The sequence below is a fragment of the Passer domesticus genome, chromosome 1, assembly GCF_036417665.1.
Source record: "Passer domesticus isolate bPasDom1 chromosome 1, bPasDom1.hap1, whole genome shotgun sequence".
Classification (NCBI taxonomy): Eukaryota; Metazoa; Chordata; class Aves; order Passeriformes; family Passeridae; genus Passer; species Passer domesticus.
In genome coordinates, this window is record NC_087474.1 from 158,311,002 (window position 1) to 158,455,180 (window position 144,179).

The window sequence follows — 144,179 nt, forward strand, 5'->3', positions numbered from 1 at the left end:
GATAGTCTCTGTGCTTGTGTAACAAGAACAAAAATATGCACCGTTATTGAAGAAATCCGTGTGCTCTCTATATCTAAATACTCTGATGGAAATCACAGGAGAGTCCTTTACCCATCACTGATTTTCCTTCAGCAGCTGTTGCAGAAAGTGTTGCCACGGGGAAGTTAATTTTTTGTATAGTCAACCACCATGTAATAGGAGATGTGTGTCAGCAGGGTCCAGATACACATCACTGGTCTCCTTGTTATCCGGAAATCCTTAAATCATCACTCTCTAATGAAACAAGAAATGTGTATTCTAAATTCATAAGGCTTTATAAACATTCACGGCTGCCATCTGACAGATTTATGCATCACCTGCGGTTCTCTCATTCTTCAGCTCTGTCCTATGAGCCGTGGGAAAATGATGATCCTGCACCATTATGCAGGGCTGAGAAATCTGAAAAAGGTCAAATTACAGAGTCTGAAGGAACTGGATGACTAACAATAAACCACAAAGGAAGAACAAGCCACTTAAATTGATAAATCACGAGACAAAAAAATTTGCCTCGTGGATGGCTGGTGTTTGACAGGGTAGTCACTGGATGCCTTTGTTCCAGGGCAGAGGTACTGCTGCATGGCTCTGGAGCAGTGCACAGTGTTCTGGCTTTTGAATAGTCAGTATAAGACAAAAAGATTGTCAGAAAATAATTTTCTTCCTCCATAAGGAGCTGACACTTCATTACAGAAGGCAATGCCCTCTGCCCACACACAATATTTAAACCTCTTAAAACTGTTCTTTGGCTGTTAGCATTCACTCCAGAAACTGGGAAGCATTTCCATTAAATTTCAGTTTTCTAATACATCAGTCTCAGCATAAACCACAAATGAAGGGTCTGTTTTGCCACTGGAATACACCCTGATAGCCCAATATTGACTCCACTTATCTGTGCTGGACTACAATGGCATCAAAGTTTGATGTGACAAATGAAGAATCCATCACGTCCTGTAGGGAATTTGCTACAGTCTAATCATCTTCAGCCTTACGAAAAGTAATGACTAACTTCCAATAGAAAATTGTGGATTTAGCTTCTAGCCATTGGGGTTTGGTCTGCATTCCTTCTCCAAACTGAAGAGCCCTAGTGCATCTAATACTTCCCCTCCACGAATTTTCTGATTTTCTGTAATCAAATCGCTTTTAATTTCTGTCTTATCATACAGTAAAATATTTGGTGAACATACTTAAATTTCTCTTTCTTTACAGAATCTTAAATCATGCATGTGGCCAGATGTGGAAATGGAATCACCTCCCAGCATAGCTATGGATTGCAGGGTGTTTTTCTCCTGAAAGCCTGTGCAGATGTGCTGATGCCATGGGATCAGGGCTCATGTTCATTAAGCATCCTTTATTTCTGGGCAGTTGGTTGTGCTTGGCTCTGTTGTGTTACTCACACAGTCCTGTCTCAGCCAATGCTCCTCATTGCTCTGAATCCAGACATGAGTCCATCTATTTGAATAAGGAAGGGAGGACGGTGATGTGGCCACTTCACAGTTACATTCAAGAAATTGCTCGGCAACAGCATTAATTAATGGGTCATGAAAGAAATTGAATCTGTTTCAGCCTCTCCCTTAATCCCACTCCTGTCTCTTCATCATCTGCCAGGATTGTTTTCATTTATAAACAACAGCAATGGGGTTTGGTGTATTACACAATCACTGATTTAGGTGTGAAAGCAGGTCTGGTTGAGAGCTGTGCAGGGTCTGCTGTTGGTGTTGATATCCCCCAATGTAAACTGTCTTCAAGTTTATGTGTCCTCAGTGCACAGGGACAGTCTTGCCCAGATATGAGGCCCTGTGGCACTGAGTGCCTCATGCAAACCTTATTTTGACAGATCTGTGCAGATGCTTTTGTCAAGGATATGCAGACCTGGACAAAGACTGTACTAACAAGTGTACACAGAGTTTGTGTAACACCCTGTGAAAGAGATGATTGTTGTCATGTCATGCAACTGGCACATCCATAAAAAGAAATGGCAACTTCTATGTGGGGCTGAGCTGATAAAGGAAATTGGGTTTCCTAATTTCCATAATGTCACTGTTCATAAATCCAGCCACCTTTCCTTGAAAAACAAATTCAGAAATGAAATAAACCAGCATAAACCAGCTCCTCAGGAGAGAACCAATCAGCATGTGTTCAACAATGGGAGCCTTCTGACAGGATCTTGGTTTCAGACTAGATTTTTTGGATTTCACAGACACGAGATCATGAGTGTCATTACCTATAGAGAAGTAAGAAATGGGCTTGCAATGCATTTATGCAGGAATTCATTAATGATCATAATTTATTTACTCATAACAAAAGAAAACAGATATGCTGACATTTTCTCAGTGTGTGTGGACATACCATTCCAAAGTTCTTATGTTGTCTAAATCAGAAGAAAACACGGTGACAATGCCAGGTGGTCAATAAGAGATTATATTAAGCAAGCAGCAAGTGTCAGTGAAATGTATTTCTGCCTGATGATCCAGTGGATAACTGTAGATAGCTCCAGCAATCTGTGCTCAGTTTTAGCCTCCACTATTAAATTGGGTAAGCTACCAGCTCCAAGTAATTTGTAATTTTAAATTAGTACAAGGCTCATGACATTTCTCTTTTGGGACTGTTCCAGTGAGAGGTTTGCTGCCATCATGTTCACATTTAAATAGGTAAGGCTGCTTTGGTCAAACTCTATTTATCAGTTCCCTGTTCCTTGGAAGCCAAAAATGAAATTGAAAGGGAGTGGAAAGACAAACTTTTGCTGGTAAGTCTTCATGTTTTCTGAGGTTTTGTTATTTCAGTTTAATTCTGGTTTTCACTTGGGGAGATGTAAGAACTCCAAGTAAGAGTGTTACTTGCCAACTCCTCTGGATTGGAGAAAGCGATTACTAGATGTACAGAGAAATTTTGGGTTGAAGTTTTAAAATATATTGCTGTGCTTCTGTCAGCAAGAATTATCTCTGCTACCTGCCAGCTTGACTTGTTTTGTGGAAAGGAAAGCAGAACAAAAACAAACAGAAAGAAAGGGGAAATTCAGGAACATACTTGCCACCTCATCCAGTGGGGATGACCTGTTCTGTGGCTGTATGACCCTCCTACCCTGCAATCCTGTTTTCGTGATCAGATCAGAGCAGAAAAACTTTTATCCCCTCTGCTTTTGAAATTTGTTTCTCAACATATTGTGGTAGGTGAAGAGATGAACAATGGTCAGTTGGGATGAAAGAGAAACAAAGACATAGAAGAGCAAGGCTAATGCCTTTGGCTCTCCTCAGATAGTGGACTCATTATCAAGAGGCAAAGTCCAGTGTGATTCTCCCTTAGTCCAGATCACATTTATATATTTTTCTAGACATTTCTAGCTTTGCAGTGCCTGGAGGAACATTAACACCATTACCAAAATTGTCACATCATTGCCCTGATCAATGGAAAAGCTGGGTATGAATCCTTGAGGAAGATCATGGCAAGTGGATCTGAACACAACTCTTCTCTGTCTGCCCTTCACCAAAAGAAGAGCTCAAGTGGATCAGAGGAGGCCATGAAGATGATATGGGGTTGGAGAAACTTCCATATGAGCACAGGCTGAGAGAGTTGGTTTTGTTTAGCTTAGACAAGACTCCAAGGAGACCTTAGAGTGTTTAATGAGGGCTTACAGAAAAGGTGGGGTAGGGCTTTTCCTCTGGGGTGTAGTGACAGGACAAGGAGGAATGGCTTCAAACTGAAAGAGGATTTATCTTTGGAAGAAATTCTTCCTTGTGAGGGTGCTGAGGCCCTGGCACAGGCTGCCCAGAGAAGCTGTGGTTGCCCCATCCCTTAGAATGTTCCAGGCCAGGTTTGGACAGGGCTTGGAGAAACCTGTGATAGTGGAAGGTGTCCCTGCCTGTGGCAGGGGAGCTGGAATGAGATGATCTTTAAAATCCGTTTGACCCAAACCATTCTGTGATTCTGTAAATGTGATTATTTTCACTGAAACACCTATGGAACAGGAAATTATCTAAACATGAAAAACAAAATCAGATTATCTGGTCTGTGATTCCAATATTTGCGAGTATATTTTGATTGTGAATAGGAAGGCAGCAGGTGAGTGCCAGGAGACATTATGTAATCAGTTAGTGCAGGAAACTGAGCTCTCAGATAAAAAATTCTCTTGGGCATCACCATATTCCAAAGAGAGGTCAGATCAGCAAAACTTCAGAGTTCATTCTCTGTTTCAGTCAACACAGTGCCCTATATAAAAAAATATGACCTGCTTTTGTTTTTTTAATTTTTAACTGTTTTCAATCCTTGCCCAATTTAATTTTTTTCTCTCCTCCCACCAGCCCATGTTGTTGGACGCAGAGGTTTCTGAGAGAGTCCTGTAGGAAATGATACCACAGCACTCCAGCAGCAGTGTAGTTTAATGGGATACTTCACACAAAGATGGATTAATTTGCACAAAACAACTAATTTCAGTCTCTCGCACTCATGAGCACTAAGAGGCTTTTATTTTAAACAGCCTGCCCATAATTCAGGCATTAAGGCAGGGAATCTGTCTGGGATTGTTTGCAGTGAATGGAGGACAAGGAAATCAACTTTTGAGACCATCCCCACATTTCACATCTTCTGAAGTGAGTGCTGTTGGTTTGGGATGTGTCTCATTGTGCCAATGAGGAGCTGAAAGTGATTAATCTCTTTATCCTGACCCACCTCTCTGAGCCATTGAGCCATCAGGATTTAGCCACAGTTTCTGCTCCAGAGCTGCTTGTCAGGAGAAACTGCAGGAAGTTTTGTGCTGGGATCTCCATGACCTGCTGCTGTAGTGTCAGCAGCAAATGCCATTTGGCATCTCTTCTCCTTCTGGTGTTTTGTTCCTGTGCCTTCACATTCAGCCTTGATTCATATCAGTATAAACATACTTTTTTTCTACAATTTGTCACAGCTGTGGAACTTTCCTGGGCCTCTGTTTTCTAATTCATCCTAGGCATGTTGGTACATGCTGACAAAAAGAGGTGATAGCTACCTCTTATGATGCAGTATTTTTCACCTCACAAATCTCACAAGCTCTTGGTATTGCCCCAGGTATTTCAGCAATATATTACAGTAAACTTTCCTCCTTCCTGGCTCAGGATTACAAAGGAATATTACAGTTTGCCTCCTTCCACATAATGATCTTGCCTATAAATTTTAATCAGATCCAATCTTCATATTTTTCTCTATTTTATTGGATTCTGGTGAAGGTTATGATGTGTCTTGCTTTCCCAGCCTCCTTTATTCAATTTATATAATTCCTGTTTATCCAAGACAAACAAATCTTTGAAAAGAAAGGAAAAAGGTAGGAGAGACAAAAAAAAATCTTTTGAATAATGGAAAAAACAAATACTGAGTTCACTTTAAAGTATTCTTCCAAGTAATCTATTTGCATATTCATTCCCCCCATTTTTGTGCCTGATGGACCTAATTAACTTGCCCCATCTCAAACACCTTGAGGCTTATTGAGAAGCCTTCTGAAATCAGGGACCCCAAACCTCCATTTGATTGTTATGTTCCATTCCCTTTAACATTCAATTATTCATGTCTCTATTTCTTGTCAAAGAATATTTTAATCCTTATATACCCTTAAATGTCTAAATATATATATACTCAATTTATATGTATTCATAATGTATATTTACACATTGTATATACATATATAAATAAAGGTATGTAAAGTGCATCTATGTGTAATACTTCACATATTTGTACTCTCTATATTTATATATAGAAAGTGCATTTTGCATGTCTAGAAATATGTACATATTTTTATCTATGAACACTCCTGGGTCCAAAGGAAATAGGCAGCCAAAGAGCTCTTTGATCACAAGGGCTCCTGACACGTATTTTCTTGGGTAAAAGCTGCCCTTAAATGATTAATATTGAAAAAAATAAGGAAATTTAGAAGGAACTGTTGTTACTTTAAGCACAACCCTTGAAAGTAAAGCTTATGATTCTGCCAGAGACCTCAAAGGTATGAATACAAATCACAAAAGTTCAATTAGAGGGCACTGAAAAAGTGCAACTGTGACATCTAGATAGAGGAACTTTAGTGTTTATGTGAATTTTTACAGAATAACAACCACTGATGATGGACAGCAAGGACATCCATGAATTGCATATATGAACATAAGAACATTAACTTGTTGAACAGGCTTCTCTCTTCAAATACCTGCTCAGTTGGTCTCTTTGGTGTCCTCTGCTGCTACAAGTCTGAGCACTGTTTGTTGCTATGAAAAGAAAATATACATGGAGGAAGGAGGGGATGAATACATGGAATGCCTGTGGGATGCAGGGCCAGAGCATAATTCATCCCTCCTTGGCCAAAGCAGGATGATTTCCTGTAGATGGACACCAGAACCTGTGTGTGGATGGGGACACAAATCAATGTGAGCTCCTACAAATCCCGGAGACTGTCTGTCCATGGGAAGTTTTAGTTAATATCATAAATTCCCAGAATCTTCTCCAGAAAGTGAGGTGGGACCTGTTATCTGGCCCATAGTAGCTACCACAAACCTCTGTACATTTCTTTCTAAAGGCAGCTCCAGTAGAGCTCAGGAAATGTTGGGCATAAGACAAAAATTGTCTACAGGAGTTAGCATCTTCTGTTTTCCTGTTTGATTTTTTTTTTTTAACAGGGTTAGTAGGAAAAAATAGAGGAATGAGGCCAATGGAAAAGAACAATGCAGGAAATTTATACGGAGGGTAATGAATCCAATTATAATTTGAATCCTAAACAGTGTGCTGTTAAGTGTAACTGCAGTCTGGCACTACTTTTAATTCATTTTGTTGGGCCTATCAAGGAAAGCAGGCTAAAGCACACAATCTATTTTTTCACTTGGCATTTCTGTATCCATCAAACCATTTCAAGTAGCCTGAGAGTAATTTCACATTATGACCATTTGCCTTTAAGTTAGGCCAACTCAAGTGTGGAGAATTAAAATTAATTATTCAACAACAACAAAGGCTCAAATGTGATCAAATTTGGCTGGTTTGTTGGCTTGTTTGTTTTTCTCCTCTCCAGGCACTTCAATTCCCCAGGCTCTGTCCTCCTCTTGTGTATGGCATTTTGAAAGGCAATGACAGATTGTAAATTCAACCCAAGGTTGCTGAACCGTTCAGCAGAGTCAAGGGAGGCCTGATGAATTCCTTTTATGTGTCCTGCATAAGTGTGTATTAAACACTCGTTAACAATGTGATGGTCTGAAGTTTGTTGCAGTTTTGGTACAATAAATCATTGTTCCTCTGTTGATTTGGAAAATCTCTGTGCCTGCTGTGAGCTGCTTAAATGCCACTGTGCATAATCGAGTATCCTTGAGGTGAGACAAATCCTGACAGTGTGTTTGTGGTGCTGACAACAAACTTCACCTTCAGCAGTGTGGGATGTGAGTAGGGGTGTCCAGAGCTGCTTGAGATGCTGTGGGGTGTCCAGGACAGCCACGTGTGGCAGTGAGATGTGCCCTGGGCTTGTAATACATCAATGCCATTGGCGTGGCCACTGCTGGTTATTTCATCATGTGGCAGATCTTTATCATCCCTGCAACTCTGGCATTTCCTTGAAACAGTTGTTTTAAAGCACCAGAATTTGGAATAGGAAAATTTCAGGTAACCTCTGCAGAGATGCTGAGGAGTGCAGGCTTTGTGCAAGGCTTTTTTTCTAAATTTGGGTCCTGCAGCTCTGGCAGAAACATGAGCTCCTGTCTCTTTTCCTAACAGGATTATACAGAGTGCGTGTGCACAGAAAACTCTAGACCACAAGTTTAACACCTGCTTCCTTTCAGAAAGCTTGTCCTTGTTGTTTTTAGTGTGTTTTCACTGAAAAAGAAATTGTTAAATTAGTTTTCCATATGTTTGTTTAGAACAAGGAGAGTTTAGGAAGAAAATTGGTGACTCTGAGCTTTACCAGAAGTTGTGCTTCAAGGCTTATATTAATTCCTCAGATTGGAGAAAAGAGGGCTTCAGGGAGAACACACAGCACCTTTCAGTGCCTAAAGGGAACTTCCTGGGGGGCTGGAACGGGACTTTTGATATGGGCATGGAGAGATGGGACAAGGGGAAAGGATTGAAATCAGTAGAGGACTGGTTTAGATCAGATATTAGGAAGAAATTCTTTACTGCAAGGGTGGTGAGGCTCAAGAACCATTGCCCCATCCCTGGAAGTGTCCAAGGTGAGGCTGGATGGGGTTTGAAGCCGCCTGCTCTGGTGGAAGGTGTCCCTGCCCATAGCAGGGGGGCAGAACTGGATGGTCTTTTAAGGTGCCAAACCATTCCATGATTCTGTGATTTTCAGAGGACTTAGTAGGTGAACTGGCTTTTCCAGAGGTCAAAGCACACCCTGGAATAACACGTGGACATGTCCCTGAAGAGAGCATAGATGTGGGAGAGTTGGTCCCTTGAGTCACAAAAGGCACCAGGGTGGGACAGGAAATAAACCTGTTTCAGTGAGTTAAACATTGACAGGACATATCTGCCAATCCATCTGCCAAATTCACAGGGGTACGGGAATCCAGTTTGGCCCATAATAGCTCTGTCTTCAGCACAATGCTGAAGGCTGGGGAAACTGAGGCACAAAACCAACAGGCCTGGGCAGGTGACAAAACTGTCAGGGTGTTTTGTTATTGGTATTTTCAAGGGGACACAGCTGGAGAATTTTATGTGTTTTCCTGCAGTGGTCTGTGCTTTAAATGCCAGATAAGAAGGAATGCAATAACACTGCAAATATCTGTAACATGTTAAGTCAGGGAAGAACTGAGTCAAGGGGCCATCATGAATAACCATTAGGAGTAAAGCAGAGGACATTGTGGGCTCTGTATCAGGAGATTTCCATGGGAAGTGCTGGACTTCTTCTGATGGGAATATGCAATGACTGGACAGCTTGTGCTGTGGAGACTGAAGAGCAGTACTGGAAGAAACACTTCATTACTAACCATGCCTGACATGACATGCTGGTGGGGGAGATTATTATTCCAAGTAGGTTTCTCTCTTATTTTCTTTCTTTTTTATTTTTTTAAACTTACTTCTTGTGCATGTTCATTATTTGCTAAAAGGCAGAATGACTTTGGAATCATTCAGGCTGTATGAAAGCTTCCTACAGAGATTAAACATCTCCTGGGTGGAGTTTGCCTTGTGCACACCACCAGAACGTCAATCTTCCTTCACCTGGAACCACAGTGGGGTATTTTAACTGGATGTCTTTATCAGATCTCTGCTGACAACCTGTCAAAGCATTCCTGGGGAATGACTCATTTGCAAATAGCTTTCCTACCTTTCCCTTCTCCCTTCACTCCCTGTCTCCTTAAATTGCATGCTATAAATAGTGCTTGAAGAAGCAGAGTTTGAGAAGCAGTGCATTTCATATAAATCAAGGGTAGGATGCTGCCAGGGCTGGAATTTCCTGCAGAAGAATGTGGATCCAAGCTGATTTTTATACACTTCTGAGTGTGGCTGTCATAGTCCATCAAATCTGTGACCTGTCCTGGCTGCTGCCACATTTGTGGTAGTGGCTGGTTATCTCCCTGACCATTTACCATGTCATTCCTAGGAGGAATTTTTTTTCCAGTACGGAGTATTTCTCATTAAGCCATTTAGCAGTTGTAGAACATGAAGATTGATCTTATGAATTTTTATCTTAGTGTGGGAATCACATTGTTAATCAGTACTAGGATATGTATTTGGTGCTGGCTGTTAATAATGCCCTGATACGACTTCTCATACCATAACAGATTGAAAATTAAATTCACACATCAAGGAAATTCTCCTAAACCTTCTTTGCATTTCGATGCTTCTGGTTTCAAATTTAAAGCCTGTAAAGATTTGGTTTCTACTGAAATTTCCCCTTTTCATCAAGAACAAACCAGTTTGTATTAAACACCTTTCCAGAGGATGTGAATTCTGTATGAGTGGAGAAGGAGTCATGTCCAGCAAGGGGCTTCCCCTATTCCCCTCTGACTTCTGTGTTCCTCCCTAACCTTTGGTTCATCTCCTTGCACCACCTTGGACAAGCCCTGACATACAGGTATTTCAAAACTGAGACAAATCCTCCCCCAACACGCAGCTCTCTCGGATCTTTCATGCTGCTAATGGTGCAAGATTGGACTAATCTTTCCTCTCTCACACATCCACGCTCCGTAAATTGAGTTCAAATGATTTGGAGGAGCATAAACCAGTCTGGCACTGCTCTCATGAATATATGATCAGCCTAAACCACTTTGAACCCAGGGACTTTGCAGAAGCAGACTTGCTTTTACTGTTTCTGAATTTGCTGTGTAGAAGTTATCAGAAAGAACAATGCAAAGAATAAAGAAATAACCAATATCTGTTATCTCCACACAGCAGCAAAAATTCTGCCAGTGATGGAGCTCCCTGTACACGCAGGCTACACTGAGAGCAGCTAATTGAAGTGGCTAGAGATGAATTAAAAATATATTAACTTATCCATATCATGGCTTTTTCTCTTTATAGCCAGTTTTATTTGGCAAAGGTTAGCTTTAGCCTTAGGAGGTGAGTTTTCCTCTGTAGTAAGCGGAGGAGGAAAGGGCAATTTGGAACAAAAGGCTGACAGAGGTGCTGATAAATCAGCCTGAAGCTGTTTAAAAAGAAAGAGAGGATGAAAGCTGATAAACATAGAACCAACACATGGTTTGGCTTTATGACTGGATTTCTTGTAAAAATGCCATGCCTCTAGTGAGAATTTAAACCTTTACAGGGCAGGGGGATTTTTTTTTTTCTGTTCTGCCTCTGTGCTCAGCATCTACTGCCAGAACTGTGTCCCAGAAAATAGTAGAGGTGACATTAAAAGGCTGCAGGACCACAGCAAGCTGTATTTGTTCCACTGGCCAGAAATATTATGTTGAAGTCATGTCTGCTTATATTCTGTGATCAGACAACTGACCACAGCAAGATGATGTGCTGCTAGCAAGGATGTGTTGTTAACAAGGATGATTTTATGCTCTCAGTTACCTGGTTGTAATTCTGGTGAGTAAACACAGATATCATTGCCCTTGGAGATGCTGTGTGGAAACCCAGAAGGACTCTATCCCAGAGAAGCTGTGCCTACCCCATCCCTGGAAGTGTCCAAGGCCAGGCTGGACAGGGCTTGGAGCAACCTGGGATTGTGGAAGGTGTCCCTTCTTGTGGCAGAATGGACTGGAATGAGATGGCTTTAAAAATCCCTTCCAGCCAAAACCATTCTGATTCTATGAACAAGTGAGAAAACACTTTTAGTTATATATGAATTTTCTAGAGTTCTGTGAAGGCATTCCTTACCTCCCTTCCCTTACAAAATTCTTGCTTGAAAATATAATTTCTGGTTGTGGCTTCTGTCTGGAAACCAGTTCATCACAAAAGCAGGAGCAGCCACTATTGTTTTTCTTCAGCTTTGCTGGAAGAAGGATGATCTGCTTTCATGTTGAACAAAATTTAAGTTCCATCACTCTTTGGGGGCAAGAGTATTTTCAGATTTTTTGATGTGTAGACTCGGTGAGAAATCTCAAAAATCCATCTTGACAAAGGACAGGATCTGGCCCTTACACTGGGAATTTTAGCAGAGGCAATGCTGCTGCTGCTGCCAGTAAATAAAGACCTGCAGGAAGGCAGGACCTGCACTAAAAAAAAAAGCGCAACGAATAAAATCTAGAAGGGTAAAGAGTGGGAGAGGTGAGACCACTGGCTTGCTTACTAAGCAGGGAAAGCAGATTGAAAATAAATGGTAAATTTTAGAAACTGCTGAGACCAAATCTGGGGCCACAAATAGGTCTAAAAACTTAGTGAGGGCTCCTTTGAGCATAGTCACAAATGAAAGAGGGGAAGTAAAAGTGTTCAAAAGAGGCTTTATTTTACTAAGTGCTTATTCAGGCACAAACTAAGATAAATGTGAATGAGATATTATTGAAAGGATATAATTGCTTAACAAGTGGTGGGAAGAAAGGATTTTTAATCTGAATTTTTAGAAGTCTGAAGAGACACAAGAATGATGTTATATGCAGGCATTTACATTGTAGACAAAGAATATAAACAACCTCATAAATTACTTAGAGATATTATGAAGAAATTTCCTGTCAAGGTGGTGAGGCCCTGGCACAGGTTACCCAGGGAAGCTGTGGCTGCCCCATCCCTGGAAGTGTCCAAGCCCAGGCTGGATGGGGCTTGGAGCAACCTGGGATAGTGGAAGGTGTCCCTGCCCATTGCAGGGGTTTGGAATGAGATGATCTGTAAGGTCTATGTCAACCCAAAATTTTCCATTATTCTATGATTCTTTGTTTGATTTAACAAGGAGTTAATTTTATAGAGAGTTTTGCAGGCTGGAGTGCAGTTCATTCATTTCCAAGGTGTCCACATTCTTGTGATACAAAAAAGGACAATTCACCAGCCAGAGTAACTGAACTGTTCCTGATAGAATTCATCCCACGTGACTCTGCACATCAATGAAGAAAGTGTTTGACTTCTTGTCACCAACAGAGATAAGAGAGAGTGGCACTTGGAGGTAGCATGGACATCAGGGACAGCAGAGGTGACTGTTCCCTCTCGCCTGCCAAGACTTGCCTCTGTGTTCCTCTTATTCCCCTGAGAGATACAGAATTCTGCTGACATTTCCTAGGAGGAAATCCTTTTCTTTTTGCTTTTTGCTGACAGCATCACGTCAAGGCAAATCAGAACAGATCATGCTTTGTGGCAGAAAGATAAAAAGAGAAAAGGCTTTAATTAATGTTAAGATATTTCAGAGGAAAGAAGAAGTGTGAGACTCTAGATGAAAACTCAATATGTCAGTCACGGTGTGGTTTATGCATTGGTTCCACAATCCTTCTCTGATCTGGGATTTTGAGTCAGCTAGTAGGTTGTAAGTTTCTCTGATGAGGATGACTTTTAATTGTCACCCTGGATCAAATTCAGGATCTAGCAAAAACATTGTCTCCAGGTAATCTGGATTTTTATATCTGAAGTGTGAAAATCCTCGCTGGATGTTGGTACAAGATTTCTGTGGTCAGGCACAGAGTTTTTTTCTGAGTAGCTAGAATGTTGTTTAAGACTTGAAGACTGAAGTATTTTATTTAGGCTAAAGTTCTTTTTAAAAAAAAAAATAAATTAGTTTTCATCTCAAAATTTTGGCTATATTCCTTGTCTGTGAAAAATGATTTTCACTGGGGTTTGGATCTGGCCAGTTCTTACTTTAGTGGTGACTTGTGAGAGTCTGTTCCACTGTAGCAAGTGGTTCATTGTCTGGGAAAGCTTTTATTTCCTCTTACATTTCATTTTCCCTTTGCCTATATCAGATATCCTTTTACTTTTCTTTTGTTATGCAAAGGTCAGCAGAAAAACTCCCTGTCACTTTTTTATCCCAGTTGGTTTTGAACAGGAATACTTAAGTGCTAAAATGAGGAGGAACAGAGAACTCAACACCTTCTACAGCAAACCCTGAACACTCTTTCAAGCTAAACTACATCTTGTGCTTCTTGAAAATTATCCTTTCTGCTAATCTTGTCTGGTTCCCTCCAACTGGGACTTAAGCCCAATAATTTTGTTTTCTACAGTTGCTCCACCATCTGGTACATTTGTACCATGCATTTACTGGTCTGATTGAAAGAACTTTGAGAAATTGGTTCCAAACTGCACCTACCTTGAATAACCTCCATTTAAACAATTTTTAATATGTTTACAGGTACCTGCAGCTTCCTCTCCTTGTCAGCCTGAAAGCTTTGCACATCAAAGGAAGAAGCTGTGCTGTTTTAAATTATTAGCACATCTTTAAGGGGATATATCTTCAAAAATGTGTACAGTTATGCACTTGCAGCTACTTCTGAACTCCTGAGAGATTCACTTCACATTTTCATCCCAGGAAGATTCTGGAGTCAAAACTAACCACAAAACTTGACGTCACTCGATTAATAACTCCCAGAATCACTGGGATCTGTGCAAGTTGTGGTAGATTAGTTTTAAATGGCAAAGCCCAGAAATTAAAAAAAAAAAAAAAAAAAAAAGGGATCAGGTCTCCTCTGTGTGCTCTGTGTCTGCTCACCCAGCTGACTTCTGTGTCTGTATCACAGTAGATGGAAGGAGAGAAATCTCAAATATATTAATTTCCTGATATTTTAATTAAAATAAATGGAAGAGTAGAGATGTTCTTGAGCTGTTAGACTGAGCAGAGAGGTTCCATGACTGTCCCTCCTAAAGTGGAGACTGTCAGAAGAGCCCAGCCCTCACATCTCGTAACAGGACCTGCACAAACAATGCTCTGCTGGTTCCTCTGCTCACACAACACACCATGAAACTTCTGGTTTAGAGAGTGGCTCACAAGCAGCCCAAACCCTAAATATGTAAAAATTTCAGACATGACATAGCAAACAAGAAGAACCAAGCCCCAGAAATCCAGTGTGTTTACCATTCATTTAAAGTCTCGTGGTTTTTAGCCAGACCTGTGATAGGAGCTGGATTTTGATGATCCTAGTGAGTTCCTTCCAACTCTGGATACTCTAGAATTCTCTGATTTTGTAGGGAGGATGGGAAAAACTGATCACTGGATGTTGAATTCTGGGAATCTGTGTCACCAAGTCTCTCTAACTGAACATGAAAATGCAATGCTGCATTACTGTACTTTATGGATGAGGCAGCCTAAAAATAGGATGTGTTGAGGAGAACCGGGAAGGTGACAAACATGGAAGACATCTCTGAAAGAAGAAGAAAAATGATGTAATACCCCCAGGGGCTCTTCAAATTAATCTTAAAAATAATCCTACATAAGGATAAGATATTATTGCCACACAGTATAACATAAAGTCTCTTGCTAAAATTTGCACAACTCACTGCCTGATCCTGGCAAAATGCTCTCCTACATGCCAGGAAATCAACAGGTATTCAGCAGTGACTATCAACAAGTTTTTTTTCTTTCCCCAGCAGCACAATTAGAGGTTCATTATATTCTTTCCACTTCACTAATGAAGCAACCAAAGAGTTTGATCTAGTTACAGAAGGGCAGTCACATAAGCAGCTAAGTTAGACAAAGTCCAATTCATACTGAATTCCCAATTTATTTATTTGACTTCAGAGCTCCCCCATGAGACATTTCCATGCCAAGAGTTCATCTCTTGGTATGACAGATGCTAGTCCATGCTGTTTTTTATATCCTCAGGATGCTGGTCTGTAAACTTGTGTTTTCAGTGGAAGATAAACATTTAAGGAGGATTCTACAGGGAATAGATTTTGGCTCTTCTTCCACATCTGCCCTGTGGAGCTGGGGAAATATTTGCAAGGTTAACTTCAGTAAAGATTGGGAAACATTCAGATGGTGGAGGGATGGGAAATAGATAAATAAACTGTATAGAGAGATGCACAAATTGCATTTAACAGCTGAGCCAATGAATCAGCGTTGTTAGAATACATTTGATTTTCTCTGTGCACAGCAATTAAAGGAAATAGCTTGCAGGTGAATATAGAGGGGATAGATTCAGGTCTCTGCACAACAATGATGGCTGATATAATCAAGATCTAATGAGAACAAAATTGAGATTCAGAGTTACAGATGGTGTTCCTTTCCATCACTGTCTGGGACATTATTTTCTTCAAGGACCTGTGGTATCATTTTTCTGTGGTGCTTTAGAGCAGACCCAGCTGTCAGCAGGATTGGATATATAAAATGTCTGGGGAGTGTGTTAGGTGATTATACCACCCAGTCTGAGCTGCCTAAAAGCTAAGAGCTTTTTCTAAGTCAGCTGTAGGTTCTCCCTGTAGGTTTGGTGGAAATAAAGATGCTCCAAGAAGACAATAATTTCATCTACTCTTAACACCCAGCTCAAAGTTTTAGGTTCTGAAAACCCTACAGATTTTTTTGCTCAGCTTTGGGGACTCTAAATCATCAAGCTATCCCAGATTTTCTTAACAGTGTGTCCCATCTGTTTTATTTCTGGGAATGGGCACATGGGATAAGTTCTACTGGAAATCTAAGAAAAGGACAGTTCAAGAGAAAATGGTCTTAGGTTGCATCAGAGGAGATTTAGGTTGGATGTAAGGAAAAATCTCTTCACAGAAAGGGCTGTCAAGCACTGGAACAGGCCGCCCAGGGAAGCATTGGAGTCGCCACTCCTGGAAGTTTTCAAAAAATGTGTGGATGTGGCATGGAGGACAAAAGTCAAGGAGATACGTGGTGGGGTGCTGGGTTGGAAGCTGGACTTGGTGATGATCTCAGAGATATTTTCCAACCTTAACAATTTATGAATTTTTCAAGAGGATGAAGAAACTGGAGATTCTTTCAGCTGTTCTCTCTGTTGTAATTTATTTCGGAACACAGCTAACCAAGGCTCGGTGACCACACTGAATAATTATTTTCTAACCCACGGCAATATTTGAGTAATTCCATGAGATGTCAGAGACAGGTTAACAATTTATGTTTTTATTAAAATGTTATTATCCTGTTATTATTCCAGAGGTCACAAACCTTGTGCCACTCTGATCAACAACAGACTAAAGCAAATACAAACTTTGGGTGGCGCCTGTGTGTTTGCTAAAAAAGCTAAATTCTTCCTTGGCCAAGTACCTCTTCCTCACAAAAGGTTTCCTTCTGGCCTGGTGTTGAGAAAGAACCAGCTTTCACTTTTATGAGCAGCTGCTGCTGTCTAAAAGCCTGTGGAGATGCTGAACTCAACAGCTGCTTTGTGGTGGTAACTGTCTTCACCTTCTTGTGGCTGCTGCTCCCTGCTTTTGCTTGGGTCTTTTGGGCTCAGACAGGCTGCTGAAGAGCTCAGAGATACAGAGCAAGGTCTTGAACATCTCAGTCTACTTCAGTTATCAGCTGGAGCTTAATTTTGGCTCCTTCTGCCCGATGGGGGGCTGTGGGTCCCAACCATGTGCTGTGTGCTGGCTGAATGGTGTCTCTGTACTGGTTCTTGTTGGCTCAGCTGGTGGGGAGCACATGTTTAGATCAGGTTGAAAAGCTGCTGTTGTTTCCTTTCTGGGAATGAAGGCATCAGTTTATTTTTTAGGTTTTTTTCTTTTTAAATTTTTTAATTCCTTACAGTGATGTCTCAGTGGATGCCAAACGAAGCGCTGCCACATTTGCAACATTTTCTGCCTCTCTCCTCCTCTGTGTATGTTCTCACTGCGGTGTTTTGGGCTCCTACCAGGGTTCTGCCTCCCCCTCTCCCCTTTAGAGCTGTGAAAACATTTTTGCTGCTCAAGCCATAGCAGCAGATGGTTCTTTACTTTCATCATTGTTTCAGTGTGGTCTTTTTCCCAGATTCTGCAACTGTCAATTTCAAACATCTTATCCTCATTGTTTGTTAGGATGCAAAACCAGTGGCAGGCCTGAAAACTGTTTATGTCCTACCCCATGCAGAGCTCACTGCCAAGATCAGTGCAAACCCTGGTAGAGTACTTCTCCTGAATTTTCATGTGTACTCCAAAAATATCTCCAAAACTTGTGAGGTCCAACCTTCTAATCATCACTGTTTGGAAAACAATGCAGAACCCAATTGTATTTTCTTTTTTTACATTATCATCTTATAGCACAGGGATACCAACACATATTTTTTCCTGTTTTTCATTTCTTTCTGCTCTGCCCCCAGCCTGACCTTGTGCAGAGCCACTGATGCTTCAAGGTCTTAGTGATGCACCATGGACTTAGCCTGGGGCCTCAAACCCTTCAGATGGACACCTGCAGCACAAACATAGCCACAGCCACGTCATGTACCTGCTCTGGCTGGGCTGATTCATGGCCACAGACATTTCAGGGTGTTCTGCTCTCATGTGGACTCATCCACAGGCCACTGTCCCTTTGACCCATCCACAGGTCACTGTCCCTTTGACTCGTCCACAGTTCACTGTCCTTCCAGTTCCAGTTCACACTGGAGCTACAGCCTGTCCAGTGCCCAGCACAAGAACAGCAGTGACTCCCTGGCCACCCGCCAGGGCAGGCACATCCCTGCTGTTGTTATCAGAGCATTCCCAGCACAGTCAGACGAGGAGCAGAGCAGCAACACAGCGAGCAGCGGAAGAAAAGAGCAGCCACTAACGAGCACTGGGCTCAAAGAGACAGGCAAACGAGTCCCCTGACAAGCACAGGAGCTGTCAATTAACAGCTAAACAGCAATAACAGCTCGATCCAGCATATGCCAATCAAGTCTGTTGCTATCTGGAACCCTCCAAGTCCTGTGCTGGGTGCCAGGAAGGGCTGTTGTGGATTAACCCCAGGCAGCAACGCAGCCGCACACAGCCACTCGCTCATTCCCTGCTGGAGGGATGGGAAAAAGAATTGGATGAAAAGTGGGAAAACTCAGAAGTTGACACAAAGACAGTTTAACAGGTAAAGCAAAAGTGCATTCAAGCAAAGGAAAACAAGGAATTAATTCACTGCTTCCCCTGGGCAGGCAGGTGTTCAGCCATCCCCAGCAAAGCTCCATCACACATAGCAGTGACTTGGGAAGACAAACTCCATCACTCCAAACGTGCCCCCCATCCTGCTTCTCCCCCAGATTTACAGGCAAACATGGTGCAGTGTGGTCTGCAATATCCCTTGAGTCACTCAGACTCAGCTGTCCTGGCTGTGTCCCCTCCCAACTCCCTGTGCACCCCCAGCCCACTCACCGCTGGGGTGAGGAGCAGAAAAGGCCTTGACTCTGCAAGCTGTGCTCAAGAGCTAAACCAACTCTGTCTTAGCAGTACTGTCTTCATGAAAAATCCCTAACACAGCTCCACGCTATCTACTGTGAAAAAAAAATTAACCCTAGCCCAGCCCAAACCAGCAGAACTGTCCAGATTCTGATCTTCCCACAGCAGAACTGTCCTTCCTGAGGAGATGGGCACCGGGCAGAAAGGAGAAAACCTCAGCTGCACTCCACTAATTGCAGGATGATCAATGGCCTGTGAACATGAGCTATACAGAGATTTAACAACTCACTCAAAGCTTGTACAGCTCACAGGAATCACCTCAAGGGTTTGAGACGCTGCCATAACATTTATTTCCCAGGGAGGGATTTTTACTCTCCCTTGTCCCATTCGGTGATCCTTTATTTCTGGTCCTGGGCTCCAACCCATCATGTGAAGGGGGTTGGCATCATCTCTATCTTCCCCCCTGGAAGGGTTTTCTCCTCTGCTGTTCCCTAATACCAATTATAGCTGCATCAAGTCTAATTTAGCTTTCAGCCTCACTGTTCTGCTTCTTTTGGGGCAATGAGTGTTGCAATCTGTGAGCAAATAGCTGCCGTATGGAGAAGTATCATTTATTTAGAATAAAGACCCTTCAGATAAAGCAGATGCTTAAGAGCCTCAGCAAAGTGAACTGTTAAACAGAACTACCTTCCTTGGCAGGTTTATCAATCCCTGGTGATGAGAAAACCCACCTCCACCAGATTAACACACATTGTTGCTTTTTCCCTTTAACATCCTCCACTTTAGAATAGATTTCCAGCTCTATATGTCACTTTTTTATTCCTTTGCTCACTGCTAATTTTGGATGCTCAGGAGGGGTAACTACCAGGAATTTAATTTCATATATACCTGTTAAAATTCTTTTGCATTATGTGCGGTTTCCTTCCTGGTGCTGTAAGGATGGTGGTCTTATTTCAGCACTTTCAGTTTAAAAATACATCCAAAATTTAGATTTAGAAAACACCCAGGCCAAAATCACAAAAATTTTTCTAGAATATGTATGTGCCTTTACAAGGTGGGCACAATTAAATCCAACCCTGTTAAAACTGAATATTTTTTACCTGTCTTAAATACAAACCTGTTCCTCATTTCCTTGTGTGAAGAGAGAGAATTTGCTTTTTGTCTGCTATTTCTGTAGCTGGAGAGTCTGGTAATACTGTTATCCTGAAAAAAAACAGATTTACTCCTGATTTGCACCAAGGTAACAGAGACCAGAATCAAGTCCCAAGTCTCCAGTGCTGGGAAAAAAAAGCTAAAAAGTGAGCTTTGCATGGGAAAATAAGTGTCTAAGGGTTTTATCCACAGGCTCAGGAAAAAGCAGGGGGTGGAAATGTTGAATGTGGCAAACTCCCTGCAGACCATTTCCAACACTAGGAGACCCTCTGGAGGAGGAACAAGCTGTCACGCAATTAGTTACTCTGCTATTTGTGGAACAAACCACACATTTTCCTGCCATAGCAACTGGTGCAGCTCTTGGTGTTTGCAATGTGTACCCAAATTCTATGAATCATCATTAAAATAATAATCTTGGTGACCAGTGGACTCTAGCAAATGACTCATTAAGAGAACCACTGGAAAATAATTAGCACACAAACTTGTTTATATGACTGCATCTCCACAGGGTCTTGCTCTTGTTGAAGTTTGCTTTAATTCCAGGGGAATTTTGCTTTCAGTGTAAAAACACTTGTTTCAATCAAGGTAATTACCTAGCAGTACAGTTTTGTGTACAGTGTTTCCATTAAACCATCCTATTTATCACAAGAGCAAATGGAACAGTTAGAGTCAGTTTTGGAGCAGCTCTTGGCAGTGGTCCAGGCCAGGTTGGTTTTTTTTTTTTTTTTGAAAATGTCTATGCTGTTTTCAGCTTGAGCATCGAAAATTATATCTCTGTAGAAACCTCATTACCAAATGCTTCAGGTGTAGAACTTGCTGCCTCAGGTGCTCAGCAGGTTCTTTGAGGTCACAGCCATCTATGACTTACTATGGAATTCTTTTGAAAAGGAGCCCCTGACTGTTCTTCTGTCTTGGTACAGCTGACATACATGGGAATGGATCAAAGTGCTGCTTGTTTGTGTACAAATGCCAATTTGCCAAATGCTGTTTTTTTTCTTTTTTCTGACATGTTTCAAATATTTTCTTTGTCTGGATCCATTGGTAACTTCTGAGCCTGCTGTTTTCCAGGGTTTGCTTAAGAAATATTTGTTGTTTCTAGGAGGGATTTATTTTGAGGAATTGGAAAACTCTTTGTATCTTCTGTGCAATGAAAAATCAAAGAGAGGAGCAGCGTTCTGTTGCTGAAATATAAGTGTTTAGTATTGTTTGGGCTGTTGCAAAGTAACTCCAGAAAAGTCTGACTTTCCCTTTGTCCAGTGTTGTAAGTGCCAGCCCCAAACTGATGTTGTGTCCCTTGCCCATGTGCAACTGGGGCAGCTTCAGAGCTCCACTAACTATGAAGAGAGTTCAGATGACAAATATAGAACTCAGTTACTCCTGTGGGCATCTAGTATCACTTGAGTTGCCTTTATTATTTCCTTTCTGGTCACTGGATGCTACTGGAGGGCTTCTGCCTCTTGTGTGTCCCGTGAAATGTCTGCCAGTACTAAATCCATGTTTTGGCTACTTATAACAACTCAAACAGAATCACAGACTCACAGAATGATTTGGATTAAAGGGACCTTCATGATCATCTCATTCCAAGCCCCTGCCATGAGCAGGGACACCTTCCACTATCCCAGGTTGCTCCAAGCCCCATCCAATCTGGCCTTGGACAATTTCAGGGATCAGGAGTCCAGTCCACAGCTTCCCTGGGTAACCTGTGCCAGGGCCTCACCATGCCTATCGTAAAGACTTTTTTTCTTGATATCTAATCTAAATCTACTGTCTGTCAGTTTAATTTCATTCTCCTTGTCCTATCACCGTTTACCCTTAGAAAATGTCTCTCTCCAGCTCTCTCATAGGCACTGGAAAAAGCTCTGAGGTCTCCCTGGAGCCTTTTCTTCTCCAGGCTGAAGATCCCCAGCTGTCCCAGCCTCCCTCCATATCAGAGGTGCTCCAGCCCCTGGAGCATCTTCATGGCCTCCTATGGATTTTCTCCAATAGCTCCACATCCTTCTTGTATTGTGAGCCTCAGAGATGGACACAGAGCTCCATGTGGGACATGATGACTCCAGATTTTTTGCATTTAGGTGGCTGGATCACAACTGTACAGGTACCTTTCTTCACACACCTGAAGTTAGGTGTCTCCTTCCCTCATGTAGGGCTTTTCCCTGGCTTTCTCTGCTACTGGACTGAGGGTTCCATTTTTTCATTTCATGTAATTTTCATGGTACAATGCTGGTTTCTTCAAGGATTACTATCTTCTGTGTGTTGAGGAGCAGCTCCTGAGTACAGCATGAACACCCCACCTTCACAGCATTGCTGAGGAGTTAATTCAGATGCTGTGATCTGCACACAGAATTCTTTCAATTAAGATAAAAAAAGTATGCCTGTTATCTGTAATGAATTTGTGCAAGCTCAAAAACACCCAGTTGCACTCAGTCTGTTTGATACTGGTCAAAGAAGTGAAATAAATGCTTAGGAAATACAAACTCTTATTTCAGCTGTACTTCTAGAATTCCAGGGAGCTTCAGAATGTCTCTTATAAGATGTTAATTATTAGACTAATGAGCTAGATGGTCTCATTCTTTTGAAACACTCATGGGACACCCATGTTTGAAGGGATTTACAGACTAGAAAATGTCCAACTCTTCTACTTAAAGATCTGTTCCATGAACTGACCACATTTGCTGGTAATGGCTGGAACTGAGTGTGTTGATGAAATAATGGACCAGTTAAGTACTTAATGCAGACATGATGTAAGATAATAACTCCAGGAAGAGCAAATGATGTACAAATGATCAATTTTTCTCAGATTTAAGCTGCCATCAATTAGGACCTATTAATTTGGATCTCAAATTGCTCCATTCAGGCACCTCTGCACAGTGGAACTGCTCTAATCTACCAAACTGCCTTGAAAGAATTTTCTGGCTGATAAATCTGGCGTTAAATCAAGCCACTCAAGGGGTTGAAAGAATTCTTTCTTCATGAAAGATGTGGAGCATCTAGGGACAAAATATATATTCTAGAGTTTATAAAAATACTTTATAAAAAAGCAGTTGATATTGACAAGAGACCATGTCCATCCAGATACCAGTAGTGGGTTGAAGTCCTCCTTGTGCTGAGATTTCTAATGGTGGCCACTTGAATAATGGGAGAGGCAGAGAGGGTGAAAATTGTTTGGGCAATTATTTCCTTTTTTCAGCATGAGCAACAAAAAATATTGATACATGAGCATCTGAGTATATCTGCTTTTGTTTTTTTTTCTTTTACCCCATTTAATGCGATCTTAAGTCCTGGGAAATTTGACCCAGACAAAAATTGAACTCTTTTATTTTTTGTCATTTGCCATTTATTGCCACTTCTGTAAATTTTGCCCTACTGCTAAACGTATCCTTTTGGGCCATCCTAAAAGTGCATTTATTGGCAGATAATATTTTCCACAAGAAGCATTCCTTCATTCTGAATACAGCTCTAAAGCTCAAGCAGAAGAGTCATCTCACAAATGGACAATAAATAGTGGTATCAGTCACTACAGAAATCAACCTTTGTGTTTTATGAAATATAGACCTATTACAGTGATGCAGCAGATAACCTGAGATGTAATAATGTGCGAGATGTCAGGACTAGAATAGGCTGAGTGACTGTCTAAAAACATAAACTTTCAGGAGCTGATGTCTTTCCCAAATCGTGTCCTGAAGGAGACACTGGATTTTATGTCTCTGAATATGTCCAAACTGAAAAATTCTGTGCAGCAGAGATAAAAACCTAGTTTCCCAATACAGGAAACTTATCCCCCAGGAGCTCAAAACTAACATAAGTGTTGGTACCTTGTTGTTTCTAAACTGCACCTTATTGTGGAGGATGCAAATAAATATTTGTAGAGGCACTTTTATTTGGAAGAGGTGATAACATTTACTTTTTACTGCAGCTGCAAAATGCTATTAACTAGCAGTCTGAGACTGAAAAAACCCCCAAACTTCAATTATGGGTTTAGATTTTAAATGGTCAGCAGATATTGGAATGATGCTGCATGAGAAGTTAGTGGCCAAATATTGTTTCTGTTTGTAAGCAAGAGATAAATCAAACTAGTGAGCTTGGTATGTCAAAATTGAATCTCAGTAGCAGATTACTCTATACAATAGTGAAAGATGGTGTTGACCTTAAGGAGTGAAAGATTGCCTTGACCTTAAAATTAGTAATTTCTTTTGGTTAACTCAACATCAGTTCCAAGACAAGCATTTTTAGTCACAAATATTCTTCCCGCATAACCATAACTTGAACGAAATGTAATTTGTTCTGGGGTCAGGAGATTCAGTTGCTTTACAGGCAGCCAGGTTCTGTTCCTGGAAAATTATATTTGAAAAAAAAAAAAAAGAAAAATTAGAGCTTCAATTCACCTTTTTATTCTGTTTTCTACACTTGTCATTTCTGCTGTACTCACTGTTTAAAGCATAAGCTGAGTGAAATCCACAACTTATTTCAAAGAGCAAAGCAGCAATATTTTGTTTCATAGTGTTTATGTTCTGATTTATGCTGGTGTCATAATGTTACACTCAGTTGCATATCCAATTCCACTCTTTATGTTGCTTCTACGATTTACAATGCTGCCATCTGAAGATGTAAATTTTGTACTCCTGCTCATCTGTCCTGTGGTAGATTCCGCTCATGGTGAAGCTTCCGCCTTTATGTGAAAAATTTTTGGAGATTTTCATCAAAGTCCATGAATAAAATGGTATGAGATTACCAGCTGGAAGTTGTTGACAGAGAACTAAACAGCTTTAAGGAAGAAAAGATTGCTTTTGGAACAGCAGAATAATTTATTAGATCACTGTTCTTGTTAGTATTTTGTTCTGTTAATTGAAGACAAAATCAAAGAATGCTTTGGTTTGGAAAAGACATTAAAGATCCTCTACTTCCAAACCTGAACATCAAAACCATGAGAACCTTTACTCAAATTTATACCTGCTATGGTTTAGCTCTTAAGAAATTAGGAGTTTAGTCAAAGTTTTTTATCTGGGATCTCTTTATGCTGCACAAAAAGAGAAATGTACTTCCACAGCCAGACCCATCCATGCACATCAAGAGCATTGAAGAAAGATTCAGCCCCCTGATTAAATAACTGCAGTTTAGGTTTCCATGTGTAAGTGATGACAAACAAAATGTCTGAAATCTCATTATAAACAATGGGCACACTGTTAATGCAGTTAATGAAATAGTAAAAGCTGTTCTGCTGACCAGGACATTGGTGAATTATTCAGTTCCCTGAGCATGGACATCTGGTGCCATTCAGGTGCCCTATGGTGACACATGGGCTGGGAAATATGACCCACTCAGAGGAGATCACACCCTTCCAAAGGCTGTGTGGGACACCCTGCAGTGCCTGGAACACCAGTAAGGTCCCATGGTTGGGGAATTAAGCATGCCATAAAACCCCTCTAGAGCGAAATCAGGTTTGTCGCCCACTGCACATGAAAACATTTCCATTTAGGCCTTTCCCCTGGAGCTGATTCTCATCCTGGTTTACGATTCCGTGAATTGTGCTCTGAAGATGCTCCATTCCTTGCATCAGCTAAAACATAGATGACTATCTTAGATTACATGGCTAATTTTTAGATAGCTGAGATTAGGTGACATAAATTTCTCTTTCCCTTTAGGGCTTAAGGGAAAAACTTTGCTTTGAATGTTGGAATGACTGTGGAGCTATTACATTTTATGAGCCAGGCACTAAGCAAGGAAATGTGATGCACCCTTAATAGCAGTTTATATTTGCGTGTTTAAAAGCCTGAAAAGCCTGGTTGTAGTTTCACAACTTTTTGTGTGACCGGTGCACAAACAGGCAGAGGAATGAAATCATATTATGTGATTTTCATGCTCAGGGAAGGAGACAGCAGTTCAGTATGTCTTGAAATAAAGTGGTTTTGTGAAACGTGACTTGGATAGGAATTGTGACATTCATAATACACAAAGTGATAGAAAGGTTAGAGCTGATCCTGATGAAATTTCAACTCCAGACCCATCACTGTGCTGAAGACCTTCTCTGTGTTCACAGAATCACGTAATAATTTGGGCTGGATGGGATCTTAAAGATATCTGGTTCCAACCCTCTGCCATGGGCAGGGACAACTTCCACCAGATCAGGTTGCTCCAAGCTCCATTCAGCCTGGCCTTGAACGCTTCCAGGGATGGGGAGTCCACAACCTCCCTGGGCAACCCATGCTAGTGCCTCATTCCCTCTCACAAAAAAGATCTTTTTCCTAATATCTAATCTTATCATGCTGAAGGCTCAGATCCTTTCTAGATCTGGTGGTTGCTCCAACCCACCTATGCCCTGGAATAGCTTTATTTTGATTTGGTGATTATGTCTTTACTTCAAAATTCACTGAAGTCTTTCCATTAAACACATAGGACTATGGAGTAAGTGCAGGGTGATCAGTTCTACCATACATGCATCTTTGGTGATATTTCCATGGCTTCTGGTGGCTTTTTTTTCCAAGTTAAAAGTCTTCCAAGAATTGCCTCATTAAGTGAAAATGATGGCGGCAGAGACCCTCAAGGTTCTTCAGGCACTTTAATTAAGGGTGGGAATTTTCATTTGCATAAGTGAAGGCATCAAGCTCCATTTGACTTTGGGAGCAATGGAGTTGTCTGTGATTGGGCCGCAGAGATTTACATTAAATTTCTTATGGTTCCTTGTGTGGCTCGGCATCCAACTGCACCCCCCTGTAAATGTGCTTGTTTGTTCTTTTTATTGCAGCCATCTCCTGCAGACATGAAAATGGCTGTTATCAAACACCCCATTGTACTCTTGCTGGCCAGATGGCTAAAGGGGCATTACTGCTCGCTCCCGTAAACTGTATGCTTTGCTGCAGGCATTAACAAGGCAATATATTTTTTAGGAACCATTAAATACTTGAGGTTTAGGTAGTAGCAGGTATTGCAGTTGCGGGCTTAAAGATGCTTTTAAAAGTCCTCCGCTTTGTCCTTAAAACTCAGCTCAAATGAGGCTGCCTCGGGGGACAAATTAAAATAAAAATAACCCTCCAACACAAAGTTTGGTGGTGCTTCTGAGATTAGCTCCTGTTAGGCATGGAACCGTGCAAGTTGTGAAACGCCTTTGAGCTTTCCTTGTGTGATGCAGATCTGGATTTCCACGGGCACGGTAATGATGACTCTGTTGAAATTGTTATCCTGCTTCCTCCACCCCTGTGTCTGTTCCTAACACCTCAGAAGGGAACACTGGGAGCCCAGAAAATCCAATTATTGAAACAAAGCAAAGAAATCTGTGACCCTGTCATATTTCTTGTGAGAGAGGCCAGGCTGCCAAATCTTTACTGAACGTTTACTCCATCACATACTCCGTGCCGGGTAATAACAGAAGAGGACTCTGTGCTTGTAAAACTAAACTGTTCTGTAGTTACAGAGCCATTTATAGCTGCACCTTCCAGCCCTTTCTACTCTTACTATCAGCTCCAAAGTCTTCTCCCTTTTCCCTCCTCCACTATTTGCTTTTGTCCTTCCAAATGGTGCTGTGTTTCTCCAGTAGTTTTTTCTGTGAGTTTAAGGTCATCACCTTACAGTGTCCATCCCCAAAGAGCCTACCTGATTTAATATGTGTAGGAGACAAGATTTCCAAGTAAAATGCTGCAAAATATTAAGTTTTCATAGAATAATAAAATCATTAAGGTTGGAAAAAACATCTAAGATCATCAAGCCCAACATGTGACTGGATAACAACATGCCCATAATATTGCAAAATGCCACATCCCCTCAGTTTTTGAACACTTCCAGGGGTGATGACTCTACCACTTCCCTGAAGAGCTTTACCCAATGCTTCCTCTCTATTTAAGAAAAAGTATTTTTTCCCAATATCCATGTTCTGATTGTTAGTTTCTGGTTTCCTCTGAGGAAAATAACATTATCCCCATTGGACCAAGAGACACTGGAGCAATTAAATCATCATCTCTATGACATCTAGTGCTTTCTTCACATGCCTGTGAATGAGCCTTGGGTTTGTTTCCAAAACCTGTAAAGACTGTTCCAAACACCTCCTGCAGGCTCTCTTGGGATGCTTGCACTACCTTGCATTGAAGCAATGAGGGGAAAAAGTAAAGATTTTGGACAATATTGATCAAGAAGTCAGAAAGAAACTGCTTTAACTCACTTTGAGTGCCCGTCACCTCCTTTGTGCTACTGACATGTCCAATCCCTGATCTGCTGCCCCCTGATGATGGCTTTCCTGCCCTCCTTGCCTAATTTTCAACAGTTTCTCTGCAGTTTCTTTGCTCATATGAAGGTGTTATCATCAGGCAACTAAAAAAACCCTGAACTGTTCTTCAAACCCTCCTGAAGATTCTCTTTTTCACCTAGACCTACAGAAAATGTCCAGCAGTCAGACAGCTTATTGGGGTCACTTCTTACCATATTTGTGACTTCATTTTCACTCCTCTTGTATTTGGAGTCGGCATCAGGGCAGATTTTTGTTCTTCTGCATCCTGGACAGCACACCGAGCAGAGAGAAGTTTGCATGTTTACTTTTTGATATAATAAATCAATCACAGGAATTAGATTATATAGAGATATCAACACTTGCTGTACCTACCTGGCCCATCTCACATTTTATGCCTGTCCATTTAGACAGGAAATATTTGCAAAGCAAACTTGAAAGTTTCATTGTCATCATAAGCACTGCCAAAGAATGTGTCTTGACCAAATGCACAATGAAATAAGTAAATTTACAAAATTCAAGGTCATTACTGGTTTCTGAGAAGTCTGCCAGAACCTATTAGTCCATGTTTGGATCAAATAATTTTGAGTTGCAAAGAAATTTGAAAAAATCAAAAGCTGTTAAATGCAGTTTGCAGATATGAAGAAGTTAAATCCTTTTAATGAATTACTCAAGAAATACTTTGCTTGGCCTTTTTCCACAACTGTAACAATAGAAACAGGAAAATTTGCAGGCAAATTTAATCAATTTCTCTAAGATATAGTCATTCTAGTTCAAGATTATGCAAATTCAAAATTATTTTTCTTTTCAAAACCAAATTAGTGCTTGGATTTTGATAGCTTCTATTGTCTTTTCTTCTCAGCATGCCATTGATTTCACCTTATTTCCTTCATATGAATATTTTCTGTTCACTTGGGCAACTCAATCAAAAATGTGGATTTTGGTCTTGGACTTCCTTTGAGCCTGACAAAAGCAAGAGGGTCAAGTTAGGGCATCAGGGCATTAGAGAAGAGTGATAATTATTGTCTGTAATTCTAAGAGTTCATTTTTATCCAGTGGATCTATTTTCACACTGCTTAATGATTTCTCAGTTCCATTATCTATTTCATCTAGTGTTTGTTGTTACAGTGGTGATATTGCTTTTGGCTGAAGATGTTTTATTATAATTTTTTTTCTTTCAAACTGTTGCTAATTTACAGACTTATGCACGTCTTTAGTCCAAACCTTAATGAGTCAATATATTCATACTCCTGTAATTTGTCTGTCTGCTCTCAGAAATGTTTCTGTCTGCAGAGCTGGCATTGACTGAAGGTGGCTTCAAGCCTCATGCAGAAAAAAGCATTTTTGTGGGTTCCGACCCCATGAGCTTTCACTCTTCATGGAAACACATCTTTCTTGTTCATCCTCTTTCTTGGAGACCCTCACTGTGAGTGGCTCAGCTTCACCCTTTGGGTTTTCCTGATCAACACAAATGGTGACTCTCAGGCTGCATTGCTGATGTAATTCTGGGCTTTATCTGTCTCTCCTAAGTTATCTTTAAAGAAAAAAAGTACTTTTCATAATGCAGAAATATGTCTTTGTCTTGTTATCTCACTCCATTGGAAGTTTTTCTAGGGCAGAATGGAAATGGAACAGTGAAAAAGATGGCTCAGGGAAATGATTTAACTTGGGCAAGGACCTGAGCACCCACCTCTAGTCCTGACCCCCCTGAGCCAGCCCAGCCCAGCCCTTGCCTTGGCTGCTGGAGCTGCACTGAATAAGAGAGATAAACCTTCTCCACCTCTGATCTGTCTCACAGATGTGCTTTAGAACTTTAAAAACTCACTCCATCACTGTTGTAAATACTGCAGCTATATTTCATCCTTCAGGCTTTCCCCTGGTGACCCTTTGCTTAAGCTCCACAGTGAATATTTCAGCCAGATACCAGTTATTTATCAATCTCCATCCAGAAATTTTCATCAAAAGTAATTGTGATGTGAGAAGAGAGTAATTCCAAGCAAGGCTGAAAAACGGATGTTCTCTTTTTTGTAGAATCAGTTTGTTTTTCTAAAGTGGCAGGTCTAGGGGGATGTAATAAACTAAGTTTATTCTTGTTTCCACACAAGAAAATGGTGAAATAACAAAATATAGTTAAACCTTCAAAACAGGTATTCCATATTAAAACAGAGGAATTGTTTTTCAATTAAATGATTTTTTCTGTGCTGTAGTGACAGCAGAGTGCAGACAGAAAGCAATGGTAGACAAGGTGTTCATAATTAATTTGAAATATTTGTCTCCATATAAAGAAACCTTTGTGGAATTGACACTTTCCTTAATTCTCAGGTGTTTCTGAAATAAATGAAGCTGTTTCACAAGAAAAACCATAGAATCATAGAATGGTTTGAGTTGAAAGGGACCTTAAAGATAATCCAGGTTCCACCCTGCTGCCACGGGCAAGAACAACTTCCACTAGAGTTAAAGGTCAAAAACCTGCCTTGAACACCTTTGGCTGTGATGACCAGATCTCCTTGAGTTATGAAAACAACACACAGAAGTCTCCTGAAATTTCCACACTTTAGACAGCACTGGATGCTGTGCTGGTGCAGCCAAAGTTAGCCTTGGTGTGAGATTTGAAATTGGAACAACCAAACTGAGAACACTCCACATCCCACTCTGTGGTACTCCTCTCTTTGCCCCAGCTGCATTCCAAAATCATCCTGACTGCCAGAGCTGTGAGATCCACATCCAAAGTTCTCCTTGCAAGATGTCTCTGGAGAAGAACAGGCCAATACTTTTCTCTCTACTCCTGGAGAAATTTTTAAATGGCTGCTGGAGCAATTTCTGAAACCTGATATTCCATAAATACTTTTAGTGACAGAGGCTTATGGTTTACCATTCATGAGTTTTAAGAGGAAATGGTTGTAAATAGGTTCAGGTCAAATTGAAAAGGTTAGAAGTATTTAATTTCAATTTAATGAATTAAAACCTAAGCAAAATGTTTATACCTGACAGCAGAGATTTTTTTAATATTAAAAAAGAATAATGAAATGAGCAATTATGACTTGCATTTTTCACGATTTCCATTTTTAAACAAATATTGTTTGTGTTTTAAGTCCCACACTGAGGCAGAAAAAAAACCCATAAAAAATGCTCAGTACTGCAGAAATATCTTTTTTAAAATCCCTTCTAGTTATAAATCTTACTATCCACAGATAGTTTCATAGTATATAAACATTTTTCTCACTTTTGGACTACTTGCCTGTCTTCAGTGGGTTATTAACTTACAGTCAAGTTAAGTAACTCTCAGTCTGTAAAAAAAAACAAACCCTAGAAAATAATGGGTAAAACCTTAATATTTTTTCCACGTGTCGTTGCCAACAGCTTTGTCAAAAGATAACATTTTTTGTTGTGAGGTGCCTGGAATGACGCACGAGGTGGCCATTAATGGTAATTAGGACCTGGCATCTGTTTAGGGAGCTGTTATTTTTCTAATCTTCCACGGAAGCTCCTCCAGTCAAGGTCAAATTCCTTCAATGTTTTCATCTTCAAGGAGCATGGACAATGTGCCTCCTCCTCTCCCCTCTGCCAATTGATATTGTGACTTTTCTGAGCAACCTCCTGCATTGTGTGCGTGTGGTGGAAGGAAACAACCACAAAGAAAAGAACTTTAACATTCAGAGGAGAACAACATGTCAAAATTCCTTAAACCATGATAAATGTACCAAAATCATCCAGCTCTTTCCAAACAGTGGTGAGTGATGGTGATTTATGACTGTGGAGATTTTTCTTAAACTGGTAGTTTTTGCAGAAGAAAGGAAGGTCACTGAATTAGGGTGTGCATAGTTTGTCTTGTTCTCTGCAGTCTGGTGCTCCCTTTGAAGGGGGCTGTGCCAGAGTCCTGCTCTGGGGAAGCACCATTAATAATCATCATTATCATCCTAACCTAAAGAAAAGGGACACATACACACACACAAATCTTAACAAGCTTTGTATTTGTGAACCCTTTGACACCACCACATAAATAAAACCAGTAATTCATAGATGAGAAAAGCAAATCCCAACAGGAGAAAGAATGGCTGATCCCTAAATTGAGCAAGAAAAAAAAAAAATACTGCATCAAAGAAGCTGAATGGAAGAAAAAATGCAATAACTTGCACCATGCCAAAGAAACTGGACAATATTTTATGGGTAATAAACAGCAGCGCAAGCCCCCCAAAAAAGGAAAAAAAATAATGAAAAATTTACATGAGTAGGAAAATGGGAAAACATATTATCCAGCAATTACTGTCTCTTTTCTATAGGAAACAGCACAGCAAGATTTGTTTTTCCACTGCTCACCGTAGAGAATTCTTATCTGCACCAAGCAGTGGGAAAACCTTTTTAAGGCCTGGCACCGAGACTTTGTTCCACCAAGAGCTCCACAGAAAACTTTACCATCCTCAGATGGTGCAGAAATTAAATACAAAGACCACCAAAGAACCATAGGTCAGTCCAGCCCCTCGTTTTGCCTTTGACAAGCCAATAACAAGAAAAGTTAAATGACCAGAAAGGTGTGATTTTCCTGAGAAAAGCCCCTTTCCAGTAATTTCCAAATTCCTAAGCAAGAGATAATCTTATATGGAGGCTTAAGTGAGAATTTAGTGCAATTTCCTTTGCTGCCATCCCACTGACAGATGGAAAGATAGTGCTGGCTCCAAGAGAGGTAGAGGGCCAAGGAGAGATTTGACAGATGTCTTTATGGAGGCTGGGAGAGGTCGCTGGTAGAGGTCTGTAAACCTCTGGCTAAGAGCTGAGTACACAAATCTTGTTAACTTTAAAGGTAAGTGAATGGCCAGAGATTTGAGGTTATTTGAAGAAAGAATCACTGTGTGAGTTTGAAGTCACACAAACAAGCAAGTAACTACCAAGAAATTATAAATACTTTCTAGATTCAGAATTAAATCAACTAAAGAAACTTAGTGCATTATCTGCTGGCCCAAGCTTTGTTACTGCCTTTTAGCTCACATATAAACCTAATTAAGATATTGCGCAGAATGGACCCAAAATTTACTTAAGGATTTTGGGAATAAATTAAATTTAATTTCTTTGCCTGAGGATGTGTCTTGTGTTAGATTGGCTTTGGCTTTAAGCAAGGTTTAAACTATGACTGAAGATTTTCTTGTGCTTGGGGCATCTGTAAAAGGCTCTCTCCCATGTGGATTTTCCCATCTATGCCAAGATTTATGCTTGTTTATTTTCCTGCAGTGGCAGTGCCTGTAAGATCTGTCTTCTGCCTTCATGAAATGTAATTATCTATGAGGCTTCAGGCTTTTCTATCATTCTGTTTAATGAGGTCAGAAGTTATTGGCAGTGTACATACAGAAATAGACAGTGGGAGTGAGACCACCTAGGCTTCATTTCCACAGGAAAACAAGGTAATAATTGAACAGTTAACCAGGAAACACACAGAAGGTTATTCTACTCTGAGAAAAGTCAAGAGGCTGGTTTAAAAGGATGTTTTCAAAGAGAAAGAGAGAACTTGAGGGCAGAGTTAAAAGCAAAATATTTCCTACTCTGCAGTCAGGAAGGAAGGAAGGAAGGAAGGAAGGAAGGAAAAAGAAAAAAAGAAAAGGAAGGAAAGAAAGAGAAAGAAAGGAAGAAAGGAAGAAAGAAAGAAAGAAAGAAAGAAAGAAAGAAAGAAAGAAAGAAAGAAAGAAAGAAAGAAAGAAAGAAAGAAAGAAAGAGAAAGAAAGAAAGAAAGAAAGAAAGAAAGAAAGAAAGAAAGAAAGAAAGAAAGAAAGAAAGAAAGAAAGAAAGAAAGAAAGAAAGAAAGAAAGAAAGAAAGAAGAAAGAAAGAAACCCATGAAAACCTTCAGTTCCAATATCCTGGAGAAACTAATGTAAAAAAGCAGCTTTCCCCCATCTCTTTTCTGCTAGAAGCAATTCTAATCCAATCAGATTTTCAGAATCATAAACAAAGCCATGGACAGCTCTCCAAACTCATCCAACTTTTGTACATTTTGCTCATGAGAATTCTGGCTGCAGAAATATAAGTGAATTTATAAATTAGGATCTGAACTCCCAGATCTCATGAAGAGAGGGCAGTCCTTGACATGCATTAAAAAATCATAGAATGGTTTGGGTTGGAAAGGACCTTAAAGATCCTCTACTTCCCCCCCTGTGCCATGGCCTGGAATACCTTCCACTGTCCCAGGTTGCTCCAAGCCCATCCAACCTGGCCTTGGAAACTTCCAGGGATGGGGCAGCCACAGCTTCTCTGAGCAACCTCTGCCAGTGCCTCAGCACCCTCAAAGGGAAGAATTTATTCCTAATATCCAATCTAAATCTACTCTCATTTTATAGCCATTCCCCCATAATCTCCAGACACAATTGTGACTAAGAAAAGAATTTCCTCACATCCACAAATTCGTGCCCTTAATCCCTGTGCAGGGACAGGATCAATGAAAGCTCTGCCCATGCTCTGAACTATTTTTGACAGAAAAGAATGAGATAAAGTCAGTATTGTTTCAACACTGTGATTTTCAGAGCAGTCTGCAGATGACATGAACACAGAGGAATCAGTCAGTCTGCATTTAAATAGTAATTACAGATATTAATGTCTACTTAGCTGCATAAGGAAAACAAATGTAATGGCTTTTCCTGCCAGGAGGATGCTTCACATGATGGATCATTTTGCTGATGTGACTAAAATACCTTTCTGATATTGACTGACAAAGAGAAGGAGACAAAACATAAGAAAACTCTTCAGGCTGCTATAAAACATCCAGGGAGGGAGTTCAGGGATGTGGCAACATAGAGCAGAATTTGTACCTTCAGAGCTGACACAAAGAGCACTTGTGAAATGGCCAAGCCTTGTCAGCAAGAGCTGACAGGCAAAGAAAAGGAGTTGTTTCTTTATCATGCAGGTGTCTGCTGGTCCACATGTCCTTCTGGAACAGACAGATGCAGGAGTGGGATTAATTTGATTTCATTGGTTTCTGCAATATAGTGGATTTCCAAATGTGTTTCACCTCACTCTGAAATAGATGGGTACATTTTTCTGCTCTAAGATCCTCAACCTTATTAACTTGATCTTAATTACTTCCAAGGAACCCTGGGGTGACTTAATGAGAAATTTACCCTGAAGTCATCTAAAGCTGGATAAGGTGACTCCTGCCATAGGCTAGAAATGCATTTAGTGTTTGAACACAGGTTTATTATCCTTGGTTACTCACTGGCTATGGACCGACAGTACAAAATTGGTTTGCAGGAGAACCAGAGTGAGAGTTTCTAGGGCACTGCTTTTTTGGGTTTTTTGTTTTGTTTTGTGGGGGTTTATTCATCAGATGACACTGTTTCTGGTCCTGTTGACGTCTCTACTTAAAAATGGTGTCTGGCTGGTTTCTGTACATCTTTATGCCTCGGACTCCTCTCTCCACCACCTTTCCACTGTTTGGATTACAAACCTGTCAAACTAAGAATATTTTGCAGACCAGAATCTTCATTCATCATCTGATGCTTTAATAACAAGTGTATTTCATATCTCTTTGTGGCTTCCTTCTGGTGAGTTTGCCTCGAAGTGATTTTTTTTTTTTTTAGTGGCTAATTGTGAAGCCCTTAGAGCAAACTGTGCCCTGGGTGGTGGAATTAAGGAAGCTCTGATTTGATTATCTGCTCAGAGAACAGGGGTGGGAGCTCCTGGTTTTGCATTCTTAGATGTTTAACATGAAGCTACAGCTTCTGAAGCTTTAGGAACCTTTATAACATCTCTTTCCTGTGTAGGTTCCATGTGTCTGAGAGGTGATGAGCTCATATCACAGATCCTGCTTTCTATTAAACTTCTGACAACTTGATAACTTCGAGATCTCTTTCTCTGAATCAGACTGGATGGATTCTGTCCAAAAAGGGGAAAGATCAGCAGAGACACACACAGAGCATGGAATATAAACTTTGCTTCTTAAAGAAACCATGCGAAAACTGTCAGTCCCTTTCAGAAACATTCTTGGCCAGTGCCCAGCACAGTCATTTTCTCTTTTGTACTTTTTCTGGTTTAAAACAGCAAATCCTTATGAAATTACACTGAAGAGGTCTGGAAAACTCTGCTTCCCTGAGCAAAAGAAGTTGTTATAATTTATAATCCTCTCAGGATCATAATTCCAGTCTTTTAGATGCACAGAAGAAGGTGCCTTGCCTCTCAGGTGGAGAATACATTAGCTGTTATCATCCCTCTGGCTTTAGAATAGTCAGACTTCAATTAAAACCAGTGCAGGATATAGAAATTAGCATTTCCTTTTTAGCTTGTTTTAGCTTCTATCAGGCAAAGCTCTTGGATGCTGGGAGAATATTTGCCAAGATGTCTCTTGGGGACCAATTTGCAGATCAATGGGGATGCTGGTGGCACACACCTGTGTGCTTTTATTATCCAGCCCCTACAGCACAGGTCTGCTTGGCAGAATGTAATTTGAGCACCACAGGTTTGCTATGAATCAACAGGATAAAATGGATTAGTGATGCACTAATTCTTCAGGTCCCAATTATCTGACCCTAGTGCTCTGGAAAAATAAAGAAAACAGAAGACTGAGACAGAGACATGCAAGGAGATGTAGGGGGAATAAATGAATTTGCACGAAAGTGTGGATTTATGTAAGGCCAGAGTATGGAATTAGGTGGTTGTAGTGGTGGGATTTGGAAGGTGGGAGCTCTGTTACCAGTAAGAGGATGATGATAATTGTCTCTCATCCCCATAATGATTCAGTCAGCTGCCCATCTTCTGAGATCCTGATTTCAGGATTGAATTTATATTTTATCCTATAGAAGATTTAGAGAAAAGGCTGGCTAAAAATTACATGGAAGTCGAATCTTAAATTCTCCCATTCTCTGTGAGTAGTAAGGAAGATTTGCTTCCCCACCTTCCCTAGTATTCCTAAATTTTTGTAATACTTGTAAAGACCCATATCCAGTGGGAACAAATAAGACTGAAGTTTTATTAAGCTAGCTGAACAGTGGAGATGTCACACAAGATTAGTTTTGATATTGTCCTTTTTTTATCCAGGTTCCCTGTTTTCTCACTCTGAACACCTTTTAAAAATGTTGTTGGATTTCAAGCAACTTTAAGTCAGGTATAGAGATTTCAGGAGTAATTACATTTCTACATGATTCCTAAGAGCCCATTAGGATGCCCAAACTGATGTTTTCCCTGGAAGTCTGGCAGAGCTCAGTGCTGCATCATGTCCAGCCAGGACAAATGATGGGCACACATGTTAAGAAGACAGAATTCCTTATTTTCACTTCTCTCCTCACAGGTTGCTCATGCTGCTGGTGGAGGTGCTACACAGAGGCCTTACCCTGCATGTGCTGTGGAGCAGTCAGGAAAGTGCAATTATTGTGTTATTAGGAATATTTTTTTTCTCCATAAAAATACCTACATGGAAGCCAGCTAACCTTCTTTTCACCATCACAATAACTGTCCATGGTATTGTTTTTATGGATGTGCTTCAGTTTGGGACCCAACTATTCTGGGCAATGCTTCAGCACAAAAAATAGACAGACTTCAACCTCCTGGCCTCAGTGGTTCTGCCCATATCCTTCAAAGGCACCCTCTTAACATATAACTCCCTTCTAAAATTATGTTTCTTACTCACTTTTCAAAGATAGTTGTTGAATGACCATGGTTGACTTAGGAAGATTAAAGAAAATGTTATATATGCACCTGAAACTCTCTCTTTCTGACATACCTGTTTATCACCACTTAGAGACCAGCCATCCACAAAGATAATTTTAGAGTGACTGAGAAATATTTTAGCTTTGCAAGGAATAGCTGATCCTTGTTGCTTACTTTATGTTTCTTTGATCATATAATGTCTGAGGCCAGAGCTTGTTAAAAATATTCAGAAGTCTGCATTCATAGAAGCCAAGCCTATTATTCATATTTTTAAGTCTCTGAATTATCTCTCCATAAAGTGTAGATACAGAGTCTGAGGTTTTTTTTTGTTCCCATTCAAACACCGGAGCCACTGTGGTTCTTGGAGATTTTAATTCCTTTTATGTTCTCAGATGAATAATCCACTCTAAATCAATGTGTTTGCTCTAAACCTGAAACCAGTGAGAGAAAACCTCTTTCTATGAGACAACCTCAGCTCTGCAGTGTGGCAGCCAAATGCTATTAGATATGCTCTGTGTACCCTCTCCCATTAAACAAAAAAATGGGAATTATCTCTTCAGCTGAGGGTTAAAACCTACTGTGGGGTGAAGATAACAGTGACTCAAGAGCTCTTGGACACTTTTTTCTCCTGCCTTTCCAGAGGAGATGTAGTGATACCACAATCACCAGGCTGTGAAAGTGGAGGATATGGAGAGGACAGCAATTAGCATCCTAAATCCAGGGTTCTGCTGTAACTTGAGGCCCTTTGGAGGATCCACCCCAATTTTAAACTCTCTGTATTGCATAAACTCAGCTACTTAAGATGGGCCTGACAGATATGCCACAGGACATGAGAGATGTGTTTTTCTGGAAGGGCAGGTGGAAAGAGGAAATAATCCTTTTCAGCATCTACAGTGACACTACACGTGTGTGTGTAAGGCCACTGAATTCCATCCATTGGAGCTGAGCAGGTCACTCTGGATGTGGATTCAAAGCCAAAATCCTCCAACACCTGGCAGCTGTTTGAGGTCAACTTTGCGGGAGATTTTTGAGGTTTGAAGACCTCAGCAGGTGAAATGTGTCTTCCTGCCTCCTGTGGGCAGGAGTGCCAGGAAAGTCTCACTTGGCCCTGTGTCATGGGTTGTAAAATGTGCATATTCTATTTCCCATCTGTTAGAGGTGGGGCAGTTATCTTCTGTTCATTGGGCAGTTTTCTTTATCTCTTCCACAACCAATCCTCCCTCCAGGAGATCTCTTCTGTTAATGGGTCACTGAATGTCCCTGCATGGCTGATAAAATTCCATCATCCCTTTGGGAGATGCTCTGCCCAGGGGGAGGAGCCAAGCATTCCTACCTGGATATAGTCTGAGGTCTGGGACACCAGGAAGTCTTTTTCCACTGGATTCCCAGAGGAGCAGCTGCCTTTTCCACTGAATTCCCAGAGGAAGACCAGGCCCATCTAGAGCACCCCTGGAGCTTCAGAGGAAAACTCCTTCTGCAGGATCCCTGCTCCAGCAGAACCGCCCCTGTCACTTCAGGAGGACTGAGCCATGGAATGGGACTGCTGCCACCACCCTGACTCACAGGGTGTCAGCTCCTGTTCTGACTCTGGCAGTGTTGTTTTGTATTAGTGCAGTTTTTATTTTATTTTTGTTTTCTTCCCTAATAAAGAACAGTCATTCCTATTCCCATATCTTTGCCTGAGAGCCCCTTAAATTCAAAATTATAATAATTCAGAGGGAGGGGGGTTTGCATCTTTCCATTTCAGAGGAGGTTCCTGCCTTCCTTAGCTGACACTTGTCTTTTCAAACCAAGACACCCTGGGATATGTTTTAACTCCCCAAGATCCTCAATATGATCTTTATTAACTTCAAAGTTTACAAAGATTTCTGTTTTCTTTACAGACTCATCTCTAAGGGATGATGTTATAGCAATATTATGGAGAGGCCTGATCTTACGCAACACAGACCATTCCAAAATGCTGGCAGATGACACGAGAAATTAAAGAACACTGAGAGAAGCCCAGACTTAGAAGAGCAGACTGTGAGACTAAAGAATTTGCCTACAAAAATGGTGTAGAATGTGGGTGAAATCTTAATGTGTCAGGAATTCAGATACCAAGGTGGTAAGAGCAGTGTAAAAATGGAACCAGAGCACAAAAAAATGTAGCTTTGTATGAATCTCTGAAGTCTTCTACTAGACTTTCAAGCAAAACACATATTAAACTGCATTTCAAAACTATTATTTACAGTAAAAAGTACTAGATGAATTTGCTGTTAGTTGTAGATGAACTATGATGTACCAATTTCCTGTATTTTTTGAAAATAAAGAAAACTTAACCTTTGACTCTTGGCATTTTTATTTTGTATCTTGCCAGATGTATTACTTATACATTAATTTTTACCTCCCACCATCAACAACAACACAAGACTGTGACCTTCTCAGATGAGAATTATATGTTTTTTAAAGTTTTTTTCTGCTGTTGAAGGATTTTTCTGTTTTCCTTCCATGAAGGTTGTAGTTATAGCTTAGTCCTTTCATGCTAGTGCTGGCACTTGTAATGTGTGTCCCCTGAATTTATGTGACTCTAAATGAACAACTGCACTGAAGCATCTCATAAGCTTCTATATTTTCATTTCAGATTTACTACTGGTAATTACATGCCATGCATATAACAGAGGATCTAAAATCAATTGTGCGCTTTACATTTTACTGGGTACTTATTAATTTCAATATCTATCTCAATTTAATCGACATTTCCTGCATAAATAAATGAGCTTTTTTTTTTTTTTAAGAATGCAGCAATAATCCATTAGTGACATTTATGAATATTTTTAAATGACTAGTGATGCCATGAAGTGAAAAATATATGGAAATATGGAATGATTGATGAGGCACTCATCTCCTTTGGGAACTGACCTGTCCCCTAAATTTCTTACTTCCACTATTTTTGCATTATGAGTCACAGAACAACATGTTCTTGAAATGCACAGATGATGTTATTTTATCAGGGTGTGGAGTCCCCCCTTTCCTTTTGCTATGACTGAAGAGTTTTGCTTGATGCTACAATGGAATTGCTGAAGGTCCTGATAAGCCAGGAGGAGGATGATGTGTTTCAGCACACGGCCAGGTGCTTTCTGTGGCAGTGCAAGGGACATCTGGGGATGTCACACACTGGTGACCACTGTCCTGCACAGGACACCCCAACAATCCCATCCTGTGCTTGAGAGCATTGTCCAAACTCTTCTTGAGCTCTGTCAGGCTTGGTGCTGTGACCACTGCCCTGGAAACTGTTCCAGTGCCCAACCACCCTCTGGGTAAAGAAACATTTTCTGATATCCAACCTGAACCTCCCCTGGCACAACTCCAGGGCTTTCCCTTGAGTCATGTCACTGTCACCTCAGAGAAGAGATCAGTGTCTGCCCCTCCTCTTCCCCTTATGAGGATGTTAAAAGCCACGATGAGGTCTCCCCTCAGTCTCCTCCAGGCTGAACAGACCAAGGGATTTCAGCTGCTCCTTGTACAGTTTCCCCTCCAGACCCAGTGCTGAGTCTGCTCAAAGATTAACTCAGTGTCAATGTCAGCTGCCAGCAGTAGATGGGGGTGACATTCATGATTTCATTGTTGAGATCTGTGCTGTTTGCTGGCTCAGGGAGATGGATGGATCCATTTGAACATAGGTTTGGATTCATGTTTAATTGACATTGAGGACATAAACATTATTCTTTAAGTCTCATTTAAAAGAGAAGCATTAGTGTAGTAGGAATTGTAAGTTATGAATAACAATTCACTCCAAGAGCCCCTGAGGGAAATGTGTATTTCTTTCTGGGCACATTTTTTTTCGTAGTTTCAGAGTACCATAGAATGATTTGGGTTGGAAAGAATCTTCAAGAACATCCTGTTCCACCCCTGCCATGGGCAGGTGTTGAGTTTGCAGGGGTCCCCAGGACAAGATGAGAGGTGAGAATCTGACTCCATGTTCGTAGAAGACTAATTTATTATATTATGATATGATATTATATTAAAGACTGCTATACTAAAATGATACGAAATAATAGAGAAAAGGATACATCAGAAGTCTCAATAAGAACGCTAAAGAAAACTCATTACTGACTCCTCAGAGTCTGACACAGCTGATGGTGATTGGTCATCAAGCAAAAACAATTCACATGGGACCAGTCAAACAATCACCTACCACATTCCAAAGCAACAAAACTCAAGGAGAAGTAATCAGATAATTATTGTTTTCATTCCTCTCTGAGGCTTCTCAGCTTCCCAGGAGAAGAATCCTGGGCAAAGAAGATTTTGCAGAAAATATCACGATGACAGGCAGGGACAACTTCCACTAGACCAGGTTGCTCAGATCCCCATCCAACCCAGTCTTAAACACTTCCAGGGATGTGGAGTCCACAGCCTCCCTTGGCAACATCTTCCAGTGCCTCACCATGCTTACAGTAAAGACTTTTTTCCTAATATCTAATCTAAATCTCTCATCTGTTAATTTAAAACTGTTTCCCTTTCTCCTATCACTATCAGCCCATGTGAAAAATTGCCCATATTTTTCCTAGGAACTCTTCAGCTATGGCCAAGGAATGCTATTACTCTTGTCAGGCACCTGAAAGGGTTGTGTCTGATGGGAAACCACAGTGGGCTTGTCACACTGGGTGACCAATTGTCCCCTCTCCTCAAGTGAGTAGCACCAGTGGATGAGGCTCATCTGCTTTAGCATGAATACAGTGTGGAAATGGAGTCTTATCACACTCCCCTTCCAATCACTTGTGTGGGAAAGACTCTCCAAGGTACTATTTACCTGGTTCATTTTAAGCACCTGCTGCTCATAAAAAGCTGATTGGTGCTGTTGACACACCTGAAGGATGAGATTCCACCCTGAGGGACCTGGACAAGGTGGAGAAATGGGTCCATGGGAATCTCTTGGGGTTGGCTCCCAGTTCCTTGTCTGCAAAGAGGGTCAGTGCAGGTGAGTCAGTCATATTTAGCAGATATATCCTGGCCTAAATGATATAAGCAAGGGCACCCCTAAATCTGTAACAGTCAGAAACTGAAATAATTTGTTCTACTCTCTAGATCTGGAAAGTTACAAAAATAACTAATTTATATTTTATTCCCATGCTAGTAGTTAAAAGATGCATCAAATATGTGGATAATACCTGCATTTCTAATTAAGCTGTCAAAGGTGGCATTAACTCTACCCTCTACTCTCACACAAGGTCAGTGAGATGATCTTTAGGTACTCTTTTCCAAAATTATAGCTGTTCAGACTTTTCACCTGCTGTCACCAGGAGCAAGGGATAGAACCTGTGAATTTTGTGGTGGTGGAAATTCAAGCACTCAGATTTTGGAGTGGTTATTCTTGGCCAATTATAATTTAGGGCTCTTATTGCTTGTGGTTTTGTATTTTCATTTTTCAAATGTTTGAACTCAGTTGCTTTAATGGCTGCAGAACACTTGCCACATGCTTTCTGAGGTCTGGTCTCCCTACAGAAAATTCAGAAATGGCTGGCAATCCAAGCAAGTTCAGCTGAGGAATAATTAAGTTACATCTCAATTAGTCATTCATTAAAAAGCTGTCCTTGCCTCTCACTTAGCAGAATTAACAGAAGTCATTAGTTTCTTTCAGCTGTGGCCATATTTCCCAGCATATGTGGATGACACACAGTTGGTTTCAGAGGGAACTCAGAAACATGAAACTCAAGGGAAGGAAGTCAAGAACAGATTTTCCTGCAAAAATGGGGCAGCATCACACACCAGAGAGGTCACATTCTTATGGATAGCAGAGAAGAGACCAAGAGAAACAAGAAATTTGTGGGTGTTAACCCTTATCTGCAGATTCCCCCTTTCCCTGTCCTCTTCTACCTCTCTTCCCACCCAAAGTTTGGGAAACCTTCACTCAGGGGGCTGAGAGGTGGGGAGCAGCAGCACTCCAAACACAGCAGGAGAGAACCAATGCCTGTCTCAGCTGCTGGCACTGCTTGCTGTGAGTACTCTGTGTGCATCAGTGGGGTGGCAGGACATGTGTGAGCCTCAAGGCCAGATACAGGTAGCAGGTTACTGCCACATCTGCATCCTGGAATGAGGGAAAACCACAGGGAATGCTGCATCCTGAAAACCATCACTGCCTGGGTCACATGGAATGCCCACCTGGTAATCTCAGACACTTCAGCTGTTTGTGTGTGTGAAGTTCAGGAACCCAACTTGGAAGTCAGTTTGGGCAGTGAAGGGCAGGTGTTTGAGGCATTATGGTCCCCTAGACAAAGCCTCAAATTTTTTTTGGAGAGGAGGATTAATCAAATCTGTATGATGCTTTAGACAACTCCTTAAAATTGCTCCAACATCACCTTGTCTATCTGTTGGCCTCTCAGGCCTTAATCTCAGCTGAAACAGCTCAATATTATGGTAAAAAAACCCCATAATCAAGAATGTTTCACTCCAAACCAAGATGTCAAAGCCTGGTCCTTCACAGGTAGTCTCCAGACAATACCAGTGAACTTCTTGGAGTATGACAAATACCACTGTGATTTTGGGAGCTGAGATCTCATTTATTTCAATTTACTGCCCAGCTCCTGAAGATCAGACACTGCTTGACTCTCCTCGTTTTGTCAGGCAGATTCTCTACTTGAAATTGCCCAGTGGGACTTACCACAGGTTATCCAAATTCACTCTCTGAGGCTTTCATTTTAATCTTGATTTAGACAGAGAGACAGAGCATTGTCTGTGACCCACTTTGCTGAGTGGAGAGAGCTGGAGATACCCTTCACTGTGCAGGGAAGTGCAAGGGAATTTGAGACAGAATGGTTTCACATTGAAACAGAGTAGGGTTAGATTAGATATTAGGAAGAAATTTTTCCATGTGAGGGTGGTGAGGCCCTGAGATAGGCTGCCCAGAGAAGCTGTGTATGCCCCATCGCTGAAACTGTTCAAGGCTGCAGAGGACTTGGAGCAACCTGGGATAGTGGAAAGTGTCCCTGCCCATGGCAGGGTGTTGGAATGAGATGATCTTGAAGGTCTGTTCCTACCCAAACCATTTTGTGATTCTGTGATTCTGCGATATAGATCTACACACAAATATGTTTATATATAGATAGACACACATATTGCTCTCTGCAGGCCTGAAAAGTGAATGACACTGGTTTAAAGCTGTCACTGTTTTAACTTGGAGCTGTCACTGACTGGGAAGTTCTTTTCTACTCATAGAGAGCAGAGTGACTTCTTTTTGGAAAAACAGAGCACCAAAATGAGATCTTTCCCTGTGTAAAATGAGTTCTGTCTCTGTAAAGCAGGTTGCTATTTCTGTCCTCCTGCTACATCTGGAAGCCAGAAGTATGGCCAGGCATTGGACTTGGTGTTCCTTGTGTGATCTTTCCAACTCTGGATATTCTATTCTCTGATTAAATTATCTTCTCCTTTGGAGGCCTGACAAATGGAACATCAGAAATCAGAGAAAGATACACAGTCAAGGGTCAGAGACCAGAACACAAGATATTTGCTGTTCTCTGCTCTCTGGAAGCACAACACAGAGAAAACCAGCCAAGTCATTGAGGGAGGTAGTTTGTCATGGTTTGAGAGGTTGAACTGGGTGGTTTCTCCATTTCAGACTTATGGAGCTGCGTAAGAGCATGCCACAATTGCCAATGGACACAAAAATTACAAAAAGAATGTAGAATCACACTGGTAGTTGTCTTGGTACTGTTTCTGTTGGTGGGTACCACATACTTTACCCTTTAGGACTTGACACCAGTTTTCACCTTGCAATTTCCCTCCTGGGGCACAACCCCAAACTTTTGCTGTCACCAGATCCAGGTTTGTTTGTGCTGCTGAGCAGCTGTAATCTCTGTCTGCTGCCTACTGTGAACAGCTCAGTTTGGGGAGAAACCAAGCTCAGCTGTGGTACCAGGCAGCCAAACCTCCTCCAGAGGAGCATGGCAGGTGGTGGAAGATCTCAAGAGCAGGACAGTGCAGGGAAGGCTGAGGAGGGAGGCAGTGGCTCTGAGCAGGTCAGCACTGCAGGGCTGACAGATCTTTGGGAATATGCTGACTCACAGGATTGTGGTTTTACAAGGTTTTTCAGTTGCTCTCATCACTCTCATTTCCAAGAGATTTGTGGATCTGTCCTCACAAGCTCTCAGTGAAGGTTATGGTGTGTGCTGCTACCCCTATTCAGCAGGAGCACCAGGAGAGGCATTTTGTGGTGGAGAGATTTAACTGAGATCACAAAATTCATTAATGCCAAACCCTGAGATAGAAGCTGACCTTTTTGTATCCCTTTGAAATGGTTCCTTGAGGCTGACCCTGCAGAATCTGTTCTCAAGGTTGTAAGATTATGTATTTAAGCTTTGTACTGAAGTGTTCCTTAAAAACGAGAATTGTCATTCATTCAATAAATAAATCATCTTTCACATCAGGACATGCATGGCTGAAGACATGGAAGTAATGCAAGCATCAGGTGCCCAGAATTTTGCAAATATAGATAATTCCTTAATGAACTGAAAAATATGTTCTCAGTATGAACTTAGGACTCTAAGAGTTGCAATGTACAAAGTATTTCCTTTTGGGCAAAACTGAAGAAATATTATGCACAAAACCTCTTTCTTTTTAAAGGCAGAGACTGATAGATTTATGAGCAGGATAAAATGACCTGGTGGCAGATTTAGTGGGCAAGGAGAACATTTCCACTTGGAACGATTCCTGTTTCTGTGCATGCCTCCTACTGTTTCTGTGATTTGCAGAAAAATTAGGAGAGGTACTTACCTATTGGCACCCCAGTGCCTCCATTCTTAAAGATGAAAAAAAGAAAGAATTTAAAACATGTATTGTGTAAAATTCACTTCTGTCTATTTTTTCATTCAGCTAATATAGTTGGTTGAAATTTCTGAGGAAAAAAGCAGTTGTTTGTGAATTGTATTCTAAAAATAAAAATTCAAAAAGTAGGGAATAGTGCACTTATTTCACTAGAAAAACATAAGTTCTTTTAAAAGCAGAGGTTTTTTGGTTTTTTTGTTGGTATCAGCTTGAAGATGAGAAATGGAGAAATCTTTCCTCTTTCTTCTTTTGGGTGGTAAGGAAAGCTCAACTCAGCAAGACTGAGGGCAATTCTCAGCTTTGTTAATCTTTTGATGCATCCCTTAGCACTTCTGGGTGTCTTTCCCTCATCTATGGAATTAGAAAAGACCCCACTACCCTTCTCTCCTTGATGTCTTTTATCTGTAAGCTCCTCTAGGCAGGACTTTTTCTTACTTCTGTTGTTCTGTAAGTAGGAAATTGATGGAGTTGCTTCCCCAAACAGACAATTTAACCAAAAGATTTACCTTACATTTTGTACATTTTGACTTTGTCGTATAATTATTTGATTATATAATTCAAATATAAGGCAATGGGAAGAAAGTCTGTGGTGGATGAATCAGGTTATAGCTACAATTTGTGGATATATTTACCAATCTGTCCCAGTATGACAGCACCAACTTTCTCCCAGTCCAAGATGTCAGGCATGAAATGGCATTAACAATGTGAAGATGAAAAGCAGACAAGGCAAACCAGACATAAATGTGGAATGAATATAGAACAGCCTGACTAAAACAACATTTCATCTGCTTTTCAATGAACTACAAAGTTCAGCCACTCCAGTAGCAGTCGGGAGTGACAAAGGGAGAGCATCTCATGATTGTCCAGGAATATTGCATTTTATGACCACGGAACTTTTTTTTTTTTTTTTTTCCCAAATGGAAAATGAATGTTTTTCCATAGAGCTGATGGGACCCAGCCCTTCTCCAGAGATGCTGGGGGTGCACAAGAGGCTCTGAACACGACCATTCCCTCCTGACACACCGTTTGCCTCTTGCCACGCAGGGGTTTGCACTCATCAGTCCTGGCTGGTTTCACATCCATCTCTGGATGGGAGAGGGAGGGATCCCTCTGACAGGTTGATTTTGAGTTGCTTCCACAGCCTGGGCTGACACCCAGTTCCTGAGCTGATTTATACAGTAGCTCAGTGAGTGGAAGCTGGTTTATAATGCAGTGTGGTCTGAAATGATTTTGCTTGCATCTTGAAGTGAGCACCCATCCATCAACGCACTCAGAGTCACTCTGCTGGCCCCTAAAAGTGTTCCTGGCAGGTGTCTTTGCTATGAGCCTTCTCCATCCTGTTCACACATATTTTTTAAACTATTGAATTAGAATTAGTTAGAATACCAAGTTTTCAGCTGAAAAAGCTCATCACAAAGGAACTTGGCCTCTGAATCCTTCTGGAATTCCATATTGTCTGCTGGGGAAATCAGTGGAATGATATTTTTTGAAGTGTTTTAGGGTATCAAGGTGCCTCTTTATACTAATTTCTCAGATGTGCTCACAGGGAGAGATGGGCACACAGAGTGAGAGAGAGCAGGGAGCTGGCTCTCAGAAGTGTTAAAACATCTGCAAAGCCCAGTGAATGTTAAGCATTTGAGTCTATATTACATCTGAATGCATTTTTACAGACTTCTCTTTTTCTTCTTTCAAAGAAAGACAAAAATGAAATCAATACATTTGAGCACGAAGATTGTAAGATTACTTCAAAATCCACCAATTTAGAGTGTGGTTGTTCTGCAAAGATTACTGCCTGATGGAGTTCTTGTTTGCCATTGCTTTCAAGTAGTTTGTGAGCATTTTCAAACCAAGTGTTTTCTAGGAAGACATTGTCATGACAGAGCATTGTCCTTGAACTGAATAACTAAGAGTTTAAACAATAGTGAGGAAAGGAGATGGCTAAAAAACCACAAATCTCACTGTAAGAGCATCTTGTTGGAGCAATCCTGACGAGACCATAAAGATTAGAGGGATGGAATACCTCTGCCATGACTCAGAGATTTGGGGTTGTTCAGCCTGAAAAAGAAAAGGCTCTGGGGAGACCTTGGAATCCATTTCAGTGCCTAAAGGGACTTAGAGAGCTGTAGAGGCACTTTGGACAAGGGTCTGGAGTGACCCGAAAAGGGGGAATGGCTTTAACCTGACAGAGGACAGGTTTGGAATAAATATTGGGAAGAAATTCTCCTCTCTGAGGGTACTGAAGCCCTGGCACAGGTTGCCCAGAGAAGCTGTGGCTGCTCCATCCCTGGAATCGTTCAGGGCTGGGTTGGATGGGGCTTGGAGCACCCTGGGAGAATGGAAGGTGCTCCTGCCCTTGGCAGGGGGTTGGAAATGAATGATCATGAATGTCCCTTCCAACCCAAACCATTCTGTGGCTCTGTTATTTCTATGGGACACCTGCCTTGCAAATGCTCATTTCAGCTGGGATAGGATGCAATGGAATTCCACTTTCTATCACCGAGATCTGTGCATGGCTCCAAGCATAAATATCACAAATTCCTGTCACCCTCATTGGGTTTCTCATGCCCACTGGAGACTGGCACGACTCTTCTGATTCTTTGGGATCAAAATGCTCCTCCAGACTTAGCACTGAGCATGCTGAAACTCTACACTTTAACTTCAGTTAAAAATGTGAATGTGAAAAGGTAAGAGGGAGCCTGGATAGTGTGGGATGAGTAGGAAAAATTGTGCAGCATCTCAGTTTACCAAGAATTGCGGATGAGAGGAAATACAGATTAAAGCAATTTTTTTTTTTTTCAGGTACTTGAGAAATGTTGAAGCCTCATGTTGAAGCAGGAGCTAATTTGCTGTGCCAGGCTCTAGTTAGGGCAGAATTACATCCTCTGACTGTGTGGAGAAGAAAGTCACTTTTCATGCTCGTGCATCAAGGGTTTCATACTTGTGCGAGTAAGTGCAGGAGCTTTACCTCTCTCACAGAGCTCATTTTGCCCACAGAGCTCCCTGGCTGGTGCTCAGTACCTCCCTCCATTTTTACCTCAACAGGAAGAATCAGGGAAATATCCTTGTTCAGTTTTGTAGAGACTTTCACCAGATTGTAAGAAAACCCTTTCAGGCCCTTTCTAAGCACTCTGGCTGTTCAAAGGGTTCATTATTCTTCCTGAGAGATGCTGCTCAGTTTGTTTTGAAGATGAGGGGCATTTCATCTTTTACTTTTTACATTATTAGGCAGAGCAAGTTGCCCACTCACAGGAGATAGTTTAATCAGCTGTTATTGGTGGGGTAGATAAGACTAACCAGGACGTTTGCATGTCTTTCCCCAAATAAACTCAGATCCAGTGGAGGATGTGGCAGAGTCACATTTTTCTCACTTCAGTGTTTCTGAATATAAGGTCACAAACCTCTTGAATTTATTTGTATTCTCCAAGGTGGGTAACCCCAGGGAGCTGTTTTTACTTCCCACAGACTGAACATACAACTGGAAATAGAAAAGACAAAAAAAAAAAAAAAGGAATAAACATCTCCTCACCAACACAGCAAGACAGTCAGGAAAAGTCAGGAACTCAAATTCATGTGGCTAAAGCTCAGAGTCAGAACCATGTGTGGGAACACACAAAATACTCAACTGCCTTGAGAAAACACTGCCAGAACTGCAGGGAAAATTAAATCTCTCCCTTTTTCTCCCTTGTGGGTGTCTGAAGGGGCCATTTCTGCAGCAGATGTCTTTTTAGGCTCCATAACTTATCCTGTCCTTGGTCCCTGTGTGGACACAGCTGGAAGGAAGCTGAGCTCAGTCCAGTTCCAGGGTAGAAAGGGCAGTTGTCACTTGGGATGATGCCTGCAATTATTCCTACCTCCATAGCTCTGCTTGCTCATGAAGAACTTGCTTGGAAAATAATTTGTAATTATTCTTCTCCTGGCTGCTTGTGCTGTAATTATTAATCAATCTTCATTTTTATGTGATCTGTACTTGCTTCCTGGTTAATATTTTAAATTGATATTGTGTTGTTTTTGTAATTATTAATAACGATATTTTTATTTGAGCATGATGACTGTGATTAGAGGTAAATGCAATTTCCCAATGGAAAATTATTAAGCTAAAAATACCAGCTTCATCAATTTCTATAATTTACAGTGGCATATTTGCAATTAATTCAGAAAGCAATACTTCAGATTAAAATAGAGGATTTATGTTCCAGCATTTTGCCAAGCACAAACCTCCCATTATATTTATAAAATCTGGAGGAATGTTTTAAGATCAGTTAATTGGTCAAACTTTGGCTCACTGTTGCTAACTGATGTGCCTAATCATATTTCTTCTTCAACAAAATAAGTTTCTAAAGGAAGTGCAGTAAAGAGAGCAGAAAACTTCTGTCCACACAGCTCAGGCTCCACCTTCTTTCAATTTTTTACCTCACTCTGGACCATCTCTGCAACACTCTGCATCAGGCAGTGACATCTCGTGCCTGGAACACGTACTGCAAACAACCCTCTGACAATGTCTGTCCAGGACATCTGGATATGACCAGAATAATCAAGAATCACAGCATGGTTTGGGTTGGAAGGGATTCCTTCAACAGCATCTTCCTCCATCCGCCTGTCACGGGCAGGGACACCTTCCACAATCCCAGGTTGCTCCAAGCCCTGTCCAACCTGGCCTTGGACACTTCCAGGGATGGAGCATCCACATTTTTTTGGGCAACCTGTGCCAGGGCTTCTCCACCCTCACAGGGAAGAATTTCTTTCTATTATCTAATTTAACCCACTCTAATTTTAATGCCAGTCCCCCTTATCCTTCCCGTTTGCATCAAAATTGGCATGAAAAAGGAGAAAAGCTCAGAGTTCAATGCTCTAAATTAATGTTGCCTCCTAATACTTTAAAACTGCATGGAGAATGCCTCCCAACCATGCAGACACTGTTTTAGGTGCTATGATTTACTCACCTCTAAGTCTTTGAGATACACAAAATGTGCTTCACATTTTTTGGGGCAAAGTACCCAAAGCTTTGGACAGCCCACACTCTGAGGACTATTTAAAAGTAATTTTGAAGATCCTTTCTGGGTTGCTTGGAAAAATATGATTTAAAAGGCAGAAGAGATGGATTATCATAAAATGATGGAATCATAGAATCATTAAAATTGGAAAAGACCTCCAAGACCATCAAGTCTGACTTTTGACTGAACACTGTCATGCCCACTAAACCATACTGTGAAGTGCCACATCTACTCTTTTTTTGAGTGCTTCCAGGGTTGGTGACTCCACCACTTCCCTGGGCAGCCCATTCCAATGTTTAAACACTCTTTCAGTGAAGAAAATGTTCCTAATATCCAACTTGAACTTCCCTTGACATATATACACTTGTGAATATAATTTAAATATTTAGAAACTAGCAAAGACATCTGGCTGTTCTTTGTATTGTGGAGCAATTCTGCTGCAGTATGAAACAAAGATGAGGACCCACTTGGGACCTCTTGCAGAGACAGCTACACGAGTACAATGTGCAGCTTTAGACCTTCTCAGAGGAGTTTGGAATAGAAATGGTGAGGCTTAATTAGTAGGCAAAGAGAAATCAACAATAGACCATGGTTCCTAGAATAAATTATGTGCCACATGTAGAAGAGGCAGGTTATTTTTATCATTTGTGTATAAATATTAAAGTTTAGTTGACGTTTACTGGCAATTACACTTAGAAAATTCTTACATATTCCAGATTTTGTTGTGTCTTTCATAACTCCCAGGCTGTGAGTGGCTATTCTGGCCCATTCCAGAGACCTGATTCACTTGAAGAAAATCCTTGTTCTCTTCTCTTTCTAATTCCATATTTGTATTTAATATTTTATAACAATTGACTGTGAGCAAGTTTAATATTTCCCCCTGCCACCAGCAGAATATATTATGTTTTCATTTAATGTGTCAATTAGCCAATTCTTTGCTTCATCAATATGCATTTGTCACCAGAGATGTTTGCTAAGCCAGACCAAAACACCACAAGGACACCAAATGTCTAGAGAGTCTTTCAGCCTTGCAGCTGCTCGGTTTTTTTTTTTTTTTTCAATTCCCCTCTAGGAAGTTTAGACAACATATTAGAGAAATTGGTTAATTAAAACATAATTCCCAGATCCATGGCAATAGATACTCAGCCTTGCTGTGCTAGTTCTGCTCGTTGGGCTAATAAATCACTGAAATGATATAATTGTTTTCCTCAGCATGTGCAGAGCTGAAATGACTTCTGTGGTAGATTTGCTGAGAATTATTGCAGCAGAACACAACTCTCTTCCTCTGAATCCCAGGAACGTCCATGTCCAAGCACTGAATAAAGGAATAAAAGAAATTATGAATCTCATTTGGTCTTGTGAATGGAGGCAATAGCTTGGACAGGGGGTTAGGTGGAATTTATTGTGTATAAGAGACTGTGTGATGCAACTACTGACACAATTGCCTTTTTGTCAGGAGAGGGTGGTCTGGCTTCATCCACCTACTCTTCATTCAGAAACCTGCTGGAAGGATCCCCGGAATGCGTAAGTAGCTTTTTACATGACATTTCCAATATTTAAATCACTCATGCACAACTTATCAGCTCCAAAGCCCCCCACAACAAATGAGTAAACACAATGCCCACCCTAAAAGATGAGAGGAACGAAGGCATAGAAGGCAAAACAAGGATCCTAAAGTTGTTACTGATCAAGAAGAAGAAAAGAAAGCAACTTATTTTTCTTGATAAAAAGTAAATTCTCAAAAACCCCCCACCTTTCATAGTGACCATTATTATTAGTGAACAGATTGACTTCAGCAAGCATTCAAAATGTCTAAGGAGCAAAATAGATAATACATGTAATTTTCACAGCTCCTGAAAGAACCTTTATTTTTACTTTTTAGCCAAAAATTATGTTTTCACTTAGGAATTGATTATTTTCTCTTAGAGAGAAAGGAAAATGGTTAAAAATAGTCTGAACATAAAATGCCATATTCCAATTTTGATCAAAAGGAACATCTTGTTCCTTCTGGCACAAGAATATGTCATTTCATTTGGATTTTGTTAAGAAACAAAACAAAACCATTCTTATCCCTAAACATCAGCTTGAAAACAACATTTCATTATTTTTCTTCTTGTAACAACTCCTGTTCCATCAAAAGCATTGCTGAATGACAGGTTCAATGCTTGCTGCTAACAGCTGAAAAACAGATAATTCTCTTTTTATTGTAATCTTCAGCTTGCACCATAGAATCAGAGAATCATTAAGGATGAAAACCCTCTAAGAGCACTGAGTCCAGCCATTGACCCAGCACTGCCAAGCCCACCTCTAAACCATGACCCCAGGTCCCACATTTACATATTTTGTGAATGCTTCCAGGGATGGTGGTTCCATCACTTCCCTGGTCAACCTGTTCCTATGTCTGACCACACTTTCAGGGAAGACATTTTTTCCCAATATCCTTCTAATATCCTAAAGTTGAAACCTTCCATTGGTGCAACTTTAGGCCATTTCCTCTTATCCTGTTGCTTCTTACTTGAGAGAAAATATCAATTACCTGCCTAAAACCTCCTTTCAGGGAGTTGTAGGAGCAATAAGATGCCCTCCAAGACTCCTTTTCTCCAGGCTGAACCCTCCCAGCTCCCTCAGTTGCTCCTCATCAGACTTGTGCTCCAGACCCTTTCCTGACATTCCCCATTCTGAAATGCAGAAGTGGATAAATTATTTCCACCTCTGTCCTGTCCAGATTATCAGTTTATAAAGCTGGATAATTCCAAATCCTTTCTCTTGGGTTGCTAACCCCTTAATTGCAAGCCATGATTTTGTGTGCTGCCCTCACCAACCCCGCTCCTACCCTGGTCCACAGCAAGGTCTGTAATTCACAGATAAAGGTGCTCTATAATTCAGAGATAAAGGTGTTCAGCTGAAAGTTAATATCCATGAAGGAGGCAGCGGGCAGATATTCATCTTGGCATTGACCAAGCGTGCAGCTGGGCCTGGCTGATCCAGCAACATGACACTTTATTATTACAGATGAAACATGAATTATCCATCTTTCCCCTTCCTTCTGGTTCACAATGCAGTAACAAGGCTTGTAATGCACCATAAGGGCTTGTAATATTTGCATGACCAGATGCCTTAATAACATTGGGTGCACCAGCCTGAACTTTATGTTCATCCTCTTTTCTCTGTGTGCCTCTGGGGCATTGACCTAAAAATATATATTTCTCCATCTTCTTTTCACCCTTTCTTCCTTCACATGCTAGGTTCTGCAAGAAAGTGATTGCAGGGGGGGATCTCTGCTGTATATTAGTAAATTTATTTATTGCTTATGAGTAGAAGTTTCACAGATTAACCATATAAAGAACTATGTGGTGTTGTGTTTTTTCTCTCTTTTTTATTTTTTAATCTGCATTTACTATCTAAATTGGAGGCTTCCTCTTGCCCTTGCTGAAAAGAAAAGTGAACATCTCATGCTTGCTCCCCCTCCCCATGTCACCCCTGATTTGAGGGGCCTGCAAGCTGGTTGATTAGGAAAATAAGATTGGGTCTGTGTTGCTGCACACACAAGTGGTGTGTAATAGACCCACCATCCCAGGAGTGTGTCACTTACACCACTAAACATCCTTTTAATCATCTACATAAATAATGCAAAGCCTCAGAAGCTGCAGCCTGCTAAAGGAACAGCACAAGAAACTCTGTAAATACATTAACTACTGAGGTATTTTGCTGATGTCATTCTTGACAGTGTGTTTTTGTTTGGGAGTTACCACACGAATGTTGCTGTGGCAGGGAGACGTGCAGAATCTCTGCCAACCTGATTAATCTACCATGATTTTGGTGGCAGGGGTTTTTTTGATGTGTTTCCAGTTTCTTCCTTTTCCATTCTCCAAAATGATAGTTGTAGAACCAGCCCCATAGACTGATGGATGCTGTAACCATGGAGTGAGTGTTGTTCATTTTGACAGACTTATTCTCAGGCACTATTTTTCTAAACTCACATTTCAAACCCATCAATTAAAACCTGCTCTGCCCAGGGAGCCCAGGTTTAGCACGGTGGGTTCAGATTCACCAGCCAGGCAAAAGGAGATGCAAGATGAGGAAAATGTTCCACAGATGAGCAGTGGCTTTGTGTGGTCAGAAGTTATAACAACCTTTCAGCAGCCATGCACAGTAGAGATCATTTAGAAAGGCAAAAGAGTGCAAAAAACCCTCATGACTATGCTACAGATTACTGAGGGAAGGAGAGTTTTGAGCATTGGCCCAGTCCTCCTATAATAAAGATGGACTCTGGTTGTCATTTGCTCCTTTCTTGCCTTTGGGCATCACTTTTCTCTTCCTTGTAAGCTCTTAGTTGTCAGAAGTGTTAGTCAAACAGTTTCTGTATCACTTTGAATTTATATATCCCTTGCCTGCATTTTTCTCTGGGAGGTTAAATAAGGCCCATGGGAAAAGGCAATGCTGGTCACAGGCAGAGTGGTGGGGGAATTACCAATGTGAAGCTTCACCTTGAGTATGCAGATGTCTGGGGGAGACATCACACTCTGCCTTACTACACAGAGTTTCAAAAGAACAGCAAAAAAAAATTTCCCTCTTTCTGAAGTGAGGGAAATCCAGCAAATAGGGTTTTTTTTTGGTTAGGTAACATTTTCCAAAACAATGAGAAACTTCATGTCTGTGTTGTACAAATGAGCCTTCATAGTGTTTCATTCAGAAGCAGCTCTTTTTCCATGTGAAAAATGTACTGAAAAAAGAAACCCAAAGAAAGGGAAGGAGAAAAATAAGGAGGGAGGGAGGGAGGGAGGAAGGGAGGGAGGGAGGGAGGGAGGGAGGGAGGGAGGGAGGAAGGAAGGAAGGAAGGAAGGAAGGAAGGAAGGAAGGAAGGAAGGAAGGAAGGAAGGAAGGAAGGAAGGAAGGAAGGAAGGAAGGAAGGAAGGAAGGAAGGAAGGAAGGAAGGAAGGAAGGAAGGAAGGAAGGAAGGAAGGAAGGAAGGAAGGAAGGAAGGAAGGAAGGAAGGAAGGAAGGAAGGAAGGAAGGAAGGAAGGAAGGAAGTGGCGGAAGGAAGTGGCGGAAGGAAGGAAGGAAGTGGCGGAAGGAAGGAAGGAAGGAAGTGGCGGAAGGAAGGAAGGAAGGAAGTGGCGGAAGGAAGGAAGGAAGTGGCGGAAGGAAGGAAGTGGCGGAAGGAAGTGGCGGAAGGAAGTGGCGGAAGGAAGTGGCGGAAGGAAGGAAGGAAGTGGCGGAAGGAAGGAAGTGGCGGAAGGAAGGAAGGAAGGAAGGAAGGAAGGAAGGAAGGAAGGAAGGAAGGAAGGAAGGAAGGAAGGAAGGAAGGAAGGAAGGAAGGAAGGAAGGAAGGAAGGAAGGAAGGAAGGAAGTGGCGGAAGGAAGTGGCGGAAGGAAGTGGCGGAAGGAAGTGGCGGAAGGAAGGAAGGAAGGAAGGAAGGAAGGAAGGAAGGAAGGAAGGAAGGAAGGAAGGAAGGAAGGAAGGAAGGAAGGAAGGAAGGAAGGAAGGAAGGAAGGAAGGAAGGAAGGAAGGAAGGAAGGCTTAGATAAGAAGGTGAAAATTTTGAAAGAGAGTTGAATGACCTGGAAATTTGGCTCTGAATGAATCAAAGAAGGACAAATCAGGTTGTTAATCTGTCCATTGTCCCTTATTTTCCAGGAGGCTCAATGAATTGCCCTTTCTCTTCTCCTGCCACCATATCTGCATTATCCTTTGCTCTTGGCCAAGGTCCATGACATTGTCTCCATTCCAGCATGACACTGTGAGACCCAGAGCAGGACACAGAACTCAGTCAGCTAAAATCAAGACTCTGTGCATGACTTTGAACTACAAACTTCTGGCTTTCTCCCCACTGTAACTCAGTGAACCACCAGAGATTCTGATATCCAATATCAGCATATGATCTGACATTTGGCATCCCACCCACTGGAGCTCCAGGAAGCTGAGAGGCATTTCCAGCTCTTCATCCTTCTTAAAAAGAGGTGCTAAAATCATAAATATATGGTAAAGTCAGGGAAAATACAACCATGGAATGGCTGGGTTTGGGTGTGTAAGCCTGGGGGAAGGGCCATAACTTAATCCTGGAACAGGATGAATATTGGAAGGTCCCCCAGATCCATCAGCAGAAAACACTTATGATGTTAATAAACTCCTGCTTTCTCCTTGTCAATATGGCTTTAGCAAAATCAACAGCATGGGGCATGGAGCTCCAACTGTAGTGTATAATAAGGGGGTGTTGTACATTGCACAAATATTATGATTTATTTTCAGAAGGAGAGAGATGCCACAGATCCTTGTGCTCTCAGGGACTCTAATTTATTGCCTAATTAAACACTTGCTGCCAGATTGTCCATCCTGTCATTTTTAATTCCTGGTCTAATACCCCAGACAAGAGAACACTTAAGGAGGCTCCCTTCCACAAGTGAGGCTTAAATGAGGAAAGATGTTAATGTCTGTTTCCTAATCAAAGTCAATAGGCTATCAGGAGCAATTACTCTTTAGCAGGTCTGTTCTTCTGACACCATGCAATGTGTATGAATCTGCCAAGGTCTGGTGACACTTTATCCCCTTGCTGTGATGGCAGAAGGCAAGGCTAGCAACTCAAAGCTCAGAGGAACCCTTGGCAAGACATGCAGGCAACAGGGACAAGCAGAACATGTTTCTTTTTCGCCTGAAACTAGATTTTCTTCCTTCTAGAAGTGTTGTTTGGAATGAATGCTAAGGCATCTTGAGGCAAGGGAGACCTGAGGACATTTTATTTTAGACTACCAAGTGCTCTCACTGCCTTGTATATTTTTTCCCTTTCTTCATTCCTCTGAGATGGCGACACTGGGCCTAACCCTGAGTTTTACAGAGTCACAGCTCTTCTCCAGGTCTGTCCTAGAAGCCTTACACAGGACTGCAAAAAAAGTAAAATTTGAGAGAGAAATACATTTGAGAAATTCAGCCTCTCTTGATTGGAACCCCAGCTTTGTCCCTGTAGGTTGCTGACACGCTGCTTTTAAGTCCCTTCAAAGTCTTAATTTCTCCAGGATACACCCTCCTAGCTCTCTCACCCCCTCCTCAGCAGCATGTGATGATCTTCTTGTCCTTTAGGTGCCTGGAAATAAGTTATATGAAGCTTTGCTCTGTAATTTTCCCAGGAAATTATGATGATAATCTTATAATTCCCTGCATCCTTCTTCTTGCCTGTTTTGAAAGTGGGCATGAGGCTTCACAGCCTCTGGTTTTGGCTTTCCCTTCACTGTACATCCCTTTGCCCAGTGTCTCAGTGGATAATCGGGTTGGATTTGCCATGGTTTTTGTTGGAGTGTGGCTACTGTGGTGTCTTCCTTGAGAACCTTGCAGAAGCTTCCCTTTTGTCTGATGTGGGCTGTGGAGAAATGAGCCCGTGCCAGGTTTGCTGGCAGAAATTGTGAATTTGTGGCTGATCTGTGTTCCTGAAGGACCGACCCCCTGGGAGGGACCCACAGTGCAGCAGTTTGGGAAGAACTGAAACCCATGGCTTGTGTTGGAGAATTTCCTGGAGGAGTTTCTCACATGGGAGGAACCCCACACTGGAGCAGGAGAAGAGTGTGAGAAGTTCTGCCTCTGAGGAGAAAGAATGACAGAGAAAATGGGATGAACCGACCATAACCCCCCTTCCCTTCCTCTACAGCACTGAGGTGAGGGTAGGTAGAGAAATCGGGAGTGAAGCTGAGCATGGGAAGAAGAGAGAGATAAGGGGAAGGAATTTTTAAGCTTTGGTTATACTCCTCTGCTGTGACTGATAATAAATTCTATTTCCTTGAGTGGACTCTGTTTTGCCCATGACAACAATTTCTGAGTGATCTCTACCTGTCCTTAACCTGATCCAAAAGTCTTTGATATATTTTCTCTCCCCTGTCCACCTGAGGAGGGAAGAGAGAGAAGTTTTGGTGAGCACCTGGTATCCAGCCAGGGTCCACCCAGCACAATATTGCATCCAGAATGTCAGAAAAAGTGTGCTCAAATTCTGTGCCTCCTGATGTTGGTCATCCACTGTGAAAACCTCTTCACAGATTCTCCCACCTGAACAGGAAGGTCTGGCAAGGTCGTGGCCACAGCCTCATTTCTCTTTGGATCCAGCAGTAGCAGGAAAAAAAATTGCAATGCCTATGAAAGTGTCAGCAAATTCAAGGACAGCAGAGTTGCAGGTAGCTACTCAAATGTCAGGTTTTTGTGAGGCATTCATCTACTCTGTCTCTTTTCTTATTCATTCCACCCTCCCTATTTAGCTTTTGCTGTTTTATCCCTCATATTAGTGACATGATGCTTCCTGTCTCTGCTTGGCAAGCCAGCATGAAAGCTGAGAATATGTAGATGTGGTGTAAGCTGTTATTATCACCTTAAATAAACCTGGTAATATCTCATGTCAGAATTTATATCCCTTTATAACCAATCTCTTTTCATAGTACCTCTTAACAATTGCTGTGTGTAGATTTTTTGTCAAAAAGGTAAGCAAAGTCATATATATATATATTTATATATGTATATATATAAATATATATATTTGTGTCTGTCTATGAATTGTACATATGCACATAAATACAAGTTATTTATCAAGTTTTTCTTTCCTGTAACTTCATTTGCCTAATGACAATTCATTATGTAATAAACTTCCCCTAATATTTATGTTATTCTTTGTGAATTTCCCAATAAAAATTGGGGTTTTTTTTAATATATATTTTTAGGCAGTATCAGGAAAAGCCAATACCACCATTACCTTCCTCATGAATGGCATACCAGCAATTTTTGAAATAATTCTTTCTTTTGCTGAGAACTTTGGAGATCCCTTTGTGTTGTCAGTTTTGGTGTCTCTTTCTGGAGTAGAACTCTGCAGTTTTTCCTGACCCATCCTGTTACCCCACATCTCCTTTCACCCCTACAATATTTAGATACAGACCCTTGTGTTTGGACCTCTGTTTTATTTATGGATATAAGGTTTATGATTATGATGTTCTGTTCCATTCTAAAAAGTCCCTACACAGCTGTGGCACAGCAGAGCTTTGACTTTAGGTGGCATTTCTGTAATAGAGACTTCTGTGCCCAGCTGAGTCTTTGTTGTCTTCTCTGTCTCAGTGCAAGCTCCTGTTTACAGTGAGTAGCTTATGAAACAAGGCTTGACATGTCTTCCCTGGGGACAAAAAGGTGCTATTAAATGAGAAATAGATTTTCACAGGGAATTTGTTTTAGCTTACTTTGGGTCAAGTGAATAAAAAAATCAAAAAAAACCCTTTTTTTCCCTCAGCCCTGGGGACCTCATCCAGCAAGTTATGGAGAGAGACCAACTCTAAGGACCTGAAGAAGAATTAAGTGAGGAATTGTAAAGGTCAAGGTAAAAGAAGGGGTGCCATGGGGCTGGAGATAACCAGAGGAAGGTTTCTGGGTCACTGTGTGACTTTACAGGAGCATTTCCCTTTGGATCAGCCTGCCATTCATTGCAATTTCAGTAGATGAGTGCTGTGGAGGGGTGACAGCAGCATTTGGTTGAGCCATTGCCTGTACATCCCAACCAGACCCTTGGCAAATGGTCCAAAAGACACCTGAGAAGTTCAGATGTTTCCTCCTCACTCGTTTCTCATGACTTCCTCAGAAATGCCCTGAGCAGACACAATGTTCCAGCCCTAGAGTGGATGGATGGATGGATGGATGGATGGATGGATGGATGGATGGATGGATGGATGGACGGACAGGAGACTTCTGTGCCAGTTCTGATTTGTACATCTTGCTGAAATTCCAAACTGCCTTTAAAGCTGTTCCTTTTCCCACAGATGGTTGCATCTGTGTTTCCACTTGGTGTGAACTTCCTGCCTTCATCCTTCCCAAAAAGAGGTGCTAAAATCATAAATATATGGTAAAGTCAGGGGAAATACACGATGAAATGGCTGGGTAAGAATATTTGAGTAACCCCATCTGTGTCTGAATGGTGCTGCATTACTCCATGTACACAAAGATGTGAGTGGGATGGCATTTATGTTCCCCAAATTCAGGTGCTTCCAAAGTGTACATTACATCATCCTAAATTGCCAGGGCTCCTGTTGTAGTCAATAAAAAGACAGTTAAATACTGAGTGGAGTTGGGTTCAAGCCAGTTTACCAAAAAGTGTGTCAATGTTAGGATCAGGGCTGATGCCACTCACTCTGCTGGGTCTGTTGGTTTGCTGTTTGATTTCCTCAGGTGGAGGAGCCAGCACTGCAGACCACTGCATTTTATCAGTCATATCTTTCATAATGAATACACCCTGAGGTTTGATTTAGAAGGTGATGAAGACATGAATTCACCTGGAAAAGCCAGATGAATTTTCCTGATACCTGGCTAAACCCTCACAAGAGGGCTTTTCTTCCCTTTATTGCCAGGTTGTGCTGGAAGGCCAAGAAGCTCTGCTCCTGCTGTGCAGTCCATGGAGGAGAAAGAAATCCTTTCAGTGCACCGAGAAAAACCATCTTTCTTCAATTCAGCCAACTCTTTATGGTGTAACTGTCTTTTTTCTTCATCCCCCAGACACAGCAGCTGGGAAAGGAATGCCTAAATTACCACTAGAGCCTGAAGTTTGTTTTTGTCTGTAGTACAGAGACAGGGAATGCTGCAGGCACCAGTTTCACTCTCTTATAAATGATCACTATTGAGAACTACACATTTTCCCTTGATATTTTTACCTAAATGATGGTCTTGAGGATAGGGACAACAGATAATATTCTGGTCTGTTCCTCTAATGGCAGAAATGATGCTCCATAGACTTACAAGAAATAGGATAACATGAATTTTATAAAACAGCCAGGGTGCATGAAAGAACTGTGAAAATAGGTACATTAGGAGTTGTGAGGTACTCAGAAAAGCAGCCATAGAAAGCCCCAAAGAAAGAAGGAGGAGGTTAAACTAGAATTGTGGCGAAACCTTTTTTTTTTTTTACTTCAGGAAACCAACTGCCTAAAGTGAGAAAACTGGAGTTACTAGTTTAACTTACTTTTGTTTTAATTGTCCAACAGAAATTCTTTTGTGCTAATAGATTGTTTCCATTCAGGGCTGCTACAATAATTCACATAAGTTTTAAGTATTAAAAAGTGATGATATAAACGAGATAATCAGAAATATTAATGGGGTCTAGAGATGGACATGCAAAAGCAGGAAGGAAAGACCCAAGAGACAGCAATGTGACTGGAGAAATAAAGCAAATGTAGGGAAGTCTTCAGAAAGGGTAGAAAAGAAATTTGAAGCATTTGATATAAGATGCAGAGTAATTGTCACTTTTAAAAAAAGCAACCTGTGTGTAATTGATAATTTTCCTTGGGAAATGCTGATTCTCTGAGCCATCCCAGAGACTCTCTCCCTCCTTCCAGTGCACATTGAAGTCCATCATCATGGACATCTCCCCTCCCCATGGAGTTTCTCTTTCAGGATTCCTTCCTGATGTATTTCTTCCCAACAGTTTGGATCACTTGGCCTTTAAAACTTAGTTCCATCCAGACTTTGGGGTGAATTTTTGTAGATGCAAGAATGGGAGTCTCACACACTTGACATCTTTGCAGTGACATTTTTAGACAGAGCCTCTCTAGGAGCTTGGCCAGACACACTTGCAGGGGTAATTAGCTGATAGCCAGGTTGGAGAGCTCAGGTGCTTATAAACTCTGTGCTGACACAGTTTTGCCTCTTCAAGTCTGGAGTCAATTGGCCAGACCTTTCCCAGTGTCCTGTGGATCCTCAAGGCTCAGACATCTTTGCAGATTCCTTTGCAATGAAAATGAGTGCACAGTAAAGATCTGTGCAATCCCTTTTCCTTGGGTAGGAAACATCAGAGTGTGACAGGTACCAGACTGGATTTAAGGCAGTGGTAGTATCTGTTATGTTAGGAGGAAATGGACATTTCAGAGAAAAGTTTAAGAAGCAGAGACACAGATTTCCTCCTAATTTCTAAACTGGGAGCTGGCCTTGTGTAAGGTCTTGATTCATGGGCATTGATGATGATGATTTTCACTCACTAATTGAAGGACTCCAGAAGTACCAAACAGAGAGCTGCTAAGACAATAGGAAAACTTACATTAATTGTTTGCAAATAGTGTAGAGAAAATTGTAATCTCAACTGGCACTGCAAAAGGAGTAAAAAAGACCTTCTGGCACTCCTCCTCCTGACTAAGTGCCGCTTTATGATTCTCCACACAATAACTCTGGATTTCTCAGTTTTAGCAAATTCTCAGTGAGATCTTTTTTCGCACCACAGACTTTTGCAGGCCACTCTTGAGCAGTGTTAGATGAAGATCCTGGCTTGAGAAAAAGTCTCTTGGCCAGTCTCTAATGGAAGGAAAGCAGGTTTTGAGGCTTGTGGATTTATACAACATCCTAACATCACCTGAAAGCCGCATTTGGGAAATCATCAGCTTGGCAACCAGCAGCCTTGGGTGCAAGCAGCCTTTTAGACCTCTCCTGACAAGTGGAGGAGGGCAGATTTCTCAGGTCCAAACCCCATTTCTCTGAAATCACTGACATGACAGCCCTGTGATAGCTGAAATGATGGCTAACCCCCATTTTGCCATGAAAATATCACTCATTACCCTCTACCAACTTCAATTTTGTGCTTTGTTCTCAGAGGCACAATGTGCCAGGGTGCATCTCTGCTGTGAAGAGCAAGCAGTGCCATTACCTCCTGGCTGAAAATGAGAAGAAAATGAATAGAGGCTGAAATATGAAGTGCCATTATAGGAAATTGGTTGGTTATTAGACTGTATTTGCTGCTGCAGTTACAGAGCTCAGTTCTGTTCAAAAACAAAACCCACAAAGCCCAGAAACAGCTCGTGGCTCAATTTTCAGATACATGCTGGCAGCCCTTGGCACCCCTGTCACTGTCAGCCAAGTCCCCGTGGACCTCCAGCCTTGGACTTCCTTGGCAATAACTTGGCTGATCCGCAGGCAGTGTGGGTTGACTTTGATTTATGTGACTCTGGTTCGATTCTTAACTTCGTAAAATAAACATTTTTTTTCTTTTTCCTGTGAAGTTGAAAAGAAGCTCCCTCTTTTGTTCAAAAGTTTTTTGGGCCAAAGAGTGTTTCTCATTGTATACTGAGTGCCACAGGCATTGATCTTAGATGGTGACTTGCTTTAATACAGTAATTAATGAAACAGTAATGATATTTCCTTTGTGCTAAGATCTGCGAGCAGGTTTCCCTGGCAACAGCCCATGCACAAGCTTCTTGCCTGTAGCAAATGTGAAGTTATTTGAATCATTCACATTCTTTTAAAGAAAGAGGGCTGCTGTGACTCAAATTAACTCAGATTTACTGCAAGATGAAAGTGCACACAGGGGCCGCTACCTCAGGTCAGCTGATGCACAGAAACCTTTTACCCTGCACTAACTCACTCGTGTGTTTGAACCTTCCATGCTACCATAGAAGCTTTTATCTCAGAATCATAAAATAGTTTTGGTTGGAAGAAACTTTCAAGGTCATCTAGTCCAGTACAGGAAATATATATATTTTCCCTAACTTTGTTTTTCTCTCTCTAGCCATTTTCTGCCAATAAAATCTATACCCATTTTATACTAGAATAGCATCAGATCTTCATCTTTATAGTCTTGAGAAGGAAGGAGAACATATTCTGGCCTGAATTCTTTAACAGCCTTTATTTCCCATAACCACCTCAAGTGATAACAACCAGAGATGGAGGTTAGGGATGTGTCTGGTTGTGATGGATCCAGCTCAGAGTGGCTTTGAGGGAGACAAACAACAACACAACAGCCAAGGATTGGCAATACACCCTCACCCTCCCAGGCATTGTGCTGGTCAAGGTCAAATTAAGTGTGGGAGAAACTAAATTCTGTAACCAGTGTGCAAATATGACTGTAAATCAGTTATTTTCTGCCACTCATAGTGGACAGCCCAGAGCTTTTTGGGCTCTCCTGCACATCAGCAGGGTTCATGTTTTGACTTTCTCTTGAGCAGGGATTCTTCTCAAGGTTACTCCTCCAAACTGGAGAATCTTTATTTGGTGAGGTACTCATTGAGTTCAAAATAAAAGCACTGAAACTTTGAAATCTTAGCTAAGTGATGTGAAGGTCTGATTATGTACAAGCAATGCTTCAGACATAAACAACTGACCCTTCTAGAACATAAGGGAGTCCTCTCTGAACCTCATGGCCCAGTGGGAGGGTGTCCCTCACAGTTTTGTCTGACCTTGTCCTCTGTGCAGTAAAAAATCAAGAATATCTTGTCACCCAGTCTTGTTAAACCATCATCCCACTTACTGTCAAACTCTGTTAAATTTCTGGTGTATAAAGACAAATATATTGGTACTCCTCTGTTAGCGGTGTGTGTTACAACATCCATGACAAGGACACAAGACCCCAAGCAGCATGATCCTCTTTTGTTGGCTGATCCTATATTTCTCTTCTGCCAAAAGAGATGATCCTTTTGAGCAGATTGTGAGGCAGTTCCAAAAGAGAAAGTTTGGAATGGAGAGAAGTATTCTAGACCAAAGCTTTTTATAATTTATTTGCTGTATTAGTGAACACTTGAATAGTCAAAGGGAGTCAAAGAAGGAAAAACCTTCTGGAACAAAGGAAAAGTATTAATTTTCTTGCACATCTTTTAGGTTGTTCTTTCTAATGCAGGAGGAAGTGCCTCAGCAGATCAAGAGACAGACAATATCAATAATCACTTGCCTTCTTTCCAGTGGGAGGTTTTGGTGAATTAATCTTTAAAAGACTTTGCCACCAATTTTTAAGAAAAAAGACTAGAGCAAATATTTTATTCCAGTGATATTTTTCTTGTATTCATCTGGCATCACAGCTTAGAGCTGTTGCTTGGCTTTATGCATGGACCTGATTCTTTGTGCAAATCCATACTGCAAGGATATGAAACATATTGGAAGTGGAATATTAACAAAATTCGTGATTGGGACCTGGTCTAAGATAGAATATCAGACTTGGATAATCTAATATTATCTGTTGGTACCTAAAACAATAATGTTGTTTTAACACCTTGGCAACCTGGTGGAAGAAGGTAAGGACCTCTTCAGCTAAGTATTGAATTTAAAGACACATTTAGAAGAGATCAGAGTGGGACTTTTGAAAGTATTAGTTGATTTTGCCTCTGTGAACTGTCAATGTCTTTTTTGCACCTCTGTTGTCCAAATGCTTGAGTTCAGATCACTCCTAGGGACAAGGCAGTGGGATAGAAGGACAGTGAAGCCAAACTATTGGACTCCTTCTTCACCTATGCAGTCTGGAGATGTGGCTTACTAAATCTAGGCCTGGAAAAGATCCACATGGCAAAACACCTAAAAACCCCAGAAAGCTCAGTTGCTAAAAAGCTCCAACATTCTTTGCTTTTCCAGTCTAAAAATACTTTTATATAAAAGACTTCAAACTGTTTTCTGTGCTAAACACACAAATGGAAATCTCACTGTACCGCACACATTATATCACTAAAATAAATATTGTTGTCTTTAATATTTAAAGAGATTTTTGAAACAGCCACAGAGGATGAAAAATACAAGCCAGCAAAAGCTTTCTGTGTCTCGACGCCCTACAGAGGTGTATTTCAATTCTCCTGCTTTAATTTCTTTAGCTCTCAAGGAATTCCAAGGCCTCTGAAATGGCATGCTGGGCAGGGAAACAGAGCTGTTTTCCCCTGGGTTCCTCTGGCTTTTTATTATTCACCATCACAGGAATTTTTCTCCTGTATGGGTTGAGGACCTGCATCATGCACACCTCAAAGCTGTTGGAGTAGCAAATACACAATGCCCAGTGCATCCCAAACACCATCAGGCACTGGTACTTAAGGTAGGACAGGGGACCTGAGGTTTCCTTAATTGTGTCTGTGCTACCAGGGCTGAGTTCAGCCTCTTTGGAAGTTAGTAGGAACTTTGCTGTTGGTTTTTTGGGATGAGGAAAATTGGGATGAGCAGAAACTCTGCCCTCACAGACTGATTCCAGATGAGGTTCCTTGACTTGTTCCTGTCCCAGAACTGTGTGTCTGACCCTGTTCTTCCATTGCACTCAGGAAAACATCAGGGTGCCATAAACAGCAAACCTGTATTCCAAACATCCCTCCTTCCCTCCTTCCAGGTGGATTCCCTGGGACACTCAGATTTTCTATGTTGAATTTTACAGGTGCATGATGAATTTAGAAAGTTGTGAAGGAAGAACACAGGTTAATACTCGAGCTGTAGATATCAGGTCAAATCTAGAATGACACAAAGTGCCTTTGGTCAGTTACTGGGACCAGAAGTATGAGCAAAAAAGCAGTCACGTCTTCTCTGTTGGATGCCTTTAATGCATTTAGCCACAATAATTCCTTTGCCTGCAGTAAAAGGAGGGAGAAATTACCTAATGTTGATTCTGGAGACGGACTTATTACAAGGACATGTAGAGATAGGACAAGGAGGAATGGCTTTAAGCTGGAAGAAGGTAGACTCAGATTTGATATTAGGAATAAATTCTTGCCTATGAGGATGATGAGGCCCTGGCACAAGTTGTCCAGAGATGCTGTGGCTACCCCATCCCTGGAATTGTCCAAGGTCACTCTGGATAGGTCTTGAAGCAACCTGATCAAGTGGAAAGTGTGCCTGCCCATGTCAAGGGCTTGGAACAACATGGTCTTGAAGATCTCTTCCAGCTAAAACCATTCTGAATAGGTGAACTATAACAGCTTCTAGCATTAAAAAAAAAAAATCTGTTATAGTGGAGACTTATCAAGTTAGGAATACTCACATGGCTCGAGTTTATGGATGAATCCACGTTTCTGCATGTGCCTAGCCATTTCTGAATTCTGCATTTCTGGGTTAATATTTTGAGATATGACTTTCCTCTTGCAGGCATCCCAGTAGAACACTGGAGTCATGCTGTGATCAATCAGATCCTTTCTGTGCACAACATGCACAATCAAACACAATTCAGGTGTTATATCCAGTGGACTTAGGGCTGCAATTCAATGTCCATTTAAAGCAGAATTCAGATGTATTAAGTTTTGTTTCGTCGGGCCAGGGTTTTATGAGCCTTTAAAAGAAAACTTAATACACACAAAGGATAGCTCAGCTATTACCTTTGGAGGCAAATAATGAGCAGGATGGTTTCTGCTGCAGTGTTGGAAACCAAACTGTTTAATAAAAGGAAAAACAATAAACAGAAAATCCGATCCAGGTACAGAGGTCTGCTCCTGGTAAAACACTTTCACAAAAGCCCCGTCGTTCTTTTGTTCTCTCTTTTTCTACCTGATGGCCCAGGCGGGATCTTTTGGCTCTCATCCAATTAGGTGACCTTAAGGTTTTAATGAAGTCTCTGGGGTCCTATAAGGTGGCTTTTCACTTGATCGTTGGGAGAAACTTCTGGGCCATCTTCCTTTTTTGGGGGACAAAGGCTAGTTTGTCCCTCTCTCATTGGGGGCATCCCCCTACACTCCTTCACAGATACCTTTCCTTCATCAATTTATTCCCCAGTTTTTGCATTTAATTGTAGCAGAGATTATGCATATTCCTTACATCTGGCATCATAGTCCTTCCTAAGGGTCGTTTTGTATTTTCCTCTCCTATTCAACTGGGAAAGTTGTACTCTGTAGACCAGTGGAAGGATTGTCAACAAAGGTTCATTTGGAGACTGTTCTGCTTTATTTTCAATGGACTTACACTTTCACAAAATCTTATCTTACAGTCAGAAAAAAGAGGGTTGACATGCTCCTGGCATGATTATCTACTCCATCACCCCGCCCTAGGGCAGGCTAGATCTTTTTGGACTGGTTAACCACCCTTTAGTGTAAATTTTTCATCACATGGAGCCAAGAGTGCCAAGCACACACTCCCTAAGTCATTACACAGAGACTTTCACCCTTCTCAACCCTTTGTAGGAGCTCCAGGATACAGGAGCACTCAGAAATCACACCTACCTAGAACCTTTCTCAGAGCACAGCTGGACAATGGCTGATACCCTCACCATGACCTGTCCTGCTGCCCAAAACAGGGTTGATAGAGCCAACCTGCCTGGTGGGAGCAGTCCCTGTCTTGTGTCAGTGCTTCAGAGTTGGGTGGGAATTGTGCAGGACAATGAGCTACTCCAGCTGCAGCAGCACCCGGGACAGGTTTAGCAGAAGAAGTAATTAGCTTTGACTATTTAGCAGTGGCTCTGCCACTGTCTATTGCTAGTATAGGTCCAGCTTTGGAATTTTCCTTCATAACATGCTGAGCAGCCTCATCTTGGTCCTCACATCATCGTGCTTGGAGTGGTGCAGAGCTCACCCATATTAAGTCAGTGTGTGGCTTGGGAATGCTCAGATTTGTTGGCCTCTCAGCTAATTTATGCTAAGAAATGCTAGTTTGCTTTATAGTTCTGGCCACATTCAGCTGATTTGATTTTTGTTGTGGAAAAAATGAGAGGTATTCACTGTAAAGCACTGTTTGAAAGGAAATTCTGTGGTTAAAAAAGCTGCTGTTTATTGAGATAATTGTGGCTGCCTGTGCAATGGTACAACACAAAATCTGACCTGATTACCCTGGAGTAAAAAGGAGTATTTTTACTGATGATGTGACAGGAGACCTGGGCTTTTTAGGGTTGGGGATGTCCAGGCTCTATGCCTTGTACTGCAGTAGAAGCAGCAGCAGCTCTCTGGCATGGAGGGTGCTCACTGAACCATTTCTCAGTGCTTGTTGCATTACTATTTCTGCTTCACTATTTATACAGCAGGCATGGCCCTGTCTCCTTGCCATTCTTCAATCCTGCTGCCACAAAATAATGCCAGAGTGGGGCTTAATTTGTTATTAACAATCTACTTCCCAGTTTTTCTTTCCCAGCCTTCACCTTTCATGTTAAAGGGGCCCCTCTGTGCTTGGTGAAATGAAATTAAACCTGCTCAGCCATCTCCTGACTGGCCTCTTGGTGGTACTCTTAACTCAGCATATTCACCAGCTGCTCTGGCTGCCTTTAAAGGCATCAATCTCCACCCTGCTCTAGAGAACGTTTTTAAGTAGATACTAAATATATACAAACTTTATGGACACAAAGCAAGATTTTTAAAAGGATTTTCCAGAGATACAGAAGCTCGATTCACTGATCCACGCTGACCTACTTCAGGGCTTCACCTGTTATACAAAGCCCAGCGCTGAGATCTGATATCCCTGGAGCACAGATGTTTGGATCCAGTGCTTACACTGGGGAATGAAGGCAAAATGAAAAGGGAGGTTGTCATTTGCATTCCCAGCAGTTTGTCTAGTGCCAGGTAAAAGAACAGGGTCCCACTGCTGTCAGGAACATGCTACAGTGAATATTGAGGCAGGTTAAATTCAGTATCTGTGTTCCAGTGGAGACCCAAATGGCCAAGGAACAGCCCTACAGAGGGAGACACTGTGTGGAGTCTGAGAAATTCAAGGTGCATGAGCTTTCCTGCAAAGAGTGTCAAAACAGGGTTAAAACCTATCATAATATTTAGAAAATCCCCAAGAAACACTTAATTAGGGTGAAAAAAAGGATACTTTCAACTAGAGTGATTAGAGTCTAAATCTAAGCCTGGGATCAAAAGTAAGAATCCCAGAATGATTAAGGGTGGAAAAAACCTCTGAGGTCATCCAGTCCAACTATTAACCAGCACTACCACACCACCACTAAACCCTGTCCCCAAGTGCCACAACTACACATCTTTTAAATACCCCCAGGGATGGTGACCCCTCCTCTGTGCAGCCTGTTCCAATACTTGACAACAATTTAGATGCAGAATTTTTCCCCAATATCCAACCTAATCCTTCCTTGGCTTTATACAACTGACCCAAGCTTGTGCTCTGGATCACCAAGAAATTATTGGCAGATAAACTGACCTCAAAGTTTAGTTCATTTGATCAGAATAAGAAGAATTATGCATTAAAAGTTAGACTTTCTAGTAGTCAGAATGACTTAATTTTCCCCCTGTGGACCAGCTATATCCTCCAAATAATTTCTTTTGGTTTTGCAAATGGCTTTAGAGCCAATTCACACCATGGATCTGCTGACAGTTCTCTTTGCTGACTGCCCTGGGTGCTCAGACTACACAGAGAGTCTGCTCTGCATTGGGTTGAATGAAGGATTTGTCAAACAGAATACAGTTACTAAGGAGATAGCACATAAACAATATACACAGATATATTTGCTAAATACATATAATGTACTGGAGGTATTTATTGCAGCTGCATTTAGGCAAAGGGAAGAAGAATAAAAAGAAAGACAAGGTGGAGGCAAGAGAGAAAGGAATAAAGTCAAACATGACTGTAATGAGATAAAGTCTTCACAATTACAGAATTAGAAGCAAAGAACACTACAAATATACTTCAGTTATGTCCAACCCCTTCTCTATTCCCACTCTCCCCATCAGGCAGCGGTTTAAATGAAGATAAGTGGTTCTTATATTCTTTGCCATTCTCTGAGACCACTAAAATAGAAAATGTCCAACACCTGCTGCAAGCATATTAATAATCAGATGAAAAATTAATGCCTACAAATCCTCAGAGTTAACTCTTCCCTTCAGCCATCAGCAATTAATAAGAAAAAGAATGCTGCAGAAAGGAAGCAGATACAAATACCTGCTCTAGGAGATCTCCTTAGGGGTCAAAATTTCTGGCAGGGTAATGATTAAGACAGGAAGGGTAGTGATCAGGACACAGAGATTTTTGCTGGCTCCTCAGTGGAGCTTGGAGTGCTGTGTGTGAAAACACTGCCCCTGCCCCTGGTAGAGTGACCAGGGGTGCAAAGGGGCTGCAGAGGGGCTGCAAAGACCCTTCTTCTTTATGCATTGAAGGATAGGCCACCTTAGTGGCCCAAACATCACAAAGGGCAGCCAGGAGACCTGGTTCTTGTCCTCATTTTCTCACTGGCTGGGTCAGGTTGATCAGTTGTTGCATCCCATGTCTGTGCCTCAATTTCTTTTGCTGTAAATGCCTTGACTAGGACATAATTTTCTGTAAATGTCTTGAGTAAGAGAGATTAAAACTGCTCTCTCTGAGGCTTTGCCTCTATTATTTATCATAATCTTAAAAAAGGAAATCAATATTTTTGCTGGTCTTCTGTTGATTCTTCTTCTTCAGCCCATCTGAGCTCACTCTTCAAGTCTGCAATGTTTTAGCTTGAGGGCAGCCCAGAGACTGGCTGTGCTGATTCCAGGGAGGATCAGGCCCTGTCCCCCAGGTCTGTGGTGCCGTGGCCTCCTTGGACACAGCAGAATCCCAAACACTACCTCCCCTCTCAGGATCCTCTTTCCTTCCTCCCACACGATTGCTGGCTCCACACATTTCCCCTTGGAGAGAGAAAGAACCATGGTGAGGAAGGAACAAAGCCACCAGGATTAGCTCAGTATTCCCCAAGGACCTTTCCTTATCTGCTGCCTGCAGTCTGCCTCTCTTGCCTTGGCACACCTCAGGCTGTCCAGATATCAACAATGGCAGCAAGAGAAGGTGCCAGGCAGGCCTTAGAGCCCTTTCCTGTTCCTGAAGAGATTCCAAGAGAGCTGGAGAGGGATCTTTTACAAGGGCATGGAGTGACAGGACAGGGGGGAATGGCTTCAAACTGACAGAGGGGAGATTCAGATTGGATATTAGGAAAAAATTCTTTCCTGTGAGGGTGGTGAGGAACATGCACAGGTTGCCCAGAGAAGCTGGGACTGCCCCATTCTGGAAAATGTTCGAGGCCAGGTTGGAAGGGCCTTGGAGCAACCTGGAATAGTGGAAGGTGTCCCTGCCCATGGCAAAGGGGTGGAATGAGATGGCCTTGAAGTTCCCTTCCAATCCAAACAATTCTAGGATTTTGTGATCCCATTGGAGAAAATGAATAATTTTTACTCCATTTTTTTCTGAGATAAAGCTCTTATTACCCAGAGCTTGTCACCCCTTCTATGTCTCTGAAGCATAAAAACAGTTCTGAGAGGAGTTTAAAAGTACAGCCCAATATTCTTGGCCTTTTCCATGCAAGGACAACAGGGCAGCAACTCTCTGGGGCCTCGCTGGGAGTGAGAAAGGGCCTTGTCCAGAACTGGGTTGGGGCAATATGGGACAGGATGAAATCCAGTGACTTTGTCCAGTTGAACTGTTACAGAAATGAAAAGTTAATCACACCTTTTTTCTTGCTGTCTCCCTCTCCACTTCCTTCTGCTGAAACCTTGGAGCTGAAGAAAATTGGTGCTATTCTGTGCTCCAAGTGATTCACAGTGACAGAAGGGAAGGGAACTGTCCATTAAGAGTTACAATTGCTGGAATACAATTGCTGGAATATTATCTTGCTCAGGTACTGGCTATCCCTCACTTTGTGGCAGAGGTGATGTGGATATTTCCCTGCAGACTATCCCATCAGACAGCCTTCCTTCTCCATGGGCTGCAGAGTTTTGGCACAGAGGAGCCACAAACTGGCCCTGGGCTGGCTTGGGATGCTGCTGAGAGCTGTCACTCATCTGGGCAAAATTAAAGGCAGTGTAGAGTTTCTTTAATCAGTGGGTGGCTGCTTTGCTGTCTGCAAATGGGATGAGCTGTCCACATTTAGTTTTGTCTGCCCTACAAAAATCTTCCTCTCACTTGGTAAAGGCAAGTGCCTCAGTTCGTCATCTGTAGCACAGAAGTTTCTCCCTTAAAAAAAAAAAAAGTAAAGAAAAAGAAAAAGGCAATAGTTCCCCCACAATTTGCTGGAATTCTTTGAAAATGCTTTCAGAGCATGAGCTGTGACTGTATCATCACTGGACTTCCTGTGGTTAAGGAGTTTTTTTTTGTTTCTTTGCTCTGTACTAAGTTTTGACTTGAATAGTAGGAATTTCACATGAAGCTCCATTCCAAGAAAAGTATTATCTCTGACTTAGTTCACTTTGGTTGGAAATGCAGTCTTGGAAGGTACTGTCTGCACAGTACACTCTTCAAGTATTGGTCATTTTGATGGATAAAAAGCTTTGCTGAAGGTAGGTGAAGCTCTGCCAGCGAGGTAGGGCACTTAAACATTGCAACTATTTTATTTATTGTTCCTCAGCAGCACTTAAAATTTGCATTTTGTGGCTTTGGTTATGATCTGCTATATGAAAGAAAGTAAAAATTTTCTTATCTGGAATGGAAACATAATTTTAAAAAATCAAAATTAAATAAAAAATCAGTAGCATAAAAAATAAAATAAAATGTGCATCAGACTAAAACATTCAACACTATCCCTGCTTAGTTATCAGCAGAGAAATCTTAGTGATGATAAGCCTTCCTTTTATGTTTGGTCTACTGCACTCACTGTATACACACACATAACTATTACCATCCAATTATAATCCATTAAATCAATTAAATCATCTTCTCTGGTATTTTCCATTCAGGGAAGTAAACCACTTAATCTGCCATGTTAATTGTTGAGAATATTGATCACCCTGTGCAGGGAAGGCATTCCCATATTTGAAAGATGGAAAGATTGTCACACTTCTGGGACTCACTGGCTTCTTTGTCCCATTAGTTCCCCCACTTTTGTGTCTCCAGAGGAGGAGGGTGAGTCCTTGCAAACTGGGAGGAATAGATCAGAAGAGCAATTTTGTCTAAGATTTGTGTTTTTTTGTGGGACGAGCCCTGGCTCAGCTGCTCGGTTGGTGATGCCCAGCCCAGCAGAGCAGTTCTCTCAGCAGGGTCCTGCTGCCTGATGCCAGAGGCAAATACAACATCCTGGGCTTGGCTGGCATTTCAGGAGAAGCAGCACTGAATGACATTCAGGTTTTTGATGTCTGGCCCAGTGTGGGTAGCAGCCAAACTTTCTTCTCCCATGCACATTCTGGTGACACGGACAGCCCTTCCTCTTGCAGACAGCCCCTGATACCCAAACCTGCTCCTGCTACACTCTGTGACATTTCTGTCCATCTTGACTTTGACTGCAGTCATGATTTCCTCTTTCAGGTGGAGGGCTTTTGGATGAACCAAGAAAAATTTTATTTTTCCCTAGTGCCATTGTTGGCACCTGCTGGCTCACAATGTGACCAAGGGGATCTGAGTCCTATGATGTCTCCTGCCTCAGCTCTTTCTCTGTGCCCTTGCACAAACATGTGTGAGGAAACCAGGGTAAGAATTTCTCTGCAGGCTTGATGACCAACAAATTGGAGAATTGTCATCAATGGCACAGCAGCTCCTGTCTTCATGGGTAGTGAAAAAGTCAGAAGGTAATTTGGATTCCATCCAAGTGTCTCACGTGCTGTATGACCCTGCAACCCTCAGAAAGAGTGACAATCCTTTTTAGACCAAAGGTAAAGAAGATTATAAAGTGGTCCAACTCCAGAATGGAAGATTGCATGCAGCTTGTCCCAGAAATGCATGTCCTGGCAAATTGTTTCTTAGGATGGGTTGGGATTCCACAAAGGTGCTGGACTTTACGTTCATCCCTCATCCTGACTATTGGATGGACAACATCTGTTTTAAATGATGAGGGGTGCTGGGGCCTCTGTTCCAAATATTTATCTAAAAAACTGGGCTGGCCCCACAGATTTAGCAGTGATGTAGGGACAATCTGTATTTCTGTCCTTACAGTGTAAAGGATTTTTGTGATTCAGCATAAAGTGAGACCAATATAAAGTGTGATCCAGCCTAAAATGTCTCCTATGCTTGGACCAGAACATGGAAAAGGCAGATGAATTCTTCAATTAAAAAGGTTAATTTGGCACCAGCCAGTTCAGCGATGTTGGACACACGAGGTTTTTTCCATAAAATCATGATGATTTTTTCATCCAAAGACTGATAAAGATTTTAGAGGGGAATAATCTTCCCTGTGGAGTCATCCACTTGTCTCACTGACCATGGCAAGGAGCTGAGGGCAGCTTTTCCAAGAGTCTATTGTCAGGTGAACCCTCCCTGGATGGCAGGGTTAGTTATGTGCTAAAATAACAGTTTCAAAGCCTCATGGCCCCTAATTGTTGGGGTCTGGTACTTCAGATGATGTTTAGATGGCATCTTCTGAAGATAAAGGCAATTCCTCAGCTCTCTTCTTCAGGGTTCAGATAGGAGTGGTTTGCTCCCTCTGCCTATTCTGATCTTCTTTTGGGTTAAGAAAAGTCTCCCCCTACAAGGAGCTGGGACAATGCCTCTTCAGTGCTCATGGTCACAGCATAGAGCCAGGGGAATGTTAAAAACCCTTATCCTTGGCAAAATTACAAAATCTGCAAGGACAGGATTAGGTCTGTGTTAAGTAATGCAGGCCTGGGTCCAGCTGTCTCTCATGTGCTGCTTTAGCTGTTTCTGGCTATTCTTTGCTTCTAGGTGGCATGCTGGTTATGATAAAGGTTTATCCTGTCAGCAACAAGAAAACTCCTAAAGCTTTTAAGTGCTTGGGTTTGAGCAACTACTAAGCTGCTCATTAGCTTATGTCCTTGTATTCTATTTTAAAATATTTCTGCAGTCTTTGATGAATCTGTTTTTATTGCAGATATCAATGATTTCTGTGATAGTTGTGTGTCCTATTTTCCCCTGAATACCACAAAGCCATGAAAGATGGCTCCAATAAATTGTCCACATGACACATATGCAGATAAACTGGGCTGGCCTTCAACACAGGGAGGGAGAGATTGTGTAACTTAAAGGAAACTCTGAAGTTTCCCATAAACCCAGATGGATGCAATAACCACCAGCTAAAAGTTCATGTGCTGTTTGCACCTGGGAATTGTCAGTCACCACAGGCTGGTGTTGGGGTCACATGTAATAGGGCTGTTTATGTGCTATTTTCTTTTTATAGCTGAAATCAATAAGCTGATTGAGCTGAGCTGGATCGATCCTCTTGAGCTTTATTTACAATTATCCTCTAACGGCTGATACAGTGGTGCTCCGAACATGCTACAGCAATTCTTTTCTGAGGCAATATATCTTCAACTCAGCCCGAATCCTGCTGGACTCGAGGTGTTTGGAGCAGTGTAGCTGTGCTAAAGGTCTTGCTAAATTGGGGCTGATGCAAGGATTTGCAAAATGGTGAAGGTTAGTAACAAAGGCTGTGTTAGTCAAGGGAGAACAGAGACACGATGTTCCCTCAGTGGATGGAGAAACAACCTCCTGCACAAGGCAAAGCAGTGCAAAGGTGATTTTCTGGAGGGAATTCCATTTGTTATTGTGTGACTCTCAGAAAAATCCCCTGCATCCAAGCTTGGCCTTTTGTGATCACCCTTTTTACCAGGCAGCTTCTCCTTAACAAGCAACCTCTCCCCTCTTTTCATGACCACCTGCCCCGTTTATCATACAATCCTAAAACAGTTTGAGTTGCAAGGGATCTTTGAGATCGTTTATTTCCAAACCCCTGCCATGGGCACAGACACCTTCCTCTAGACCAGGTTACTCAAAACCCTTTCCAGCCTGGCTTTGAACACTTTCCAGAGATGGGGATTTTCCCAAAGCCACCCATTCCTGCAGCCCTGTGTGGAGATGGCAGCAGTCAGAGACAAGAGCTACCAATGAGAGAAGGGGAGAAAGAAGCAGCTGTCCTTTCAAAAGGTTCTCATTGCTCTTGGCACCACAGAAGAAGTTGTTCAGGAGGTTTCTTGAAAAGGCTTCAGTGGAAGGTCTGGTGGAAGGTGTCCCATGGCAGGGAATTGGAACAAGATGATCTTTGAGGTCCATTCCAGCCCAAACCATTCTATGGTTTTTCCCATCACAGTTCTCTCTTTTAAAAATTGTCCTAATGTAACCTTTACTTTGTAAAGTGCTAAGGCAGTAATATTCCAAATTACAAAAAACTAGGTTCTGATCTCAGTTCTGTGCATTAAAATCAGGGTTTCACCCACAGCTCTCAGTTCCATAACCATATCCTAGAGACGGGATGAACTCTGTAGATGAGTGAGGAAGATAATTGCCTAACAAATTTAATTAATATCCACCTACTTTTGAGAAGCCTCAAATTCCTCTGAACGTGCCTCAAATTCCTCTGAAGGTTTAAACCAGTTTATTCACCCATGCTGTGAGAGCACAACAACACTGAGATATCAGATATCAAAACCTGATATCAGGGGTTCCCTCATCACAGAGAAAGAAACTTCAGTCTAATGGAAGTAAGAAACAAACCTCTTTAAGTTTCCAGCTGGATTGTGTTCCCTTTTCCCAGAGACTTTAAGCTCCTTGCCAGGTACAACTTGCAAAACAATGTCAGCCAAGATGAGACTCAGAAGGCTTAAATGTTGTTTTTTTCTTTTTTCATTAAATGTGATGTATGCCAGTAAAGGTGAAGCCATTCTTTATTTTTAGAACGGCAAGAGAGATCAGTCTAAAATACAATTAAATCAAAAATAGTCCAACACTCAGTAGAAAAGTTCCTAGTAAAGTCCAATCAAATCAACAGATGAGGTGGCTCACAGTGGTTAATGAATGTTTTTTGGCAAGTGTGAGGCCGGTAACAATCACACTTCATGGCTTTGTATAGGGGAGGACAAAAAGAAAATCAACCTTGGTCGTAGTCCTGATGAATTCAGTGAGGAAAAAAAAAATCCCACAAAGGAGCACTTTTCCTTCTGTTTCTTGAAACCTGAGAATCCTACAAGAGAATGTCAAATGTGTTACCTATATTAAATGTGTTAACTATATTAAAGTTTACAGGAAGTTAATAAAAATTTACAATAACAGAGATACCTTTAATTTTGTCTTTATCATGCCATATAATACTTGAAACTACAAAATCAGGGCTACAAAACAGCAACTCCTTTTTTTTAAAGAGTTGAAGCTTCACAGTTTGTTTTCAATTTTGCATCTGAACAGATGGCAACTTTTGCTGTTACAATTTTTCATCACAAAAGACTGATTGATTCTCTAGTTGTAGGGGCACTTACCTCTTATGGGGAAAACTTAAGTTCAGATTCCTGCTTTGAATCAAATATGGCAGGTTTTTTTTTTATGCTAACTCTAAGCTATCATTTTTAAAAATGCTATTGATTTTTTTTTTTCTGAGCTGGCATCCATCTCTATTAAAGTTCTGTCTTGCATGTAAAAAGTATTTCTTGAGAAAATTTGACTGAATGTTGTCATATGCAGTCTGAAATTCCAATAATGGCTTTTTCTGATCAGAGGGTTTTGTTTTGATGATCATGATCCTCAGACCTCTCCACCTGTTTAATTGAAACAAAATCAAAACCAAAAATCTGTTCAATTCTATCCCACTTTTCCTTTTCCAATATCCAGAAAATTGCTTTCAATAAAAATTAATTTAAACATGATAACTATATAGGATGATTTCTGGCCAACAAGTAAATTCCACTCTTTAATGTCTTCCAGTTCCTAAACCAAGGTCTGGAACTTATTAAACCTGGCAACTGGAGCTGAAAGAAAAATGGAAAGACCAGAGGCAGCAAAATCTACAAGTGTAACTTTTTTATTTCACTCACTTTAACAGTTTCTTTGCTGTTATTTGGCTTTTAACATGTGAAATATCTGGTATTTAAAACCTAATATTACAGAAATTCTTTTGTCTGACGTTATAGCAAATATTGTTGTCCTAATGATGTTTTTCCAATATTCCTCTACTCCTTTCCTAGAATTTCCTCAGCAAATAGTGAATTTTCAATTATTGTTGTGTGTGTGCATGTAGTGACATTTTCACAGCTAAATATCAGAAATTTACTTCAGCTCTTTCTTCCAAATAGACCAGAAAAATATTGAAATCATTTGCTTTTTCTATCTGCTGGATATTTAAGCAATTATTAATTCAATTTCCGAGTCTATTTGCAATCAGAAGAACTAGAAATAGGTTTTTTTCCTGTTTTTAAAAGGCAACAGAGATTCTTTTATAGCAATGTGGTTAATGGGACCTGGAGTTTTATGAAAATAATGAAACCAAAACCAACAAGGTAAGTCTTTGTGCCAAGCTGAGAGAGATGCTAAAGCTGCAGGAATCTTTTCTTAACTGCTTTGGAATTCCTCAATATGTTCAAGATCCAATCTTTCTAAGAGCAGTTGTGTTCTGTCTTGTGATGCCTTTTACATAAATTGTCTAAAAATCTGATCTGTTGAGGAGAAGCTAATGGAAAAGCCATTGGCAAAATTAATCCTTAAGTAGTTTATTTATTTTTATTTTCTCCCCCTTCCTTTGCTTTCTGGTAGCACAAGGAACAAGATACAAACTTTCCTTCTAGAAAACATAATTTAAACCTTGGATCATGTTTTTAAACCACAGGGGACTGGTCTGACATGTGCTGAAGTCAGATTTTTCTTTGTCTGAGCCACTCATTGATGTGCAGTTGCTTAGAAGCTGAGTAAAGCAGAATCTGCCCCAGAGCATCTCCAGCAGGATCTTATTTCCTGACAATCCTTCAGGACACTCTGGAAGAAACAGTTTTCTTTTTGATATCCCTGTTGTCTGATATTTTCAACACCATGGATAAACTGCCATTTGTTTACTTGTTTATTTTTGGAATCTCTTGATGCATAAACATGAAACAGGACTGAGCACATGTGCAGGTAGAAACCCCGTGGGGAAAAAAACCTGCCATTTATTTTTGGAAGTGACTTATTTATTTTAAGTCACTTTTCAAGAGATTTTACTGCTTCTGCAGTATTGTTTCAATGGTTTTAATATGGTTGCACTAAAAAAATAAAAAAGGAAGGAAAAGCTGTGCAGTCTGCAGGTAAACTCAGGTGATTCCACCCTGTTCAAATGGAAAAAAGCAACCTTTTTCTGCCCTGTGATGAAATCTCCTTCACTGAGCTGCAGTTCTCCTGTGTGTGGAAACAACCTCACCTCAGACATGATGAAGCAGCCTCTAATTCCTCCTGTTTCATTCTTGAAGAAAAAAAAAAATCTATGTTTTTGTATTCCGGGGGAAGCAAGGGAATTTGGGATGAACACACACTTCTGATATGCAGAAACTCAAGGGAGGCAGACCAGTACGTCAGGCACCAGAAAGATCTCAAATAGCACCAGAGAATAAAGGAAAGTAACTGAGTGATTCTGAAGGTGCTGTTTCCACAGTTCTTCCATCCAATGACTCTTTGAGGTACTTTGGGATGACAGAAATTCACCTGCCAGAGACTTGGGTTCAGTACAGAATCGTAGAATGGTTTGGGTCAGAAGGGATCTTGAAGATCATCTCATTCCAAGCCTCTGCCATGGGCAGGGACACATTTCCCTATTCCAGGTTGCTCCAAGCCCCATCCAGCCTGGCCTTGGGCACTTCTAGAGGTGGGACTTCCTTTTGGGAATTCTTCTTCTTTTGGGCATCCTAATATGTGTGTGAAACCAGCAGACTACACCTTCAACCACAAATCTGCTGCCCTCACTAACAATAGAATATTTCCTTTTGTGAATAAATGTGAATAACATTTTATCATTAAAATGTTGCCTTATTTTTAATACAGTCAATGAATACATCCCTAATGAGCTTATTTTCTTCATCTTTACACATTTCTTGTGAAAGAGTTATAATCCCTGTTATCACTTTCAGCTTAGTTTTCTGTGGGTTTAGGTCTTGGGGTATGAGGAAGCAGAATATAATTGACTGTATCAATAAATAGCAATATTATTTTTTTCCTGTGGCAGTATCTCTGGAAATAGTAAAAATGGTTGATCTGTACCAAAATTTCCCTGGAATTTATCACGTTGTTTGTGGGTTTTTTGACACAGATAATTGGATATCTCAGATAATTTCTCACAGCAATAACTTTACATAGTGGAAATTAAGATGTTTCTTGGTGCTAAAGAATCGACTTTGTCCCTTTTAAATGCTTTTTTCCCCCACATTGGTGTTTTCCAAAGTGAAGCCATAGCTGAAGTTCTCTCCCTGTTCCCTTCTTCTTCATTATTTGAGTTTAGTCTTTGATTTGGGTCTTTGCAGGTCTGGTCCCACATCTGACCTGTTTCTGCAGTTGTGGTTTGTCATCCTTGAGGAACTCCTGACTGCATTAAAGGTGTCTCTGATCCTTTTGGGGCCAAGACTTTACCCTTTCTGCTCTGTGAATGATAAAGCATGCGGGCCCTTTTATCTATTCACTCTTCCACTGCTATGTGTGTGAGAGCAAGTTCTGAGTTTAAATGAATTTAAAATGAAAAAGTTACTTCTAAAAAGAAGAAAACAAAAAAAGACTAAAACTTTTTACTTTTTTTTTAATTCCCTGATTTCTAGAAAAGATTTTCCACTTTTGCTCTTTTACTTATCCTGTGTCAGATGTCTCTTCTTAGCCTTTCTTCTTTAACTCTCCCAGTGCAGCCCTGTGAAGTGCCATATGCCATGTGCAGAGCCATCAAGTATCATGTATTTAGCATAAAGTGTCATAATTCTCACTTTACTTGCTTGCTAACTTAGTGAATACAGATGGCTAAGTATAAAAAAGTGAACCCTTGCTAGTGCTTCCCAAAGAAAACTGCAAAGTGAATTCAATGTGCATAAACTAGAACAGAATCAAGGCAAGAGACACTTCTAACCCATGCATTCATTTTATTGGACATGAGAAAAATGTAACCACAGGACAGACATTTCTTTGTGAATCCCTTTCAATGAAATTTCTACTTTCTACTTTCACAGAAATACAAGGTTTTAGTTTTGCTTTTTTTTTAAATTCATGAACATTGCTTGGTCTTGAAGATTTTCACAGTGTTAGTGTTGCAGTCTTTTACTCAGATTTTAGGAACATTGTCCTCTGGCTCCAGCTGCACCAGCTGAGGAAGATAATGCCTTCAGCTACCCCTTCCCAGGATTTTCCATCTCCTCTTTTCTGCCAGATGTGTTGTCTGAATATTTGTAATCCTTTTCTAATAACATGTGCAGTGCAAGAAAAGATCATCTACACACTTTAAACCAGTCTAGGACTTTTAAAACAAAAATTTGTAGAGGAACAGTCAAGTTAACTACTCTGTCAAGAGGTGGTTGGGACATGGTGTCCTATGATCTTTGGGACACCACAAAGAAAACAAGAGGCAAAAGTGTGAAATAGATTCTGACATAACAAGTTTGTGGTACTCAGACTGAACTCACTGAGGGATTATGGCTGAATGTGTTCCAACATTGTGCTGAATATCACTGGTTAATCCCATTTCTTTCCCATTCACTACTGCAAGCAACTGAAAAAAAAAATAGGATTTGGATTATGATAATCCAGGCTGGAAACCAGGACAAGGTCGGGTGCTGGAGTGACAACTACTGTGAACAACTCTTATCAAATGCAGACTCCTCCCCTCTGCTGTTCTCAGAGCATCAGCAACAATAAAATTGAGCCAGACAAATCTTCTGTAGCTGTGGTAACTGTTTTCTACACTGGCCCTCTGAGAGCCCTTGCTGGAAAGCACGGGGTGTGTTTATCCTATTTTAAATCTATGGGGAAAAATCTTCCTGATCCCTTCAGGATGTGGCCTGCTTTTTCTGCCTGTGATGCTATGTGAGACCTTGGATGTTGGAATAAAAGCTGCCTGTTGGATGCTGGCATGATCAGCTTCAAAGACTGATCAAGCTTATTTGCCTCCTGCTTAGAGGCCTATCAAAAAATGCCAAGAATTAAACTCTGGGATTAGGAAATCTGCCATTTCCAAGATTTGTGGCACCAGCAATTGACTTCATGCCTTGGTGAGGAGCAGGCTGGAAAAGGATTCACTCATGTGTCTGCTCTAATTGTTTGTCAGGGAAAGGATTGCCTCAAATCCCTATGAAAACTAGACAAAATATCACAGTGGACCAAAGCCTTGATTCAATCTGTGCCAAGGAATGCTTCGACACCCTCACTGATTATTGGATGTTCCTCATGCACATGGTGTTGTACAAAGACCAATTTAATAGTCTTCATGCCACATTTGTGAGACAACTTTTACTGTAATTTTTGGGAACCCATTTCCAGCACAGTGGGGCAGAGAGGTGCAGGATAAGGAAAGAGTGGGTTTAGCTGACAGACACCTGCCATAGATGTGGTGACAGCCTGGGCTGGGATTTAACTTCATTTCCTTCTAGGCCTTGTCAGCACAAGATACCCCCTGTCAGGTTTTCATGGCAGCACTGCAGAGTTCCTTTGGGCAACATAGCAGGGCACTGGGTAGGGCTGTCCAGAGGAATTTTGGAGGTCCCAACCCTGGAAGTACTCACAGCTAGGATGAATTCCATTCTGAACCACCTGTCCAGGGCAGGAGGGTGGAATGAAATAATCTTTAAGGTCCCTTCCAACCCAAACATTCTGTGATTCTATGTTCACATCTACAACCTCTTCTTGTCTTCTTCCTTTTTTTACCCAACTCCTGCTCCTCAATCTCTTAGGCCAGTCCTTTCTGTCACCTTTGATTTCACCAAGGCCTTGCTAGGAAAGGACATTTTGCTGGCAGTTCCTCAGAGAAAGCTTTGTGCAAAGCTTGCAAGGACACCACGGGTTTGGTGGGGCTCAGCAACCACTGAAAATGTGGGAGGTGGTTGATTGAGGAGTTACTCTGCTCAAACAGCTCTGGGGGAAACAATCTGAAGTTATATGAAGTCATATACGAACACAGAGGAAGGTAGCCTGCCCTTCTGCAGAGGATTAGGCTGTGGAAGGAGGTTGATGCAGCTGAATAATACCACAAATATGGAGCTGGCTGCTATAATTAGCAATTTCTGACATAGGCTTCAACCCACCCTGCATAACAAAGATGGTGTGTATCTCTCCATGAGATTATCTTACAAGGAAATAACTTTTGCTTATGTTTGTTTGGCCCCCTGAGTTTTATTTTATAGCAGATAAAAGTTAGCATAGTCCCACTGTGATGCTGGTTTACATGAAAAATTCTTTGCTCACATCCTCGGGGAAGTATTTGTCCAAGGACAATAATATTCCTCGTTTTCAAGGTTATTGTGAGGTGGAAATCACTGATTGTAAAATTGTTTGAAGCTGTGGAATGAAATAGTGATGCCTGATTATATGCTATTTATTATACCTTGCATCCATTCTCTCTTGAATTGATACATTTTACTTTTTCCAGTGAAATCAAAAGCTGGAGAAGGGGCTGAGGAGTGTGCTTGGATGTGGTGGTGGTAAAAATTGGACCAGAGTGAAGCCAAAGTGGACTTTAATAAATGATTTCAGTAAGAAACCATGAAAGGAAAGTTTGTTTGTGATATATGTGCCCAGTGTAGCCCAACCTCCCTGTACATAACTGTAGATACACAAATCAATTTCTATTAATTTAATTGCTTTCTGCAGAAAATTGAACAACAGCAACAGCAACAAAAAGAGTCAAAATGAAACAAACTACAAAGGAGGACAGAATAAATGTCTCCTAAACTGAGAGCCACTGAGAATTTTTCTTCTTGTCTACACTGTGTGATATTTTTCTCCACGTTTTCTGCTCCGATTAAGAACACTTTCATCTTCTGTAAGGTTAGTAGTGCATGGGCCTGTACAAAAGCAAGCACACAAATGAAGACTAAAGCTTCATCTCTGTTCAGCAGCACTGGCAATTTACCATCAATCTTGTTCTTGGGACAAGAAGAGATGTATCTTCTCAGCAATTCAAGGCTTATGCTTTCAGTGCTCAAGTTAAAAGAAAGGCAAAGATATGGAAAACCTGGATCAAAGCAAAAAAGACTAAAAGCAGAAATTCAGTCCAAAATCTGGGCATTGAATACTCTCACTAAGGTACAGAATTGTTCCTGTTTCCTGTCATTATGTGATAATGTCTAAAGCTACACAAGTACCTGGAATATTAATTTAGAGGCACATAATAAAACACTGCAGCATTGATGCACTGTGTGCCTCATCCATCTGCTCATACTTATGACAAGTGGGATCTCAAGGGTGAGTGTTTTGCACCTTCACCTCATGGTGTTTGGGAGTCCTCTTCTTGTGAGTCGCTGGATGAACTAAGAGCAAGAACCAGGCTGGAAATCCCTCCTAAACTCCTGCTTTTAGACTGTTCACCCATTAAGAAGAAAACCAGCCTCTACCTTCACTTCAGCCTCCCAAGGGAGCACCTTACCAACGTTATAATTTAATTACTTGCCTCTTAGACACAGCTGATTAGGGAGATAGTGGATTGTTCAGACTAAAATTGCCAACCTGCCTAGAGCTTCTTGTTTGCATCCCTTGCAGAAGAACAGTGTTTGTGATTGCTGAAGGCTTGGTTATACAGCTAGGAGCAAAGAGGAGATCCTGACCTACAAGTCAGGGGAAAGCACTGGAAAACACTTGCTTGGCACAGTAGATGAGCCACTTATTTAGTGTTGCCTGGGCTGCAGAGCTGATGGGAAAACAGTGCTAATGAGATCTTGGGTGCACTAAAGGCAAGCTGATGTTATTTCCCCACCCACAGCTGTGGCAATGAGGACACCAGCTCTGGAAGTGATGCCCAGACATGATTTGTAGTCTGGATATAAGACTGGGCACTGGCCAGTGTAAAGAAGTGAATTTGTTTCAGTTTGCGAAAGACAAGGAGGGTAAAAAAAAAAATCCTGGAGAGTGCTCTGTACACAAGGTATAAAAGGCTTTTGTAAAGACAAAATACTGGATGGCAAAAAGTACATTCAGCCTACCAGAAAAACACATTTCAAGAAGGAGCAGCAGGCAGAGACAGACAAGCAAACACTAATAACTGGCATTTTTTAGCAGTAGGGGCTATTAGTCATTGCAACAAACAAGCAAGGGAAGCTGAGTGTTCCCTGTCTTTTAGTATTGTCAAACCAAGTTTGAACATTTTTGTGGAAAGCACACTTTTGTCATGCAGAAACACAAACCAACTTAAGTTTAAAGAAAAAAAACCCAAACCAACAGCTAAAAAGGCTGCAGGGGAGGGAAACTTGCACTGCTGATGTAAAGGAGATGTTGCTTCATGGAGAGACAATATTAATTTGGGGAATCTTCAGTTTGGAGAGGAAAAATGTGAGGGCAGTGTCCTCAAGATTATTGTAATAAAAATGGTGTTGGATAAGATAAATTCAATCCAATGAGTAGGGGAAACTCCCTGAAACTACAGATGGATTTAAAACACACAGACAAACAAAATAAAGTACATAAATGAGGTGATTCACCTCCTCTACTGCACTCTGGTGAGACCCCACTACAGATCTGCCTCCAGCTCTGGGGTCCCCCACACAGGAAGGATGTGGAGCTGCTGGAGCGAGTTCAGAGGAGGCACCAAGGTGATCAGAGGAATGAAGCAGCTCTGCTGTGAGGAAAGGCTGAAAGAACTGGGATTGTTCAGTCTGGAAAAGAAAAGGTTTAGGGGTGACCTGATTGTGATCTTCTGGTGCCTGAAGGGAGCAGACACAAAAAGATGGAGAGGGACTATTTACAAGAGCCTGGAGTGACAGGACAAGGGATGTGGCTTCAAACTGGCAAAGGGAAGGTTTATATTGGATATTACGAAGAAATTTTCCTTTGTGGGTAGTGGGAGACTGGAACAGATTTCCCAGAGAAGTTGTGGCTGCCCTATCCATGGAACTGTCCAAGGCTAGGTTGGAAGGGGCTTGGAACAACCTGGGATAGGGAAAAGTATTCCTGCCATGGCAGTGGGCTGGAACGAGATGATCTTTAAGGTCCCTTTCAACCCAACTCTATGTATATTGAAACAGAGTGGCTGTGAATGTCTGGAGCTTTGTTGCCACAGGACTTGTGAAGACTGAAAATAGAAAAATAGCATGGCCAAAATCATGTCAAGGAATATTTGGAAATGCAGTGAATAGGCAGGAGTTATATTCATTACCATCTGTAATACATTTAGTATTGAATTTGTGACACTACAGAAGGAAAGGACTGCAGACAGTGTGTTGCCTCTTTATTTGCATCTTTTGGTACAGATTATTAGACCCAGTTTCTTAGGATATGTTTTATGTTCATATGTTCTTCTTTTAACTAGAGGACGAGGCAATTAGTGGGGATGTGGCCTATTCCTATATTCCTATTCCTACATGGGGTCAGATGGTGCCAGACCTCTGGAAGTGCTGTTTTTTGGTCAGATCAGCAGAGTGAGGCTGAAGCAGCCCACCTGCCTCCTCAGGCTGTGCCACTGGCCTTTGTGCTGGGAGAAATTGTCTCCACACTGGGGCAGACTAAGTCATTCAGAGCAGAAGTGGGAACACTGATGGCTTGGTTCATGGATTTGGGGGAGCCTCTATGATGTGGATCTCCTAAAGGCAGCAGTGAATCCTGTGACCAGAGTGGGCTCCATCCTCAGGCGTTTCCTTCCTGTGAATCTGTCTCATCTTCAGAGGAGTTTTGGGTTAAACAAGTCAAAGGGAGGGACCCATCTGCGAGGAGATCACTCCAGGACAATGAATTCAGGAGACAGAAGGAAGGAGGAGAGGAAGGCAAAAGCTCTGTGAGGGACCACACTTCTGCTTTAGATGCCAAAACCTCTTTCCAGTAACTCATGCTGAGAAGCAGATTTATTCCCTCGTGTCAGTCAGAGCAGACTCTTGATTCCTTGCTAGTATATAAAAGATGTATCTTCATGTGAAGGATTAAGGATTCCTTCTGATTTATGACTATATATTCTGTATCTCTATAGAACTGAGGAATAGAGAGCTTTGTTGTGTGTTGAAGTCAGATACAGCTGGGAAGAGTTAAGGCATTTCCAGGTATATTTCTTTTTTTCCTTAGAAAAACACAAGAGACCAAAAGAACCATGGAAGTAGAGGGTGTCCTTCTAGAAGTACACACCCCTGCAAATTTACTATTATTCCTGCACATTTTTTCTCTGCATTGTCTGCAGAATTTCAAGCACTGTTTCCTCTCAACTTTCTCACAAGCATCCAAACCCATTTGAATTTTGTTTCAAAGTCCATCAAACCCCAGATTCACTGATGTTGTACCAGCACTGTGACACGTATGGTTGGGATTGTTCTCTGTTGTCTGCCGCAGAGCCATCATGTCACATTTTGCTTCATGTTAAATCAGTGAGATGAAAAATGAATATTCTTGTGGATTGGCACAGGATGTAGCCCCAGGAAATATTGGCTCAATTCCCATCTTGGTCACATAAGCAGCAAACCCATCACAAGCCCCTTGATCTATCTGGAATCAAATTCACTGGCAGAAGAGCAGTGAAACCTGCAGGTCTCATTTCTCTATTTGTTTATGAAATGGTCATAATATCCAAGTCTCCTGCTGAGTTTGAGGATTATTAACTCAAACACCCAGAATATAGTGATATTTCCCTATTGAGTATTATGTAAGAATCTGGAGGCAAAAGCTAATCACAGATGAGGGAAACAAGTAGGCAATGGATTATATGAGAGTAATTCCATGTGCAGCATAGTCTAATAAAATTAACATTTGAGTAGTGACAAATAGAGAGCCTTTGGGGATGAGAGTGCTGGAAACAAGGAAATAATGAAGAGATTTCTAAGACGTGAAAAATAAAATGAAATCTATTTTTGCTGCCCACCCAATGCTCTTACATTCAAGATTTTCTTTCAGGTGCTGAACAGTAAGTGATGCAGACAAAACCATCTGTGTCCATGCCAGATTTTATTAAATGCTGATCATAGAAATAAATGGACACATAAGGGAGATAGAATGGTAAACTAAATACAAATCACCGAATAAAAGAAATGGCATTTTATCACTGGCCACATCACAAGAGGTAGTTTCCTGTCTGGAGTGGTAATGAGAGCACTGACATCTTGACTTCAGATATTCCTGTGAGTACAAAAGTCCCACAAATTGACTTGTAGGGGAAGTGGGAGATTTCCTGCACTCAGAGACCAACAAATACAAAGGGAATTGTTGGAGTCATTGGACATGAGCTCACATTTGAGATTGGATTTTATGGGTATAGAAGGAGAGGATAAACACTCCTTGCAGCAGTATCAATTCTTGAAAAAATTTCCCTTAAAGACCTTCCTAGAAGGTTCTTGTCATGTGAAAATAATGTAGGGCACAGAATGAAGAGATCAAGCCCTGATCCTGCTTGAAAAAGAGCAGAACTTCCAGCGTGGTCAAGGCTGGTTGTGAAAATGGCTGTGCAAGGAACATTTCACAGAAACCATCTCTCCCCTGTTCTGTGCAAGGTCAGTTGCTGCCCAGAATGGAGAATTGTCTTCTACAAAAAGGTGAAGGCCTCAGGGTTTGGTTTTGTTCCATATTAAAAATAAAGGAGAACCATTTGAAATCTTGGAGGGAAAGGACAGTTTGGCAAGAAAATGCCAGTTCCTGTCTCCTTGTAAGACTTAAAGATAGAGCCTGAGAGACTTCATTTCCTCCAGTGCTCAAACAGCTGTCATTGACTAATCTGGAGTGCATTTAGACTCATCTTACAAAAAATAAATCTCTGAAACATTATCTTTCCCATTTTCATATTCCATTAAAACATAACTATCTGAAAGAAGAAACAAGCAAATAGATCTTTATGGAATTGGCATTTCTATCAAAGCAGAATTGACCAGTGCTGTACTGCCCTGTATCCTGCACTGACCTTGTGGTTTTGTCTTCACCTTATTTAAGTCATCTTAACTTATCTAAGCTAAGCAACATGTCTTTAAAAAGCTCCTTTACTCCCTGTGTAGCTTTAAATACCCTAAGGGGTTCCAGCAAGTCTCTGCTCCCTGCTGAGCCATCTCTGAGCACAGAAGGAAAAATGCATTAGCTGATGGGAAGATATTAATAGTGCAGAAAAAGGTAAAATCCTTTCAGCTCTACCGTAACATATCCAGGCTGTTTGGAATATTTGGCTCTGACTCTGTGTGTGTACCCAGTGAAGCGTTTACTTTGATCAAGTCATTATGGCAACAATCTCCACTGATAAAATGTGCTTCTGTTAATGAGATCACCTGGGCCAGTGACTGGAGAAATGACAACTGTGTATTCCTTTCTAGGCTGTTCAGATATTCCCTGCTTTGTGTTCTGCCTCCAGTCACAAAGTCAAAGTAAATATCCATCAACTCCACAACACTTCTTTGCTGACTTTCCCCTTGAAATCACAGTTTATTTGCATTGGACAACTTGGCAGCAAATAAGATATAAGACAAGCCAGGGGAAGAAAATGTGCAATGTGCACTGTGCCTCAGATTTCTCTTTGTGACACATGGAATAAATGAACTTGAAACAATCACTTTGATTCAGATGCTGATAAAATTAAGGTCATTATTTTACCTTTCCAAGGGGTGGGGAAAAACACTCAGGGCTAAGAGAAGCTAATTCCCCATAATCTCACTCCTGTACAGGTTACAGGCCAGTTGAGAGTGAGAACAGCTTGGATCATCATTTAGAGTTGCTTTAAATTATGTCAACAGCCATCAGAAAACTCACCAGCAGCTGGGAATGAGACTGAAATAGAAATGCCAGTAGAACTCTGATTACAATGTTTACAGCAAGAAAATTGCCAGAAGGATGATGTTAGTAAAAGGTTTGACTCATGAAGTTAAACCCTTGGAAATCCATTCTGCTGCTTTAATGTTTGTGTTGTTACAACATCAGTACAACCCCTAGGAGTGTATTAAGGGATATAGTTCAGTATGAATAATATCTGTGGTGCTGGTTTCCTTCTTTCTATTGTCCTTTTCCAAGAAGAATTGTATAGGCAGCACAGAATTTCCTTACAGGCTGAATTGATTTTCTTCTGTATATTTGTGGAGGAGGTCTGTATTTTGAGAACCCTGTAAGGCACTTGAGGATCCTTATGCCTTGGTGGAGACCATTCCACAGTCCTTGACAAGCTCTTCTGAAGCCTCTGACTTTATTTGCATGAGAAGGTGAATATTGACTCAACTTTTCTGCACCTCAAACTGGGCCAAGCCAGCAGTCCAGACTCCTGGTGCTGAGCTCCCGATCAGGATCAATAATCCTGGAAGGGAAGACAAATAGCTTTGGTGTAGCATGGCAGATAATAAGGATCTGATATTTTCAGCTCAGCACCAGGGTAGATTGAGCCCATTTCTGCCTGTGGGTTCTTCTCCCTAAGTAGAAATATTCCCCTAGTTATGACATGGTTAAATCATCAAGTATTATATTCCCTTTTATCATGTACTGGATTTGCTGAGCTCCCTTCTAGAATTCCTGATATGAAGATAAAGACCTGGAAAGATGACAGCCTTTAATCTCATTCAATGTCATAAGAATAATGAGAATGCTGTGATAGTTTTGTTACACACAATTAATGCTGCTGTGACTGAGTCTCCAAATCTGTTTTCATTTTTCTCCTTTCTTTAACAGGACTTCAGGCTGGCAGAGATTTTCCATTCCAAACACTGATATTTGGTTATCTACAACAACCTCTTATTCCTAGGTTAACATTTCTCCCCCCAGCAGTTGCCATAGCAGATCGTGTCTTTATTTTTGGAAAACTGAATCAAAGTGGGTTTGCCCATTTTCAGGAGTCAGGTTTGTAAAATATTTCAGTTGCTTCAACATTTCTGAAAAATCATGGAGATTCTCTATTCCTTTTGCTTCTAGTGAGTATTCCAAAAGGACTTTTTTGTCACTGAAAAACCAGTTTAAATCTGAACAAAGTGCTGGTCCTTGGAGATTAGACTAACACTAAAAGCAGAATTCCCAAATTGAAAGCTGAGTATTTTATTTGGACTAAGAATTCTGGAATGTAGCAGGTTGAATATTGCAGATGAAGAGTTTTAATTGTGGTTCACAATGTAACCTGTGGAGTCAATAGGCCTGAGGAATGTGGGATCATGTTTTGCAGAATAGAAAGGGTTTACACAGCTTTAGATCCTAGTATGAGAAAGATATGGTTCAAAGTCTCACTGTTCTCCTCTCATCATCAAATAATAACAAATGTCATTAAATACCAAATTTCCTGGTGGAACTTCCAAAAGAGGAAAGCAAAAAGATATTTCTATGGTTAAATCTATATGAATAATAACATAAATGTATGTGGGATCTAAATTATGTTACCAGATTGGATTAGTAATTCACTAACACTTAAAATCTATAAATCCATTGTAGCATTTCCAAAGCTATGAGTGCTTGAGTTAGTAACTGTATCAATTTTTTTTTTTTTTTGGTGTGTAATTATACAGTAGGCAGATGGGAAAACAGGAATAAATGAGAGTTGTTGGATGATGCTTGTTCCTGTTGACCTTATTGATTTGCTTCATGGTGAGCAGAAAAACAACAAGATTTGTTCTCCTCTTTTAAAATATTTCCTAGCATATAAATATTTTTTTTCTTACAGGCATGTAAAGATTGTTCTTATTAGTATTTTGAAGACTCTTGACCAGGACAAGAATCTAACACTTTAATAATGTCAGACATTATTACAGAGTTTTCACCTTCTGTACACGTTTCAGGAAATGCAGTCAAGGACACAGAGAGGTGGAGAGATATTTCCACAGTTGGGTTTTCAAAGCAGTGTCATATCAGGAGGATAATTCAGGTGTCCTGTCTACCACCCTCACAAATGTACCCATCACATGATCTGATGGAACTCTGAATGTTTGTCTTCAGTGGTTTCCTCCATCTCTGGGTGGTTGATGAATGCATTGCATTTGAGCAGACTAAAACCACCTCTCTTTTTGCAATAAGAACTGTTTCTTCACAGAAAGGGCTGTCAAGCACTGGACCAGGCTGCCCAGGGCAGTGGTGGAGTCACCATCCCTGAAGGGACTTAAAAGACACATAGATGTGGCACTTGGGGACATGGTTTTGTGGTGGTTTTGGCAGTGCTGGGCTAATGGTTGGATTAATTGATCCAGCCTAAATGCTTCTATGATATTATTTCCCCTCAACTCACACCTTCCCCTCAAGATAATTCTTCTCAGGAGGCTGGTAGGTTACTGAAGTTGGAAGTTTTTGTTTCCTGGTCTGAGTCACCAGCAAAGCAGGTTTGGACTGTTCAAATACCTCATCATTCTCACAGTGCTCATCATCACCATCATCATCATCATCATCATCATCATCATCATCATCATCATCATCATCATCATCATCAATCATTTTTTGCTGGGAAAATTAATAAATGAATGTGATCGTGGTTCTCCTTCATGGGGTGCAGGGCAGTTCCGTGGCACATATAGGAGGGAAAAGAATTTCCTGGATATCATCATGGATATCCTAGCCCTAAAATAACCCTGGCAGGGAGAGAGGTCTGAGAATCCAAAAGATTTCTTCCTTGTGTCCAGGGTGGTGAACTACAAACTGAACTTGGATTATGTGTTCATTTGTAATACAAGAGAAGTAAAGTGACATTCCCTTGGCTTCTGGAGGTAAAAGTCCTTGGGGGAGGATGAATCAGCCCTTCAAATGTTCTGTCTGCACATCAAAGTGAAACTATCATTGATCCAACCTGTGGTGCTCCATCTGCATTTGTGGCAGAGAGGAAGCAGCTGGAGAATTTTGCAGAAAGATAAGGTTTCCTAAACTACAAGAGAGCCTGGGGAATCCTTAAAATCTGCTGAGAAGCTTCAGTGAAATGTAATCATAAAGAGGAAAACCTTGGGTGTCAGTGAGGAAAAATGTTAATTCTGAGTAGAAATTGTCAGATGGGAGAAGGGCTCATGACCTTGGATCCCAACACAGTGTGTCCCACAGAGCAGTCCAAAGTGGCAGCTAGAAAAGGAGACACTGTAATCCTACTTCACCTTTTATTGTTTCTTATGTTTCTCTGGTTATTTCCAATTTTGCTGTCATGTTCCTAAAGCTTTTCTAAAGCTTTTTATTATTTTTTAAAATTTTTAATTTTTTTTTATTTTTGGGCTAAGATAAATCTCTTATCTTCCTTGTGTTTGTCTTCTGTCAGGAGCAAGCTCAGGTGAATCTGAAAAGCTCAAGGCCCCTCAGGAATTAGGAAAAAACCCCCAAGAACTGGCTGAACAAACCGTCAAAGGAGGCCTTTTCCAAACCTTTCTGGTAAGACATGTTTGAGACTGACAAATCTTGGAGAGAGGTGTTTACTGCTGGGCATAAACCAATGGTTTTACAGTCAATGCTGGTCTTATTTGTAGTGAGCACATCTCTAACCTAAGAAGAATTTCCAGGGTCTGAAGCATTAGAGTCAGGAAATAATTTCCAGCTTAGTCAAAATCAGGAAACCCAGGAAATTATTGATTCATGGAAGCACTGAAATAACCACTTCAAGAGATTTGCTTTTCATTTTCCACTTATTAAAATATTTTTTGTTCAGGTTTAACAGCAAACAAAGAAGCAAGATCTTGGTGTGGAATAAGGAAGCCCTGCCTGTGTGTCTGCTTCTGAAAATAACTCCCAGAGCCTTGAGCTCCTTAAAAATGTATCAGAAGAATTTCTGTGGGGAATAAGGAACCCCGATTAAATCAGAGACTTGCAAGCCTTCAGGAAAACATGAATTCCCAGCAGTCAGACTGTATATGAAAAACCAAGTGCTGGAATGATATGAGACAAATAAGTAGAGGTTATTCAGAAATTAGTTTCCCAGTGCTAATGGGGCACCAGATATTCCAGGTCAGCATTATATTTAGGGAAAGAGTGTTTCAGAGCTCTCTTTTTGTCCCCCCTAACACCCCCCCCCTTTTTTTTCCTTTTTTTTTTTAACCTTCCTGTTGTTATTTTCCTATTTTTCAGCTATTTTCCATTAGGACAAAAAATCTACATAAAAAGGAAGTATGGAAATGTTTCTCAAACCTTTTTTTTTTTTTTAACTGTTGTTCTATCCATTAACTGTCTGCGCTGAGTGTCAGAGGTTTTATGTTATATATTGTTTCTTGATTTTTCACTTGGACATCTTTTGTGTCACATCCTGAGCCACTTCTTACCTTCTTATTTCAGGTACTTGTCCATGCTTTGTTACAGAGCGGCTTTTTCTGTGAAATCAAAGCATCTCTGCCCTGGTTTTGTTTTACACAGAAGAAGGATTGCACACAAAAAGGGGTATTTCAGTTCACTGACTGACCTACAAACAAATAAACAATTTCATTTCAAATTGACCAGAAATGAACAATTTTTCATCCCTGTGGAAATGGCTGCGTATCCTTATAATCGGGACAAAATTAAGATAGGATCAACACACAGGATAAATTCCCTGGATCAGACAAAAGATTTTAATCTCTGTTTCACATCAACAAGCTTCACATCCTCTTGTTTTGAAGGGTATAATTTGCCATTTGCATACATGAACTCAGCCATGCATGTAATTTCTCCAGCCAATATTCCTGAAGAATTTGACCTAGAATCATAAGTAGTCTAACTTATCCATTCCCAAATATATCAACTTAGAAAACCAAAGAGACTGAGCTGGTATTTGAGCTCAGTCAGAAGAGTTACAAATTTAATTTCCAAAATGCCACTTGAATTGAACAGCTGTTGATTAACCTAATCATTTTTCTAATTAGTAAGTATGTTTTTTTTTAAATTAAAATAAGTCTCAAGTTTGGAAAAATGAAAACAGAATGATTAAAATAAGATAGAAGCAATAGACTCTTATATATTCCAGACATGTGCTTTACATGCATAAACTAATCTGAAGATATGGCTTAAATTGACTTTTTCCATCTCCTTCTTTCCACCTCTAAAGATGACAATTTCTTTTCAAAGTGGATATGACACAACATCTCCATTTCACCATGCCGAAGAGGAAGAACAAGTTTGTGAACAAAGAAATAATTTTACTCTGAAATATGTAAATATAATTTTTCAACAATGTATCTGTGTATCAATTTCAGTTGGTAGTACCATTCACACCAAGATGTGCAGTCTTTATCAGAATGATTTTTCAGGAATAAATCAATGAGAATTTGAGAATATGTTGAGGACACAGTGTGTACACAGCAGCATGACGTGTCCAGATGGACAAGCTCCATCTCAGCTGCTCCTTGTCCTCATGTGCCACGTGCTCTGACAAGAGGTGAATCACAGTCTGGGGACTCCTCAGCACCTTCTCTGGCCACCTTCTCCTCTGACTCACACCATGGGGCACAATCAAACATTGCAGTGATTTTTGAGAGGAGTTCTGAGGTAACTGAAGGATCATAGAATATGAGAATAGTTTGGGTTGGAAGCAAACTTAAAGATCCTTTATTTCCAGACTCCCGTCATGGGCAGGTACAACTGTCACTAGACCAAGATCCTCAAATCCCAGTTCAACCTGGCTTTGAACATTTCAAGGGATGGGGAAACCACAGCTCTTCTAAGCAATCTATTAGCTTGTTATCAAGTCTCTTCTCTTCTCTTCTTCTTCTTCTTCTTCTTCTTCTTCTTCTTCTTCTTCTTCTTCTTCTTCTTCTTCTTCTTCTTCTTCTTCTTCTTCTTCTTCTTCTTCTTCTTCTTCTTCTTCTTCTTCTTCTTCTTCTTCTTCTTCTTCTTCTTCTTCTTCTTCTTCTTCTTCTTCTTCTTCTTCTTCTTCTTCTTCTTCTTCTTCTTCTTCTTCCCCTTTGTCTCAGTCCTCCCACATAGGAGAGGTGCTCCAGCCCTCTGATACCCTTGGTGGCCTCCTCTGGACTTATTCACAGAGATCCATGTCCTTCCTTGTGCTGAGGACACCAGAGGTGGATACAGCCTTCCTCAAACCCGTCCCTGAGCCTTGGTAGCATCTTGTGCCTGTTCTTGTCCCAAACCTTAGTCAGTGACAATGCCTCTGCAGAACAAGAGGAAAACTTCCAGCTTTCTCATCTTCTCAGGGAATCTGGCCTTTTCCTCCTCTAGATTGGCAAATGAGGAGATCTTGGAGTCGAATTGCTTTGAGTTGTGAGTCAGCTCAGAGCATAAATACAGCTGGAATGTACACAAACGATTCTGCTCATTCCAGTGGTGCAATTTCCCATTATGCTAATTAAAGTTTCCTCTGAAGAGATGAAAGCTTGTGTTCCTCATTCCTACAAAGGGAGTTGTGCTACAATGGGGGCTGCCCTGCCGCTCAATACATTTGGTCAGGCACTTCCCTTGCACTGCACTGCTCCCTTTCCAGGGTCTTGCTTGCTCCATGTGAGCAGTTCTTTCTCACGTCACTTGTGTACAGTGGAATTCCTAAAGTGAGTCATTGTGTGTAAGGTTTGCAGCATTTCCTTTCCAAAATGTGATCTGGTGAGGGGATAAAGCCAGAAGAGAGAGAGGTTATGACTGGGACTTCTGATGTATCTCTTGCTAAACTAGAAACCCCAAATACGTCTCTAGCAAGACATTCCTTAATTCTTGCTGTTGTATGAAGTGTAGTTCTTCAGAGAAGCTGACTTTCTTCTTCCAGGTGTGCTTCTCATGATACACCTGGGATCAGTTCAACTGTTTTTACTCATTCCTCTCTCCTTTCCAACACAGAAATACCAGACTTAGAACCACAGAATGGTTTGGGCTGGAAAGGGTCTTAAAGATTATTCAGTTCCAACCCCCTGCCATGGGCAGGGACACCTTCCACTATACCAAGCCCTGTCTAACACAGCCTTGAACATTTCCCAGGATGGGGTAGCCACAGCTTCTCTGAGCAACCTGTGCCAGGGCCTCCCCACCCTCACAGAGCAGAATTCCTTCCTAATATCCAATCTAGCCCTGCCCTCCATCAGTTTAAAATCATTCCCTGTTGTCCTGCCACTTGAGGTCTGTGTGCAAAGTCCCTCAGCAGCTCCCTTGGAGCTCTTTTGGGCACGGGATGGGGCTCTCAGGTCCCCCTGGAGCCTTCTCTTCTCCAGGCTGAACAGCCCCAACTCTCCCAGCTTGGCTCAGAGCATCTTCATGGCCTCCCACACTCATCCTCATTCTATGAAGGCTCTGTGCTCTGTCCTGCCTTTTCAAGACCCACTGAGGCCTTACTTTTTCCACACTGCCCCTAAGAGCAGCAGACATGGCTTCAAGATTCCCAATGGCCACTACTACAATGCCTCCCTCGAATTATTTCTGAGGACAAGGATGTTAACTTGCCATAATTGGCAGAAACACACTCTGTCCAGGTTGTAATTTTCATTCTCTGCTTGGGGTAAGGACCCCAAGGAAAAGCCGAGGAAAAAATACTGCTTTTTCTTCAAGCATTAAAGTAATAATGATATTTTTCTGTAAGAAGCTGTTGAGCATCTTGCTGATTGAAGTGAGAGCATTTAGAGATAAAAGTGTGATGTGCTACTTCTGCCTTACCAGGGCAATAACAGATCAAACCTCTGCAAATCAGGAACACAAAGAAAGGTTTTGCAGAGCAATCCGTGGCAGGGACTGCAGGAGGGCTTAGCTTGCTGTGCATATCAAAGTTTCCTTGGTTTATGCCTTGTCTCAGTTGCAGCTTTAAGAAATTCCTGAGGAAGAGTCTCTGCCTTAATAGGAAGTTGTACCACTTTTAAAGCTGCATTTGTATCGCTCACACAGCAAGAGCTCTTGTCACATGGAAGCCATCGAATCAAAACACTGACATGGCAAGAGAATAAGACAAGATAATGAAATGAGAAATTAAGAGCGTGAAAAGTAAATGCTGTAGAAAAGCTGACACTTCATAATACTCCTACTGAACACTTGCCTGTATTTCAAAGTCAACCGATAAGAAATTATTTGCTTTTCTTATATAACAGAAATAGATAAAGGATTCAGTTTGGATAGGAGAAGATTCCACTAGGCTGCAATTTACGTATGAATGCTCAATATTTAAAGGAATTGCTTCTTTCACTTTGTCAACTGGCATAAATGTATGCTAAAGAGGGATTCATTAGAAAAAGCCATGCAATGCATGAGCTCAGCTCCAATAATCCTGATCTTGCCAGGCAGGTGTTTTGCATCCCATTAGGATATGGCACATGGAGCTGCCAAGCAGGAGGCTTGCCACATGGGTTCTGATGTGTCTTTCTGGAAACAGAGCAAGAGGATCTCACCTCTTAAAAGCAAAACACCATTTACTCTCTGTGTGCTCATAGTGGAGACAGCCCAGTGGGTTGTCCAGAGGGAAATGCCTTCAGTTTGTACCCCTGAGAATGAGAGGTGAGCTGTGGGCTCCTCTCTTGCACTCTGACCTTCTCTGCCACAGAGAAGGGTCTCTGCCCCATGCTGGGTCTGCCTGCAAAGCTGGGACATCACAGACCTGCACTTTGTCATGGCTGGATTGCAACAAATCTGCACCTGAGAGCAACACCTCTACCCCTGAGCTTGCCATGGCAAATGCCCTCTCTGACCTGCTGTCCATGTTTATCCAGCTCAGGGTTTGTACGGTGCTGAACAAATGTACCTCTCAGTATCCTGGCTGTAAATCAATGCTAATTCTTCCTTATCTTGCTAGGGAACTGAAAAAAAAAAAGAGATATTTTCTGTAATGTCCCTTGTGCTAATATGCTTTCTCATGGTTACTTTGATATAACAATTAACACATTTTAAATCTCTGAATGAATATTCCCCCAAAACATGCTTATTTTGAAGGGATGTAGAAGTGAGTGAAACTTAAAATCAAAGGTTACACCTACTTTTCTTTCAGGAACAACAATAAGAGTCTTTTGGTTTACCATAGGTTGGTTAACCAAAAGACCCAAGAACTTTTCCCTTCTTCTTTTCCTCATGTCCTTGCTCTCTCAAGTGAAGTTTATAATTCATGCTTGCTTGGGATTTGACCTGCTACATCCCCTGACAGTTGAAATACAAGAATTTCTGTTAAAACCCCATTATACTTTTTCAGCCGTTCAAGGCAGCAGGAACTCAAGCTGTGGGATTTGAAGTACAAACATATATACATAAATATATATGTTATCATGTTATTTGTTGTGTGTTTTTCTTCTATATTTAGCACGCATACTGCATTGCCAGGTAAAGAATAATTATGTTTATTTTTTGGCTGCTTTCCTCTATATTAAGCATAGATACTGGCTTGCCAGGTAAATTATAATGCCCTTCTCATCACCTAATCTCAACTGCAAACTACCTGAAAAAGACAAAACATTTATTTGCCTATATCCCCTGTGCATTACATGTAAAGAATCCTGACCAGACCAATGGGGGCTTTTTAATTTGCTTTTATTTTTTTCCCTTTGTTTGGTTTTCATGGTGTCTCGGTGGTGGTGGTGTGTGGGTTTTATTTTTTTTTAGTTTGTTTTTATTTTTGGCTTTTGTGGTTGCCAGCTTTGGAAGCCAAAGATAATGACAAGGCATAAAACTTCCCATCTACTCCAAAGCTTAATGTTTTTCTTTAATGGTTTAGTATGTTCTGGTTTGGTTAACAAAGAGAGGGACGCTGAAAGGAAGCCTTGCATGTTGGTGTATATTTTTCATTACTGCACAGCATTTCCTGGAGTTGTTCTGCAAGGCATCTAAGTGCTTGTTTACCAAGAGGCAGCTGTCCCCCATTGTAAAGGAAAAGCAAGAGAGAGACCACTCTAAATTCATTCATTTCCAACAGAAAGGACACAAACAAAGGATAGAAAGAATCTCTACCCTGTTGGTACACATTTGCAAATAAAGAGCCACTACTCAGAAATACCTGAAAAATGGGTGCATTGCCCTGGGAAAGTCAAGCAGGTGTGCTACAAAACAGAGTTGTTTATGCACTGTATTAGTATTGAGAAGAATTGAGTAGCAAAGCAGATAGGAGTGGATTTTTAAAGGTGGTGTTTCTAAAAGGACCACATGCAGAAGATCCTAGTTACCAATAAATAATATTCCCATGTCTGTTGTTATGCATTCAAGAGGTCTGGAGGATAAATGAGGATAGGAAGACTATATTGAATGCTGCTGCCAGCTTAATATAAAAAACTCTCCCAGCATGAGGTGTCCCCTTGGTTTGATTATTCCTGAACAAAACATTAAGCTCTCCCTTCCAGTTTGACAAGCTGCAAATAACCTGTGTACACTTGGAGTGCTGCAAACAGGAGGAATTAAAAAGAAACACAGACATCATAGAATTATGGAATAGTTTGGGTAGGAAGGGACCTTAAAAATCATCTAGAGATGTTGGAATCGATTCAGCATTTCAAGCAATTATCACATTGGAAAAAATCTTAAAATTATTTACTTGACAGTTTATTTTTAATCTGAGTTTCTATCTCAGTATTTTATATTATTTTCTTTTTTTTTTTTTTTCCTTTCATCTTCTCTTTCTGTTTATTATCTGGTTGTCGTGCTTTGCACTGAGCTGGGAACTGAGAAAGCTGCATTTGACTGACCTTTCAAAGTGTGTGTGTTTGAAGCTGATGAAGATTTTTCAGTAAAACTATTTTCCCTCATTCATTCTCTCTCAAAGTTAGATACAATATCAATTTCCAGCTCTCAGTCTTCAAGAAAAGTAGCATCTCCTTGAATTTCTGATGGCTGTCAGCTTTGTGTAGAGGCTGAGAAAATGAACATTGGGAAGTCAATGAGAGAATCATTTAAGGGTCTTGAAAACGAGAGACGTGTGAGTGTCAGGAAGTAATTTGTTTTCTCAAAGCATAATAAACCTGCAGGATAAACTTTCATCTCCAGTGATCACAGCAAGGTGGTGGTGGTGATATCTAAGAATAGACAAGCAGATTTCAGTGTAACAGGATTGCTGGGAAAGCTAAATAAAAAGAAATTCTTGGCATTACCATCAAGGCCAAATAACAGGCCAGATCTTCACTCAGCTGCAAAGGCAGCAGAAGCTTTGACAGGTGCAAGTGGAGCTAAAGCTGAATATTTATGTGAGTGATTCACTGCATCTCTCTGTTTTGCAAAAGCCATGCCTGAACCCTTAAAGGAGGCCTACATATACCCTAAAGGCCTCTATGCACATTTCTAGGGCTTCTACTAAGATGTTTCAGGGAAAATACCAATTCATCAGCCCTGAAGTGTTTCTTCTAAATCTTGTTAGGCTTGATGAACTTAGCTGAATTCACGACACGGTTTCCATGGAAACACCTCAGTTTTATTTTTCATCTGTGCTGCTGAGGAACACAACTCTGAGGGAAATCAGCCATGTGATTTAAGCAAGGGCTCTGTCCCAGAATCATGGAATGGTTTGGATTGGAAGGCATTTTTAAAGATCATCTTTAACCCCCCTACTGTAAGCAGGGACAACTTCCACTATCCCAGGTTGCTCCAAGCTCCATCCAACCTGGCCTTGAACTCTTCCAGAGTGAAGCATCCAAAAAATCTCTGGGCAACCTCTTTCAGTGCCTCATCATCCTCACAGGGGAGAATTTCATCCTAATATCTCATCTAAACCTGCCCTCTTTCAGCTTAAAGTTTTTGACCCTTATCCTTGTCTTTACAAGGATATCCTTGTCTTTTTATCCTTGTTAAAAAGTCTCTTTATCAAAAAGTAAAAAGTCTTTTCCATCATGGTCTGAAGCTCAGGGAGATGCCATCCCTCATGGAGGGTCTTGGGATGGAGAAACCAACTTTTTCTGGGACATTGAGCTGTTGCAAAGTGTTGGAAAGATATTTTTACTGAGTATAAATATAAGTATGGGAGTCAGGTAACCCTTGTGGACTGGAAATAAATTGTAAAATTATAGTCCCAGATCACCTCCGAATCCATAAACTTTACTGAGACATCTAAAATTTCACTTAGGTCGTTCAGTACACGCAGTGAGGTCCTGCTCTTATCCAAATTTCCACAAGGCTGATTTTCCCAAGCAATGTTTGTCCTGGTGATTTTCTCAGTATTGAGCTTTCAAAATAAAATCACAGACTCTGAAAATAATGATTAAAAAAAAATGAAGAATGATTATAGGTCAACTACATTTGCAAATATGTATTTATTCAATGTATGTGTTTAAGACCAAAAATCCCATTTTTAAAAGGCTATAATTGTTTTACTCATTGATAGTCAACTTCTCAGTTTTTAGTTGGATTGTACTATGTTAGGGAGATTACTGCTGGCTGACATTTCCACAGAGTAAAATCACTGATTTATGGCTGAAATGTAGGGAACAAAAGGATTCTGAGGACTCTTTCTTCTACCTCACTGATCACCCCATGGGATGAAGAAAGGGTTAAAGGAAATGCGCAAACCAAAAGGGAAATGGTTTTGTGATAGGACCAGTGAGTGTTTGCAGAGTATTTTCTGATGTAGTTGCCGCATACAAATTACAAAGTCCTTGATGTTACAGCACCAGACTTTAGGGACATTGCATATGTGTGTGAAATGAACTTGAAGGCAGAAGTGTGTCTGAGACTAAATCCATTGAGAAGTTTTTTTTTTGGTTTTTTTTGTTTGTTTTTTTTTTTTTTTCCCTGGGAATTTTGGCTGAAAGGATAACCTGTAAAGAAAATTATTACAATACACAAGTAGAGTCCTGGAGTTTATACAGAGTAAAACCAAATTTCCATGGTAGAAATGTATTTCAATTTCCTCAGGAGAATTCTTCCTGAAAAGTCTTTCATTCCCTCTCTGAGTCTTTCATTTGAGGAAAAACTGAAGAAACTTTACCTTTGACTCCAACAAAAAAGAGCAAAAAACCAAACTCTGCAGGGACAGAACATTTTTGAAAAAACAACATCAAATTTTTGTATCAAAGAGAATGATTAGATTAAAGTGTCTGATCTGAGAAAATAAAAGTAAATAAAGATTGCCCCAAATATTTCTATGCTAAATTCTCCTCATCTCACTGTGAAGATAAAGAGCTAATATCTTCTATTCTATATCTATCTAATAAAGAGATAATAACATTTTACTAATCCATTATTTATGTGCTTTAAAATCTTTTAGATTATAATTTTTTTAATCTAAATACATTTTATATATTAATTTTCCCCCATCAACTTTCAGACATTTCGTAGTTTCAGTAGAATTGTGTCTATTTTGGATCTCTTTCTGATATTGTACAAAACTCTATTGCAATTATATTTGCACAAAAAATTATTGAGGATGAGATTAACACTGATTTCCTTTTTTCATCCAGTCTAACCTGGGTACCTCTCTAAGGAACACAGACATCCAAAGATCCTGAGGAGTCAGTGAAAGCAAATATTTCCAGTGATTATAATGTTTGTCTACTGCCCTAATCACAGACCAGGAGCTGACCTTGCCTCTGTTAGGCAGGATAAATTCTGGATATACTTTAAAGGATCAACAGTGTTTAATGATATGTTATTCCATATGGAAACTCTAATCACACTGTGTAAGTACCCCCAAAACTCACAACATTCCATTTGCCATGTCATTCTTATGCTCTACTGGAATGTGAATGACAGCACCCTCATTCTTAATTACATATTGAAAGAGAAAAATGAACTTTTGAGTCTATCTTGAACCATTTTGCCTGCTAGAAGCAATGCCAGTGACTGGCAGGGGAGTGATGAATATTCTGTTGATGTTAATTAACATTGAATGTTGGAAGGATTCTCTTTATCATCTTCTGAAAAAGGAGGGGACATGTTTTTTGGATATTAAAAAAAAAGCCACGCTGACTGAGGAAGCTCATTTTGTTATTGGAGATATTGCACTCAGTAGCATAGAGGAGCATTACTGGAGCAAGAGAGATTTATAAGAATTCATTTTTCCATTGAGGCTGCCATATTTTATCTCTTGATCCAGGTCACTATTAAGACCCAAAAACTGTTGGTTTGGCAAAGCTAAAAAGCTGCTTTTTGTCAGTGGGATGGAAGGAGAAGTAAAAAGTGGGGTCAAGAAAAATCTGATTTTCACAACATGTGAGGGTGGTGAAGTCCTGGCACAGATTCCCAGAGAAGTTGGGGCTGCCCCATCCCTGGGAGTGTTCAAGGCCAGGTTGGACAGGGCTTGGAGCAACCTGGGATAGTGGAAGTTGTCTCTGCTTGCAGAGGGTTGGAATGAGATATTTTAAGGTCCATTCCAGCCCCAATTATACCATGATTCTCTGATAAGTTTCCATGTCTCTATGATGCAAGAAAACACAATTAATATTTTTCTTTTTTAAATATATGCATCAAAGTTCTACTGTGATTAGGTAAATTGATGTGAATTCTACAGGTACATCAGACTTTGTGTCTCTGAAGATTTCTACTTTTTAATACAATGTCCAAAAAGTAATAGTAAAAAGGAAAAAAAAATGGACTAAAACCTGTCATCTGATTCAATTGACGTCAGAGCCATTTTCCCAAGAGGGTAAAGCTCACCACAAGGCCAAAAGCCAGCTGAAGGCTTAGCATCACTTCAAATCCCTCCAGAAAATGAAATTTCTCTGATGGGTAAGTCTCAGAGCAGGCTTTTACACAGTGGGGATTTTCACAAATGTGGAGGTTTTATTCTTTTGTGCTTTCTCAGTGACCTTTGACTAAATGTGTCTTTTCTGCAGCAATCAAGCAACATTAGGAATAAAACAAGGAAGATAAAAAGCACCTTGAGAACATTTGTTTTTATTGCAAGGTGTCCCGTTCCCTGCCATCCTGGGGAAATGAAGCCTGGGAGGGATAGCAGTAGAAACAGCACTTTATTGAATTGGCTCTTCCCACTCCCATTTCATAACAATGAGGGATGAAACACAAATTTTAACACCTAGACAATTCATTTTGGCATAAGTACACAGCTTTAAAAATTAATAAAAAGCTATATCAATTATAAAAGTGATTTACCAAGCACAATAAATTTTGTCACTTGTCACTTTTATGCTTGCATACCTGCTCTCTCTCTCATTGACTTTTATGTTTCCTATATGCTTAATACTCTCATGATACCACAATAGACTTCACAGGATTTGACAGCCACAGAATTTTGTTGCATTATTTTATTTTTTCTCTTTATTTTGGTTGCCGTTTAGGGAAATAAATAAACTCTCAGTTTTATTCTGCCTTCATTTACTCACATTCACAGTCAGTCACCTTGGGTACTTGTCTTGTTCATTGTTTATCATTACATGTGTGGTGATGTCTAATGCCTGAAGCAGAGATGGGCTCTCATTTGCCTTTTTCACACACAGAATATAATATCTCAGTTATTTTTCCATGAATACTGTAAATTTGAAGCTAGATTGAAGTCCTGCATTATAAAATTCATCTTTATACAGCTTGAATGTTCTCTCAATACTCTTCAATCTCAGCACAAATGGTTTTGAGCTTAAATTTTTGCAAAGGGCTGCCATTTTGGGTTTTTTTTTGCATTTATTTCAGTTTTGCAAAAAGAGGAATTTGGGGTGTTAATATTACATGGAGAGCTATTTTTCCCCCTATTAATGGAGCTAAGTGGTTTTGGTGCTGGAAACTGTTCTCACTGCTAGTCAAAGCTTTAGTGGAATTTTAAATTGGAAATATTAAAATAGGGAAATAGGAAAATATTATATTTTTAAATTAAAAATAACTTCTAGAAAAACATCAGATAAGCTTATAAAAATAACCCCCTGCCATCAAACAGTGTGATGTAGAAATAAAAATCATATATGTTATAAAAATTATAGACACCTTGACAAAGTCACATTCATGGACATTCCCTCACCCTTAGTTATGTCTAGTATTATTTAAATTATGGAAACCCAGACTCTGTCTTTCTCTTTTGAGAAAACAATTTAGGAGCAGCAGCAGCCTCTCCAGTGCCTGTTAGGGATTTCTCAGCCAGCCCTGGCTGATGTCTCAGTGCCATTCCCCAGGATCTTGTTGCTCAAAAGGAGAAAGTTCCATATGCAGCAGAGGTGATGAAAATCTCACCTTAAATGCAGAAAACTCATGGAAAAGTGCTGATAAGTGACAGGCTTTTCAATTTAGGAATATTATGAATTCCAAAATCTCTGTAAGTATCACAACTGCTGGATGAGCCAGTGAACTAATGGAGGCTTTTCCCAAGATGGTGCTCTCAGTATCCCAGAAAATACTGGGTGTTCCAGGCTGTGCTTGGAGCTGGAATCTGCTTCCAAACTTGGATACACCTTTTTAGGTTAGATATGGACAGGTGGCTCAGCAGCAGGAGTGCAAGGGTTTCTTCATGTTGTCCTTTCTCATTCTCTCCTGCATTTTGCTCCCCCTCCATGCTGTGTTGATCCCCTGCATGTGAATCCGTGCATCACAATTCCAGCCAAAATCTTCGTTTTTTGTTTAAAAAAATACCTAAAAGAAAATGTGAGATCATAGAATGATAGAATGGTTCGGGTTGGAAGGGACCCTAAATGTCATTTAATTCCTACTCCTCTGCCATGTGCCCCATCCAACCTGGCCTTGAACACTTTCAAGGATGGTGGTCCACAACTCATTCCAGCTCAGTTCAACCAGTGTCAAGTAAATCCTCTCCCTGGCTTTTGTCTGTGCGGAGGTCTTCTGCCACAGAAGTTTGCCAACAGAAAATTAGTCTCCAAACCTCCTCAAATGCAGCTTGATGCAGTGCAGATTTTGTCTGTTTGGTGTCAGCTGCCTGCTGAATCCTAAGAGAGGCTGGGAAAATGTGTATCTCATGGCATCACCTCCCTGTAGTGACTCTCATTGTACCAAACCTCAAGGGATTCAACTCTAAATACTGAGGGCTGGAAGGAGACATTGACGGAAGGCAGGGAATCTCTATAAAACAAATACATTTCACTCATAAAGAACACTCAAGGGAATTAAAGGTTCTCATCACAGAGCTAAATTGCTCATGTCCGACGTATATTTTTGAGTCATTAACTTAAAAAAGATAGATCAGGAAAGAGAAAGATCATTTAGTCCTGGAGATAAAGGAAAATATTTCAGGAAGTGCTAACAGCAAAGACAATGCTGATCTTCCTTTGCATCTTTCTAGTATTATTTAGGCATTAAAATTTACTAAAATTCAGGGGCTGAGGCTGATGAGGTCTGAACTCAGTATTTCAGCAGTGCCATTGAAGATTGTGCTGCAGTGAAGTGGGAGAGACCTAAACCCTTAAGCTTCCACCACTGCAATCAATTAACCTCAGGGGATGAGATAAAATGTAGGAAATTCTGGAAATCTGGGACTTCCCTCTCAAGCTTCACTGTAAGTGCTCTTTGGAGGAGAGCAATGAAGGAAATGATGGCTCACTGCATGTTCTGAGGAAGGAATGAGGGGTGACAAGGACAAGGATGAGGGGTATCCTGCAGATGTCCTCGTATCCCAACTATCTCCATCACCTGTGGTGAAATTGTGAGTTTAGAAAACTTGTGTGATCCTATTGGCTTGGATTCAAGCCTTGGTCTAACATTAACTATTTACAAAATTTCCACTCAGTGTTACCAATAGCTTTCATACAGGTCTTTGTTTAGAAGTTATAACTTGTTTATTGAGCAAGACAAATGGAGAACTAAGGAAGCAAAACACAAACCCTGTTTTCTCCAGTTTTATATTTATACATGTAATATATAATAATGGGAACAGTTCCCTGAAAGCTGACACCTGAATCTAGTGCACATCTGTGCTGAGATTTTCAATTACCATGATATTTCAGACAAAACAAATTTTGCATGGGACTGTGGTAACCACTACAGCAGGAGCAGGAAGGTGTCCTAACAGGTGAATTTTTTCAGGACCTTTATTTCTTAGTGATATTTAAGAACCCAAATATTTAAACATGGGATGCTATTGCAGTCTAGATTGGAATTTTTGTAGGACTTCTTTTTTCAGCCCAAGATATCCAGTGGTTTTACTCTAGGCATATTTCATGACTGATATTAGCACTGCTTAGGCTACAAGACTCTCCAAAATGTTGTATTTATTCTAGTAATAAGCTGTAGATTTTCCGTTAGAATCAACATATAAAGAACAGTATACACCTGGAACTTACCTGAAGAGCAGACAGGGTCAAAGATGAGATGCTTTTATGGATAATTAACTCATGATGAAATCATGAGCAGCTCAGGTCTGACTATTTTACACGTTGGCCCTTTTATTTCTTTCCTGAAATAAACATTGTGGTATTTTAATTCCTCACAATAAGTCAGTGTGACAGTCAACTGCAGACTTCAAGCCAAAAATATTTTTGGTTTCTGTGGGTGTAGCCCCTGCTTTGGGGGCTGTAAAAGAACTTTAAGACTGCTCCTGATCTCTTGAATAATTTTCTCTGTGATGTTTTGCCAGACAGACTGCGGACCATGGCTTGTGTCACAATAATAAATGCCAGACATTTCTTGTGCAGATAGTGTCTCATGGGAGCTCTTTAACAGGAAAAATGAAAGTCTAAACACATGAGCACTTCAGCAGAGGGCAGGGGTGTTGATCTCCAGCAGAATACAAGGTGCCCCTGCTTGTCTGATGGAAGTGGAGATTGGAGGGAAAAAAAGTGCTTTTCTCTTGGTTTTCCCTTTTCTCTGATTTTTGATATGTGTTTTAAGGCTGCAGTTACAAGGCAGAAATGTAATTCTTGTGCATTTTCCACATGATTATGTCCTTCAATATATCCACAGATTTCATTAAATGGAAGCCATGTTCTTCAAATTGCAGCCATTTGGCAACCTTTCCCAAAATACTTCCTGGCAAGGATGAAGCAAAGGCTTTTAAGATTTATTATGAAATGTATTTCCAAAAGGCACTTAGTACTGTAGAGTTTTGCTCCAGGCACCCCTGAATCTGTGGAAAAATAGGACTACTACAAGGCTTTTGTGATCTTAGAGGACAGAAGAATCTACAATCAGAGAAGCAGTGACTACAGCTGCCATGACAAGTAAATACCACAATAAATACCATCAAGGTTTGTACTTTGTAATCATGTACCTCATTTTGTAAGACATATTAACACAATTTATTTATATTTTCTATAATTTAATGTTTTTAGAGGAATTTTTTTTTACCAAGATGCTAAAATGAAGGTCCCAGCTCTGTGAATTATTTTACTCTACTGTTGTTCCTGTAGGCAATCTAGGGTATTGTTGTCATCTTTGAGTAAATACTTTTTCAAGTTTGAAAAATTCTGCTGTGTAATATAGAGGAGTTTAATGGTTTCACATTCAGCCCATGGACAGGCAGTACATAGCCACAGGAAAAAACAGTGTCTAAGATTATCATAGGAGGAAGACATAAAAGAAGGATTCAAGTAAAAGGAAAAATGTTTATTGTAGACACCAGTATAATCATTACAACACCTACAAGAATGGTTCCTACCTACAAGTCATTTGAGTTATATTTCAAAGAAAATTGCATTTCTCCTCCTCCCTCACAGCAGAGCTAGGCAGGGAAAGAAATTCCACTTTGAGGAATTCCATAATTTCCAACCATTTTACTGTTTCAAAATGGAGCAAATATATTCCATTTCAATAAAACTTCCAAGGAAATAAAATTGTAAAATTAAAAAACTTTGGTTCGATATATGCTAACTTTTGGAATTGCTTTTTAAAAAATTCATTTCTTCTGCACCAAAAGTGCATTTCCAACTGTTTCATTTTCCCTTTCCAAACAGAATTTTAACTTCCTTTTCTTATTTCAAAATGTTTTCATTTAAATGAAAATGAAAGTGTACGATGAAAACATCTTATGACTAAACAGGCTAACCAACTTTTTCCGAGAACCTCGTTAAGGCTTTTGAAGGTTTTGTTCCAGCCCACACACTCAAGGAGCTTTGTGTGAGCTCCCTTTAGAGGGAGAAATGAAGAGCTTTGGTGAATAACAATAAATGAGATTTCTAAACCCACATGTTTGCATCTTTCTCAGTAGGTTGAAGCTATTTCTTTCAGAACCTAGTCCTTTCAGTCAGATTTCTGTTGTTGCAAAATGCTGTCTAGAGAACTTCACCTTCAAATTAGCCAGAAAGTGAATCTCTTTTGAAGGAAACATAAAACTCATGGTTGAAATGCAAGGCCAGATCAGGATAATTGGAGGACTGTGAGTGCAAAAGCATTTTCTGCAGCTGGAGATTCCTGGTCCCTGTCTGAGCCACGGCCTTATCACAGGGTTGTAGACATGAGTAACTTCCATGTGTTTGAGACAAATCATAGAATCACAGAATGGTTTGGGTTGGAAAAGACTTTCAGGATCATCTTATTCCTACTTCCTGCCATGGGCAGGGACACCTTCCACTATCCCAGATTGTTCCAAGCCCCATCCAACCTGGCCCTGGACACTTCCAGGGATGGAGCAGCCACCGCTCCTCTGGGCAACCTGTGCCAGGGCCTCACCACCCCCAAAACACTTCTTCCTAACATCTAATTTAAATCTCTCCTCTTTTAGTTTAAAAACCATGCTAAAAAGAGAGGTGTACTCATGCAAGAAAGATCAGTGTGTCTTTTTTGGGAAAGTGTTACTTTTTATTAGACCTTGTGATGTGTTGAGCCCGGCTGGGCACATGGCACCCAACAAAGCTGCTCCATCACTTCCCTCCTCAGCTGGACAGAGGAGAGGAAGAAAAATGAAAGGCTTGTGAGGTGAGATAAGGACAGGGAGAGATCACTCATGGATTGCTGTCATAGACTAGACTTGGGAAATTTATTTAAATTTTTATAATTCAGATCAAACTGGGAAAATGAGAAATAAAACCAAATCTTAATAACTCTTTTCCTCTTTCCTTTCCTTCTTCCTGGGCTCAGTTTCACTCCATATTTTCCTTATCTCCTTCTCCCCAGTGGCTCATGGGGACAGGGAGTGGGGGTTACAGTAAGTTCATCCCACAGTGTCTCTTCTGCAGTTGGCTCCATCTTGCTGGTAAAGGTGGAATGAAATTTATGGGTTACTAAATGTCTGAAATCCTGTGTGAGGATTGAGATGCTCAAGCACCACTGACATAAGATGGGAAGTGCAATGAGGAGTGATTTGTTTTAAAGTTGCCACCATGCATTAGAGGAAATCACATTAGGAAAAATCTGAGCTCCACATTTACTTCAAGATGCTGACTTGCAGTGAGATCTGGCTGTAATATCTTGGATTTGTTGACCCTCCATTACACAGAAAAAGCATGACACGAAAATTCAGTTCCCAAATGATAAGTGAAGAGAAAGTCCAAATATAGCTTATTTTTTTCTAAACTGCTGTTGCTTCCATTGATGAAAGTGGTGTAGGTTGCACAGTCTTCAGAACAGGAACTACTGGCAGAACTACTCAGGAGTTTTTTAATCATATGCAAAATTTTTTGAAAGTAGCAATTTATCAGAATGGAGACACATGAAAATTCTCAGAAAATAAATCTTTAGTCTGGGATACAATAAAACTCTATTAAGAGATAGAGAGAAAACCATTGAAGAAAAAAAATGAAGGTATATTTATCTCTGGTTCCTAAGCACATTCCCTGTATTTGTATAAAATAGAATGTGTGAGACAGAAAACAATCAGAAAAAAAAATCCAGGGGATGACAGCTGGGTTGCCTTTACTCTCAAAACCAGCTCAGAGGGTGTCCACATGAGGATTTGAAATCAAACCCCTCACAATCCAAGTCATTTAACAAAAAATTCTCTTAAGCAAGACAGTGGCATTTGCTCATATCTTATGTTCTAAACAGCAGATTGACAGATAAAGTCAGTGAGCCACACCTAAGCTTATCTTGTTTTCCAGTCTAATTTCTGCCTTCTTTAATGTATTGAGGACTAATTTTATCTTTTTCCTCTGCAAAAGTATAATCCTGCCTGGCTCTGGGTCTGGAATGACACCCTGTAAAACAAAATAACGAGGCACTTCCTTCCTCTAAAAACTGTGCCCCAGTGGGAAACTCTTCTGCTATTTAAAAAGATTGAAATACTGCAACAGTATTTTTCTCATACCTTTGTATGAGCCAGAGACTCTGCTTTAGGGACTTAAGCCCAGATGCTGATCTCCTCAGTCAATCTAATGATAGCTTCAAGTTCAAAGAGAGTTGCTCATTTTATTACCAGTCTTACTGCCACTGTTGTAATTATTTTGTTCATCTCACCATCTCTAGAATAATTCTGACTAGTTATTAATATCTCAGGTCACATCCAAAACTTCCATCAGCTTCATTTGAGAGGAAAAGTGAGTTTTTGTTTGCAACTGAGCCTGCCATCCTTTTCCATTTGGGTTTTAATTTCACTAGAAGGTGTTGGGTTGCCATGGCAAAGCTCATATCTTCCCTTGCCTCTCTCAGTAGGTGCTTTGGAGGGGGAGGTGGTCAGAACAAGAGGTAATTTGTGCTAACGAACAGCTGTGTCCCAAGAACGTGTTCATACAGTGCTCACTTTCAAGTTCCTCCAGAAAACACCCCCACAATCAATCCAGCAAATTCGCAGCCAAGAGGATGCACAGAATTTTATAGAAAATGAAGCCAGGCAGTAAAAGGCTTGGATTCAGTTTGCCATGCTCCAAGCTGGTAATGGGAGCAATAAACATGAGAATCAACAGACCAAACCCTTAAATCCTCACTGGTCTTTCCCTGAAAGTAAGGGCAGAGCTTGTGCAGGACACTGAGCCATGCCAATGATCTGAGTTTAATGGTTCAGTGATGCAAAGGAGAAAATCCTTGGTGATACTGGGTTCATGTGGAGTCCTTCTTAGCAGAAGTTTTGGAGCAAATTATATTTTTCAGTGTGACTTCCAGGATGCAGGTGAAAAGAGAAAAGCATCAAACAATTTATTTTGTACTTAGGAGGAACATCTGGGTAATGATTCAACTCATCATGTGAAATAGTTCTGTGTTACTATTAGGTTATAAACTCTTGAAGGCACAGAATTTCATTTAGAACAAGCAACACTGACATTTATGTGCATTTTCATAGAATTGTAGAATGGTTTGGGTTGGAATGGACCTTGAAGATCATCTAGTTCCATTCCCCCACGCCATGGATAGGGAATATTTTGCTTTCTTTCTATAAAGACTTCCACAGTCTTGTTTTGGTCATTCAAAACCTTCACTACAACCATGGAAAATGAGGAGACTCCAATGAGTCATGGGTTGGACTTGATGATCTCAAAGGGCTTTTCTAACCTGGTTAATTCTGTGACTGACATAAATTAATGCTCATTCTGGGGATAACTTCAGGAGGATTTTAGAGGTGAAATGGGGATCTGTACCAGCAAAACTTTCTATTTAGACATATTTTTCTCCACTTCCTGGGCTGCCTGTGTTTTATTCACTGCTACAATTAGGATTCTGAGCATCAAAATATGTTGAGGGAGTTTTCAGACAAGTGGTGCCACTGCTATGAATGAAGAGCCAACTTCTAAATAATGTTTATTTGCTGAGTTACTCTGCAAGCCAGTGAGGAATCAAAGAATCACTTTGGTTGGAAAGGGTATCTGGAATTCCCTAATTGAAACTTCTGCTGAAAACAGGGCTGATTTCCAAGGTAAACCTCCTTCCCCATGGCTGTGCAACAAAATCTGAAAGTATTTGAGATGTCACAGGCTCTACAGCCCCTAAATATGTACTTTAACATTCTGGTGATGAGGAATTTTTTAACATATTTCCAAACAGCTGAAATTTGTGATCACAGCCTTTAGTGGAGGGCACCTCTGAAAGGAGCTTGTATCTCTAATACCACTAAATTTTGGGGAGATTTGAGTTAGCAACAGCTTAGCCTTCTCTTCTGGCTAAACAGGTCAAAATATTAAATAGTCATCACTATATATGAAGAATATTAAGCTGTTAGAGTGTCTCTGAATGAGGGTAAGGAAGATGGTGAAGGGTTTGGAGGTGAAACCACACTAAGAGAACCAGGAGAAGAAGAGAGTGAGGAGAGACCTCATCGCAGTTATAATTTCCTTGTGAGGGGAAGAGTAGGGTCAGGCACTCATCTTTGCTCTGTGGTGACCAGTGACATGACTTGAGAGGATGGTCTGAAGTTCTGTTGGGAGGTTTAGGTTGGATATTACAAAAAAGTTCTTCATCCAGAAGGTGGTTGAGCAGTGGAATGGGCCCCTAGGGCAGTAGCCACAGCCCCAAGCCTGACCAAAACCAAGAAGAGTTTGAAAAATGCTCTCAGGCACATGATGTGACTCTTGGAGTTGTCCTGTGCAGGGCCAGGAGTTGGACTTGATTTTCCTTATGGGTCCCTTCCTACTCAGCTATTTTGTGATTCTTTAAGTCTCTTTTAGCTTCTCCTCATAAGGGAACTCTGCTGATCCATCTGCAGCTTGTTCCCCAGCAGAATCAGGTGAGAGAAAACAATTCTGCTGCCATCCTCCTCTGAGTACAAAATGCTGTGTCCATGACAGTGCTCCAGCACTGCGAGTTCCCTCCAAACCCCTGTAATTCCAGTGCCACAGCTCTGCACCTGCACATGGCTTTCTCATTCCTCCTGTGTGTTTGTAGTGCTGAGTGTGTTGAGGCACTCAAAGGAGAGTCACATCCTCTTCTGCCCTGTGCTTTGCTTGCTTCCTCTCATCCATGGTTTCTGATTACCCCAGGGTGTTGCTGTCCCTAGCTCTTCAAGCTGAGTTCAAACCCCTCCTTGCCAGGTTAGCAAGTTCCTTTCCAAAATTGCTCTGCTCTGTCCTCACTTTTTGAAGCAGATCCAGTTATCACAGACTCTCAGCTGTTTAGGGAAGACTTTTTTCCCTGTCTTTTTATAATTAAGCCTTTCTAAAGTGCCCATGCAATTTCAGACAGTGGGACTGAAGTGCAGTCATTAATGACTAATGAGGAACTAAGGACGGACCTGCAGGAAACCTCCAAATTGAATATTTTCTTTTCAGATTTAGCACGATTAAACAAATTGCTTTTGTGTCCAGTCACTAGCTTTATGAGAGAATTATTTTCCTGCTGCTCTGTCCAAACCCACAGAGACTAATTTAGATAGCATTAATTGGTAATTTCCCAGATCAAAGCCTTTAATCAAATCAATAAAGATACACACTCTGCAGTGTGCTGATTATCATTCATAGACATAAAATATTATTTGTCATGTCTGCCTTGATAATGACATCAGAGGAATACCAAGACCAACAAGAAGAGATGTCCTGATACCTTATAATATGTTGATTATGTAAATGGTTTTCCTGAATTATTTGCTTGCCAGGGCATGGGGTTGTCCTTGCTGTAGGCTTCCTTTAATTCCAAGATTTATTGGTAGCCTAAACATAAATTACTGCCAACAACCTCAGTGATTTTTTTGGTAAATGTTGCAATACCTATGGAGACATTTCAGGAATGACATTAATAATTATACCATCATGGAGAAAGGGGAGAGGCTAAAAGGCTCAACAAGTAATAATCGTTTATTTTAAGAGTGAGTGGTGTGAAAAGTGACCCAATTTACATGGCAGGAGCAGCTGTATAGCTACATGGTTTTCCCATGTCAGTACCAAATCCTGATTTTTTTTCCTCTTCAAAGGAGAAAATTTGATCTAAAAGCTTTTAGTTTACTTCTTCTTGATATAAACACCTAACAGTTAATGTGATGAATCCAGCCCTCTAAGCCTTTTAGAGGAAAGTCACCAGATCCACAGGGAAGGAGACAAAAAGAGCTTTTGCAGAAAACAGGTGAAAGCCATGTTTGCAATTGACTTGCCTTTTCTGACCCCTTAGAGCTCTATTTTCCCACATTTATTCTTCCCAAACCACCTTTCCATGCCTTGGGGTGTTCCTCACTTCTAACACACTGTGACACGGCAATGGAAGGTGTCCCTGCCCAGGGCAGGAGGGCTGGAACGAGATCTTTAAGGTCCCTTCCAATCCAGGCCATTCCATGATTCTATGACTCTGATTCTATGATAACTTCTTTTTCTAGATCCAGCATGAACCATAATTCCTAGGGAATTATCCCATAATTCCTAGGTCCCATACATCACTTTTCATCTGTGGATCTCAAAGCACATCCAGCAAACCCCAACAACCAGAAACCAAGGGAGGGAAGGAAGGTAACTCATCCATGACACAAATCCTTAGATCCCAGCTCAACAAACCCACTCACACTTTTCATCATCCAGTTATCCATTTTTTTATTTCTAGTCTCACATTTGTGAACATGTCAGTGAAATTCCCCGTTCCTTTGGCAAACATGCACGGTGGAAGAAAATTTATTTTCTGCTTTGTTTTGCTTTGTTTGTGCACTCTACATTTGGGAACAGGGTGGGGAGAGCAGGGAATCAACAGCTCTGTGAAGACCAGCTGCTTGCAACATGCTTCCCTTGCAGCTTTCCATCAGGAATCTGACAGCTTTAGTTATTGTGATGGAGAAATAATGAGGTGAGAAAAGAGCTGTCAAAAAAAAGATCGGATCTTTTCTTCCAAGGAAGCAATTTACTTTTTGTGTGTTCTGTGGTCCCAGAAACAAGATGTAAGGACTCCAGTTATAGGAAAAAAAAATAAATCTGTATTTCCCTAAACCAAGTCAATTACCAAAATAAATCAGAAAAAATGATAAATTGTCTACAAAAAAGAAGAGTCTCTTAGTTTTGTTATTATGAATTTAATTAAATGTGGGTGTTAACAGCACTTGGGGTAGGTGATTATAGGTGATGAGATCACCGTGGGTTGCTTTTATGGTTAAAGAGGAAAGAGATAGCAGTGTTAATGGATTGTAAGGCTAATTCACCTCATCCTAAAACAAATTCCTGTATTTGGCCAGGAATAAATTTCCCTCTAATTTGACTCTATTTGATATCTGGTACCAACTAAGACCTTCCATTGGGAAACTGGCAGATCTGACATAGGGTCTCTGGATCCTGGAGGGATACCCTAACACATCAAAAATGGCACTAAAAACTTGTGTTTATGCATCTGAAACGTGCACAAGTTCACAGCTTCTAACGAAACCTTATACTGCCTTAAATATGTGTATTTATCTATTCAGCCTGGCATCACAAGAACAGAAGATTCAGGACTTGGGATATTTCCTGTGGATATTTTTTATACCTCAGACATCCATAACAAGAATCTCAGGGCTTGTCACAGGTCACCAGGTCACCTTTGCTGAGACAACTGAATCTCCCTCAGCCGATGCAGAGGGGTACTGGAGAACATTTCAGGTGCAGCACTGCAGGTGGGGTCTCACCAGAGCAGAGCAGAGGGGAGGAATCAACTCAAAAGCATATTTTTAGACACATTAATAATGTCCCTAGTGGTTTTCCAGATTACTGAATGCAGTGGGCTGCTCTGACTGATTGGTTCTCCACTGGATAGAAAAAACGTTTAAGGATAATGCATATCTACAGGTCAACACTTAATTTTCAGCTAAGTGGGTTTCAATTAAGGTGGATTTAAACACTGAAAATTAGTTGAGATCACCCACAACATACATGACTGGACCAAAAGAGTTACCTGCACTTTACAGGGCTAAAGAATGGTGAGATGCTTTAAAATTTCAGGACTAAATTTCAGACACTGTCAAGTTAGTAAAACAGTCCCTTGATAAATCTGGTCATTTACATGTCTTAACTCTGGGATTCTCCCTTGAGAAGATGGAAATATAATTTAAAAGAAATAAGTCATGATCTTAAATGGTGCTTGAATGTTGAGTCACCCTCCATTGCATCATTAGTGCTCCATGAAATGATGATGATGCTGAAGGTACTCAGAGGCACATTTGAATAGAAGGTTCAACATTTTTTTAGATTTGCAGCATTGGAAGTGCAAGACAGGCAGAGTTTTGGGGATTTTTTTTGGATCCTCTCAGTTTGGCATGTTACATATGGAAAGAAGATAAACTTTTCATTTGGAAATGAAGCGCAGGCACCTTTGAACGTGCACGTCCCCCCACATATGTGCCTGATTTTGCACGAGCATGATTAGCAGAACCAATCCACGTTCCTTATGCTTTGCACACAAACCTGAGGCTCCCTCTTGAACTGCAAATATTCCCTGAAGCAGTATTTACACTTGTAAGAGAAGGGAATTGTCACTCTCCTACAAGCCTTATCCACAGTCAAGGGATCATGGACAGTGGAAAGAATAAAATTGCTTCCTGTGCTCCACTTGCATGATAAATTCTGAGTTGCGTTTTCAGCTTCCTCCACTTTTTGTTCCCACACCCTTGAACTTCTTTGTCTGGAAGTAAAATTCTACCCCCTTTTCCACCCCTTCTTCAGATATAATGCAGCAAAACAAAACATTGTTACCTATCCATTGGAAAACCACCTGTGTGGACAATTGGTGGCACTGCTAGTGACATTTTTTCTCCAATTTTGGCTTTTGCTCCTCACCAGGTTTGCTTAACTGCATTTTTGGAATATGTTGAATGAACACAGGAAGGAGAGATGCCCTTAATATTCCAGCATCCTGCCTCACCACCCAGCAGCACAGCTTTAAGTGATAAGACACTGTAACTACATTAGCAGCCATATTAGATGCTCATTATCATGCCTTAATTGTTCAATAATTTTGATCAATGCCTGATTTCCATGGTGCTGGCTGTTGTGACTGCAAAATAAAAGCATAGTTTAGGAGCTGTTGTGAGTACATCTGCTAAGTGATTCCTTCACTTGTGCACAAATGTGTGTTTGTGTGCTAGAGACAGGGCAGCTGCCTGCCAAAATGTTCCCTGCTTGCAGCTGCAGGGAACTGACAAAGGAGCCCTGGATAATCTTGCCTCAGTGGTTTAAGGAGTCACCTCTGTCAGACACCAGCCTGTGATCAGATCTGTCCCCTGGCTGGCAGCCTGGGGGATGGATGCCTGTGTCAGTGTGAAATCTGGATTTTTTTTGCTCTCTCTGAAGGGCTGCAGGATGGGCTCTGACAGAAGGTTGTACAGCAAACCTGAGCTCCTGCTTGTCAGCCCTGCTCTGGGTGCAGAGTGGCAGAGAAAAGGAGTGCCAATCTGCTGCAGGAACAGCTGCCAGGACTTATTTGTCTGTGTCTGTGGCCTTGCCAGGGAAAGGACTCTGTTAATTTGCTTTGCTTACATCCAGGGAAAACCACTGACAAGCCAAGGGAGGAATGGGTGACAATCACATAATAATTAAAGTTGGAAAAGACCTCGAGGGTCATTGAGTCTAACTTTTGTCTGATCCTCAACTTCTCAACCAGACCAGAACACTGAGTCCACATCCAGCTGTTTTTTTGACATCTCCAGGGATGGGGACACCACCACCTCCCTGGACAGCCCCTTCCAATTCCTGAACACCCTTTCTATGAAGGAATTCTCCCTGATGCCCAACATGAATCTCCTCTGGAGAAGTCTGAGGCCTCTCATGCTATTGCTTGCTGCCTGGGAGAAGAGTCCAAGCCTCACCTGGCTACAACCTCCTGTCAGGGAGTTTTAGAGAGTGGTAAGACTCTCTGAGTCTTTAGGCTAAACAAATCCAGCTCCTTCAGTTTCTCCTCATAGAAGTTACTCTCCAGGCCCTTCACCAGCTTTGTAACGAAGAATAAATGAGAGTAGACACTGTAATAGGATAGACAAAGGACATTGACCTGGAAGGACAAGAGAACCAAGTAGGAAACCAAGCAGGCTGAGATTGGTTTACACTCTTTCAAAGTTGAAGCACACAATGAATGTACCAATTGCTGCCTCTTATGAAATGAATGGGGCAGGAGATCTTTCTCCTTTTGAATGCCTTTATTAAAAAGAATCAGCTCAGGTGGGGAGAAATCGACAGGTTGCGCCCACACCGCCGCTGCTCCCAGGAGCGGCACAGAGGAGGAGGATGATGCAGCTTTGTCCGCTGGTCTGCAGGCAGAGCTGGGGATTCCATCCTCATGAGAGATTAGGAGATTCTGCCTTTTCAGTCCAACACCTCGGGTCCTCTCTCTAGTCAACATCTTTTGAGGTTATGGTGAGAAGCAAAAAGGATCCAAGCAGGCACTGGACTACGCTCCCATCCTCAGACATCACCTAGGTCTCCTAGTTCTATGTTGGCTCGTTGTTTTTAGGGGTTTTCCTGGAAAACTGCAAAATCTGGTGCAATACATTTCTCATCTGCATACTAGCTCTGATGCCACTCCCATTCTCCTGGTACCTGCAGGGTCCCTGTGTCACTCCCTGGCAAGCCTCAGGGGGACAATGGTTAAGCACCAACCATTAACAGGTAATTGAAGAAGAACTCTTAACAATGAAGCTAACTTAACAGCAACTGGTCCAACTTGTTTTAACTCTGCAACCTTAAAAAAAATAGATAACTTTTTACTCATAACATCTGACATACAGAAAATCAGTGGTATCCATTCCATTTCACGGTATTCAATGGCAACAAAATGTGAATGGAGTTTAAAAAACATTCTTTCTTTCACAGCAGCACCTAAACACAGCCCAGGGTAATGTTTGGCAAAGGAATATCATGCCTTGATTAAAACATCCCACTTCCCCTTAAACTGAGGAGTCATCACCAACTTCTCAATCAATATTAGAACTGAGAAAAATTCAGAATATCTTTTGTATGATAAATGATGATTTGTTTTGAAGAAAAGCATCATTCCACACTGGAATGAATATGTACAATGAAAAGTAAAAAAATCTACAAGGAAAAAGAAAGTTTTGAAATTGTATGGCTTTTTTTTTTCTTCAGTTTCAACTTTCCAACATGATAAATTATATCCTTACATGTGATGGATTATAATGAGCAGCACACATTTCAAAATGAGAAGTAATTAAAAAACAAAAACAAACAAGCCCTGCAATGAGCTGTTAAAGCTGAAAATCTCCCAGCACAGCGTTTTCAAACAGCTGTACTGCTAAATTGCCTGTTCCCTTGACAGCAAAGAACAGACAGAAAACTCCTGCTAGAGAGTTCAACTAGTACAGCCTCAGGTAATGTGCAACCACCAGAGAGAAAGTGGGAGAGGCAGAGCTACAGAAAACAGGGCAGGCTGTTCAGAGGCATGGATTTAGGTTCAGGTGCATGGGGATTACTGGAGAAGTGACGTTCAGCACAACAAATGGATCCATGAAGGAAAGCCTTTCAGGGAGAACAGTACTGATATGCATCCAAAGATAATAACAGCAGCTGATATTACCATCTTTGCTCAAGAAACAGACATTTCTGGGTCTGTATTAGCAATGATTGCTTCTCTGTGGGAAGGATTTGATCTTCAGACCTCAGGCAGGTGTGCACCACCATGGCTGAGGATAAGTCCATGTTGGATATCCTGTTGCAATGGCCTCACCTACTACAGGCCAGGAGTCTGAGCATCCTCCCTCATTCCAGAGTCCCCAGAGAACTCTGCTTAAGCACCACAGCTGCGTTTGCACCATCAGGATTTATTCTTGTGCCCACAATCCAACACCATTTAGAGCACAGGATTGATGAGGAGTGGCTGAGGGAGCTGGAGAGGTTCAGCCCAGAGAAAAGGAGGCTCAGGGGGACCTTATCACTCTCTAAACATACCTGAGAGGAAGTTATAAGCAGATGAGGGTCAGTGCCAGGTAAAAAGTGAAAGGACAAGAGGAAAGAACTTCAAATATTGCCAGCGGAAATTAAGATTGGATATTAAAATAAAAAAAATCATCACTGGAAGAGTGGTCAAGCTTTGGAACAGATTGCCCAGGGTAGAGTCACCACCCCTGGAGGTGTTCAAAGAATGTGTAGCTGTGGTGCTTGGGGACATAGTTTAATGGTGGACCTGGCAGTGCTGGAGTAATGACTGGGCTTAATGCCCTTAGAGGTCTTTTCCAGCCCTAGTGATTCTGGGACCCTGTGATCTGAACAAGTTTGATATGAACAAGTTTGGTGGAAAACACTGAAGCCAATAAATGAGAGAGAATTAGTAATGCAAAGACACCTGAGCTGGAATAGCTTCCATGAAAAACGAGAGAGGGAGAGAGAGAAATCAAATCTTTCATTTCTATTGTCTCCCTTGGCAGAACCTTAGTTTTCAGCATGGGTTAATGTGACAGCGAATCGATGTAATGACTTCCTGGAAGATTATTTTCTTTACAACAACAACAATAAAAAAGAGGAATGTACAAAGAATGAGGGCTAAATTTTGCACAAAGACTCTTTGATTCATTTGCTGCTGCTGAAGAAGGTTGTACTCCTCCTTCTCCTCCATGACATCCTGACACCTTTTAGCTCTTGTAATTCCTTCTCACAAGTCTCTTCATAATTTTCTGGTTTGTTTTTGATAGACTCATCCTTTTTCTTCAGGGGTTCTCTCAAGTCTCCAAATGAGTTCATGGGATTCATCTGTCTCCTCTTTCCTTGGGCATTCCCACACTCAGTCACAGGAACCCCTTCTCTTTTTACGATTATTTGAAACTTATGACGCAAAAGATCATCCCCATGCCATCACACAGCTTGACACATCTTTAGCCCAGCCCATCCGTGACATTTCCCTTTCAATTTCTAGCAACTACATTAAGATCACCAATCTCAGTTCTTGATTTTTTTTCACTTTTATTACTGATAAAAAATGACATTGTAGTTATCCAAGACAACAAATCAATTATTTGGGTTCTGATTTTCTACGAAAAGAAATACGAAAATCTCACGACTATTTCCTCTGTTGCCCTTTCATGAACAGCCTTTCTTATGTGTCTATATATCCACATTTGTTTCCCCACCTAGCAACATCTTGCCCATTACAAACAAATCTCAGTGAAAAACCTTTCTGCTGTTTAGAAAATGCACATTTTTCTGAACTTCATCTTGTGGAGAATTAAATTTTCAGCCTAAAAATAATCAAGTAGATAATTTCACTGTTTCTTATAATTTTGCTAAGTGGAAGGAATTAATCTGATTTTACCATCACTTATGATTGATGTATTATTTTTATATAATTATAATGGTCTATTTATATATTACATTGAGACCATTGTACATTAGTGGATTATCAGAACGGGTTCACTTCTTTCTTGACCAAGTGAAAGCAAAATTTATCTGCCTTTATCTCCTGATAGGATTTCATATTTGCAGGTCACACTCCTCCCTCCCTGACTTTGTCCATATTGTCAGTACTTTGCACGTCCTGGTCTCCAGCCAGGACAGATGGCAAAGTCTTGGACTTTCTCATGATATGAAGATTCAGTTTTACCATGACATGAAATTACAGTCTTCTCTTTGACCTAACTATGTGGCACTTTGTCCTCTCAGCTTTCCTTAGCCCCTACAACACCTCATTTCTCTGGTTTTCTAACCCCATTAATGGTGGTTATGAAGGACCCCTACAATGTCCCCTGATGGTTTTCCCTCCATAACATTTCACCTTCTATTTGTCTTTGTCTCCAGTTATGTTCCATAAGATTCTCACCCCACTGCTGACAAAAATCTCCCAGGTTACTTTTGAGGTATTTTTATTTTTGTACTTTTGCCTTTAGGTATTTACTACTGCATGAAAAAATAATAAAAATCTCTAATACAACAAAGAAAGAAAAACACATGACTGGGATCACATTTTGTGGTAGTCTTTAATTATGTGATCCCATTTACCCTCAGATTCATACTTTATTTTGTGCCCAGAACATAATGATAATTTAGGAAGAAGACAGGCAATATGTTGTTTCTGTTTCCCTGTTCAGTGACTGCAGCAAGTTTATCCCAGTTTATCCTCGAACCTTACTCAACCCTGTACTAAAGATAAAACTAAAAATACTTTCTTAGGCTCTTCTCTTATGCTGAATACTGTGTCTTCTGAGGGTTTTTCAAATTCTTAGGAGCCAATTTTCAAAGTGTTTCAGTTTCTGGAATCATGCTGACTGGAGAGGGAGATATCTGTTTCACATAATTAAAGGCAAATGTTTCCTCTAATTTTTGGGTGCTGAATTTCAGTGGTCCTGTTTTGACAATAAATGTAGCTGGGAACACAAATTAAGAGGATTTCCAGGAAGAGCCTTATGGTGCCCCAGAGATAAAATAGTTGGTTCCTTTTGTATTTGTAGGATCCATGTAGAGAGCTGGCCCCAGAATCAGAGATTAAGGACAGGCATGTGTCTCTTCCAATGAAAATTTCTTCCACTTGCTGAAAACTCTCTGATATGCAGAAACTATGAAGTTATATCCATGAATCTCACAAAGAGTGGAAAAGATTCATTATACTGGGAGTGAAAAATCACCAGCACCTTGGCACTTGCTATTTGCCATGTCAAACTTTGGTCAAGACCTTGGTATTTGGGGGAAGGTGAACCTTTCTCTGTCCCGAGCAGCTGAGAAACATTTCAAAGAATTGTTCCTGTCTGACCTCGGCAAGGTGTGGTTTTGTCCTAGTTAGTTTATTGATCCCAGATGGGTGATGAATGAATCTCCACAGTGGCAGTGTTTTGGTGCTGGTGTTCAGAAAGCGCATCCTTGGAATTTCTGGGTTAGCTTTCTTCATGGAAAGCTAGAAGCAGAACCTTATATCCTTGGGAAAAGGAGTTGGAATGCTGTTTGTGGATTTGCACTCTCCTGTCTTCAACAGATCTTAATGGATTATACACAAAATTTTGGCCCAGGCATATCACTTCTTTATCCAATGACAAATCTAGACCTTGAAATTTTCTTTTCTCAAATCACAATCTGAAGAACACTCTAAAGGGGAAGTCCCTGAGAGAAGTTCTCCTGGTTTTTGTGCCATTTTCTTTTCTGGAGGAAGTCGCCACTACCTTGTCTCCCACGTTGGTAAATCCAGAGGAAATTTCTCTAAACTTCAGTGCCATTCAAGGAAGCTGACCTTTTCATAGCTCCAGTCCTTTGTTATTCTAAGTGCAGCAGCTCTGCTGTAGTTTCAGTAACTGATGAAAAGAGACAATTTTCATCTTCTTGAGAGAACAATAGAAGGAATTAAAAGACTAATGACAACAGCCAAGATTTGTGGCCCAGGGAAAGGAGGGCGACATAATTTTCCCATATTCAAAGTTGGAAAACATGAATCCAATTTTCTTCTTTTCATCATCAGCAAATAATTCGGATGTTTCCTGTCCCTTAATTGTGCCTTTGTTTCTGTGATGAGGGGAAATCATTACCGTGGAAATCTGTTGGCTAAATTTTCCCCACATCTGTGGAGTTTTTCACCAAGTGAGCCATTTGTCCATTTGCAGGCTAATGAACAAGAGGAATTTCAGATTCTTGAGATGGAGCCTACACTGGGAGGTTGGGAAGCATCATATTTCAGAAAACAGCTTGGGCTGGGCTAGGAGAAAGATTTTACATATTCTGACAAGATATGGGCAAATTATGACAGATTCCTATGTGAGTTTTTTTGGGGAAAAAAAAATCAAGTGTTTTCAGGACCATGAGATTTTGTTCCAGTTCTCACAACAGGTCATGGCACCATTCCCTATTGGAATAAAACCCCTGAGGATTTCACTTGGCTGTCACTTTCTTAAGGTTGAAAACCCCACTCAGAAAATCTGCCAGCACTGCCAAATATTTTCACAATATCATGCACTTGTGGTATCCAAAACAAACATCTCTAGGTTTCATTTGCTCACCAAGGTTTGTGCACACAATAGCCTCTCATTTCTTTACTCTGTGACAAAAAGCTGCCTCAAGGTGAAATTTTGGAAAGCTGAACCCTGCAGCCCTATGATGTTTATTCTTGGAGCTGCTGGAGAGACTTAAGAGAACACGGTATGCAAAAAAAAAATTTAAAAAAAATTAAAAAATTCATAACCAAGAAGACTCAGGAAATTTGCCGTTAAACTGCTCTTTAAGGAGTTGAAGCTGTTCACATCCCAGACTTCAGGAGAGGGACTGTGGGATGAAAGTGGGGCACTGGCCAGGCAGAGGGCAGTGTGAGAGGTCACAGCCTGGGTGATGGAGGTACAGTGCACGCAGGAAAGCACAGCCCTGGCAGCTCTGTGATCCTTCCCTGGCCAGTGTGGGGATTACACATTTAATCACAGCCTCTTTTGCAATTTTGGAACAAAATAACTCCTGATGTGTTTCAGTTAGTGGCCAAATTAGAGCTTCATTGAGAAGATCCCTTTCAGTCTTATTCTCTTATCTGCCCATAAGCACTTCCATGTTGCAATCCATGTTGTGGGTTGCAAATAAATAACCAAGATGTGGATCAGTGTGCTAAATTGGAGGGATCAGATCAGTCTCTGGACCAGAGAGATACAGGGATAGAGAAAACCAAGGTCCTCTCTGGGATTGCTTAAAGCAGACAGAATTTGGTCACTCTTTTAAACTGTTTCCAAACCTGAATCAAAACCCATCATGGTTAAAAACCAAGGGAAATAAACAAACCCTGTGTGCATTGTATTCTTCCATGTTTTCTTTAGGGTGGCAGGTGGCTTTGAAGTCATAATAACAGGAATTAAGAGTTCAAATAGCAAATATTCAAAAGCACCATGTCCATCTCCACATGCCTGTGTTTGAGTTCTAGCCCTGGGAGAAAAAAGTATTTTCTGCAAGAAGATACTATGGCAGCCCCCTGCATGCAGCTGTGAAGCTTGGGTTACACACACTGATGTTATATTCTGATATTCTCTACAGGATATTGCAAATGCTTCCTGCTAGGTTTTTAATATACTGGGATATCTTGTATATGATTTCCCCCTCCTCTTTATAGACCTTGGGTATGTGTTTTCTCATCTCGGAGACTTGGATTGACATTTCAGCCAGGAGGGAAAAGTCATGGGAAGTCATTCATTTCACGAGGGAGAAAACTAATTTCCTTGCTGTTTTAAATTTGTGAGATTCTTTTTGAGAAACCTCCCAGCTGATGTGCCATTTTTCAGGCAGCAACAATTCCTTTCAGGCATGTCTGGTCTCAGATTTGCATCTTGATCAGGATCTGAACCTGGATGCCTTTACTGCATCACTGCCACAAAATTGAGAGAGCTGCTTTGCTCATGTGGCTCACAGGCTGTTGTCCTGTAGCAGATTGATCATCAGAACTAAATATGCCACTCACTCTGATCATCTGCACTCTTAAATACATCCATCCTGATAAATCTCTTAGTGTTTATGTTTAAATTTAGAAATTGCAATATTAAGATCCTGGTTAGTAAGGTTTATAACAGAATTCAAGATTCAGTTCAACATCCAAGAGGAAATTATATTTCACTAGGAAAAAATCCCATTGCAATTTGAATGTGTCTTCCTGCATTTAGAAAAAAGAAGTCACAAGTGTGTGAAATACTTAACATACAGAAATCTGAACTTGGTGGTACTGGATTTTGTGGATTTGAGCAGTAACAGGAACACTTCAAGAATATAGAATTTTTATTCCTCTTCTTCTCAGGACACCTGGTAGTACCATCACAACTGACATTATACAGAGTGTGAACACTGCCAAATGGCATCAGAACTGCTCAGGATGTCTGCAAATGGTTCTATCCCCAAATTTCTGTCACAAATGGAGACCCTCAGATGACATGGAAAATTATTAAAGGGTTTAGAATCTTGGTTTTTATCTTATTTAAAAAGACACAACTGGAAAGTACATAATTAATGAATGATGAGACAGAGTTTTATAAACTTATGAATGATGGAAAGAGTTATGTTCAGGAAATAATTCTTTATGTCTTGCTCATTGCAAGTAGTGGAGTCACCATCCCTGGGAGTGTTCAAAACATGGAGTGGATGGGGCACTTTTTGGTATGGTTCAGTGAGAATGGTGGTTCTTGGTCAAAGGTTGGACCTGATGACCCTTAAGGTCTTCTCCAACCTTAATGATTCAGTGATTCTAATTTAGGGGCTAGGCAGTGGAGCAATCAGACTGAGCAATTTCTCAGGCTGTGACTTTATGTATCTTTACTCCCCAAAATACAGAGAAATAAAAAAAACCCCTCAAATAATTTTGAAAGGGAATGAACAGACTCATCATGGATAAATCTCTGACTGGCTGCTGAACACTGAAATCTCCATGTGACTTGTGCATGCAGGAGTGACCTGCCAGAAGGTCAGAATTATCCTGTTATTTGTCTGTGTACTGTGTGTTTTATCAAAACAGCCGTTCCTGCCTTTTGTTGAAAGTATTCTGCCTAGCTGGACCATTGGCCTGTGAAATAGTTGTACTTTTTGATGAGATTCATTTTGCCCAACATGAATGTCTCATACAGACAGGGATCTTCAGGAGCCACTGATGGGAAGTGTTGGACATCCACAACCACTGAGCCATTAAATTGTTCTGCTCTCTGGGGGTGAGGAGGCCAAGCTTTCATTTCCATGACCTCAAAACGCTTGAAAAATATTCTGATGTGTAAAAGAGGGGAAAAGAAACGAGGCTGAGGAAAACAAAACTCAAGTTCTTCTGTCACTGGGACCTAAATCATAATCATTACCATTAATTATCAGTACTTAAGAGTCTTAGTAATGAATCATCTTGTCAGGAGTGTTAGTGGGATGAATGGCTGAATGGTAACAGATCTTAAATCTGAACATCTCCACCTGTTCTGCAGTTGTTCCTTCCAGATTAGGTTGAGTTGCAGCTCCTGGCAGTGCACCTTTGCTGCTGATAAACAGAAGCATTCTCCCTTCAGAGCTGTCAGTCCTAGGTCTTTTAAGAAGCATTGCATTAATTTAAATTAAAAATAAAAAAAAAAAAGGAAAAAAGCCTAGAACTAAATCATTAAAGATAACAGAGAGGAAATCAATGTTTGAAGATGAGATGATTAAATCAGGAAAGAAGAAGCTTTGTGAATATTTAGCCACCACTGGAAAAATGCATGCACAAATGCACAAACACACAAATAAATCTGAATTGCTTAAGGAATATGAGTGTAAATAAATGATATTTTATAGTACACCAAACTGCCAGACATGCCATAACCCTGTGAAAACCACTTAGGCTTTAATGGCTGAAAGGAATAAAGCTGACAGAAGAATAAATTCACGGTGCACTCTGACACCCAAATACATCTCCTATGGAAATGGTGCTGTTTTCATCATTGACTTCAAAAAAGCCACAGAACAGGGTGACTGTAAAGGCAGCCATACTTGGTTTGGTAGGGATGTATATCTTGGCTTGAAGAAGGCTGGGGAGATGTTTTCCAATGAGAGTTTAGGAGTTGAGGATGAGAAGTGAGCAAGCAAATGCTGGCACCACTGGTGGGATACCTGGTGTGGAAAAGTTTGGTTGGCAGGTTCCTGGGATAAAATCTGAAAATGTAGAAGTTGAAATTTGAATTTATTTACACCAAAATAGCAGAGGGGACTGTGCTGCTTGCTGTGTTCAACCTCCTCTGCTTAATGGAAATCCTGCCATGGGTGTTGGGTCCTAGAAAATTCACTGTGTAGACCCCCAAATGCCACAAGACATGAAGTAGAACTTCCAGTGCTCATAACAAGCTAAAAATTAGATATTTAAATATTTCAAAAGACAAAACCCAACATAAAACCAAAATGTCCAAGGAAGCAAGAGAGACTGAGCATGTTACTTTTGTACCTTCATTTTCAATGGAGATTTGTAAGGTGGAAAATGGCCAGGTGGTCCCAGGATGTGGCTCTTGTCCTAGGGAAGAAGGTCACACCTTCTTTCCATCTGTTCCTCAAAATTCAGTGTCCTTTGGTGTATGACAATGTACTTGAGGTTATAACAATGTGGGCAGAGGAACAAAGGACATCTTTGCTTAGAAAAGAATATTCTTCAAATCATTAAACATTGACATCCCCATTAACCTAAGCTCTCCTGACAGATAGGGGAGTGATAATGAATATAATCCCTTGAGCTAAGGATGAGAGTCCTGTCTTTCTAAGGTCTAACACGGGCCACAGGACAGATTAATGGAACTCTTAAAACCCCTATTTCTGTCCACTTACTACAGAAGAAGTCGAGGGTGACAAGCTCAGGAATAGATTTGATAATCCAGGCGTCTAAACTTAGGTGAGATGAATCATACAGTAACTGCCCTAACAGTGAGGACACTCATTATTCTTTCATGGAATAATTGACCATGGAAATGGGGAGAAACACCCCCATTGCTTCTCACCTTTACTGGCAATAAAGATGCAGACATCTACTGTACCATCAAGGGTTCCTTGATCTCTCATTTTTATTGCGTTGTCAAAGCAGGTGAGACACCGTGTTGGCATTATATGAGCCCTACACACATTCTTCATATTTCCATCATTCCTGTGTCAGCTGAACCAATACTGACATGACCTGAATAAAAGGCATAATACAATGTCAATTCACACTCAGGTAAACCAGCTGTAAAAGTGTTTATATATGTTTATACTTGCAATGCTTCTTTCATCATCATAATAAGCCCTTGAACGTTTCTATCACTGGGAAGATCTTATTTGGGATTATTTTGATGTCTTTCTATGTAAGGGCAGACTTCCTAAACAATCCTACATGAAGTAAGAGTCTTTAAAATCTTGGCTTCATGCATTCCCTGGCAGAGGTATCATCACTGCAGACAGAGAGGAGCAGCAACAAAGCAGGAGGTGTGTTTTCTTCACCAGAAATGCACATCTCAGTCCCTCTTCTGATAAAAGATGCAGAGCCAGCACATCAGCACCTGCATGGCTCCAGGGCTCTCCTCCTGCAGTGCCATTCATCCTCCAGACTCACTGAGATTAAGAACACTGCCAAAAAAACCCCAAACTAAAGGCTTAAAACAGCCTTCAAGGGATTGAGCACACTTCTTTAATCAGCCCTTTCCTCCTTTGTCTTTCTAGCTGCAGGTATTACCCCTTTATTCATCTGTGGACTCCTGCCAGTTTCAGGATGCTCACATCCCAAACTGAGGTATTTCTGTGGAATGGCTGTATGGATACCATGATGGGTGGAATAAAGCTTGATTTTAAGCACAAGACAGGAGATCTCAAACATATACCACCCCTTCCTTTTCAGTCTCTGATGGGAAACATGGTTTGTCCTGAGACAACCAGGTGGGAATTGCAGGAGGGATGGTCTGGATTAATCATTATTGAATTGCAGAGGTGAGGGACCTGAGCTGTTGGTGTTCATCAGCCTGAAAAGGGGATAAGATCCTGCTGGAGAATGGGCCAGCAGGGCAAACTGGTCTCCCAAAGTTGCAGGTGGCTTCTGGGTGGATCCTTCCCCTGGCAGAGATGCCCAGGATAGATCTGTGCTGAAGATCAGGCAATACTTTTGGATAGGTAATCAAAAATCACTAAAATTCAGTCAAATATAGAAGTAAAATGCTAAAGTATCACCACAGGTTGCTTTGTAATTGTGAATTCTGCTAGTCCAAAGACTGTAAACCTGTACATTTCTACCTGAACATGCCTGTAACCTGATCACCTTATCAGCGTGAGGGAGAATTGGTGAAGACAGCTTGAAAATTGCAAGGGACCCAGGACCTAAAAAAAGTGGAAAAGTGACTTTTCTACAAAGCAAATATTTTTTAATTTTCTGGGGATGTGGACACTTGAGGTAGTTTAAGACCAAAAAGGAATGAGGGAAATGAATAAGGAAAACCTTCCCATTCAGTCACAAGGTTCAGAATGGACCCTCTCACCAGACTTAGCCCCAGATTTAGGTTTAGACTAAAGGTTTAGTCTTAATGGTTTTAACAGCACTTAAACTCAACAACAGTTAATTGATAGCTTAAATCAAACAATTTAGCACAATATTCTGTAGAATTTACTGTAAGCACAACAGTAACAGTAACAAACCTAATGTGCTCAAGAGTTTATGAGGACAACATTCATTGTACTTTGCTATGGCATATTCACTCTGCAGGCACACAGACCTCAAGGAGTATGTACAAGATATAAACCTGTGAATAATATCTTTCAAAGTAGGGAAGGACTCACATTTGATGCTTTTACATCTTCTCAATAGGTGAAGAGTTGAGCCTTGGAGGGTGAGAGGGATCAGCCCAGGATCCATCATCGTTCACTGGTGCTGTAAGTGCAGCACACTTGAGAATTCACTGCCTTTGAGAGGTGTCCACTCAGGTGGAGATGCTGGTCACAGCCCTCTGAGGTCCAGGAGAGCTCAAAAGGTCTCACTCTGAACCCCTGTTTATAGGGCTGCAAGAGAGTTGGCTTTAGCCATAACAATTTTCCATTCTGGCCATAATTCACGTCAGCAACTTTTCAAAGTTCCATAATAAAAATTTTGTTCCACTCAAGTTGTTATTCAGGCAAGAAAAATAAGTTTCCAAGGCTGTTCATTAAACAGCAGAGCTCATTAGACAGCACAAGTTCCTAGGAGCAGTTTGTGTTTCTGAAAAGCTCAAGAGAAGCTCAGCCCAGGTGCTGTTTGTCAGTGCCAGAGCCTAATGAGGATTTCAGATAACTTTGGTCTGAGGAGGGTGGGATGCACCACCACAGCTACATACTGACCTTTTAAAATTATTTTTTATTTTATTTTTGAATGAACTAAACTCACATACAAAAAGCAAGGTGGGGAAATAAAATGTTATAAGAGGACCTGACAGATAAATAGGATTGAACAAATGGGATAGTCTGGAAGCAATTGAGATTGAAAGCAGGTCTGATATAAAATAAAAATCAGACTATACAGTTAGAGTAATCACTCAAAACAGACCTGAGAAATGGTACCAGAGTACTTTAAGGGAGATTTCTTTATAAAAGCAAGCACTGAAACCTTGGAAAGGTTTTTCCTTCTTCTTTTGTGATCTCTCAGAAGAAGAATCTTGTAATGAGAAGTGAACCTCCAAGAGATCTTGGCTGAGTTGTGTCATTGTGGGTTCCCACAGTAATTAGGGCTTTATAAACTTTCTGAAGTAAAACTCAGCTCACCTTTAATTTTCCTTTTCTCCTACGCGGTACCATTGCTAACCATGCTCCTAAAGTTTTTCCTATTTTTTTCCCTGTCAAAAGCACTGATGAATTCAGTGACATAAAATAGGTGGCTGAGTGAAGACTGAAGGAATCTGAGAAATTTGAGGTTTCATGGAGGCAAGTTTCCACAGTTATTGAGATACATTATGGTATTTTTGTGTTAGTGAGGCTTCTTCCCTCTCAGTTTTTCCCACTCAATTTTCCTCTCCATTTACTAAAATGCTGTATTTTCAGACTTCTTTAAGAAGATGACTGTTAGAATGCCAGCATCTCTTGATTCAGTGTAAGCTAGAGATCCATGGAACAGATTCCTGGTGGAGAGCTCTGCTGCTGCAAATGATATTTCATGATAATACGATCCTTAAAAACAGTTATGTCGATTCTGTAACTTTATTTCTGTAAGAAAATCTGGATTTTTTTCAGAAAGAATGCTCGTTCAGTGTATCGGGAAGAGTAGTGAACTGATACTTTTACACTTACTGAAATATGGCAAGACTTGGTGTTATACAGAAAATCATTGTGGTATGAAGACACATCCTACTTTCCTCCTGCATGAAAATGTGTCTTGCTCTGAGATAACAGGTTAATTCCATTCCTGAGCCCATGTTTGTCTGGAGAGCAGTGAGTGAGGAAGGCAGTGGAGTCTGGCTTGGAGAACAGGCTGGAGCATGTCCCTGTGTGGCTGTACTGACAGAGCCAGAGAGGCTGGATAATGGGATGATGCTATCTCTGAGGATACCCAGAGAATGACAGAAGGGTGAGAGAGCTCATGCATCACTGTCCCCCGACTGGCAAACAAAGCCCTGCTCCAGAATTAGTCAGGAATACTTGTTTTTTAGTGTGGGTGACAGAAAGAAATATTATTTGCTTTTATTCATACTCATGAAGAGCAGTGGTGAAGATGACAGCCAGGACCAGGGCAGATGCCTGTGTGATGTGTCCCCCTGCCTCCCTGCTGTGTTCAGTCATCCAGCAGCTAAATTAGTGTGGAGGAGGAGGGAAATCCTGCCTTGCTGAGTCTTTTACCTCTTCAGAGTCACGGGCTGCACACCACTCTTCCCTCTGAGGTGTTTGGTGGGTAGCAGAGCTCAGCTTTTGTCAAGGCTGCTTCAGACTGTGACAAATTTGTTCCCTGAATCCACACTCTTTTTAATCTAAATGTCAGGTAGGAAATTAAAGCCCTGCTGAAATGGAGTGTATTACCAGCATTTTATTAGATCACAAACAATTTAATAACCAGATAGAGGGAGAAGGTCATTTTGTTGTCAGTCCAGCTTATCTCATAAATTAGGCATCAGGTTTTGCACAAAAGCATCTCTCAGCAAATAAAATGATCTGGTTTGATGAAGAACCTCTGTCCATGGAAAACACATAGCACAGATTAAAGAGGGAGCCCTGTAATAAAATTATGATCCAGAAATGTATGAAATAGGATGGGTTCTCAAAATACTTTTCACACGTTTGCCTTATTAACAACAAGTAAATGCCAAAGCAGCAAAGGACATGCCTTCCTGATGAATCCATGTGAAATTCTTTCAAGGTCAGTAAACAAAAGGGTTGGCAGATGAAATATGGATGATAAATGGGGTAGCTCTTAGTGACCTCAGTGGCTGAAAAGGGAAGAAACCCAGAACATTATCTCTTCACTAGAAATATTTATAGCCTAGAAATTACACTTTTCTGAGCAGGAGCAGGGCAATGAGTGATGCAAAGTAACATGGCATCGATTCCAACATATCACACCACAAATCTCTCTCTGGGATGAGGGAAAGGAGTGACAAGGAAATGGCTTGGTTGGAGCAAAATTTATTTCTGAGAAGATTATGAATGTCTGGGCTTGCTTGGATTTGTCTTCCTGCAGCTCTCTGAGGCACAGCAATTTCTACATCCCTGCCTGTCTCCAGCTGTATTTTATTATTTGTTATTTAGCCCTCATTAGAGTGAAATTAGACTTGTGCATTAAGTGTCCCACTGCAGTGAAGGCAAATTGTGGTGCTTTATGTCCTGAGAGATGCTGACTCCTGAGATAAACGTGCAGCGGCAGCAGCAAAAGCTTCATGAAAACATTCATAAAATCATTAAAGTTGGAAAAAACCTTTAAGATCATCAAGTCCAACCATCAACACAGCCCCACCACCACATTCATCCTAAACCATGTCATCAAGTGCCACATTTTTTTAAATATTTTCAGGGATGGTGGCTCCACCAGTTCCTTGGACAGCCAGTTCCTGTTCTTGACAACAATTCCCATGAAATTTTTTTTTCTGATATCCAATCTCAACTTTCTGTGGCTCAACATGAGGCCTTGTCCTCTTGTTCTGTCACTTGTTACCTGAAACAAGAGACTGACACCCATAAACTTCCCACTGAAATTCTGCTGCCACCATCCAGCTGGAGAAACCAGTGAGAGTTAAATGGAGCCTTTCCTTGTGTGAGGAGCTGATGCATTTCATTCTTCTTTTCTCTGCACAATGTGACATTGACCTCTCCTCAAAACGTACCCACACAAATCTTCTACCCCTTTGCCATGTGGGCCTGGGGATGCTGTGAGGCACCAGCCTTCAAAAAATGAGTCATTTGGAACAAAGTTCCGCAGAATAATGAGTTTTTAAGAATTCTATCACCCCTGTGAGTGGGCGTCAGCATTTCAGCAAAGCAATGTTTGTGCTGGAAGGCTCGTGGCATCTGTGTCTAAGAGCCAGGTTTGGTTCATGTCTACATGGACCAGATCTGGGTCTCAGTCATGGTCTCTAAAACTCCCTGACAGGAGTTGTAGCCAGGTGGGGATCAACCACTTCTCCCAGGTAACAAGCAGCAAAACGTAAGGAAATGGCCTCAAGTTGTGCCTAGCGAGGTTCAGGTTGGATATTAAGAAAAATTTCTTTACTAAAATAATGGTTAGGCATTGGAAGAGGCTGCCCAAAAAAATGGTGGATTCCCCAACCCTGAAAGTGCTCAAAGAAATGAGTAGAAATGACACTTCCTGGCATTATGGTATTTGGTTGAACATAGAACTTTATGGTCTTTAAGGTCTTTTCCAACCTTAATTATTCTGTGTGTGCCAAAGCTCACAGCTCCCTTGATACTGCTGGTAGAACAGCCCATCCTTCTTGTTACTCTGCCTCCCACAAAATGATTCTGGTTAATACCTACTCTGGTGTGATTTTATCTGACCAAACTAAAGCTCTGACCATACCTGGGAGTCTAGCCTCATGCAATAAGGTGGTTCAGCCTCAGTTGTTATTCCTCTGTTAACGAACTGCCTCTATTCCTCTTTTTAATTCTGCACATATTCCTGGCCATCCTTGCCTGATAATCACGTAAAACAGATTAAAGAGACACACACAGTGAGAGAAATGTTTTAAAAAAAAGATGGAGAAGCCTTTCCAGTGCATCAGTGTGAAACCAAGGTGTTCCAAACTCTCTGACTCTTTGCCTGTGCAGACCAATGTGAGACATAAATGCATTCCTAGAATCAGAGAATCACAGAATGGTTTGAGGTTGAAGGGAGCCTAAAATCATCTTATTCCAATATTCCTGCCATAGGCAAGGGTGAGAGGTGAACTTGTTGGTTTAACTTTTTGGTTTTGAGAAATAAAGCAGAATAATTTTAATTTTTTTTAGAGAGGAAGTAAGAGTATTGTTAATTCTGATATGATAAGGGCATACAGACTACTTGGTCAATAAATAGGAGTGCTTAACTCACACCTTCTTCTTTGGGTAGTGGATTTCCAGTTTGTCTCCTGCCTGAGAAAACAGGAGCTGGACCTGCAACTACCACTGGGTTTCTGATGCTGTTGACCCAATGCCATCCTAATTTTGTGCTGCTAGTAAACCACAGCCTTGCTCCTCATAATAGTTTGGACATGATGTATGGATTGATGGTGTGCAGAATACCAGATTATTTATTCACAGAATATGGGATCTCTTAACATGGGTCCCATTAGTCAAGGACAGGATTTTTATTGCCAAATGAAAAGGGATGTGCATTCCCAGGACATGGAATGGTTTGCCATCTTAAGATGAAAGGAAAGCCACGTCTCGAGAGAGATTTATGGACCATTCAAGGTTAAAATCAAGAAGAGCACACAGCATGGTTTTACAGCTGAACATCTAATCCAATGTTTGGATTTATTTACTGTCTTTGTATAGATTATTTTAGCACTGGTGTCAGCAAGGCTGTAGACATTCACAGGACTTTATAAACCTATTGCTGATGAAGTGAGTGGTTTTAAAAAAGACTTCTAAGAAGAAAGTAAAAATTAGTACCAGATACTTGTGTAGTCTGGATCCATTGGTAGGTAGAGTTCATATAAAAGTGATTTAAGACCTCCAAATGCTGAATCCTACATGTTGGCAGCACAAATACAACCTTGCTGGATGGACAGGGGTCGGTACAATTTCCCAGGAGAGACTGAGGCAGTTTGCTGTGGTTTAACCTGGAACACAGCTAAACACCACAGAGCTGTTCACTCACCCTCCCTGAGAGGGAACAGGGAGAGAAGTGAGGAAAAAAAAAGGTGAAACATGTGGGTTGAGAAAAAGACAATTTAGAAGGACAGAGAAGGAAGGGGAAAGGATAATAGTGATGAAAGACTATAAAAAATAAGTGATGCATAATTGAATTGCCCATCACCTGCTGACTGATGCCCAGCCAGTCCCTGAGCAGTGTCTGCCACCTAAATCCTGCCAGTTTTATTGATTAACATGACATGGTCTGGAATATCCCTTGGCTCAGTTGGGGTCACATGAACCAGCTCTGTCCCCTCCCAATTTCTTGTGCCCTCCCCAGCCTTCCTCTCCAGAGGAGTGTGAGAAGTCCTTGACTTAGTGAAAATATTGCTCAGCAGTGTGTCTTGAAGAGTATTCTCATCCTAAATCCAAATCATAGCACTGTACCAATCACTAGGAAAAAAATTAACTCTATCCCAGCTGAAATATATAAATTCACATAATATATTATTAATACATAATATTAATTATAGAATTAATATTATATATTAATAATATGTAATGTGCATTCCACATTATGGAATAATGTAGATAGTACATTATATATTATTAATTACCATAATTATGGGTATGGTATTTCTAAAAAATAATCCAAGTCAAGTAACAAGAACAACAAAACACTGAAAAAATGCCCTACAAAAAAAAAAAAAAAAAAAAAAAAAAAAAAAAAAAAAAAAAATCAGCTGCTTTAAATAAAAATCTGGAACAAAATGTGTTCCAAATCAGATGTGGTCAAAAAATTTGCTTAGCTGAGGTAGAGAGGGGACTTTACCTGTGTTCTATGAAACTGCAGATGCTGGGATGTCACAGTTCTGGGTTGTCAGTCTCTCGGGCACTCATAAAGGATGTGTAATCATGAAGAAAGTGCATGGAGGAGTCACAAGGTGTTTTTCTCCAAGTGAATACTGGTTAATACCTGTAAATACCAGTTGGCTTATTGCAAAGCTGGTGGGAACTGACTTGATGGTACTGGGCAGAAAATAACAGGCTTAATAGGGATGCTTAAGCCATGGAAAAATCCACATTTTTCATATCAGATGGCTTAAACAGAGGGATACACTTCTTTTTATAAAGTGAGGAGGATTTGTTCCAGTGGTTAAACCACTACAGAAAGCAATAAAATTTCCATTTCTTGATATCTTTTCAAAAAGAGACCAGGTTTCCTACGAGGCTGTGCTGCAGCTAAACACCTACTTGCTTTCCTGCAGGAGAAACTTGGCAAATAGCTGTGCACGGTGTGATATGTGAGGTTAGATTATGTTGTCAGTGTGTGCTCCTTCTGGCATTAAAATCTCTGCTTTTAAAAAGCATTGTCTGATTCAGGACTCTACATCCCACGGAGCGGGTGCAGCAGGAAACATCCCCAGAAGCTCATCTCGTGTGAAACAATTCCTGTTCTTCCCCATCTTATCACCTTGGCAGGACATCATACAGTTCTATTATCCAGGGTTTACTCATATTTTCCTTTATTCCCTCCTTGTTTTTAATTTTTTTTTTCTTTCTCTGTTGGATACAGCCATAAGGATGGTAGATATTAAGGTATTTAAGCAGATGACTAAGCTCTAGTCTGGCATTAGCTGAACAGACTAGAAAATTTGGACATGACATAAGAAATTGCAAAATAGAGTGAGAAACTTATAAAAGTTACAGGGAGCATCATGATGAATGGCCAGGTTTCACAGGTGGAGTTAAGTAAAGCCAAGTTCAGCACTAATTGGAGGAGAATTCTGGAGACCTTTGGGACCTTAAAAGGGAAAGAGTGCCTGGAGAACCATATCAGAAATATTAAAAAAAGGCTGGGATTATACAGGTGATGATATCAGAAATATCAAATTTGAGTGTGGCTTCAGTTCAAGTGGGACAAATGGAGGAAAAAATCATTAAGTGTGAGTTGTTTATCTGTGAGGGCACAAGGGCAGAGAGAAGAAGGGATCAGGATGGATTGGGAAGAAAAAACATTGGAGAATGGAGAAGACATGAGGGTGAAGGGCTGCCATCTGTCCTCTTGTCCATCACAGTCTGTTCCTGATTGTTTTCCTCTCTGAAGATGCATTTGTGGGAAGCAGTCAATGGCACAAGTCAATGACATACATCTCGGAGTACTACAGAAACCTGGGTACTGGAGAAACCAAGGGTCTTGGAGTGCATATTTTCTGGGGTTGTTTCAGGGACTTTAAGCTGGGTCACTGAACTCAGCCTTCAGCTTTCATCTAGAACAGGAAATGTAAAGGAAAAAATCCAGTGAAAATGGGAATTTCTGTATTCTGAACATGAAATCCAATGGGCTGACAGAAACCTGCATCAGTCTTTTTTACAGTTTTTCTGAGGAAGAATTCAAATAAAACCCAGCCATGAGGTCACCTAGAGCCAGTTATAACCACAAATAATCTTCAAGTCAGATGCCAATATCCAAACCCTGACAGTTTGGGAGAATTTTAATCCATTAAGCAATTAGGTCATTTCTCTAATTGAAACCAGGCCAGGATCCAGTCTCTGACATTGCATAATATTGGAAAAGGCTGCGTTCTGACCAGTCACAAGGGCCATCTAATTAAAGGCTAATCAAAGTAATACTGATGAAAGGTTTTTAGTTTGTTCTCTGACTTTGGGTAGCACTTTGATTCAGCAGAGTGCCAGTAGTGGAGCTGGTTAATCACTGGGGTTGTTGCTGCAGAAGCTTGATGGGAACAGAAGGCAGAACTTGTGCTATATTTATGAATTACTCCTTCACTGTTGTTGAAAGATAAATACAGGAAAAGAGATGGAAAATATGGCCAGATGATATTTAATAAAAGAGCCTTTTCAGAGACCTAAATATCCATTACTGTGGAGGCAAGAGTTAACAGGATCAACAATTCAATCCATCTCAATCTGTGCACTTAGGCAGAGCCATATCCCTGTCACTATTTACCTGCTCAAATTTATCTTCTCATTTGCCTTCTTATTGATCCATAGATCTCTCTCATGTTTCCAGAGCTCTTGGCACCCTGTGGTCTGATTGCTCAGCTTCTGGTTTTGTGATCATCCTCTGCAAAAGGGACACAGAGGCCCTGGAAGCGATGGCTGGAAGGTAAAGCTCTGTGGTGCCAGTGGAGATGAACCTTGGGGGAGTTCTGAGGGTGTTTTAAGCTCAGGATCCACAGGATTAAAGGAAGGTGTGAACCTTGGGTTGTCATATTCTGTCCTTTCTGTGGCAAACACAGCACAGAAACCCCTCCAAATGTGAGCAAGCACCAGCAGAAAACTGGGATTTGGGGAACTGGAAATCTACAAAGAAGCTTTGCTTTAGTAATCAAAAACATGACCTGTGCAGTGTGCTCAGGCTGTAGCTCTCTGTTTTTGTCTGTCTCCTCTCTCTTATAATCTTATCTGTTTAGTTATGCATCCATCTGTTTGGTTTGTTTTTTTTCTAATCACCTCAATGGCATTCTCCTGTGATCTCATGAGTGTTTTTCTTTTCTTTGAATACTTTCTTCCACTACAGAGGCAACCATTTATCCACACAAGTACAGCTCAAGGAGGAGGGGAGTTTCTTACTGCATTTATTTGCCTAAACAATTTGCTTCACCTCTCAGGTGAAGAAACTTTGCAGTTTGGTTAATGAGATGAGTAGATGAAGCCATCAGGCATCTCACTGGTGTTTTGCAGCAGAAAAGGCACTTTATAGTGATGGGAGCTCCTTATTTTGCCTCACTATGGCAGGCTGCAGAATTCACCTCCAAAATGACATTTTTTGTGCATCTGTATCTCAAGAGATAACCCAGAGGAGGCCTAGATTCTTTATAAAAGGTTTATGGTCATCATTGCCTACTGCAACTTCCCCTTGGGGTTTCCTTTTATCACTCAACCCAGGCAGCAGATTAATTCTCTCCTAAATGTAAAATCTGATGATATTTTTTCCATCAATCAAGACAATCAGGGAATTTACTCCAGGGCAGTGGCTCTCTGACTTTACAAAGATTTTAGTTTAGAAAGGGTCCCAGCAGAACCTGCCTCTGTCCCCAAAACCTTTCAGCTGCTGGAAGGCAGTGCCAGTGAGATGCTGTGTGTGACAGTTGCTCCACAGCTGTTTTTAGGGTGAGAAATGAGAACAGATGGAACAGCTGTGGCAGAAACAATCTCCAGAGTGGAAAACTCATGTCTTCTTAGTGAGAGCTGATGAGCAGAAGTTGGTGTTTGTGGGAGATTTTTCTCTGCTGTACAGGTAGAATCAAGGAAACCACTGAAATACCAGATAAACAAATGAAGATGGAGCAATGGATTCAGATGGCGTGCTAAATATCACTTTTTGGCAGTATCCTAGCATGGATGCTTGAGAGGATTTTGTGGATTTATATGGATGTCCTCACCCTGGAGTCTCAGCATTTCTGTCACTGTGTTCATCCCCACTTGTAGAAAGTGGAAACACATGAATGCTTTATTGAGCATGAATGTTTTACAAGAAACATGCTTCCTGAAACATTCCATTTGATAAAATAGCGATGATGGACAAGTTTTCAGTGACTCCAATCTTCTGCTATCATTGTTCTGAGGGACAGATCTCCTCTAGGAATTGCTGCAGCTGTGAGGACAAGCACAGCTGGGGGATATCCTGGTGGCTGCCTGTCATGATCTGAGGAGGACCAGGTTTGCAACATTGCAGCTTTCACTCAGGAGGAGCAGAATGCCTGGGACAAAGAATTATTCAGCCTGCAGAAGTTAATGAACTCAGACAAAGCTTCAAAATTACATTTTTTATGTTCAAATCCATTAATGCCCTATGTACCTCCATCTTATCTTGTACAAAAGAAGCTGCACAGCAGCATCAGCCCAGGAGAGTAAAGCTGGCATCCCCACTATAATAATAATAATTGCTTTTTGTGTCCCCCAACTGACACTTATTTCCCACTCTTTCCTGGGTTATGAGTGACAGAAAATTTGAAAAGAAGCAGAGATATGCCAAGCAGAAAAAAACCAACAACCCCACCCTGGTTTTTTTTTAGCTGGGCTGGTGTCCCATGAGAGCATCCCTGGGTTTGAAAGGCTGGGCTTCAACTTATTGTCAGCTGTGTCACTGGGAGTAGAGTTAGGTTTGTAGTGAGTTATTTCTGGGGCATATTTCATCCAGAATAGGTAAATATCCTTCCAGAGCCACAGTTACTCAATATTCTGAAATCACACAAAGCTGTGTTCAAGCTCCCACCATTACTGAAGCAAAAATTGAAGAAACACAAGAATTATTTGAGGACGAGGAAGATTTCTGACTTTTGTTTGAGGTCAGCAGTGAATAAGAGTGTCTATGATGAGCCAGAATGACACAGAACAAGAATGGGAGCTGAAATTTGATTGCCAGAGAAGATTGTGTCTGGTTGCTTCAAGTTCTCATTACACCTACAAGCAAAGCTGAACTGTC

At 40.8% G+C, this 144,179-nt stretch overlaps 3 long non-coding RNA genes across 3 annotated transcripts; 2 read left to right on the top strand and 1 right to left on the bottom strand.

The window, feature by feature from the left end:
* Window positions 1–15,055: 15,055 nt before the first annotated feature.
* On the bottom strand, window positions 15,056–20,495 carry LOC135290240 (uncharacterized). The gene is made up of 3 exons (XR_010352977.1): window positions 20,358–20,495; window positions 19,730–19,815; window positions 15,056–15,244 (listed from the first exon to the last, which is right to left on the bottom strand). It is a non-coding gene; the product is annotated as an uncharacterized LOC135290240 (long non-coding RNA).
* Window positions 20,496–20,600: 105 nt separating this feature from the next.
* On the top strand, window positions 20,601–22,152 carry LOC135290245 (uncharacterized). The gene is made up of 3 exons (XR_010352983.1): window positions 20,601–20,833; window positions 21,598–21,859; window positions 21,999–22,152. It is a non-coding gene; the product is annotated as an uncharacterized LOC135290245 (long non-coding RNA).
* A 20,294-nt stretch (window positions 22,153–42,446) lies between these two features.
* Window positions 42,447–59,508, top strand: LOC135290250 (uncharacterized). Its single transcript, XR_010352992.1, has 3 exons — window positions 42,447–42,549; window positions 52,836–52,903; window positions 57,018–59,508. It is a non-coding gene; the product is annotated as an uncharacterized LOC135290250 (long non-coding RNA).
* Window positions 59,509–144,179: the final 84,671 nt, after the last annotated feature.